This window comes from Nothobranchius furzeri, chromosome 14 (assembly GCF_043380555.1).
Source record: "Nothobranchius furzeri strain GRZ-AD chromosome 14, NfurGRZ-RIMD1, whole genome shotgun sequence".
NCBI classification, from domain to species: domain Eukaryota; kingdom Metazoa; phylum Chordata; class Actinopteri; order Cyprinodontiformes; family Nothobranchiidae; genus Nothobranchius; species Nothobranchius furzeri.
The window spans coordinates 32,896,591-33,040,379 of NC_091754.1; the positions used below are offsets into that span (position 1 = coordinate 32,896,591).

Below are 143,789 nucleotides of genomic sequence, written 5' to 3' on the forward strand. Positions count from 1 at the left end.
ACCTTTTATTGCCCATGTGTAACCCGTTCACTGAAGATTGTTCCTACTCAGTGGGTTCCAAGCTTGACTTGACAGTTTCATTGATTTCATTGTTGGTTGATTACTGCAACTCATTGTGGTAAATACTGTGTGTCATGGATTTTATCAATATGTTTATCAATGAACCCATTTCCTGTAGTGAAGATAGAAGGAGACAATGAGCGGACAAGTCAACCAGTTATAACTGTGGCACATGCACGAGGCTCAATGCCCCGAACATCTGATCACAGAGTTTATTTAAACAAAGAGATAAAGATGGGAATGAGGTGATTGTGAGAGGAGAGAGAGAGAGACAGTGTGTGTGTGAGTGTAGGGGAAGAACAGTGTGTGAGTGTGTCTGAGTGTGAGAATGCTTCAGGACATTTGTGAATGGGATTAAAGCAATGAAATATAAAATTTCCATAACACTGTGAGTGTTGAAATACAGTATAAACATGACATATTAATTCTGTAACATCAGAGTTGTGCAGCGCTTGGTAGTTCATAGCAAACACACCTGTGTACATTCTCTCTATATCAAACTAATCATGAAGAACATGGGTTTGTCACTGTTTTATTTTTTTCATCCAAATCATTCCTTACATAACAATGTCTGAACAAATAACTAGCAAATGCTATTTCCCAAAATCAGTCTGTTTCCAAATGTGTATTTTATTTCTCATGGCGGTGTAGAACTGGCTGCAATGGTGTCTGATCATTGAGAACTGGGTTGGCTGAAAGAAAACTACAGTTTTTCTCAACTGCTAAAACACTAAACCCTGTTGTCTGAACCAACGACTCAGTTGCTTGAACCCACCGAAGGAATCAATCACTCTTTTGGCAAAACCATCAGCACTTTTCACCTGTTTAGACACAACTCGCCCACACATTTTCATTGTGATGCACCCGTGCTGCATAATGGTGAGCACAGGTGACAAAAGTCAAACACAAATAAATCACAGGTGTCACCACTTGAACACAACTAAAAATTGATCACACATACAGAGTAAGCCAGTTCACGGAGCACTGGTTTGTGAGGCCCTGCAATGAACTGAAATCTGAGAGGATGAGTTTGTGTGAGAGAAGGGCGAGGTGATCAGCGAAGACAAAGAACAGTAATATCTGATGAAATCAGAACTACTGTGACTGACATGTTCTTGTCTATGGTATGAGCACGAGGGAGGCTGGACAAAATGTACAACCGAACATCAGTAGATTCACTGTGTCCACCATAATCTGACATTTAGAGATGAGAACAGGAACTTACCTTTTTTTGAAATTATAGTACAGTATGTAAATGTTGACAGCAATTACTGTATGACATAATATACAGCTGGTAAGTCCCGCCCATCCGCCCTACTAGACCTCTAGATTGAAAAACCGTCAAAGCAAGTGAATGTGAGAAAATAATTATCTCACATTCACTTGCATTGACGGCTTTTCAATTTAGAGGTCCAGTGGGATTAGCGGAAGGGGCGGGACTTACCAGCACTATGCTGTACCACAGTATACTGTGAATAAATGTATATTTCACTGTACCAATCACTGTACCAATGGACAGTAGTATTGTAATGGATGGTTGTTCTAAGTGTTCTCAGGCCTAGTATCCAATGTTTGTATTTTGTCACTTCATGTTCTCTCTTTGTAGAACTGAAAGACTGCCACATGGGGGTGGGTGGACAGGTATTTTCTCCCCACACCAAGAAGTCCTAAATGTTGATATGGTCCGTGAGAAAAATGCCATTACACAAAGAAAGTTAGCAGAAAATCAATGAGGGCCATGTGTAATTTTGAGGGTATCGACAGTGTCAGCCTCTCTACTGTCGATTGTGTCCTCAAGCTCAACAGACTGCGCATGAAACCACTATGCAGAGTGCTCTTTGATCGCAACTCAGAGCAAAGATTCCAGTATGTACAGGTGGGCGTATATCCAGACACATTCAATGCTGATTACTCTACGTAGCGGTTTACTGTAGTGGCCTAAATCCTATGTCCATTTCTACAGAGGGTAGAGATTTTATCTGGATGAATTAGAAAGACCCCATGAATACATCTATGGATGAAGCTCACCAAAAGGAGAAGGATGAGGCCGTAATGTGATTGGCCATTGGGCCATTGTTGGTCATCCTGGATAGCGTGGTGGCAATGTCACATAATGTGCTGCCATCAACAATCATGGGGTTGTCCACCATCATGCCAACCTGGGGCCTTACAACACTCAGCAGTTCCTCCTTTTCCTAAGTCACATGTGAGATGCTCTGTTAGGGCAGCAGGATGAGCATCCCATCTATGTTGTTGTTTGGGGCAATGCAAGTTTTCACAAAGCACTCCAGGTTAGAGAGGGGTTCAATATGAACCAAGGTTTTATCAATCTTTGCCTTCCACTGTACTCCCTTTTCCTAAACCCCACTGAGGAATTCTTCTCCTCATAGTGGTGGAAGGTATATGAAAGACAATCTTACACCAGCGTAAATCTCCTGCAAGCCATAAAACGTGCCTGTGGTGGCATAGGTGTGGAGGCAAGCCAAGCCTGGATAACGGTATGCCGGGGTTTTGTCCCTCGTTGCCTTGCCGGACAAAATGTGGCCTGTGATGTGGCTGAAGCTCTGTGACCTGACCCAGTATGGAGACATGATGCTGTGGCTGAGTAATGCACTTAGTATTTCCACATTTTTGTACTTGATTTTTACATGGTTACTGTGCACAAGTGACAAATGCATAAGATGTTTTTTTTATAAGTGTTATATGTAAATGCACAAGATTTCTGTATTGTCGTTTTGTACAAGTGCGAAATGCACAGTTATTTTTGTTTTGCAACACGCATTTAGCCTACAGTGAACAATAACATTTTATTTTCCAGTTTCATGCCCTGAGCATTGTGTTTTCTATTTTTCTACGTAGTGTTTAGTGTCTGTTCAGTGACTGTCCAGTAGTCAGATCAGTGGACTCAGTGATCTCCTATAACCCTCCCACTGTCTTTTATGGGTGACCCCGCGAGGAAAGTTGACCATTGAGCAGGACTGATGGTTTATCCCTTGAGGTCCATGTGGCAGCGGTGAGGTGGTGCTCACTCCTCACCCCTGACTGAGATCAACCCTCGGGGAACACACTGCCAGTCGGGTGCCACTCATATGAGCTGAAAATGTTCACTTTATTCAGAGGCATGAGGAATCCTGTGGAAGCGATAAGGGAAGCTTTAAGGCCTTGAAACGGGAACAGTTTGTTAACAATATGTTATCATGTATTCAGAGCTGCAGAGGCCCGGACTCCAGCTGATGGAAAGGCAGGATCCGGCAGATTAAAGGCAACAAATGTGAATTCCTGTCTCCATATGACCAGATACTGAAGAGGTCAAACTGTACATGATAAAGTGACCATTTCTGGGTGTTACACCACTCTGGATGTAAAAATGTATTTGGCACTAAAATTTGATGCACAAATTAACACTGTAGTATGTTCCAGTTTTTTTTCATTTGAGACGCTTGGCTAAGATCAAGCCCCTGTTGTCTAGGGAGCCTCGACAATCTGTTCTTCATGCATTCGTCCATTCCACACTTGACTACTACAATGCACTGTATGCCGGTTTGAGTCAGGGTGCAATTGCTTGCCTATAGCTGTTCCAGAACTTCGCTGCTAGGTTTCTGACAGGCACAAGAGGGCATGTCCATGTCACACCAGTGTTGGAGGAACTCAACTGGCTTCCTATGCAGTACAGAGTGAAATTCTAAGTGCTGATGCTTGTGTTCAGGGCTCCTGCCTATTTATCAGCACTGCTACAAAGGCATGTCCCCACCCACTCTCTTCGCTCTGGTGACCAGGAATTACTGGTGGTCCCTCGTTCCAGATGCAAATCTAGGGGAGATTGTGCATTTGCAGTCCTTGCTCCAACTTTGTGGAATGGTCTACTTTTGACTGTTAGAAGGTATTAGAGAGTAGAAGTACTAGAAATATCACGAAAAGATAAAATTCTACATAAAGGTGGAATATCAATCTAAATTCACACCAGAACGTTCCTTATTCAGAAAAAGTTTGATACTCAATGTAAAGATAATGAGCGTTCCCGTTTACAAAATGTTATGTATAAGCTGTGGTTGCCTGTGTGAGATGGCCTTCAGAACGATTGTAATATTTCCATTACATTAATTTACTACTGGAACTTAATGCCACCACATACATTTTTATTGAATGTGAGTGCATTTTGTCATTACGTGACCTATAAGTACTGCAATGTAAATTTTTATATCACTTGTTTTTTATTGACAAACCAGTCAGATATGGCCACGTTCAGGGTAGCAGATTTCACATGTTTTTTTACAGTTCATACGGAATAATAAATTTTCTGCTACACTCTGACATCACCAGCTTGGCCACAGAGTTTGTTCATCTGCACATACTGTATCTTCACTGTCAACTACTGCAATATATGAACATGTTTTGAGAAATAGATGAACCTATAGTGGGAAATGCAAAATGTCTTGATATTTTTAGAAGAAAATTTTACTTAAATGATAAATCAACTATCTATCAAAATAGTGGGTACTTTATTGTTTCCATACAGGGCATAAAGAAATATCCCTGAATCACAAAGATGCAGTGATGGCCTCTCTTAGGTGCCTGTACAAAGTCACAGCCTGATAGGGATCTGATGGCAAGGTCAGATGGGACTCCGCCATGAAGATGTTGCATAGTTCATACACAACTTGATCGCATGGTATCGGCCGGCGAAAGACGCATTCATCTTTGCACAGCTGAATATGTTCATCTTCAACAGGGGAAAGAAAGTCTCTGGTCCCATTGAGCTGAGGCAATGCATACATCATGTTGGGCCGACCACTGGGGACATGGATGTTCCTCGATGGTCTGATGACGTGTGCATTCCAAACCTGGACAATGTCATCTAACTCATCCTGTTAAAAAAAGAATAAACAAATAGAATTAGGAAAAACTGCACATTCATATACACTTAAAAATGAAAAAATTTTCTCTCTCCTCCCTCTGTATTTTTATCTCCTCTCCCTCCATCCTTCCTCCCTCCTCTCCCTTCGTCCTTCCCTCCCTCTGTTGGATAAATTATGGATACATTATTTTAAACGAAACTCATCCAGCTTATTCTTCCCTGGCAACAGACAGGCGCTTGACCTTGCCTCTTCCCAGTCCTAGCTTATCAGTAAGAATGCCCTGTGCCAGCGCATGCAAATAATTGCAGAATTGAGACAGGGAGCGTCGCGTCATCGATCGCAACATGCCGTGATGCTAGTCGCTGTGAAACTTTTCAAAAACCTTTATTAACAACTTTCAAACAAACAACAAAGCAATTATTTGAAATAAATTTAACTTCATTGCTGCTTTGTCTAAAACATTCAGAGCACCAAATAATCGTCCAAAAATGAACTAATTTAATTAGAAAATACATATTTTCAGAAAAAGAACTTGAGCCTTTTCTCCTGCAGCAATGACTTGTAGGTCCGCATCACTGCAGACTTGGGTGCAATGGGGGCGTGGTCAACGTCCGCACTGAGCAGAGAATCGGGACACCCTACGCACTCGCACCCCTGGCCGGGAACGCGCAAATGAAGGGCGCAAGGGTGCAAGTGCGAGTATTGAGGTTGGGCTGTAGAAACCAGTTTATCTGCTTCTACACCACTGACAGGAATTTGTTGAATATTTCTCCTTAACATGATGTTAAAAAGTAGTACACAGCATAAGATAATAGACATAGATTATTGGGATTTTACTTTATTAAGGTATAAGCAACATTATTCAAGCAACACAATGTAGAAAACTCAACCTTTACTGTATATGAATGAATGTATGGTTTACTGCAGCTCCTCCTACATCAGCTTTCCCTTTCATAATAAAGTTAAACCCATTATAGTGGCATTTGCTTTCCAAACCAAAACAGACGCTCTTTTTATGGCCTCACCATCTGGGGGAACCGCCAAAACAAAATTCCTCTCCTGCTTCCTTTTCTCTGCTGCGTCACAAGACGGCTCCTTCAGATGACAGGCCTTCTAACCTCAATAAAAGAATCATATTCTTTCTATTCTATTATTTTCTTACCTTATAGATTATTTGCAATCATTATCATAGTGTCAGATGGTTTTCTGAATAATCCGTAGTTTATTAAGCCATACAGTCAAGCTTATTTTACAACCCAGACATCACAACATCTCTGAGATACTGAATAAGGTTTTGCTACAAACATCTAGCTTAGAGTCCATCATTCCATTCATTGTCTGTTATCTTGTACAACCATCAGTTATAAACATGACTCTGTCTGAATGAATATGAAGTGTGTGTTCCCTGAATAGTCAAAGAAGCTAAAGGTAATATTAAATCAAATATTCAAAGACCAATCAGATTGATAATTCATATTTACTGGGAATATCACATCTTATTGATCGTTTAATTTAATATGTAGCCACATCCAAAACGCTACAGTATCCACAGACCAGCTGGGCTGGATTTGAGAGACCTCAGACCTTTGAATACCCCAGAAGTCCAACCACTGGTAGTGTTGTCGAGACCGACTTCGCTTTGCCAGCTGGATCTCCCAGAAGCTCTCATAACTGGTACAGTATAGGCTCTGTCTGCCTTGGATGGTTATGAATAATTGATAACTAATCAAACATCACTAAATTTTGCCAAAATATTCTTGCAATCCCAGACTTCACATCTTTTCCTAAGACTATTAGACTCTTGATAACATCCAAAATCATGTTTCATGAGTTTGGTTATTGTCTCAGTTGATAATGTCTTGAATAATCATTTACCTTCAGTTATTCTGTATAATCATTAGCTGTAGAGCTATATTAATAAAAGCAATTGATTTTTATAAACTATGTTTTTGCTTCAGTGTCAAATTATTAATAAGTTTTGGTTCCCTGGCTACCCAAAGTCAATTAGATATTACAGATCCAACAATATAATCGATTCATGATTTTATGGAACATTATACTTTGTCAGATACCTTTCATATTTTATTTACAGTTTATTACTGTGACCATTTACAAAACGTTACCATTGACAGTTAGGTCAAAACAAAGTCCTTTCACAATAAAACATAGTGAACCTCACACCCTTTGAAGACATGCTAATTCAATTTAAGATTTACTGCTGCATAACAGCTATAGTTTGCTTCCACGTAGTACTAGCCACACTGTTTTCTTTAGATTTTTTTTGTTTGTGTGCATTCATAAGTCCAGGCTGCTGTGGTTGGGTCAGCTCTGCAGGCTTTGATTGGTTTGATGTGGGGATGGCGCCCTCTTGTGATGTAATTGGTGTACTTGGAAATCTTTTCTTTTATGCTGGGAGGGAGAATTTGTTCATACCAACAGATGCTTGTCATAAAACAGGGCTGCATGGTGGCGCAGTTGTTAGCACTGTTGCCTCGCAGCACAAAGGTTGCAGGTTCGAAACTCGGCTGCGGCCTTTCTGCGTGGAGTTGCGTGTTCTCCCCATACATGCGTGGGTTTCTTCCGGGTACTCCGGTTTCCCCCATGGATCACAACATGCCCTATAGGTTATATAATGTAAGTTACTTTGGATAAAAGCGTCTGCTAAATAAATAAACATCAATATCAAAAGATACTTTATTAATCCCAGAGGGAAATTAGAGTTTCAGTACACACAATTCAGAGATCAGTCATACGTGGGCAAGATACTTGACAAGAATTGGTGACTGTGGTCATTCGCAACCCTGAGTCGCGCTACCTTAATAGAGATAAGAGGGTTACATGAGGATTGGTTCAGGTGGAGGGAAAAAAAGACACTTCAGAGTTACCCTCCACCAGGAGGGCAGCTTTGCTCTGCAAAATAAACTACTTCAGACAGATATGCAACAGACTTCAGACAACACAACATAAGTGTCCACTAGGTGGGGTGGTGGGTTGGGACTATCCCCACTTCAGTTCCTGCAGCCACGATAAGCAGCGCATGTCACTTCGTGGATGGGGGGGAGCATTGACGGTTGGAGGGTTGCAGTGACCCTGGAATGTTTCAGCGGCCTTCTGGCAGTCCCGCCCAGGCTGGGAAAGGAGACAGAGTTGAGTTGCCATAGCGACGGCACATTCCACATATCTTCTGAGGGGGGAGTTTTCGTTGGAGCCTTGCAGGCTCAAGGGCGCCAGATTCCGATTAGAAATTGTTTTGGGGCCAGACAAAGATAATTTCCTCTCTGTCTTACAGTTTGTTGGTCCTCAACCTCTCAAAATCCCAATAATGGACATTAATCTATCCCAATCCGTGCTGATTCGTCTACTCTCTCCTTGATGGCATCCATCTTTGTGCCAATGCATGAATTTCAGCCAAAGTCCCAAGCTTACAATTCATCTTGACAATTATGTGAGTCTGTAAATTCACAGCGCGGTGCAATCCATCTCTGAGCTCCGGGATCTGGCCAATATTCCTCGACAGCTCGTTAGTTTTCCGGTAAGCCAGGTAGCCTCCAATACCGATCAGCAGGAAACCTGACACCAACACCACGAATATCCACACGTTTTCAGAGTCCTCCACAGACAGCTGGTCTGTCCTGAAGGGGCATTCGGGAGCCCCTTCTCCCGTTCTCATCGTTGAAAAAATTTTATCAACCGCTTGAGTGACCAACTAACGAGATCCACTTTAGTGAATTTCAGTTTCCAGTTTCCAGAAAAAACGCAGAAGCAGCCGTGCACCCAGCACACACAGACAGACAAAGGCCTTGAGGATAAGATATGGAGGAGAGGAGAAGAAAAGCGTCTGCAGCCTCCAAGAGCTGGAAGAAGAAACATAAACATAAAACGTGACAGGAAATTCCATTCAAAAAGTGAAACTTGTATATTAGATTAATTCATTACATGCAGACTGATACATTTTTTTTCATTTTGATGATCATAACTGACAACTAATAAAAATCCCAAATTCTGTATCTCAGAATATTAGAATATTGTGGAAAAGGTTCAATATTGAAGACCCCAGGTGCCCCACTCTAATCAGCTGATAAACTCAAAGCACCTGCAAAAGACTTTAAATGGTCTCTCAGTCTAGCTCTGTAGGCTGCACAGTCATGGGGAAAACTGCTGACTTGACAGATGTCCAAAAGACGACCTTTGATACCTTTAAACAAGGAGGGCAAGAACCCAAAGGTCACTGCTAAAGAGGCTGGCTGTTCAGAGCTCTTTGTCCAAGCACATTAATAGAGAGGAGAAGGGAAGGACAAGATTAGTGTACAAGCAGCCGGGATAACCGCACCCTGGAGAAGATTATGAAACAAAACCCATTCAACAATGTGGGGAGATTCACAAAGAGAGGACTGCAGCTAGAGTCAGAGCTTCAAGAACCACCATGCAGACATATGCAGGACAGGTTTCAGCTGTCAGGTTCCTGGTGTCAGGCCACTCATGAACAAGAGACATTATCAGAAGCGCTGGGCTAAAGACAAAAGGGCTGGACTGATGCTCATTGGTCCAAAGTTAAGTTCTCTGATGAAAGCTATTTTTTCTTTGGAAACCAAGGTCCCGGAGTCTGGAGGAAGAGAGGAGAGGAACAGAATCCATGTTGATGGTTTGGGGTGCCATGTCATCTGCTGGTGTTGGTCCATTGTGTTTTCTGAGGTCAAAGGTCAAGGCAGCCGTCTACCAGGAAGTTTTAGAGAACTTCATGCTTCCTGCAGCTGACCAACTTTATGGAGATGCGGATTTAATTTTCTAACAGGACTTGGCACCTGCACACAGCACCAAAGCTACCTGGTTTAAGGACCATGGTATCCCTGTTCTTGATTGGCCAGCAGACTCACCTGACCTTGGTGAAGAGGAAGATGCAACACGCCAGACCCAACAATTCAGAAGAGCTGAAGGCCACTATCAGAGCAACATCATAACACCTGAGCAGTGCCACAGACTGATGGACTCCATGCCACGCCGCATTGCTGCAGTGATCCAGGCCAAAGGAGCCCCAACTAAATACTGAGTGATGTTCATTGATATTCTATTATTCTGAGACACTGAATTTGAGGTTTTCATTAGTTGTCAGTTATAATCATCAACATTAAAATGAATAAAATATTGAAATACATCAGCCTGTGTGTGTTGAATGAATCTAATGTAAAAGTTTCATTTTTTGAATGGAATTACTGAAATAAATAACCTTTGTCATGATATTCTGATTTTATGACCATGCTGATGGGTCCTGAGGACACATCCCAGAGGATGTGGCGAGAGATTTGATGGCTGTCCCTATACACTGGTTGTCCAGATGAGAGTTGAGGAAGATCTCATCTAACACACAGGACTGTCCTTTCACCTCTTCTCTCCTCTTGAGAAGCATTTATTTTTTTGTTCATGTGTGTTATTGCTGAGATTGAAGACACTGATTTTAGAGAGCATTTAACACACCACCAGTTGAAATATCTGCCAAAATTATTTTAAGAACAATCAAGATAATCGGAAGCATCCTGAAGCTTTTCAGATGGGGAGAAATGGGTCAAAAAGTTTCTTGCCATGTGAACCACCAACTACCAAGTTGTTTAGACTCAAAACCAGACTGAGAGCCCTTGAGATGGACTCCCTGTGCTGGAACTACCTTTTGTAATTTTGTACATAAAATGTCTGTGTAACTGATTTTGTAAATGTTACTTTTGCTGCCTCTTGGCCAGAACTTTTAAATCTCATTGGGACCTTCCTGGGTAAATAAAGAATAAATGCAAAAATATTCTCAGAAACCGGTAAATATCAAACTTTCCTCTCAGAAGACTGAGGTTGTCATTTTCATCATTGAACTGTCCCAGTGGGAAACAGTTGGTCTGGAAAATAAAATAAAACTAACTTTGTTGTCAGTTCATTAAATCATCATAAACCAAATATTATAAATATTTATAAAAAAAAACAAGCTGCAAATAGCAATGAAAATCCTTTCTACCTTGGATGCTCTCCAAACTGTATTGTGATTGGAGACACTGACACCCCTTCATCCATGCATTTATACCTAGAAACAACACTTCTGTGGTCAGTAAGTAATTCAGTTGTTAGCTGAACTTGTTTATGACCAATTCATTGGACATAAAGTAAATTTTTGTAAATACTATTGAGTTGTATACATGAACCAAAATCAAAAGCTTTGCGATAAATAATTTCTGTTAAATGAATAAAATATAGAAAATGCAGTCCGAACAAATTAGTTTTTCCTGACTTTCCCTCTTCTATTTTCAAGTAATTTAAGATGGTTTTAGTTGATTAAACTGAAGCAAACAGTAATAATCCTAATTGGCTCCCACTCACTTCTGAAATATGATGAATAATTAATTAAAGGTGCAAAACCTGGTTTCAGGTGATTTTTGTATTCATATTGTTTTAGTCCAGCTCTATACTTTTTAAATTTATTTTACTCTCCAGTTTCCCTTCTATTATTGCGAATTTTTCTGTGAAACTTCTACAAATGACAATGCGACACTAGAACATTGGATTGTAGTCAGAAAACCCAGACACAATCTGGTCAGTGAATGCACCATTGCTACCACGTGATTAAAGCAGGTTTATTGGCGCTGGCACGTGTTAGCACAGTACAGAGTAGTGAGTTGTGACCGGTTGTGACTGGTGTAATGATGGAAATGGAAGACAGTCCACATGCTGTAATTTGCAAGCTATGCGGAGACGTCTACAGACTTATTGGTAAGATAATAACATCTCGGACATTACAGTTTTAAATCTTTTTTTACCGTGTTGTTAGGACCTACACGATCTGTAAGTTAGCTAGCTAGCGGCTTCCGCTAACTACCGTAGCTAGCGAATACAGCTAGTTACCAAACTTGGCGGTAAGTTTATTGCTTGAATTGAGTAGTTCCCACAATAAATTAAAAATATTTTTTAATGATGTTTATCAGTAAGACAGATACAAATAATATAATTGGATTCATGTGCATTACTTAAAGAAGTCAGAAATTAAAGTTTTATTTCCCATAGTCTTGGTGGTAAGAAATGCTTATATGTGAAGCAAGGTCAACAACTGGAAATAATTTAAAATATATTTATTGTACTGTAAATGTACCATAAACTCTTTTGTTTATTAAAAGTGGTGCGTAGTAAAAGTTTACTTCACGCACTGGTGAAAATTTAGTATTTTGGAGTTTTAGTTGTACCGGTTGTCCTTATCACCATCCGACTTTTTTGGGATGATTCTTTTTTTATGATATTTAGAATAAAATGTTGTCTTTATTGTTTTTAATGAACAGGGCTTAAAATCTTCACATAATAAACCTGAAAACATTCATTACTTAGAAAACTGACCAAGGCTTTTTAAGTCTGTTTATTTTTGTGAAAGAGGGCTGTTTAGAGTTTGAAGAAACAAAATGACTCATTCATACATTTCCAATATTTGAATGGCATCATCATTTATCCTGTTGCTTTGCTTCTACTTGTCTTTTTCCAGAAGATGGTGTGGATGCCAACTTGCCCCGTGTGCTCTTATGTGGCCACATCTTCTGCACAAATTGCCTGCTTACCATCCAGTGGGAAAGTGGTGTTATATGCCCTGATTGTGAGGTAAATTCACCTGTGGGTTTCTGTGCACTTGCAAGTAGGGTTGCAAATGATCAAAACATGAGTCGTATGTAATAAAAAACAAAAGTTGTCACCCCCATCTACTTCCGGACTAGGGCAGCACGATATTAGGAAAAGCTGTGATATTCAATAACAGTGCTTACTATTGCGATATCGATATTACTCACGATAAATGAACAAATACTAAAGTATGCAGTGTTGATGTCGTCTGGCTTATGATGTCTGCTCTGGGTTCAAAGCAAACAAAAACTAATGCATGAATTCCATTACAACGTAAATAAAAAAAAATGCAGCTCCACCTGCTACTGTATTAGCAGAAAAACAACAAACTGCATGCATGCAGTTTCTCAGTGACCTTAAAACATCACCTCCACCATAAAACTTTTTCTGATGCTCCAAATACAGAAAAACATCCCTTACCAGGGTTTTTTGAATAAATAAAAAATCTGAAAATAAGTTTAAATGTTAAATAAAAGTTAACATCACTTAAATGCAGCAGCAAATTCTCTCATTGCTACTGAACATTTTCTCCACTTATGTGGTTATGATATAAAGCTGTTGCTGCAGTTGGGAAGTGAACTGTGCTGGCCCAAACTAGGAGAATATTAAGATTTTCTGAGGGAAAGAGAAAAACAATTGTCTATCTTTCAGAAGAGGAACTGGCAAAAAAAAACTACATGGAAAATATGTGAAAACGTTTGTTTTTAACCCCAAATTGAACAAGTTTACCTAGATCTTAAAAAGCAGCTCAGATGATGAAACTGCAACTATTATTCTGATAACAAGCTAACAAACTGAACTAGCTCCTCTAAGAACACTGGCTAGCAGAGCTTCTGACTGAGTTTATGTGCAGCAGCAAATCAACCATCCTGATTAACAAGGTTATAAAAGCTCATAAATGAAAAATCACTTTTATGTGTGGGGGAACTTTTCCAGGCCCTCTTTAGCAGGGTGGGACTGGGAGGAGAGTGCTGTAGCCTTTTAGCTGGAAGCTAACCAGAGCCTGGGGCTAACATCACCCGGTGGAACACTAGCGACATGGAGGTAGGTGGGTTGGTTCACCGGCACGTGTCGGAGACAACCCGGTTATTATCAGCTGCTTAACGACACCGAGCAAACTCACGTTCACGTTTGAAAGCAGCGCTGATTCCAGAAAACTCAGCACAAAGTGTGTTCGTTAATCTGAGCCAGCATGATGAACAAGGGAACGGCGCCGCTAACTCAGTTCGGGTGTTGCGTTTCACCCATCCTAAGGGTCTACGTAGGGGGCGGGCGTATTATGTGAACGTACCCATCGAGTTGGCCGCATATCAGAAGGGCTACATTTGATTGGTCAAATAATACTTCCGCGTAAAAAACAGAGCTGGTTTACAAAAAGCTGATGTATGACACGGATGGAACTGTTTGAACCAAACATTTATCGCCGTTTTTGACGTGCTTTGCGATGGGCCTATCGCACGTCCTGTTATTGCGATGACGATAATCTTTCGATTTATTGTGCAGCCCTATTAAGGACCATAGGTCCCTGGAATATCGAAAAAAATTCAAGTCAATAGGGCTAAAAACGCTATTTTGTAATTCCGTTTGTGCCATGGATTTCACATATGATGTCCGCGAATTTTCAAGACACATTTTGATACCAAGAAAGCGCTTTTTTTTTTTTTTTTTTTACGGGGGAAACATTATTTTAGGTTTTGTGTGAAAATAGGTACAGAACTACAAATGCGCTTTACCAAAGGGACGTCACTGAACCAGACATGGAGAAAAGCAGAGGGAAAGGGGCTGTAAGTTTAACAAACTTCAAATCCTTCTTTCAGGGGGATAGAGCTACCATAAATCTGGCCATGTGGTAAGTAGCAGCTACGCTAGGGAAGAGGAGGTGATGTCTTACCCCGGCTTTCCACAGGAGCCGTCAGCAGCTGACAGCAGCGCGAGTCGGCCGCGTCTCAGGAGCAGCATGTCGCGGCCTTTACGCGCCGGTTCTATTTTCTATGCGCGACGCCTCTGAAACGGGTCAAGTTCGACATTTTTGGGGAAGGAACGACAGGAAATCGGATGCGGAAATGGAGAGAAGCTCCCGAGATTTTCAGAATAAAGAACGTACTGCCTTCCGGTTGCTTTACTTTTAAAAAAGGTTACTAACTGTGCAGCCCCGTGAGAAGTTATCACATAGCTAGCGGTCTCCTTTGTTTTTCAGGTCCGTATTGGCGATTATAAAATGGACAGAACATAAAACACAAACATTTTGGAGCCATGTTGTAGTTTTCTCCTGCTTGTTGTTGTGTTTACTGACGAAGTCACTCGTGTGACTTCGTGCTCGGTCGGTGACAGCTGCTCCCCTGCTGCTTCGCGTCTCGTGGGAAGGGCCAAGCAGCAGTTTACGCGAGCAAGACGTGCTGCTGCAGTAACGTGCTGCTGACGGCTCCTGTGGAAACCCGGGGTTCTATGCAACGTATTGACGTCCGATTTGTAGTCATGCTTAGTTAGGGTTGCAGCTATTATTAATTTTGGAAGGACGATTATAGTCTGAGAAATTATCACGGTTTCACGTCGATTGCCATGATTATTTTACATGAAGTGTTTTCACGTCTGAATTAACATATAAATCACACACTTTCTCTAAATTATTGATAAAAGGCATGATTGTATTCTATAAAGGTTTTGAACTAGGGCTGAAACGAATCATCGAATGATTTGAATGGTTCGATTCATTAAATTCCTCGATTTTTTTTTTTTCTATTATTTTTTACTGATTTGAAGCTTCGTTAAATGTGCGATCCACAGTCTGAACACATTTTGCTGGAGCACCATAAGGTAATCGTGTGCTGTGGAGGAAAATAGAGAAACCATTGTAAAAGGCTGACACGGTCCAAAGTTTGGGATCGAGAGTTAAACTCCAAGTAGAATTGCTAATGCTAAGCTAGCGGGTAGCATTCTCATGAGCAAGTGTGGTTCGGAAAAAACTTGATGGTTGTGAACAACTAAACTCCAAAAGTGGAAGAAAAATCCCTATCATCCCAATAATTGTGGATCTGCAGTGGTGTGGGTAGGGCTGTAGCGAAGCCTCGATGACGTCGACGGCTCGATTCTAAAAATTCGTCGACGTCAGATCCGGTAGTCAACGCACCGCGCCCACTTGTTGCATCCCCAGGAGTTTGTAAATAGAGGTGGAATCTGCCTGTTTTTCCTCTAGTTCGCCCTCTTCTCCACCTTCACTAACATCTCCGCCAAATACCAAAGACCCGGAACCACGTCCGTCCGCTACTAGGTTCCTTTCGTGTTTTGCCCGCCTTCGTCTCCCGGCAACGAACAACAACTTCCGGGGTCAAATGCGCTGCTCCGTCTCTATCGCAGATGCAGAAAATCACCGGGAGCGTTTCTCCCTTCATAAAGGAGCTTCTTTCAGACATTAGGAGAGCTGTTTTGGTGGTAGCAGTCTCTCCTCTGTGCTGGTCTGTTTGCTGCTGGGTGTTTTTGGTTTATTTAAACTTGGTAACTTGAACTTAACGTTGGTAAAGCTACTGTTAGCATTTTCGCTAACAGCTTCTTGCGTTTGGATAAGCTGTTACGTTTTGGTTTAGAGTTAATCTTTTTTGTGGTGCAGATCTCCCTTTTATTACATTTAGAGTGTTGTGGGTTTTCGGTTTAGTTTAAAATATCACCTTGAGTTTGGTTTAACCACCCAGTTTAGAGTTTGGACCTTTGGAGATTCTTATTTTGGTCCAGAACCCTGTAATCATTGCCCAGCGGGACACCCCTACTTATTTGTACTTTTGTTTTAATTCCCCACAGGCAGAATTAGTTTTATTACTCCCAACCTGTGGATGAAAAGATTTTTTTTTTTGTAGTTGTAAATAAACCTGATCATCATTTTAACTTTTAAATCCCACATTACTGTCCCTTCCTTTTTGCACACGAGCCAAACTCCCCAGGAAGAGTCGTAAGACCACTCGCCTCACGCACATAAGTGACCAAAACAAAGCCGCATGGAGACACTCCGTCTCCAACCACCTCTCAGGCAGCAGCCTGCACTCCCAAGTTCTACACGTCACCAGAACATAACCAACCACAACACAATAAAAGCAGTGTTAAACAAAATGGAAGGCTTGTAGTGTTTATTCACTTACAGTAACAATTTATCAATTTTTGGGAGGAATTAATTAGAGATTTTTTGGTTTTTATTAACTGTGCAATAGAAAAATAATCATTAGATTAATTGTATAAATAGTCATTAGAATAGTCGACTATTCGATAAAATAATCGTCAGAATAATCGTTTTAAAAATAATCGTTTACCCCCAGCCCTAGGTGTGGGGCAGAGCCACTGCAGCTACCATCTGGTTTTTCCTACAAGTCGACTCCGACATGTTATAGCAAGCAATTGTAGCACATAATTTACTAACAATTTATATTTCAATACAATTTAGACTAGATTATGTTGCCAACCTGTACATAATACAATAAATATACCACAAGTACATTGTTACAGGTAGAAATTAAATGTTAGCATTTCTAGTAGCTTACTACTGAACTTGTTAATGAAATAATTAAATTCTACAGATTATATGTGAGTATTTAGATATGTTATTTTGACTATAGGATGAGGTCAATACAAACCTTTAATTGTTATGAAATGTGCGTCAAATGTTTTCCATAAAATATTTATTAACTTTAAATATCAGCTGGGAAAGAGGGAACTAGACACCACCAATTCAATATTTTATTGAGCCTTTTATAATTTAGCTTTTTTATTTTCATATTTTTAGCAGCAGACCATAATCTCGTTTCACTCGAAACGTGGTCAAATAGAATACTCTTAAATCGATGGAGGATTCGATAGAATACTCGAATATTAAAATATTCGATAGCTGCAGCCCTATTTTGAACCCCTGAAATATCTATTGTTCCCTTTTCAGGGATTTTGCTTAGAAAGATTCACTCTACCACTGATTTGTAATGTTGATGTTTTACCTCCACAAATAACACACGCCTGGAGGAGTTCTGCTGTGTGGTGGAGTTGCTCATGCTAACAGTAAGCTTCTACTAGTCGAGACGTTCTCTGTTGTTTCCTGGATGCTAAACAAACAGCCTTCCTCATCGTGAGACAAGATGGGTGAGTCCATGAATGTTAAGAAAGAAAGAAAACAATCTTTTATGTAGCGCTTCTCAAGATAAAAATCACGAGGCGCTTCACAAAAACAAAAATGTAAGTATAAAAAAGATTTCAATATATAATTAAATTAGGGCTGCACAATATATCGAAAAATTATCGTCATTAGGATAACAGGACGTGCTATAGGCCCATCGCAAAGCATATCAAAAACGGCAATAAATGTTTGGTTCAAACATTTCCATCCGTGTCATACATCAACTTTTTGTAAACCAGCTCTGTTTTTTACGCGGAAGTATTATTTGACCAATGAAATGTAGCCCTTCTGATATGCGGCCAACCCGATGGGTCCGTTTACGTAATAAGCCCGCCCCCTACGTACGGAGGGAGAAACGCAACACCCGAACTGAGTTAGCGGCGCCGTTCCCTTGTTCGGGGGTTGCTCAGAGCAACAAACGTACTTTGTGCTGAGGTTTCTGGAATCAGCGCTGCTTTCAAACGTGAACGTGACTCCACTCGGTGTGGTTAATCATTTTTACCGGGCTGACTCTGACACGTGCCGGTGAACCAACCCACCTTCATGTCGCTAGTGTTCCACCGGGTGGTGATGTTAGCCCCAGGCTCCGTTTAGCTTCCAGCTAAAAGGCCACAGCACTCTCCTCCCAGTCCCACCCTGCTAAAGAGGGCCTGGAAAAGTTCCCCCACACATCAAAGTGATTTTTCATTTATGAGCTTTTATAACCTTGTTAATCAGGATGGTTGATTTGCTGCTGCACATAAACTCAGTCAGAAGCTCTGCTAGCCGGTGTTCTTAGAGGAGCTAGTTCAATTTTTTAGCTTGTTATCAGAATCATAGTTGCAGTTTCATCATCTGAGCTGCTTTTTAAGATCTAGGTAAACTTCTTCAATTTGGGGTTAAAAACAAACGTTTTCACATATTTTCCATGTAGTTTTTTTGCCAGTTCCTCTTCTGAAAGGTAGACAATTGTTTTTCTCTTTCCCTCAGAAAATCTTAATATTCTCCTAGTTTGGCCCAGCACAGTTCACTTCCCAATAGCAGCAACAGCCTTATATCATAACCACATAAGTGGAGAAAATGTTCAGTAGCAATGAGAGAATTTGCTGTTGCATTTAAGTGATGTTAACTATTATTTAACATTCAAACTTACTTTCTGATTTTTTTATTTATTCTAAAAACCCTGGTAAGGGATGTTTTTCTGTATTGGAGCATCAGAAAAAGTTTTATGGTGGAGGTGATGTTTTAAAGTCACTGAGAAACTGCATGCATGCAGTTTGTTGTTTTGCTGCTAATACAGTAGCAGGTGCAGCTGCATATTTTTGCAATAAAAATGTTATGTTGTAATGGAATTCATGCATTAGTTTTTGTTTGCTTTGAACCCAGAGCAGACGTCACACGCCGGACATCAAACTCCATACTTTAGTATTTGTTCATTGTGGGCTTGCCGCCGATATCTCCCGGGACTCTGCCGGCTGCTGGTTGTGGGCCCCCGGGGCGATCCTCTGTGCCTCTCGAGGGGGGCGGGGGCTTTTCTGGTCTTAGTCTCCCTGGGGTCCCTGCACTCTGGGGCAGCTCCTGGATCTCTGGGACTTGGAGCTCCCTCCATCTCCTGCACATCTTTAGGGGCAGATCTGTGGCCCCTCACACTCTCTATTGGACGCTCCTATAGAGAAACCTTACATAAACAAGCGCGGGTATGCACACAGGTGCTCTCATGGTGCTCTCATAAGTATGGACTTGGGCACGTTCAACACGTCTTAAGGCTGTGGGTGCCACTAAATGCACTGTGATTTATTATCGTGTGATTGTTCAGTGAAACAATGTTGATTATATATTTCTTCAAGTTGACGCAGTGATAACTGGATCTTGTTGTGTTGTTGTTGTGTCCCATTGTTTTGTTTTTTTTTTCTCTTTCTGCAGGTCTAGAAGCAGACTCTTGTTAATTATTGTTTATTTTTGTGGATGATCCAAAGTCATTTTCTTTAGTGTTTTGATGCCTTTAACTTGTTAAATTAGAATAAGCAGGGTTGCAAGTGGAAAATGTTAATCTGAAACAATTAATACATTTTTTATGTTTATCATCATTTTGTAAATTTGATGTTTAATATTGAATATTTGGTGTGTCCTTTGTTACGTGCAGAAATCTGAAGAATCTGAGTGTCTTTGTCTTGGTCATATTGATGCGTGTCAGTTCTTTAGATTTGTTTTTATTTGTGAGACTGTTTAAGTGGAGGCCTGAGAGTAAGATGAGATGTTCCTGTTTGCAGCTTGAGTCAACCCTTCCAGAGACTGGAGTGTTGGGCTTGCAGGAAGAAAGCAGGATCATCGGTCTGATCTACACGGCCAGAATCAACAAGCAGAAAATGTACAAACAATTCAACCCACATGCAGCTGAAGCCTTGAGAGCCAGACTTTCATATTACGTGTTTTTTGTTTTCTTGAAGCCCGCGCTGTGACAGATCAAAGGTCTACAGGAGAAACAGACAGGCTCCACCCGTAGAGATGAACACCAACCCTGGAGATGGGCAGCAGGTATGATTGGGTTTGGTTTGAATCTGGGAGCTTTTAGTTGTAGAGTGAGTCAGTATAAGAGGACAAAGTCTGTTGGTGTTTTCCACAGCCCGCAGATGTAGGGAAGGTAGTGGATGAAGCGCTGGCTCAAGCTGCAGACACCCTGGCCCAGCTGGAACACATTCATGAGGTAAAAGCTGCTGGAGATCCAAACTCCACTTGGACTGGAGTGGTCCATGAAAGTAACCCTGCTGTTTCTGGTTCGAGCAGACCCTCAAAGCTGGTGTGGCAGAGCAAGCAAAGAGAGAGAGAGACCGACTGGAGAAGCAGATCCAGCAGGCCTCCTTCAAAGCTATAAAAGCTGTTAAAAAGTGGTGCGGACCATAACACTGAAACATTAAAGATTCACAGTAAACCTTTTCTGCTGCTCTGTTTTCAGAAGGCCTTTAAAACTGTCTTCCTCATTTTGATGCCAACAGGAAAACTGTGCAACTCTCAAAGCTGGAAGTCCAGTTCTCCACTTGCCATGATGTGGCGCCCAAAGTCCAAGAGAGGATTAAAGAGTTGGAGATGACCATTCAGATGGCCAGAGAAGTACGCCGCATTCCCTCCCTTGGCCAGTACTGCATTCTGGATAAGGTTAGACGTGTGGTCTCCTCTTTTACACTCCTTAACAGCTTTATTAGCAGTATTATAAAATTCTGCCTGAATTATGTCACTTTTATGTGTGATCAGGTAATACAGACCCTGCAGGCTCCTGCTGGTGACTATTCTGATGTGAAGCATATTGCTGCAGTCACTGGAATGAGGTTTTTATTTAAATTCATCTTTATTCAGTCTCAGAACATGGGTGGCTGAAGAAGCCATTTTTAAGTTTTAGATTATGGGTAGTCGGGTTTCTTCTCACAGATTTAAAAACATGCATGTTAGGTTGACTGTAAATCAGGACTTTTCAACTCTGGTCGTGACGGTCTGTTATGCAGCATATTTTGCTGTCCCTGCTGAAACACACCTGATTGAATCAGCTCATCAGGCTCTGCAAGGACCTGTTTCTCTCTTGCTGATTAAAATTTTTGCTAAAGTAGAGACGTCTCTAAATAGTAGAGACACATATTGACACTAAAGGCTCTTTTGTGAGCTCCATTCATCTAATCATGTATGTTTGGGTCCACATGCAGTGGAACACGTGTTGAAGCAGAAGTAGATTGAGTACATTGACATTCCAGGGTTTTGCAAACTAAACATGTTTAATTTATTGTTTTTGCCATTCATCACACGCTTCCTTGCTTATTTCTGTTATTCTGAAACTTAAATAACATTTGCTGGACTCATACAATAACAAAAGCTAAATATCCTTAATTTACTTGAAATGATTGCTGTTGATGCATGAAATCTTGATTACCATGAAGAGGCCCTGTATGATGATGGTGATGTTTTACACGTATGCCTGTTGTAGCTGCGTTTTTCAGGAAGAGAGTCTGAACCAGTCTTTGGTGTTATCTCTGAAGATGGAGGTCAGCAGCTCAAGCCAGTGAGTCCGTATTAGCGTTTGTATTTAATTGTTATTAAATGACTTATTTCTCCTACTTTTGTTTTGAGTGTGTGTGTCTGTGTTCGCATCATCTATCTAATTGTTTTGTTTTGAAGGTCTTTTCTATCTACTTTATATGAAGCTTTGTTTTTTACTTATTCTTTTTTCATCTTGTGTTTAGCTTGTCCAAGTCCACCTTAAAAAGCTTATCAGCTGGGACTCCCAGCTGCCCCCCTCCTTTGAAAGAGGCACAAGACATAAGAAGCTCCTCCTTGCTGCCTGTTCGAAACAAGCTCCCAGGCTCACAGAGGCAGAGCTCAGGTACCAGCAGTGCATCACCCAGCTCCCCTTCGAGCCGCCAGATCAGCCTCTCCTCCAACAGCACCACCTCAGACTTTGCACCAGATGTGATTGTGGAGGAGCTTTTGTATGAGGGACAAGAGCACGGTGTGTGGCTCGGTTTATAAAATAATTGAATTGTGTTTTCAATTGAATTTTCTTTAAATCAAGCTTCAGCACAACGTACATTGATATTTTCTGACATGACAGTCAAAACGTTAAAAAGATGTGACTCTAATAATGAAAACTAAAAGTAAGAAATGCTTTCAGATGCATTTATTAATAGAAACACACGTAGAATTTTCCCTGCATTATTTTACCAAGGCCTGGGTCTTTAATCACAAAAACAAGACCACCAAACAACAACACATTTCCTGTGTTTATTTAGATTTACGGTAATTCTGCAACTGTTATTCCATCAGACAAAATTCAAATGGAAATAAAGAGAAGTTGTACTTTAAAGGGACATTATGGAAGATTGACAGCCAAAACATGTATAGAAATAATAAATGTCTTCTTCATACATTCTCCTTTAATGCTCTGGTCCTGTAGAATGAGCCCTGGCATTTTTACTGTGATTGCCTGTTTTTCTGTAAAATCACAGAAAAAGAGAGCTGCTCGGGTCGAGCAGGCTGCTTCATGCGCGTTCATGCTCAGGCATAGCCCGTAGCATTTGCTATCCGTAGCTTTAGCAGCAGAGAGAGAGGCAGTGCCACTTTGTTGCTGTTCCTAACGCCTAGTGACAAAGCTAGCTACATTTCTGAGGACCCTTAGCTACTTTCTGTAGAACTTTCTTCTAGATATTTCCTGCAAATTAGCAACAAAATAGCCATTTTCGCTCCGAACCGTTCTTTGGTTTGACGTTGTTTCAGCTGTCGTCAAGGATATAAATGTTACAGATACTGTGCGTTGCTCACCTAGCAAGATGTCTGACTCCCATGCAGAAGACCTGGGTTTGATTCTGGGTGTGAACATAGTTCATTTAGAGTTTCTTTTTTACATTAATGGTATATTTTTTTACAGTATGATGCCCACATTTTTATTTGAGACTCGACGAACGGCATTGAATTCACAGATAAAAAAGATGTGGGTTCAACTTTCATTTTGGAAAAATTTTTCAGGGAAGGGAAGGGAATGATCTGAGCATGCAGGAGGACTGACCCATCATAAACCTTTGTCGGCTGTGCTGAAGAGAAAGGTACAGAACCAAATTATTTAATTAATTAGCTGCGTGTTCTCCTGTCCTCTGTCCTCCGGGCCACACACACACACACGGGACTGTCTCAGCTGTTATTTTCGTCAAGGAGTGTGCACGTACAGCATGCGTGCCTCGTGCACGAGCCTACTATTGAAGCTGCCGTTACGCTTTTGGCCTGAGGGGGCAATCGCGAGCATAAAAATTCAAAAGTCCGAAAAGTCCCTTTAAAATCAGCAGTGTTATTAGGGTGAATCGCATGAAGCCGGTGAATCAGCCTCTTCGTCCCTCCCTCTCACACAAACAGCGCAGTGAGGAGTGAGCACATGAAAATCATAATTTTGATCAGAAAACTAAAAATTGTTCAGCCTAAATCTGTTGTAAATCCCCTTTTGGACTTTGTTCTTCAAGTTTTTATAACAGGAAACAATAAAGCTTTATTTTTATTTCCTGAGACACCAGTGGCTGATTTCAAAACTTTCTGCTGTGTTTAATTCTTATTGGTGCTTTGTTTGTAATGTTTTTAGTAACCCAGTGGGTTGAAGTTACCCACATCGTGAACCCGAGTCACTTCTATGTCTGCTACATAGCTGAGAGGAAAAAAGAAGATGGCCTCTCCAGAAAGATTGACCGATTGTGCAGTGAAGATGGTTCCTTCTTCATACAGGAAGACGGAGTAAACAGTGGTGTGTGTTTGTGATGTTTTATTGTTGACTGGAATCTGAGGTTGGGCATCGATTGGACCCAGGACTAAACTCAGTTTTTCTTTGAATCGTTCACATTTTTTAGTCGATTCCTAGTTTTGATTCCTATGCTGCTGACCGGAAGAATAATTTGCAGCCGATCTTCGTAGAAAAAATGTGATCTGCTAATTCTGGTCAACGCCTTTCATAGCTGATCACAACAGCTGTCTGTTGGTCCTATTGTGCAGCAAACACACTGATTGTGCTGCAAGTATTTTTCTTTCTTCCTTGAAAACATGTTTGTCTAAATTAAGGTGATTTCATTGTTCGTAAAATTAAATTTATGTTGGAAGTTCAAATTCATCAAGTAAGAGCTGTGGTTAGCTGGCTCATTTAAAACAACTTTTTTGGACCCTGCCACTCGAAAGAATCTGAATCGGGAATTGATAGGCACCAGAGTCATTTAAATTCAAACAGTGGCCAACCCTGCTGGCGTCTAATGGGAATACAGCAGTAGCAGATTGGTTCTATCTTTGTTCCTCTCTAGGCTCTCTGGTCTTCGTGAAATGGGAGGATGCACAGTGGTGCCGTACCAGAGTGGCTGAGGTCTTCCAGAGAGGACGTAACGAGGCTGTGAACACCTGCCCAGTCACCCAGCTGGCTAGTCTGCGAGTGTTCTACCTCGATTATGGGTTTACCAAAAACATCCCCATTCAAAGGTATAGAAACATAAACTAACACTGAGAATGTTTGAGGTTAAGTTCCTACAGGGTACTCTGAGTATTACACATCGGTGTCCCATCTCTTATTGTGCAATTCTGTTTTCAGTGAGGAGGGAGCAGCTAATTCTTCACTGAAGTCTTTGAACAAATATCTAAGGAAAGTAAGCAGCGCTGCTAATGTGGAGCTGAGGCAATATGTTCCTCGAGCCATCAGATGTTCTCTGAAGGACCTGGTTCCTTATGACCTGGTAAGACCACCAAGGTTGAGCTGTTTTTGTCGAAAAGTGCAATGTAAGCAAACTGGTAAGTTGTGTGTGTGCAGGCAGAGGGCTGGAGTGAGAAGGCAAAGGTTGAGTTCCAGAATATGGTCAGTGGCAAGGCTTTGATCATGCAGCCTTTGGGCAAGGATGGAGATTCTTTACTTGTGGATCTGCGTAAAGTTCCCATGGCAAACTCTAGGAAAGTTTCTGTCTCCGTCAGGGAGTACCTGGTGTTCATTGAAGTGGCCAGGTATTTATAGATTCACAACCCAGTGAACATATTCTGAAATTTCTCTGAAGGTTCTGCACTGTTACTGATTAAGCTAGATTAATGTTCTGTTATTCTTTTGTAGCCTATATTCTTCAGTGAAGGCCTCCATGAGGCCTCAGATGTTCTGCCCTCCTGTGTATCCAACGACCAACAGAGAAGTCAACGCTATTGTCAGGCACATCAATGACCCGTCTGACTTCTACATCCAGCTGGTATGGAACATGGCCTAGTCACCATCAACCCAATTCTCAATATAATCAGGTTTTTGTTTTTATGAATGAATGCAGAACTTTAATTGCTAACTCTTTAGAAAGATTGTTGAGAGCTATTATAATTAAAAATGGGTGGGCTTGATTTTTACTAGCAGGAGGTGATCAGTGTGTGTATGTGTGATCAGTAGCGATGGGTACCGAATTCTGTACTTTTTAAAATACAGACCGAATTCCATAGTACCGACTGAGCACCGATTCACGTAATTTGAAACGGTCCCTCGTGAACGTGCTCTGAAGTTTGGCTTCACTTTACTAAATGCGACGGGTGATTGGGTGAAGATGAAACCAGCGACAACGATCTAAGTGTGAGGCATCATGGTTTTAATCTGCTCCAGCAGCTAAATAAACTGTTTAAGATAACGTTATCTTGATATGTTAGCTTCCATTGCCACCATTGTTATCAGCTAATGGTGCGTTCGCTTTCTCCTCGGAAATTCTAACTTCCCAATAGGAAAAATCAAATGAAAAAGGACGGCAAAAGGAATGAAGATGCACAGTAAATTTAGATCACAGTAAAGATGTTTGCTTCAGTTTAATTATCAGCTTATAAAACTACAAGGACAATGTTAAAATACAAACAGTTGTATGTTATTTATCGTGATATTTATCAAATATGGTTATATATTGAGAAAAACAAGTATTTAATTATAAAAGAGAATTAAAATATTAAACACTCAAAAGTATCTAAAATTGGTACCGTTAAGTACCGATATCGATTCCTAGGTACCGGGAATTAGTACTGAATCGATTCAAATGTCAAAGGTACCCATCCCTAGATCAGTATGTGCCAATTTGTAGAGGATAAGATGTTTTTTTTTTTTTTTTTAAGAGTTGGAGCCAGATGTCTTATAAAACAGCGCTGGGGCCTTTTACTACAATCAGCATCAACACGTACAGCCATCAGTGAAAAGCTCCGACTTGAAGTGGGATGTTGCTTTTATGCAGTTCTGTCATGAGCATGCCTCGTGCATGCCCTTGCACAACCGTTAAAGCTGATCAAGTCCTCGGCATGAAGTGGGATTCCTTCATACAAGAATAGATGAGCTTGGCAGTTGTAGCTTGAGAAATAATGAGTTCTGTCAAAAGATGTGTTGAGAAACCGGACTGTGGGTCAGCTTGACCTGACTTCAAATTACTTTCCAAACCAGATCCCAAAATATGCTGTTCTAGCTTTGATAAACAGTTCTTGGAAAACGGCACATGAAGATCATGAGATAAACAGGCTTTCTCGCAAAGGATCCACATTTCAGTTCTATACCATTCTTACAGGTGACCTCTTGACCTTTGCGGCCACTACATATGCTACACGGGAACACAAAAATAGTGATGTTGAACATTTTTCTCGGTCTTTGGCTTTTGTCATACTCTGAACCAGGGAATGGCTGCAGGCAGTGAGGCAGCAGCCAGAAAGTTCTGGAACAACAAGTGACAGTTGCGTTTATGGACCTGGTCAGCGTGCTTTGAAACACAAGGAAGCAGGGACTGAAAAGTTTAAGGAAGATGGGGGGAAAATTCTGAGCCATGCTGTTGGAAAAGGCTGTCAAACCGAACCGCACCCATCCGAGTCATACTAAGTACAGGGTTCCTGCGGGGTCTTAAAAAGTCTTGAAAACATAGAATTTGAAAATGATACCTTAAAAAGTCTTGAATTTTGACAACTGGGTCTTAAAATTTGTGGTGCGTTTAAATTCTCCAAACTGTATTTGTCCTCTAAAGTTTCATTTGTCAACCACAATCGGTTTTATTAAATAATGTAGCATAAATAAAAAGTGGCGGAACCAATAATTGAGAACGCTATCTATTCAGCTCCCGCGCTACAGCAGTGATACAAAACGGTAATCATAACGCAGACCATACAGACCTCCAACAGAGATGCGGAAAATCTCAGCAGGCCATGAGAAAGGTTGACCAACGCCTAGGGCTGGATCTCTTGGGACTGAGTGAAAACATTCGGTAGGTACCGATGTCAGGAAAAAAAGTATTTAAATGTTCCAGTGTGCCACCGCGGGTCACATGACTGACCAGAGTCACGTTATGAGTGGAGGAGACGCGTTTTCTTTCAACAACACTTCTCTGCAGTTTGCGGATTAAAATGCTAAAAAAAATAATAATAAAAACTTTGTTGTTTGGGTGCATTTTATTTAAAGTAAGCGACACCAGCGAGAAGATTTGTGTTGCGAAAATCAGGATTCACCAGCAATCTAACCAAGTACATCGTCGTGCAGGGCATCCTTTTGAGAGCTGAAAAATGGATCGTCTTTGACTGCAAAAAGTAAACCCGTGTCCTTCACCCTCCAAAACACTTAAGGAGTCTAAAGATGGAGGCTGATAAAAGCAGAAATAGGACATAAAACCAACTTGCATGCTGTTTACCAGCATTAAAAAATGCAGTTCAGCAGGGTTGTTACAGGGTATCCGCGGGGTCTTAAAAAGTCTTAAAAGTCTTGAATTTGATTTTATGAAAGGAAAATTAAGACCCTTAAAAGTCTTAAAAAGTCTTAAATCGATTTAGTAAAGTCTTAAATTTGGTTGGTATTGACGTGATTTTAAAATACATTCGTCTCATACTTGCAAACTTGATGCTTTTCAGCGAAAATTGCCATTTATGAAACTAAATGTGTTCACGTGTATCAAAGAGTTTTTGTTTTAGGGAAGGTGAGTCTTTGGTCGGGTTTCAGTCGCTCTTTATAAGAATCAGTTTCAGAAAAATGAGGAGTGTTCATCCTCTTCACAAACCATCTTTGTTAGTGGGTCACGAGTTGCCATTCTACCAATCACAGTCACGGAGACAGCTAGGGAAAAACACTCTGTGGTAGCCAATATCATGGCACCGCTACTACTGTCGCCTCAGCATCTCGCTGCGGCTGAAGCTTAAAGTTTGGGTGTTCAACTGTTGGTCCAAAACAGCTTTCCCAGTAATTAGACAGGTCCATCCTAACCTAAAGAAGATTCTGACAGACATGGTGCTGCGGTTGTTTCGGGTACATACAGGCTAAACCCTTAAAGCCGGGCAGTCACTGTGCGACTTTTTCACTTTTTTGAGCCGATTTTCCACTCGTGCGAGAATCCACAAAATCGGGGCAAGTTTTGCGCTGAGCTTCGTGTAGTGTACAGGGGGGTTACGAGAGGCAATTAACACCACGTGACCAGCTACCGATCAGCAATCGTGAGCTCGCATGGACTTCTGGCATGTTTGATATAATGCTCGTCCCTCGTGAGGGTATCGCACTGTTGAAGCGGCGCTGCGAGCAGCTGCGACCCAAAAAGTATCAGAACCGCTCACGGCGCATGGCAATCATGCATCAACACCGCTCGCCCCCGCTATTTCCCTAATAACACATGTTCGTTTTTATTTCCACGTTTTTTTACTCACAAAGATTGTCATGAAAGCGTGTTTGTCGTGTTCATGTCAAATTAAACTGATCACAAAACACAGATTTACTTTCTTTATTTCGTTTTCCTCATCCAACCCCCATAAATCCCTGTGTGTCCTCCTGCAGCTCTCCCGAAGGACAACAGGCAAAACAAGACAAAAAAAATCTGATGTGTTTTGTAAAAACTGCTATTTTTAGCATATTTTAGGTCCGACATGTTGCTACCAGACGTACAGTGAGCAGTCAGGTCGCATCCGAGAACTGGGTTATACATTTTGAGCACATGACTCGTGAGATCTGCCCTGCGAGGAAGTCGTACAGTTTGAGCTGAAGCTGAGGGCTACGAGTGAAAAAGTCGCACAGTGTCCGCCTAGCTTTAGGCACGTCTTCCCTACATGTTATACAAGAGATTTGAAATCAAGAAGAAAAACTTGCAACACAGTATGGATCTGTTCTCAATGAGATGTTATTAGTGGAAAATAAACATAAATAGATCTAAAGATGTTACTGGTACTTTTGCTATCATGCTGTTGTGGAAAGTCAGCACAAATATTCAGTGAAAACTTTAAAAAGCTGCTTAAACCTTCATTATTTTATAGTGGGCCTGAATATATTTATAAAATCAGTTGATTGTTTAAAGTCTCGTCTCGTCTTCCTCCGCTTATCCGGGTCCGGGTCGCGGGGGCAGCATCCCAACTAGGGAGCTCCAGGCCGTCCTCTCCCCGGCCTTGTCCACCAGCTCCTCCGGCAGGACCCCAAGGCGCTCCCGGACCAGATTGGAGATGTAACCTCTCCAACGTGTCCTGGGTCGACCCGGGGGCCTTCTGCCGGCAGGACATGCCCGAAACACCTCCCCGGGGAGGCGTCCAGGAGGCATCCTGACCAGATGCCCAAATCACCTCAACTGGCTCCTTTCGATCCGGAGGAGCAGCGGTTCTACTCCGAGTCCCTCCCGAATGTCCGAGCTCCTCACCCTATCTCTAAGGCTGAGCCCGGCCACCCTACGGAGGAAACTCATTTCGGCCGCTTGTATTCGCGATCTCGTTCTTTCGGTCATTACCCAAAGCTCATGACCATAGGTGAGGATTGGGACGTAGATCGACCGGAAAATCGAGAGCCTGGCTTTCTGGCTCAGCTCCCTCTTCCCCACGACAGATCGGCTCAGCGTCCGCATCACTGCAGATGCCGAACCAATCCGCCTGTCGATCTCCCGATCCCTCCTACCCCCACTCGTGAACAAGACCCCGAGATACTTAAACTCCTCCACTTGAGGTAGGACCTCTCCCCCGACCCGGAGGTGGCAAGCCACCCTTTTCCGGTCGAGAACCATGGTCTCAGATTTGGAGGTGCTGATCCTCATCCCAGCCGCTTCACATTCGGCCGCGAACCTACCCAGCAAGAGCTGAAGGTCAGAGCTGGATGAAGCTAGGAGGACCACATCATCCGCAAAAAGCAGAGACGAGATTCTCTTGCCACCAAACTCGACACACTCCACACCACGGCTGCGTCTAGAAATTCTGTCCATAAAAGTGATGAACAGAACCGGTGACAAAGGGCAGCCCTGGCGGAGTCCAACCCTCACTGGGAACAGGTCCGACTTACTACCGGCTATGCGGACCAAACTCACGCTCCTCTGGTAAAGGGACTGAATGGCCCTTAACAGAAAGCCACCCACCCCATACTCCTGGAGCGTCCCCCACAGGGTGCCCCTGGGGACACGGTCATAAGCCTTCTCCAAATCCACAAAGCACATGTGGATTGGTTGGGCAAACTCCCATGCCCCCTCCATCACCCTTGCAAGGGTATAGAGCTGGTCCACAGTTCCACGGCCAGGACGAAAACCACATTGCTCCTCCTCTATCTGAGATTCAACTATCGATCGGACCCTCCTCTCCAGTACCTTGGAGTAGACCTTTCCAGGGAGGCTGAGGAGTGTGATCCCCCTATAGTTGGAACACACCCTCAGGTCACCCTTCTTAAAGATGGGGACCACCACCCCGGTCTGCCACTCCCTAGGAACTGCCCCTGATGACCACGCAATGTTGCAGAGACGTGTCAACCATGACAGCCCTACAACATCCATAGCCTTGAGATACCCAGGACGAACCTCATCCGCCCCCGGGGCTCCACCGCTGTGTAGTTGTTTGACTACCTTAGCAACTTCTGCCCCCGAGATCGGACAGTCCATCCCCCGGCCTCCCAGCTCTGGTTCCTCCTCGGAATGCGCATTGGTGGGATTGAGGAGCTCCTCAAAGTATTCCTTCCACCGTCCGACTATAGCCTCAGTTGACGTCAGCAGCTCCCCATCCCCACTGTAAACAGTGTGAGCGAGTTGCTGCCTTCCTCTCCTGAGGCGCCGGACAGTTTGCCAGAACCTCTTTGGAGCCGATCGATAGTCTTTCTCCATGGCCTCACCAAACTCCTCCCACGCCCGAGATTTTGCCTCGGCAACTGCCACTGCTGCACCCCGCTTGGCTATCTGGTACCTGTCTGCTGCCTCCGGAGACCCACAGACCAGCCACGCCCTGTAGGCCTCCTTCTTCAGCCTGACGGCTCCCCGAACCTCTGGTGTCCACCAGCGGGTACGGGGGTTGCCACCACGACTGGCACCGGCCACCTTACGACCACAGCTAGCAACAGCCGCCTCGACAATCGCAGAGTGGAACAAGGCCCACTCGGACTCAATGTCCCCCACTGCTCTCGGGACGTGGTCAAAGCTCTGCCGGAGGTGGGAGTTGAAGACCGTCTTGACAGGTTCTTCTGCCAGGCGTTCCCAGCAGACCCTCACTATGCGTTTGGGTCTGCCAGGTCTACGCGGCATGTTCCCCTGCCATCTGATCCACCTCACCACCAGGTGGTGATCAGTTGACAGCTCCGCCCCTCTCTTCACTCGGGTGTCCAAAACATACGGCCGCAGGTCAGATGATACGACTACAAAATCTATCATCGACCTGTGACCTAGGCTGCCCTGGTACCAAGTGTACCGGTGGGCATCCTTATGTTCGAACATGGTGTTCGTTATGGCCAAACTGCGGCTTGCACAGAAGTCCAATAACAAAACACCGCTCGAGTTCAGATTAGGTGGGCCGTTCCTCCCAATCACACCCCTCCAGGTCAAGCTGTCATTGCCCACGTGAGCATTGAAGTCCCCCAGCAGGACAATGGAGTTCCCTGATGGAGCACTATCTAGCACTCGTCCCAGGGACTCCAAAATGGGTGGGTACTCTGAACTGATATTTGGCCCATAAGCACAAACAACAGTCAGGACCCGTTCCCCGACCCGAAGGCGCAAGGAAGCTACCCTCTTGTCCCCCAGGGTAAACCCCAACACACAGGCAGAGAGTCTCGGGGCTAACAAAAAGCCAACCCCAGCCCTCCGCCTCTCACCCGGAGCAACTCCAGCAAAGTAGAGTGTCCAACCCTTCTCCAGGTCTCGGGTTCCAGAGCCAATGCAATGTGTCGAGGTGAGTCCGACTATATCTAGCCGGTAACGCTCAACCTCTGCCACAAGCTCCGGCTCCTTCCCCGCCAGCGAGGTGACGTTCCATGTCCCAAAAACTAGTTTTCTTGTCCGGGGATTGGACCGCCAAGGCTCCCGCCTTGGTCTGCCACCCGATTCACATCGCACCGGACCCTTCATGTTCCTCCTGCGGGTGGTGGGTCCACAGTTGGACGAGCCCATGTATCCGGTTCGGGCTGGGCCCGGCCGGGCCCCATGGGCGAAAGCCCGGCCACCAGGCGCTCGCTCACGGGCCCCAACCCCAGGCCTGGCTCCAGGGTGGGACCCCGGTAACCCTCCGGGCCGGGTACTCCGACTCTTCGTTTTAACCGCCATGAAAGATCCTTCGAACCGTTCTTTGTCTCACCCTTCACCTAAGACCAATTTGTCATGGGAGACCCTACCAGGGGCACTAAGTGCCCCAGACAACATAGCTCCTAGGATCATTAGGGCACTCAAACTCCTCCACCACGATAAGGTGACGGTTCAAGGAGGAGTGATTGTTTAAAGTGACTAGCTAAAGTTACTCTGATCCACTGTAGAAGGTCCAGTCTGAGTTAAGCTGTGGTAACTGGAGAGGAGCTGAGAAACGGCATTAAAGCTTTTGCTGTTTGCTTGTTCCAATTTAATTTAAAAAGAATATATGACATCAGTTATATAATAATTGTATCATATGTATATTTAACAGTCATGTTAGAGATAAAAGGCAGAATAGATTAAAAAAAAATTTTTTAACTATCTGGTTACATTAAAGCTTCACATCCCACAGTGAGTAGTATCTGTCCCATATGGTGAGTTGGGATCTGGCCATCCTACTGAAGAATGATTAGTCATTTGGAATATTTTCAGATGTGTTTATGTTTGGTGTTTTGTGAATTAGATTCATAATAATAGTTTATTATATGATGATCCCTAATCATTATCTGATTAGTTATTTCAGTTTATTATATTTAGCTGTCTTGACAGTAGGACTGGTAGAAAATTGCTTGCATTTTGCAAAAACATCACATAATTTTTTTTAAATATTCTCAATAAAATAAAAGTAAATAAATGTCAGAGGTCCCTAAAAACCAAACCCCCACTGTAGAATAGATGCACATCTGCAGCACGTGAGGACCTTGTTTGGGGGGAGAGTTATTTTAGTTGTCACTTTTTTCACAGCCTCAGAGTTTGTGGCTATGAAAAATCGATTCAATTCAAAGATATTTTATTAATCCTCAAGGGAAATTAGTTTCAGTACACACAATTCAGAGATCAGACATACATGGGCAAGACACATGTTGCAAGATGCATGTAAACTAAAAATATATATATTTTGTTCTATGCGCACGGTTTGCATTTTTGTACCACGTGGCTTTACATATTATTGCTACAGCCTCGCTGTCCCGGATGTGACGTAACCCAATATGAAGTGGAAAACGAAGCAATGCAGTATTTAAAAACAATATATGAGTGTTTAACAGTTGATTAGTTCTTTGCGATAGTCTTAATTTTATTTTTTACAAGGTCTTAAAAAGTCTTGAAAAAGTCTTGAATTTAATTTTGAGATTCCTGCATATACCCTGTGTTATTACTGACATGAAGTGAAGCATTATTGAAGGCTATTTTTATAGAACTATTTCAATTTTGTGCCTTTACTGTTTGCACTGCAGCTTTGCTCTCTGCAGCCATAGAACCGGTTGGCCGCCTTGAGAATGGAAGCACGGCCCACTTAGACGCAATGTCCTCTGCCTCCCACGGAACATTTTGGGATTTCTGTCAGAGTTGGGATTCGAAACAACTTCTGACAGGAGACTTTGCCAGACGTTCCTAGCAGACCCTCACAATATGTTTGGGCCTACCAGGTCTGACCAGCATCCTCCCCCACCACCAAAGCCAACTCACCACCAGTGGTCAGTTGACAGCTCAGGCCCTCGCTTCACCCGAGTGTCCAAGACATGCGGCCGCAGATCAGATGAGATGACAGCTAAGTCGATCATCGAGCTGCAGCCTACGATATCCTGGTGCCAAGAGCACATATGGACACCTTTATGCTTGAACATGGTGTTCATTATGGTAAATGGCCTGTATTTGATATAGCGCCTTCTATAGTCCTGGAACCCTTCCCCCCCCAAAGTGCTTTACAACACAATCACCCATTCACACACACATTCATACGCTGGTGGGGATGAGCTACGATGTAGCCACAGCTGCCCTGGGGCGCACTGACAAAGGCGGGGCTGCCGAGTACAGGCGCCACCGGTTCCTCCGACCACCACCAGCAGGCAGTGGGGGTTAAGTGTCTTGCCCAAGGACACAACGACAAACTGAGCGGGGCTCAAACCTTCAACCTGAGCACCTAATTCCTGTGCCACATCGCCCGCAATTATGGACAATCCATGATGAGAACACAAGTCCAATAACAAAACACTACTCGAGTTCAGATCAGGGTGCTGTATTTCTCTGATACTGAGTGGAGAACCTCTCACAATTGTTTTCTGATGCTAAATACATTAAAAAGGAATGAATGGAGAACCCAGGGAAGTACGGCGGTTCATCAAGACAGACAACTCGATGGTCCAAAAGTTGATTTTGATCTGAAACGTGTTATTGGCAGTTTTTTTTTTAGCAGTGTTTAGACAAATGCAAAAGAACAACTTCATTTCTTTTAAATCTCAGCAATAAAATTACAGCTATACTTTGTTAGAATGTTAAGAGGCATGAAACTTGTTTTAGGCCAATTTGTTTTCCAAATTTGCCATTGCAGCTTTAACGAGTAATAATGTCACTTTTCAGTATTGAACTGAACTGGGTTAAGATTATATTGGGTAGTTTTAGAACAGATTAAAGTGGCTATCTGTTTTGTCACCTCTTACCTCCACAGACTAACGACATGGAGGCGTCGCAGCTTTCAGTCAAGCTTCAGGATTGTTACAACAGACTTGCAGTGTTGGAGGACAATGAGCTTAACATCTACTGTCCAGTGATAGGACAGGCTTGTGTCGCTCGCTTTGAGAGGAATATATGGTACAGAGCCAAAATCATAGGTAAGTGTGTGTGGGTGTTAAATGTTTTACTCATTCTTAGCTTATTGCACTAACTTTCTATAAAGACAGACAAAACATTTGTTGCTCTAATCTTGATTTATTTTTTTGGACAAACTTTCACAGAAAACCAATTGTAAGTTGCAGAGACTCAAACCTATATGTCTGTGTTTGTGATTTAATGTTGCGTAATTGGTTGTTTTGACGGTTTTTGATATTCGGCATCAATATTGTATTGAGATTATAGTTCTGTGTAAAAGTAGTAGTTTTACGTAACTCTACATGTTTTCAGTGTTTGCAACTGAAAGAACCAGCATTGTTTTGTTGGGTTCTTATCTAACCTGACAGGTGGTGTGGGTTTATCTGCAGGTCTACCAAGAACAAGAGAGGTGGAAGTGCAGTATGTTGACCATGGAAGTAAGAAGGTGTTGTCCGTCAATGACCTGAGGAAGATCAAAGATGAGTTCTTAGCTCTTCCTTCCAAGGTGAGAACAAAATGTATTTTCTACCAAAATTTAAAGCAGCAGCATATAAGTTGGCTTTGACAATTAAAGTAGCTGCTTTCTTTGCTGTTTTGCTGTCGGTTTTTCATTAGCCTCAGTACATTCTTGTTTGTTTGTAGGGTTGTCACGGTAACCGGTATAGCGGTAAACCCCGGTAAAAATGTTGACAATAAAAATAACCGTCCAGTTTTTAATAAACTAAATTATCTCGGTGGGTTTACCGTGGCCGCGGTTTCGGCGCGGTGACCCTTACCAGCCACCGTCGCTTCAGCTGAAGTTCCCGCGGCGCGCACACGCACTTTTTAGTTTGCAACGGCACCAAAACTTTGAAGCTGAAATAATGGCCGAAGGAGGAGACGGCAGCGCCCAGGACATCCATCAGCCCTCAAAGAAGACTAAATCGGAAGTATGGGCATATTTTGGATTTCTGAAAAATGCTGAGGGACAGTTAATAGAAGACGGCTATCCCGTTTGCAGAACGTGCAGGAAACAAGTGTCTGCAAAAGGCAGCAACACTTCGAATCTAATGGCACATCTGAGTGACCATCACCCACGTCTCTACAGCCAGTGCAAGGTAAGTTAACATTAGCATTTTAGCTTAAATGCATGACGTGAGGACTTTTGGTTGAGAGAGAATGCAACGAGTCACTATATACTGCAGCCGCAGCGTCCTCTGCCAGCATTTAAACCGTGTCACGGACACCCTGTTGCTGGATGAAGCATCTTATTTGTTGATGATGAAGAGAAATATACAATTAGCTCCTTGTCATTGATTTGTTTACTTATTCAATGCCATTTATACTTGAACATTTGGATTTGATTACATAGTGTAGTAGTTATTTTAGTAATTTGTTTAAAGTGGCTATTTATTTTAAATACATATTTTTTTAAGGTTGACTTGTACAGTGCTCAAGTCAAGTGTGGACTGGAGTTTTAGATTTTCATTTTGATAATGAAGAAAACAAGTATATGAGAAAACAAGTGGTGTTTCTTTGATTTGTTTACATATTGTTTATGTTTTGAATGTTTGGATTTGTATCATTTAAACCTGCACGGACTACTGTAACATGTTCCAGAAAAAGAAGCTATTTGTTCCTTTACTTGTGAAAAGTTGCACTTTTGCTAAGACTTTGTGTTACTTTAGGATTAATAAACACTGTTAAACCTTTTCAAAACTATTTCAGTTTGTGTAGAACAGGACTATCAATGCTTTCTGAACATATGCAACACCGTTTAAAAAATACCGCGATAATACCGAAAACCGTGATAATTTTGGTCACAATAACCGTGAGGTTAAATTTTCATACCGTGACAACCCTATTTGTTTGTGTTGGATATGCTGAAGATAAAGTCTAATCAGCAGTAGCTCAACAGGTTGAGTCCAGTAATCGGAAGGTTGCAGGTTCGATCCCAGCTTTGGACAGAGAATTCTGCTGTTGTGTCCTTGGGCAAAACACTTAAATGGCCTGTATTTGATATAGCGCCTTCTAGAGTCATGCAGTGCATTTACATGCAGCCAGTAACCCTTTTAAAACCCGAATATTCACAATAACCCGGTTCCGCAGGTCCTTGTAAACCGCCAAAAACCTGGATATGCTCATAACCGGGTTTTTAAAAACCCGGTTACTACACCTGGGGTAACCCTTTTCTAACCCGAATGTTTGGTCGTGTAAACGCATATCGGGATATCCCCATCAAAGCGCGTGTTCTGCGCATGCTCTGTTCGCAAGGAATCTTGGTCTTTTGAGTAGCGAGACGTCTTGTATGCACCAGAACACCGGAAGTAAACAAAAAGTTGGGGGCAAAATGGCGAGTCGCGGCACAGCACCACACTTTCAGTGACGAGGAAACTAAAGCGCAAACAAACGCGGTCACTATCTCTTCCGAACTGGGAAACATGTTGTTGTTTTCACGGATACCAGAACAAGAAGAACCGGAAATGAGGCATATTGCGTCTGGACGTAGTCCATACGTCCTGACGCTACCCCAACGTCCGCATTTAAATCGGTTATGCAAGTTAGGGGTAACTCTTTCTATTTATGCTTGTTAACGGGTTATTCTGATCAACTCAGAAACCCGAATCCCGACCTTAACCCGATCATAACCCGGATATTGGCTGCATGTAAACGTAGTCATGGAACCCCTCAAGGCACTTTACAACACAATCAGTCATTCACCCATTCACACTAGAGCCCTGCACTGAAGCCCTAGGCCCTCGGGTCAGGCTTCAGGCCAACGACTGTGTAATTATCTCGGGCACAGGCCGGGCGCCTTTATCTTTAATTGAATTCATTAAAAAAACTGAAACACTTAAACGCAGCAGCACCTGCCTGCTTCTCACGCACCGGCACCCGTTGGCTCAGTTAAGGTCTGTGTGGTTTATAAATGCGCCTATATAAACGAATTCTCAAACTGTTGATTGAAACATGTGCCCCTATTCTAATATGCCATTTTATGTCCACTTTGCTATGTCAGAAACCATACGTTTATTCTCATGAAAACGGCAGCGTTCTATTTTTCTGTGAATAAATTCGCTTTGCAGTTAAAAAAATACAGCATTCATTGCCTTTGCAAAGGTTTTTGGGGTTTTTTTTCTAACTGGAGAGCGCATTATCAGAGCGGCAGATTAAATTTACAAACGCTATATTAATTGGGGGCATTTATTTAATCTGCCGCTCTGAATGCGCTCTGCAGTTAGAAAATTAGAATGCTGCTTTTTTTCTAATTGCACTAGAGCGCATTTTCAGAGCAGATTAAATTTACAAACGCATCCAATTAATATAGTGTTGGTAAATTTCATCTGCCGCTCGAAAAGTACGCTCTGTTAGAAAAAAAAAGCTGCATTGATTCTGTTTTTCTTTCCTTCCTTTTTTTTTTTTTTTTTTTTTTTTTTTTTTGTACTGCAGAACACTTCTCACAGATAAGTAGAATGCTGACCATTATATCACGCAAAAACATTATGAAAGGTTAAAAAAAAAAAGTCGGGCTCGGGTCGGGCCAGAGAATCCTGAAAACCTTTTCGGACCGGGTCGGGCTGGGGCTCCACCCCCTCGGGCCGGGCTGGACACGGCCTCAGATTTTAGGCCCATGCAGGGCTCTTAATTCACACACACATTCACACACTGGTGGGGATGAGCTACGATGTAGCCACAGCTGCCCTGGGCCGCACTGACAGAGGCGAGGCTGCCGAGCACTGGCGCCACCGGTCCCTCCGACCACCACCAGCAGGCAACGTGGGTTAAGTGTCTTGCACAAGGACACAGCGACAGACTGAGCGGTGCTCGAACCTGCAACCTTCCGATTACGGGGCGAGCACTTATCTCCTGTGCCACCGTCGCCCACCTAACACTTAACCCACCTTGCCTGCTGGTGGTGGTCGGAGGGACTGGTGGCGCCTGTGCTCGGCAGCCTCGCCTCTGTCAGTGCGGCCCAGGGCAGCTGTGGCTACATCGTAGCTCATCACCATCAGTGTGTGAATGTGTGTGTGAATGGATGAATGATACACTGTAGTGTAAAGCGCTTTGGAGTCCTTACTCTAAGAGGCACTAAACAAGTGCGGGTCATTAATCGTTCTATTGATATTTCTGTACTTCCCATATTAGAAAATTGCTTGGAGACATGCACAGAAAGTGTCTCTATTTAAATTCAGGCCATTCACTGCTGTTTGGCCGAGGTTGTTCCTGTGGATGGAAAGAACTGGAGTGGAGCCTGCACCAACCGTTTCATCAGCCTCACGAACCAACAGCTGGTCACTATGGTCGTCATAGGTACCGATTTTGCCATACTCACTGATGTTTGTTCATATTGTTCAGCTTTCTCAACTAAACAAATTATGTGGTCTGTTTTTTGTTTTTGAATTGAATTGTTTGACAGGAAAAGTTCCAAGGACTGAGCCTTTGCCAGTCATCATGTTTGAGGCCGGCGTGGGTAAACAACAGTCCAGCATCGCTGAGCTACTGGTGAAAGAGAAGCTAGCATCTTTTAAAGATGGGTAATTCTTCTCTTAGGTGTCAGCAACTTCCTAGGGCTGGGCGATAAAGCAGTTTTATTGATTAATTTGAATTTGCCGTTAAGGTTACTGTTTACCATTACCTTTGCAGTGGCCTAGTTTTATGAGTGTCTGCCTCGAGACTGGGAGATCCTGGGTTCAAATTCATGGTCCTGTCATACCAAAGACTTTAAAAAGGGGACCCAATGCCTTTCTGCTTGTCACTCAGCATTAAGGGGTTAGATTGGAGGGTTAAACCACCAAATAGTTCCCGAGGGACCGGGTGTGTCTGCATCTCACCGCTCCCCACAGGGATGGGTCAAATGTGGAGATGTAATTTCACCAGTGTGTGATGATAACTAATGGGACTTCATCTTAGCATAGCAGCGATGCTAACAATCATTAGCAAATTAAAAGATGTGAAATTTTGTTTATCGTTCATAACAGCAAAGATTTAACATTTATGAAAGTTTTCTGGCTCCAGTTTAATTTTTATTGCATTTATTTTACATGAAAATATAAAAATCAGAGTGATTGACATTACACTTGAGTTTCACACTGCAGGTTTAGTTTCCCGATATTTGGACATGGGACAGAAGTAGCACAGGAAGTAAAGCAGGTTGTTCAGTAATTGAAAGGTTGCAGGTTCAATCCAGACTCTGGCCAGATAATGCTGCTATTGTGTCTTTGGGCTAGACACTAAACCCGCCTTGCCTGCTGGTGGTGGTCAGAGGGACTAGTGGCGTCTGTGCTTGGAATGCCTTGCCTATTTCAGTGCACCTCAGGGCAGCTGTGGCTACATTGTAGCTCATCACCACCAGTGTTTGTTAATGGATGAATGATACACTGTAGTGTAAAGCGCTTTGGAGTCCTCTGACTTAGAAAGGCGCTATACAAGTGCAGGTCTTTTACATCCCAGATTGGATAACAGCAATGCAACTCTACCACTGACTTGCAACGTAGATGTTGTATCTCCTCAAATAACACAAGGCTGGAAGAGCTTCTGTCATCGGTTGCTAATGGTTATAGTAGTCAAGACTTTCTCTTCTGATTTCTGGACACTAAACAACAGTCTTCCCATCGTGAGTAATGATCGGCAAGTCCTTGAATGTTAAATGACATCGTTACCAAGATCTGTCAGGATTTTCAAATCTGAGTTTACCTGTCTTATCTATTAGAAGTTAATGCAGGTGATAGGTGTAGGAGACTATTTTCACATTAAGCCTGCATGAAAAACTCAGAGTGACCAATTATTGAATTGAGAGTTACGTGTGTAACTAAGGTTATATGAATTGCAGATGACCGCCAGAGTGCTGTGCATAGCACTGGCTATGGCATGCATGCAGTGCAGAGGTAGAGAAAAATACCAACAAAGTTGCTCATTGGAAGTGACCCAAGTGACGTGGTAGCAGTCTATACAGTGGGGCAAAAAAGTATTTAGTCAGTCACCGATTGTGCAAGTTCTCCCACTTAAAATGATGACAGAGGTCAGTAATTTACATCATAGGTACACTTCAACTGTGAGAGACAGAATGTTAAAAAAAATCCATGAATTCACATGGCAGGATTTTTAAAGAATTTATTTGTAAATCAGGGTGGAAAATAAGTATTTGGTTACTTCAAACAAGGAAAATCTCTGGCTGTCACAGACCTGTAACGTCTTCTTTAAGAAGCTTTTCTGTCCTCCACTCGTTACCTGTATTAATGGCACCTGTTTGAACTCATTATCTGTATAAAAGACACCTGTCCACAGCCTCAAACAGTCAGACTCCAAACTCCACTATGGCCAAGACCAAAGAGCTTTCGAAGGACACCAGGAAAAGAATTGTAGACCTGCACCAGACTGGGAAGAGTGAATCTACAATAGGCAAGCAGCTTGGTGTGAAAAAATCAACTGTGGGAGCAATTATCAGAAAATGGAAGACATACAAGACCACGAGGGCTCCACGCAAGATCTCATCCCGTGGGGTCAAAATGATCATGAGGACGGTGAGCAAGAATCCCAGAACCACACAGGGGGACCTGGTGAATGACCTGCAGAGAGCTGGGACCACAGTAACAAAGGTCACCATCAGTAACACACTACAACGGCAGGGAATCAAATCCTGCAGTGCCAGACGTGTTCCGCTGCTGAAGCCAGTGCATGTCCAGGCCCGTCTGAAGTTTGCCAGAGAGCACATGGATGATACAGCAGAGGATTGGGAGAATGTCATGTGGTCAGATGAAACCAAAGTAGAACTTTTTGGTATAAACTCAACTTGTCGTGTATGGAGGAAAAAGAATACTGAGTTGCATCCCAAGAACACCATACCTACTGTGAAGCATGGGGGTGGGAACATAATGCTTTGGGGCTGTTTTTCTGCTAAGGGGACAGGACAACTGATCCGTGTTAAGGACAGAATGAATGGGGCCATGTATCGTGAGATTCTGAGCAAATCCTCCTTCCATCAGTGAGAGCTTTGAAGATGAAACATGACTGGGTCTTCCAACACGAAAATGATCCCAAACACACCGCCCGGGCAACAAATGAGTGGCTCCGTAAGAAGCATTTGAAAGTCCTGGAGTGGCCTAGCCAGTCTCCAGACCTCAACCACATAGACAATCTGTGGAGGGAGTTGAAAGTCCGTGTTGCTCGGCGACAGCCCCAAAACATCACTGCTCTCGAGAAGATCTGCATGGAGGAATGGGCCAAAATACCAGCTACTGTGTGTGCAAACCTGGTAAAGACCTATAGTAATCGTTTGACCTCTGTTATTGCCAACAAAGGTAATGTTACAAAGTACTGAGTTGAATTTTTGTTATTGACCAAATACTTATTTTCCACCCTGATTTACAAATATATTCTTTAAAAATCCTGCCATGTGAATTCGTGGATTTTTTTTCACATTCTGTCTCTCACAGTTGAAGTGTACCTATGATGAAAATTACTGACCTCTGTCATCATTTTAAGTGGGAGAACTTGCACAATCGGTGGCTGACTAAATACCTTTTTTTCCCTACTGTATATTCCCCACACCACCTGAGTGGCACCTGACCATGGGAGGTGCCAGACCTTTGGAAGTGTAAGCCTGCAGAATGTCATGAATGGCCCAGTGCAAAAGTTATTTGGAAACAGCATAACCTTATCTGTGACCCCGTAAGGCATATGTCTTACGAGTTTCAACAGTCACACTGATGTACCGCTTCAGCATCTGAATAGGACACAAAGGCTGTCTGTAGATGCATCTGACCCAGCATGCGAGGTAAACACAGCCAATGATACAGGCTGGTTAATATGAAATGTTGACAGCCTTTTAGGCAAGAAGGATAAGTTGGGCCATAGGGTCACCCCAGACCCATCTTCATTCGAATGTAAGCAATACTCAGCAACTGATAGGGTGTGGAGTTCACTCACACGCTTCGCAGAAAAGAGTGCCAGTAGAAAGGCAGATTTTACCGACACCCAGCAAAGATCAGCACCTTCCACAGACTTGAAGGGCAGAGAACCTAAGCCTTCCAGGACCAGAAGAAGGTCCCAAGAAGGCTCTCTTGGGAGCTTTGGAGGATGCAGGCACAAAGCTCCTTTCAAAAAGGGACACACCAGGGGATGAGATCCCACTGAACAACTACAAAGACATGTTTGGCAGAAATTGCAGTGACATATTTTAATAGTAGAGACAGAGACCCTTCTCCAGAAAGGGGGATTGCACACAGGAGGCTGTTTGGTCATGGATGTGCCAGAGGATCCTGTCCCAATGGGCTGTCCAGTTCTGACAGGGAGAACCATAGCAGGCAGTGTGTCGTCATTCTTAAAGCAAAGAGGTCCAGCTCGGCTGCAACATACCTCTGCCAAATCATTCCCACAATAACCAGGTTCAATTTCTACACTCCCAGGAGAGGAGATCTGCAGCACCATTCTACACGCCAGGCGAGTGGACTGCCCTGACACTCTGAACGGGGCAAAGCCCACAGGAGAAGCGTTCGAGCTTCCACCAGTGAGTGAATGGACCTGGTGACGCCCCGGTGATTTATGTGGAAGACCATAGACATGTTGTCCAATCTGACAAGGACGTGTTTCCCTTCTAGGGCAGGGAGAAAATACTCGAAAGCTGGGCGAACAGAATGTAGCTCCAAAACATTAACCGTAAATCCTCTAATATTAGCCTGTATTTAATTAACTGCCGGGTATCATATTTTGGTCGGAGTCGGCGGAGGTGAATAATGGCCGTTTTTTTATTGTGGCCGGAAGGAATGTGGTAACAAGCAAGTACGGGGGGCGGTTGTGTCATCCGTCTCACTTTTGATTTGCCAGTGATAGACCGCGAGGGTAACTTTAACCGTGCGGAGATGAAGAGGAGGCGAAAATTTGATATCAAGTTCAAAGAGAACGTGCTGATTATGCTGTAGAACACTCTGGGGAGCAGTAGCAGGGGTTGTATGAACTAGTCACTAATCTACTTCACCGCTCTATAGTGACTATTTATGCCTGTCGTCGACTAGTCGCTGTCACATGATAATGACCGGCAAGATGCAGTCCTCGGAAAAGACAGCAGCCTGCTGTCAGCAGGTGACAAGCTCCTGCGTGCCTGGAGGCAACGCGCTGTGCCAGAGCGTTGGTACTGACACTCGCTGTAAAACGGACATTTAACCAAATTGTGACGTTTACCCTCTTGCAATTTAACATTCCCCTTACCCCCATCCTAACCTTAACCAGCTTGCGCATGCAAAGCTCTGATTGTTGACGTGCTCCAGACGTCTGCGTCCTGAGCACAGCCACAGTAACATTATCAAATCAGGTGTCACCACCTCAAACACTAATTTATCATGCGATCGTTCATGTCGGCTCATTTCCTATTATGTTTTCTGTCTTTTATTCTTTTATTTGTGCCTGATGCGTTTCGCTGCTGTGGATCAGGGCACATCACCTGTTTTGTCCTCGGTGACGCATCTAACTGATGTGGCCGGCGAGCACTCCGCTGTTTTTGCGGTCGGGAAATCTTTTAGAACTGCATTTCAAAGGTAACTCATAAGGTGAATATATATGAACCCAGGTAGCAGTTTCTCTTTAGCAGGGTATCCGCGGGTCCTTAAAAAGTCTTAAAAAGTCTTAAATTTGCTTTTCCAAATTTAAGGCCTTAAAAATCCTTAAAAATGACAAATAATCCTTAAATACAGTTTCCAAAGGTCTTAAATTACCAAAGGCCCACTAAACAAGATTCTTTTATTTTAATAAAAATTTCGTGAATTTCTAGTTAGTGTTCAGCATTTTTTGTGTGTGATATTGACGTAAGCGGAACCGTACACATTCAGTTGGTTGTGAAAGGGGGCTATTTTTAGATGAGCGCATTAGCTGGTTAAGCTAGTGGGAGCTTGCGCCATGGGGAAGTTTAATGGTAACTGGATGGCTAATCCCACGTTCGCGACGTGGTTAGCACCGGTTCCAGGCTATATCTGGAAATTATAGCTTAAATTTAATTTTAAAAATAGCTTAAATTTGGTCAAAGTGGCCTTAAAAAGGTCTTAAAAAGTCTTAAATTTGGCTCCCTTAAACCTGCAGACACCCTGTTTAGGATTGAGAGGAGATGCAGGAGGATAATAAACAGACAGGACAGAAAAATAGTCAAATAAATCAAGTTAGTTTTTGTACCTGCTGGTAGCAACAAACAGACACCATTGAAGGTAATCAGAAGTGAGGAACAGAAAATGAAATAATTATTTTAATGTTTAGAGCAGCAGGAACTCCGAGAGGCTGCAGGCGCATCAGTGAGTTTGCGGCCGCTGCGCAGGAGGGGGGGGGGGGGGAGGGCTGAAGCAGAAACTACCGTTGTTAAAAGAAATGTGTTTAACTTTGAAAATGTGGGCGCAATTTTAATTGTCAAAAACTCCAGTGAACCATTAGTTCATTTTGCTCAAATAGAAATTGAGGCCTGCCTCTAATTCTGGCCCTCCTTCCAATAAAGGCCTGGAGCTTGATGAGCTTGAGTCAAATACAGGCCCAGGCCTGTATTAGAGGATTTACGGTATGTGTAGAAGTCTCAAACTCCTGACTCTTCAGACCATTCTGTGTTTCCACACAGCCCCCCAGCCTGAAAGAGACACATCTGTGACAACATCCTCTCGTCGGGAAGGGAAAGAGCCCAAGGGAATGCCCCTGCAAATAAAATCCACATTCCCCCAGGGCCTGAGGTGTCTTAGGCAACTGTCTGTGAGCCAAATGTGCCTGTGTCTGTGCTGTTCGGGGAAGAGGCCTGGGCTGTTGATACATACCTCTAGGGTCATAAGGATAGAAGCCATAACATCAACTTGCCCAACAGCTGGAAGAGTTGGCCATAGGATAGAACCCGACGTTGCAGGGCACGTGAGACGAGACCGATCATCTCCGTCACCCTCTGAGGGGATGGGGAGGCAGTCATGGCCATAGAGTCAACGGCAATGCTAATAAACATCACTCGCTGGCTCAGCATCAAGGTACTCTTTATAAAGTTTACTGTTCGACCCAAATGAGACTAACAGGATTGCTGTGTGGTGATGTGCCTGTTCCGCAGCCAGTCATCCAAGTAGGATTTGCATTCCGTGGGCCTGCAATGAAACGAGTGCTGCGGCCACGCATCTGGTGAATGTGCGTGGTGCAAGAGAGATTCCGAATGGCTGGACTCTGAATTGATAAGCCTGTCCTTCGAAGGCAAAGCGAATGACTGTCTTTGGCAAGGTCCTACCGGAACATGAAAATAGGCGTCCTTCAAGGCTATGCACATTAACCAGTTCCCTTGAGAGATTGCTTGGAGCACGTTCATTGTGCGCAGCATGTGGAACTGCAGGACCATGACCAAGTGATTCAGGTACCTTAGGTCAAGGATAAGGCATAACCTGCCATCCTTCTTTTAACAAAAATAATTATGTGACTAGAACCCCTGGAACTGGTTTGAACTGGGAACTAGAGCTGCAGCCCTTTTAGGGTCAAAAACAACCGTCATCTTTACTCCGTTGTACCGAGGAGGACAGTGCTCAAACTGAATTCTGTAGCCGTTGACCAGGGTAGATACCATCCATTGGTCCAAGTTCAGGGCCTCCCAACATTTGATATGAACTGGGGATAAACGGCTGGGGGCCTGATGCCAGGAGACAGAACCCGCAGTCTCTGGGATAGTTTCCTAAAAGCTTGGAAGGGTGATTGCTGGGGGCACGACGAAGATGGTAATTTATTGGGGCTCTGCCAGCAGGAGACAATATTGATCAAACGATAGAAGTGATACAGAGATGGAAAAAATCTAATTATGGTTTGATGAAAATTAAGCTTTCATTGAACACAGATAAAACATATTTTATGATATTCAGTAATAGAAAGTTGAATATAAAAACATTAATAAATTTAGACGAAATCTGTATTTAAAGTAAAGGAAGTTACATTTTTGGTTGTCATCATTGATGAGGATTTATCTTGGAAACCACATATGAACAGTGAATTGGTCTGAACAGAGTGAAATGGTCACTAGATGACAAATCCCTATATTTATTATACAATTCATTGATCGTACTGTACCTGAACTACTGTGTTGAAATTTGGAGAATAACATATAAAACCAATACACATTCAGTTTTTATCCTACAAAAAAAGCAATTAGAATTATAACACGAAGAATTTATAGAGATCCATCCAGCCAATTATTTATCAAATTGAAAACATTAAAATTTTATGACCTAGTAGATTATACTATTTTGAAATTTATGTATAAATTCGACAAAAAGCACCTTCCAACAAATGTAATCATAAGATTTATGGAAAGAAAGAGTAGTTATGATTTGAAAGGCAAAATATACACGATACCAAAACATAGGATGAATATAAAGGAACGTTGTGTATCAATATATGGAGTCAAAATGTGGAATAAATTAAGCACCGAAATCAAGAATACCAAAACAATATATACCTTTAATAAACATATTAAAAATGAAATGCTTAGCTTGTATGATGCTATGAGATAGACATATTTATGAAGTAGAGAGAATGAAAGGGAAAACACTGTATGTTCTACTTTGTTTCTTTTAGCTATTAGTTTTTTGTGTTTTATTTTGCATTATTTGTTTTCTCCTTTCATTAATATAAGAAAAAAAAATTTTTTTTGTGTACATGTTTGTTTTCTCTCCATTTTGTTTTTCAAAGCTCAATCAGTAAACCAGGTCACAGTTGTTGTTTTTTTTAAGCTATAATAACTTTGTTGTCATTTGTATTTATTTTGGTTAAGGGGAACAGATAACATAAGTTTTGCTTCTTTGTTTTCCTTTTTCATTTTTTGTTGTCGTAAACCTGTTTTGTGTTTTGTTTTTAATTGTGAATAAATGAAAATAAACTTTAGAAAAAAGAAAAAAGTGTAGTGAGAGCCAGCAACACAAGGCGTAGCAAGCTAAGAACAACCCAAAAAATGGAAGTCCGTATAGTTGACAATGTCCAAGCGCAGCTATAGCATGATAGAGCTAACAGCTAAGCTATGACAACCAGTTGGGTAGAACCCAAACAGCAACGGCCATTACTGCCTAGTAGCAATTAAACAGTAGAGAAATCCAGCGACACAACACGTAGCAAAGCTTAAAAACAACCCAAAGAAGTGGGAGTAAATTGTGTTAGCTTACAGTCCACGAGCAGCTGTAGCACGACCGAGCTAATGGCTAAGGTTGACAACCATCACAAGGATTTATCAAGGCTAAGAATAGCCTGGAAAATGGGAAAGTATTCTCATAAGCTCCGTGGAGCATAGAAATTGGGCCGCGCCTTGCAGCTTCTGGAAAATGTAAGGCACGTAACTCCAACCAGCGATTGCAAAGCTATCTGCAAGAGCAGCTAATCTTAAGAAAATAGACTCAAACCTTTGCAAAGGCAAGAATGCAAAAAAATACTGATTTCCTGTGGCATGGGGTTTTTATAGACTGCTACCACGTCATCCAGGTAACTTTCAATAAGTGACTGTTGGTATTTTCCCTCGACCTCTGTTCTGTGTGCATGCCATATCCAGTGCTTTGCACCGCCCTCTGGTGGTCAGAAGAAATTAAATTGAACTAACTGAACAGATGAACTAGTAGTAGCACATTCTAGGTTTAAAAACGGCAACAAATTAATATCAGGAGAGATGGAATGTTTGTTGGTTTGACCCCTCTCCAGGGTGCTATCACAGCTCAGCAGAACACCAGTGTAACTTCTTCTGGAGAGAAAAACACATGAGCACCATGGCGATATGAGTATTTTGCAGCTTTCATGCTGCCAAACTTGGTAGTAATATTACTGCAACAGCAGACTTGTGAATAAAGATAACACCTTGGCTCAGCAGAGGCTGTGTCACCATCACATGTGGAATGTCCACCGAGCTTCAGCTGGCATCTATATTGAAAATGAAATTAAACAAGGGCATAAGTTTTGTTTTTGTAAACAAAATCAGCTGAGATGTCTTCCAACAGTCTAATCCTATAGCAGCATAATTACAGAGATAAGTCGGGATAATCTAATATTTTAGATGGAGGCATGTGAAAGGCAGAGCCAGAGAAAACTTCACCGACTGTATTCCCCGCTGTACACTCCACCTCGCTCAACTACCCCACTTCTCAAAACTTGGGCTAACATCACTCAGAAATTAACCATAAACTCCATCAAATAAAAGTTTTAAGCCTAGTCTTAATGTCTGCCTCAAAGATTAAGCTGGTAGCTGGTTCCACAGGAAAGAAACCTGATGACTGAAAGATCTGCCTCCCATTCTATTTTCAGATATTCTAGGAACCACCAGTAAACCTGCAGTCTGGGAGCAAAGTGCTCTGTTGAGAACATATGGAACAATCAGATCATTGATGTATGAATTTTAACTTGTTTATTAAGCAGGTTTTACATATTGTAATTAGTTTGACTATGAATTTAGGTCAGCTCTCAGCAGGAAGATTAAAATAAAAGAAAAAGTTTGAAAATATATTCTGTCATTCCCAACTTCTGTTTAAGAATGGAAATGGAGGGAGGAAATCAGATTTGGAATGAACAAAATCTGAGATTTTATTTATTACGTATCACCCAGCCCTATAACGTGTGGGTTTTATTATGGTTATGTGCATTTATATTCATATGATGCATTTATATTTGTATATTTTTATTCTTTTAAGAAGGATGGAATCCCAGGATCCCAAATCCTATGGAGACTGCTCTGCTGTATGGGATCCTCCGCTTCAGTTTAGTTCAACAGCGGAGAACAGTGGTGACCTGGACCAGATCACTGAAGAGCAAAAGGAGAAACCTGAGTTGCAATACCAGCTTAGGCTTCCTGCCAAGCTGAAGGACATTGAGGTTAGCGTGACCTTTGCGACCTCACCAAGCAGCTTCTACGTCCAGCTCAAGGAGTATGACTCCTACCAGAAAAGGTCAGAAGTCCCCTGGAATGTTTACATTTATTAAATTCTATTGTTTTTTTCTTAAAAACACAGATTTTTTAAATGAGCAAAAAAAAAATATGATGAAGACTTGATAAGTTTCCACTCCCTCTGCTACTGGTTGAAAGCGAAATTCAAATGTCATAAACAACCCTGCAGCAGCCTGCTGCATATAGCGGTAACAAATGGCTAGCCCCAGCACCAGCCCACTGATACGAAATAAACCACAAAGTAAAAAGATACACACTGTTGGACAAAAAAATACTATTGCTTACAATTCCAGTAGTAACAAAGCCAGGTCATCATCGGTCCGTGATGTTATAGCCTCATTTATCTACCTAAGTCGAGTGTAGGCCAAACTGATATTCACCCTGGTTTTGGCTCTTTGCCTAACCTCCAAAGACATTACTCAGGGTTTCCCCCAGTGCTTTATAAGCCTGGCGGCCTGCCAGGCTTTGCTTGCCCACCCGCCAGGCTAAGCATCGTGCCCCGCCCCCCTCCCCGACCCTACCGTGTCCGCTGACACAAACGGCGCAACGAAACTAGAGCCCTCCATCAGCTGATACTGGTAAGAAACAGCAGTGGAACGTGTGCAACCACCCCACCCCTGCTCTCACAGAGGAGCGCTGCAGGACGGAGCGCGCGAGCGCGACCCCCCCCCCCCCCCCCCCCATCACGGGAAACCCTGCATTACTCTTAATTTTACTTCCAAACTCTGCCATGATTCCAAATGACAAATAAAGCTACATTAATATTCTTCTTGTGCTTTTTATTGTCAGTCAGTAAACTGAAAAAGCTAACTGCTAGCTACGGCTGGATTTATCACAAAAAAATAAATCACATCGATATCAATAATTATTAAAAACTATATGAAAAATGTCTACTGTATTTTAAGTGCAGCCCTGGCCTTCTTAGGCCATTACTTTATGATAAAACAAGTTGGTTGCATTACCAGACTTGTTTTTATCTATTCTCTGTTGCAAACCACCGTTGTTGTTGTTTTTTCTTTTTGTTTGTTTTTCTATTGAACCACATGTCTATTGACCAATACATATTGTTATTTAGTTATTGTCCAGCCCTACCGCTAGCCTTTGTATTATCCACCGGCACAGTAAACAACTATTGCCAAAAAGCAAATAAAGACCTCCCACTAGTGTTCCTACCTGAACGACAAAATGGTTAAAGGTTGAAAGGTTGGAACACAAACACCATAGCAACATCTAGTGTGTGGAGGTTGTTGTCACAACAATATAACAAGGTTTCCAGCCGTTGGGAAGGCAGATTCACGAATCCTATAGGGCAGTGTTTCTCAATCCTGGTTCTCAGCACCCCACTGTCCTTCGTGTTTTCTATGTTGCTGATTCCAACAGCATTGTTTCTCTGCGGCCACACACCTTACTTAAATTAATGAGTGATTAACAGGTTTCTGCAGCACTTGATGTCATCCTAATGAGGCAATGCAAGCATGTGAACTAGGTGTGCTGTAGCAAAGACATGGGGGGCACTAAGGACCAGGGTTGAGAAACACCGCTAAGGGGTCATTTCTACTCATAAGTTTATTAATCACAGTATTTAATGTTAGAACATCTTCTGGGCTCAGAATCAGCTGCTCGACTTGTTGAGTCCACAATTTTCCACAGTGCCAGCCTTGCAGACTGTTAACGTATTTGGCAACCCATAATGGTGTCCCCTATTGGCAGGTAGATGTAAACATAAACCCAGTGTTGGGCCCATCAAAATAAATATTTGATCCATCCATTTTCAGCCACTTATCCGAAGTCAGGTCACGGGGGCAGCAGCCTAAGCCAAGAGGCCCAGACTTCCATCTTCCCAGCCACTTGAACCAGCTTCTCCTGGGGCTACACCAAGGTGCTCTCTGGCCAGCCGAGAGACGTAGTCCCTCCAGCATGTCCTGGGTTTTCTCTTGGGTCTCATCCCAGTTGGATGTGCCCGGAAAACCACCAGAGAGGTGTTCAGGAGGCGTCTTTAGTAGATGCCTGAGCCACCTCAACTGGCTCCTCTCAATGTGGATGAGCAGCGGGTCTAGTCTGAGCACCTCCCAGATGACTGAGCATCTCACCCTATCTCTTAGGGAGGACTCAAGTCATTTTGGCTACTTGTGTCTGTGATCTCATTCTTTCGGTCACTACCCAAAACTCGTGACCAAAGGTGAGGATCTGAACATAGATCAACTAGTAAATTGAGAGCTTTGCATTTCAGCTCAGCTCTCTCCACCACAACAGATCGGTACGGTGCCCGCATCACTGCAGAGCCAATCCACCTATCAATCTCATACTCCATTTTTCTGTCACTTGTGAACAAGACCTCGAGATACTTAAACTCCTCTACTTGAGGCACAACCTTGTACCTGACCTGGAGAAGGCTCTCTACCCTTTTCCAATTCAAGACCATGGTGTCAGATTTCGAGGAGCTGATTCTCATTCCAGCTGCTTCACACTTAGCTGCGAACCGCTGTCTGCCAACAGTAGGCCTGTAGCGACGCCTCGATGACGTAGAGGATTCGATTCTAAACAACTGTCGACGTCAAATCCGGAAGTCGATGCACCACGTGACATAAACAGAGCAGCGCAGAGAACAAAACGCCGTTCATCTGATAGACTCAGCTGCAATGTCTCAGGGACCCCGGCGCCCTACCTCAAAGGTGTGGGAATATTTTAAACGGAGCACAAAACGTGAAAGTGCCGTTATTTGCAGTCTTTGCACCATGGAATTAGCTTATCACACCAGCACAACGTCCATGTGGGAGCATCTGAAGCGGAGGCATCCCATTGTTACCCGTGACTCCCGCGAACAGAAGTAAGTTACATTATATCATATTGTCAGTGTTTGCTAAATTGATTGCATGTTTGTGTAACATGTGCGTGAGCTCTGCGCACTTCAGTAGGGCGTGTTTGGTTTGGCTAAACACAGCTTTGTTTAGCTAACGTTAATTAGCGATAGCATATAATGCTGGCCCAAATGGCTAACTAGGTAAATGCTGCTATGCAATGACAAAATGTATTGTTGTACAAAACATGACTTAACATTACAAAATTAGCCACACCAGCATTCTCAAATGACTTAATCATGGCATAGCACTGCAATGAGGCTAAGAGCATATTTAAGATGTCATACTTTCATAGCTGTTGTTCTGATATGCTCCAAATATGTTCTAATTTGCGTTCTGCAAAGCCTATACTTCTGTGTAGCTTATGTTGTTGACTTTATTGCAACAGGGAAACATGTTTCTAACTGTGCATTTGACAATAAACGCTTTTAATCTTTGAATTGATTTTGTGTTTTCCAGAGCAAAGCAAAGAACCTTGTCGTCTTATCTTGGGCAAGAGATGCAATGCACACCTCCAGCCGAGCTGAATAAAAGGATCTTGAAAGTAATACATATTAGCTAACTGTTGCTTGCTTTCAGCATCTTTTAGGAGGAAACTGCTAACTATGTAAAAAAAAATCACCCTCATTTAGATAAAAACAGATGACAAATATGACAATAGGGTCCAGTTTCTTTAATCTCCAACGTTTGCTTTTGTTGGCTTTTTTTTTCTTCATGTCCTTGTGTGATTTGTCTAGTAATTAAATGTTGAATGCTATGTTGTTTCTATATTTATATTTTCTTTATCTTACAGTTGATTGTTAAAGACATGAGGCCTTTGTCTCTTGTTGAGGGTGACGCCTTCATCGATATGGTCGAATACGCCTGTCCCGGCTTCAAATGTCCATCCAGGTGGCGGTTCAATAACCAGATGGAAAAAACATGAAGATACTCTGGAGAATTTAAAGAAGAACATAAAGAAGAGGTCCTCAAATCACACCACTTCTGTTCAGGCTGTAAAACTGGGTGCTCTTCCTTAGAGACTGTTGAACAGTTTTATTTTGTGTTAAACACTCGGGGATGTTCATGCTGTGACTTGCACAGTGTTATGTTTTGCACTAAAACTAGACTTAAACTAGAGTTATTGGAACTGTGTTCCAATAATACTGCTTTTATTTTGTTTTAAGCAGAAGATGTTTGACTTTGGAAAATTGTTGTGTAATAAAGTCATTTATACAATTTTGGGGGTATGTCTTTAAAATATTTTGGTTTTAATCAATTGTACATAAAAAAAATCATGTAATTAGTCATTAGAATAGTTGACTATTCGATAAAATAATCGCCAGAATAATCGTTTTAAAAATAATAGTTTACCTACGGCCCTAGCCAACAGGACCATATCATCTGAAAAGCAGAGGCCTAAGAGGAGCCGTCCTCAGGACTCGCCTGAGGCCCCATCTCCCCGTAAGGACATATTAGAATTATTAGATTCTATAGATAAACGGCTTCTGTGATTTGAGGGGCGACTTCTGCTTGAGGTTCTACACCAGGAGTTTCAGAACCTCCGAATATCTTTGGAGTTCAGCCAAGAGCAGGTTAAGCGGCCCGCTGCTGAGAACGCGTCTCTGCTGGAGTCAGTTTCTTTCCTGGAAGAGGGAATGACACGGATCACCTAGGACAACAAGATTCTGAAGGAGACTGTTTTGGACCTTCAGGCCCGTAGCATGAGGGATAATTTGGTGTTCGCAGGCCGGTCCGGGTCGTAGAGGCAGCATCCCAACTAGGGAGTTCCAGACGGTCCTCTACTCGGCCACCTCCACCAGCTCTTCCGGCAGGAGCCCAAGGTGTTCCTGGGCCAGTTCGGAAAAATATTTTCTCCCAACGTGTCCTGGGTCGAACGGGGCGTTCTTCCGGCAGGACATGCCTGAAACACCTCCCTGGGGAGGCGTCCAGGAGGCATCCTAACTAGATGCCCCAACTATCTCAATTGACTCCTCTTGATATGGAGGAGCAGCGGCTCTACTCAGAGTCTCTCCCAAATGTCCAAGCTCCTCACCCTATCCCAAAGGCTGAGCCCAGCCACCCCACAGAGAAAATTCATTTCGGCCACTTGAATGCACAATCTTGTTGTTTCGGTCATTACCCAAAGCTCATGACCATAGGTGAGGACTGGGCGGTAGATGGACTGGTAAATTGAGAGCTTTGCCTTCCGGCTCAACTCTTTCTTCACCACAATAGACTGGTTAAGTGTCCGCATCACTGCAGATGCTGCCCCAGTCCGCCTGTCGATCTCCCGCTCCCTCCTTCCCTCACGTGTGAACAAGACCTTGAGATACTTAAACTCCGCCACTTGAGGCAGGACCTCTCTCCCGACCTGGAGTTGGCAAGCCGCTCTTTTCCGGTCGAGAACCATGGTCTCAGACTTGGAGGTGCTGATCCTCATCCCAGCTGCTTCACACTCAGCTGTGAACCTCCCCAGCAAGAGCTGTAGGTCAGAGCCAGATGAAGTTAGAGGACCACATCATCCGCATAAAGCAGAGATGAAATTCTCCTGCCACCAAACTCCACACCCTCAACACCACAGCTAGACCTAGAAATCCTGTCCATAAACGTTATGAACAGGACCGGTGACAAAGGGCAGCACTGGCAGCTGCCAACCCTCACTGGGAACAGGTCTGACTTACTCCCGGCTATGCGGACCAAACTCACACTCCTCTGGTACAGGAACTGAATGGCCCTTAGCAAAAGACCATCCACCCCATAAACCTGGAATGCCCTCCACAGGGTGCCTCTGGGGACACTGTCATATGAAGACGGCTTTATTAAAGGGACTTCACGGAGTTTTGAATGTTTATGCTCGCGATTGCCCCCTAAGACCAAAAGCATAACTTCAATAGGAGGCTCGTGCATGAGGCGCGCATGCTGTACGTGCACACTCCTTAACGAAAATTAACAGCTGAGACGAAGCTCTGTGAAGCTGACAAGGGTCAGCTTCACAGAGCTCTGAGAGCTGACAGTCCTGTGTGTGTGTGTGTGTGTGTGTGTGTGTGTGTGTGTGTGTGTGTGTGTGTGTGTGTGTGTGTGTGTGTGTGTGTGTGTGTGTGTGTGTGTGTGTGTGTGTGTGGCCCAGAGGACAGGAGAACGCGCAGCTAATTAATTAAATAATTTGGTTCTGTACCTTTCTCGTCAGCACAGCCGACAAAGGTTTATGATGGGTCAGTCCTTCTGCATGCTCAGATCATTCCCTTCCCTTGCTTGAAAAATTGTTCCAAAATGAAAGTTGAACCCACATCTTTTTTATCTGTGAATTCAATGCCGTTCGTCGAGTCTCAAATAAAAATTTGGGCATCTTACTGTAAAAAAAATTTATCATTAATGTAAAAAAGAAACTCTAAAACAACTATATTCACATCAAGAATCGAACCCAGGTCTTCTGTACGAAAGACTGAAATCTTACAAGGCGAGCTAAACCGCCAGTGGCATCTTTTGTATCTGTAACATTCAAATCCTTGATCACAGCCAAAACAACGTTAAAGGAACGGTTCGGAGGGCTATGCCTGAGCGTGAACGCGCATGAAGCAGACTGCTCAACCCAAGCAGCTCTCTTTTTCTGTGATTTTACATAAAAATAGGCGATCACAATAAAAATGCCAGGGCTCATGACCCAGTACCAGGGCATTGCAGGAAAATCTTTTAAGAAGAAATTTATTATTTCTGTACATGTTTTGCCTGTCAAACTTCCATAATGCCCCTTTAAATGTTAGATCTCTCGGTAATAAGTAATTTCTAGTAAATTATCTCATTGCCTCTAACAATCTTGACGCCATCTTTCTAACAGAAATTTGGTTATCTGATCCGAACTCTGTGTTAGCTGGATAGGTGAACTTGACCTTGTTGCTAAACACATCTTTAATCATTATCATAATTATTATTATTACCCAAAGCATAATAATCCATTTCATGTAATTAAAATACCTTTATAATGAGCCAAGTGATCATGTTATGATGACTATATTAAACAGTAATAAAATCAGTGCGTTTATTAATTATTATCTAATTATTATCATCGTGGCTTGAAGTGTCCTTCTTGGGACAGAACCGCAGATATGATGTTATGATCTTGAGCAGACATCCTGGCACCTTGGGTTAATCTGTGGATTCAGAAAGTACTGTTTGACCCAGCTGGGCAAATGTGACCTTTGCCACACATCAGAGAGCCTTCATTACGCTACATTGCTCAGCTGGACTCCAGAGGAATAAAGACAAAAACCCAGGTTAGAAATCAAGGTGTTATTAATGACTCAGACCTGAGCTTCTCTGGACATATTAAGGTAGGGTTATTCAAGTTTGGGCAGAGGGCCGGCATCCAGCACGTTTTAGTGATTTCTCTGGTCCAGCACACTAGGTTAAGTGGTTGAGTCACCTGTGCAGCAGCTTATCAGGCTCTGCAGAAGCATGTTAATCACCTGCTGTTTAAAATCAGGTGTGTTTAAGCAAGGTTAAAACTAAGATGTGCTGGATACGGCCGTCGAGGCCCATAATTGAATAGCCCTGTATTAAGGCTATAACTAAATTTGTTTTATCACCTTCATCAGATATCAAGAGTCAGCCAGACCAGACTTGAACAACATCATTCATGCTTTTATTTCTAGTCGGCTGGTCTCCTCACTGGTCTTCCCAAAAAAGCTGTGATGCAACTGCAACTTGTTCAGAATGCTGCCGCTAGAGCCTTAACAAGAACTAAGAGCGGAGCGCATCACTCTTGTTCTTAGATCTCTACACTGGTTACCAGTAAACTACAGAATAGATTTCAAAGTGCTCCTACTAGTTTATAAATCACTCAATGACATAGGACCAAAATACGTGTCCGATTTCATTCCTTTATATACACTAGGGCTGGGCGATATGGCCTAAAATCAATATCACAATATATTGAGGATTTCACCTCAATAGCGATAAATGGACGATAACGACAGCTATGTGCAGAAACAAAAGTTGTCCACTAGGGATGTGAATCTTAGAGCAACTCACGATTTGATTTGATTCCGATTCTTGGGGTGCCGATTCGATTCTGAATCGATTCTCAATTCTCAATTTAAATCGATTCACAATCAGTATTAACAAAGAGTGTCAGCTCCAGGATTAACTACTTTGTTGTACAAGTTAGTTAAAGCTATGGGACATTTTTATTTGACTTTAAACTGGTCATGCTCCAAAAATGCAAATTTACAATGTAAAATAAAGTGATTCTAAAACTGTGAACAGAAGCAATCTTTCAACCAAAAGGCAGCATTTATTTTTGCTCACCTTGTAAAATATAACATCTGTAGTTACCTAACAGTAGCATTGAAAGTAATACGGTCAAATACTTTTCAAGTATGTGTAGAAACAAGTTACATGAGTAATCCTGAGTACTCATTTATCAACTTATAAAATAAATATGAGAATATCTCAAATTTATGAGTATGGAAAAAATTACATTCAAGTGCCCTCTCATCACAAATTCAAACATAAATCATCTCAATTTATGGGACCACAAAAGTAAACGAAGTACTGACTCCTAACAAAGATCAAGAAAGTGCATCTCAAACCTGTAACTTTGCCAAATGAGTTCTTGGAATTGATTCTGAATCTTTATAAATGAGAATCCTGATTCAGACTTGAATCGATTTTTTTCAGCACCTCTATTGTCCGCTAGATGGGGCTGTCACATCTATTATGTCAAGGTGGTACCGCTTCTTAAAGGGACATGAATGTTGCCAACCTAAACAGATCTATTCATTTTTTATTATCAGATTTATTGACATAGGAGAAGTTATCTCTATAAGAGTCAGAAATTTTGATAATGATAAATTTTCTATTTTTTGTCCAGCCCTAATATACACCAATAGGGCTCTGAGATCTCTTGGAAACAATCAGTTGGTAGAACCACAGATCAGAACAAAACATGGTGGAGATGCATTTAGCTACTATGCTGCTCACTTATGAAATCAGCTTCCCCTTGACCTCCTTTTCTGTGGCCGTCTCCACGTTTAGGTCCTCCACCACCTCTCTTACCCATGGTGTCCCACAAGGTTCTGTGCTGGGGCCTCTGCTCTTCCTCCTCTATCTGCTTCCTCTTCAGCACATCCTGAGCTCCTTCAAAGGAATCCCCTACCATCTTTATGCAGATGACATCCAACTGTACATCTCCTTTAAGCCCCATGAGATTTCTAAGCTGCAGCTGTTACACACCTGCTTAGACTCTATCAAAACCTGGATGGCTGGGAGCTTTCTTCAGCTGAATGAAGATAAGACTGAGATCCTCATCTGTGCCCCAGACAAGCTGGTTCCCAAAGTCAGAGACTCTCTTGGTGCTCCTCACACGTAACCTTCTGTCAGGAATCTTGTCGTGACCTTTGACCCAGCTCTCACACTGGATTCTCATGTCAGTTCTCTTGTTCGCTTTTCCTTCTTCCATCTCAGGAACATTGCTAAACTGAGTCCCATTCTGTCCCGCTCTGAACTTGAGACTGTTATCCACACCTTCATCTCCTCACGCTTAGACTACTGTAACTCTCTTTTCACGTGTCTGAGCAGAACTTCCCTGAACCGTCTACAGGTGGTTCAGAATGCCTGTGCTCGGTTTCTGACCAAGTCCTCCACACACACCCACATCACCCCGCTTCTCCTCCAGCTTCACTGGCTGCCAGTCAACTTCAGGGTTCATTTCAAGATCCTGGTTCTGGTCTATAGGGCCTTACATGGACAAGCACCATCTTACATTGGTGATCTTCTTAGTACCTACACCCCCAGCAGGTCCCTGAGGTCCTGTGATCAAAGCCTACTGGTTGTGCAGCACCAGGCTAAAGACCAAAGGTGACAGATCATTTGCTGCTCTGGCCCCCAGACTCTGGAACTCTCTCCCCCTGAGCCTGAGATCAGTGGACTCAGTGGTCTCCTTTAAAAAGCAGCTGAAAACTCACTTGTTCAAGCTGGCTTTTGTATGACCTTCTTCACCGCTCTCTCTTTATTCTGCTCTCCCCACCTATTCCACCTTCCTCAGGATCCACTGATTTCCCTCTTTCGTGTTCACACTCTCTCTTAAAAAATTTTTTAATCACAGTTGCCTATTTTTGCTCATTTTAATATATGTCTAAACATGTTCTAAATGCTTTTTTTATATTTTTACATTTTTTGTTTTTGTGAAGCGCCTCGTGATTTTTATCTTGAGAGGCGCTATAGAAATGATATTTTCTTCTTCTTCTTCTTTTTCTTTTTCTTCTTTTTCTTTTTCTTCTTTTTCTTCTCCTTCTTCTTTTTCTTTTTCTTCTTTTTCTTCTTCTTTTTCTTCTTCTTCTTCTTCTTCTTTCTCTTCTTCTTCTTCTTCTTCTTCTCTGCCCCAACCCTAGTGTTGTTTAAATTAAAACTAAAAACCTTAATGTACTCATGAGCCTTTGAATGATTTGTTTCTTATCATGCGTCACCTTCACTGTAATCTGCACTGGAACTTTGTCTTCTCGTTCAGCTCTAAACTGTAATTCCATTTGTGTGTATTGTAATTTGAGTTTTTATGTGTTTTCATATCATGTCCTGATAATCGTAATGCACACTGAATTGCCTCTGTGTTTGAAATGTGCTCTATAAATAAAGCTGCCTTGCCTTGTAGTCTAAAATCAGAGAAAGGAGCATTTCTGCTAAAACAACCATCTCAGTTTATTGTCAGGGCTTCTCTGTTTGGACGAACATCAGAACATAAATAACACACACTCAAATCTTCTCTAGAGTTATTGTTGTAACCTCATAGCTAATGTTGCAAAATAAAAGCTTTTTAATTGGTCTGTGTTTTAAATTGTCTATTTTAATAAATTATTGTTATTGTGTTATTCAGAATATGTGAGCTGGTGAAGCAGGAATGCTCCCAACTAGAGCCCAAAGAGGATGCGTGGAAGGCAGACATGTACTGTGCTGCACACCACAATGGAGTCTGGGAGAGAGGACAGCTCTGCTCTGATGTCACATCCAGCAACATTGCAGAAGTATTAAACATCAGACTTTTGTTTTCTTGCCACATCTGTGTTCAGTTGTACTGTTTGACTTTTAAAGTCATGTTATAGCTTTAGAAACACGTTGTACGTGCTTTTAAGTGACCATTTCTCTGCTGGCTAACACTAGGTGAGACGGTGTGACTACGGCAGCACGGTGAAGCTTCACATCAATAACCTACGACCTCTCCCACCCTCTCTGACGGGCTCTATGGCTCTGGAGTGTACTCTGACTGACATCAGGTATGTGGTGGGGATGCTTAATGTCACAACATGGGTAACACGCATCCTAGATCTGTGTGGTGTGATCTAACCATCGACATAAATATTGGACAATGGGTTTCCATAGACTCCAATAACACGTTTTTGAGGCTGAATGGGAGGTGGCCGCCACCGCCATTTTGACCGTGTCACAGGTTCCGTCAAGCCCAGACAATTCCACAAAAGGGAAGAGAGGTGGAGCTGAGGGTGTGGCTGTAAGACTGGGATCAACTGACGACACCCGGTCGAACTAGCTACATGCTAACCTGAAGCTAACCCAAAGCTAACGCGGAGGTGGGAGCTAAGCTAACGCGGAGGTAGCAACCTAGCTACAACCGGAGTTAACTGTGCACAACACCAGAGCTTCTGAGTCAGAGATACGCCGGGCTGACCGCTGGATAAAACCGGGTGGAACACAGAGGTCTCCCGAAAGCTGCTGAAAGCCGGCACCCCGCGCAGCAGACAGAAGCCGCGATCAGACAGTGATGCGCCGAGCTGCTGGGAGGGGAGAACGAGTGGAAAACATCAGTCTCCTGAGAGCTCCACAAGCCGATAGTCGGAACCCAGCTCCACCAGCATGTTATATTACAACCCATTTTCTAAAGTGCAGCAGTATGTTAAATGCACTGGGTTTTACCCTATTACATTTAAATTTCACGGTTTAAACAGTACATGTTAAAATCTAAGCTCAGCTCAGCAGTGACCTAAAATACATAAATATAATTTTACTTACCGAACAAAATGAAGTGGAGACTCCTTGGACGCTCTATTAGTGCAATTAATGCCACAGCAAGTCATTTTGTCCAACAATTGCACAAAAAATATCCAAAACACAATACACAAACACAGAGACTCAAAATCCCGGAACAGTTTCCAGGCCAGACCGAGGCTCTATTGAGGCCTTTCCACGGAGCTAGCTCTGTGGTCACGTGGGTCTGATGCTCATTAATTATACAGGATTTTAGGCTTTTAATACACTTAAACAGAAGAGTGAGAAAAAAATTCACCCCCCTCAGAGTTGTCATGAGTGTAAACTAGATAATTTAAACCAAAAACATGTTTTGGTACCAGGCTGTAAGCATGTTTATTTCTGCTGTGAAATTAGTATGTTTAACATGGGAGTCAATGAGGATTTGCTCACTTCTGACACCAGTCCCTAGTGGATGAGGGTGGGACTGCAATTTTTGGTACTTCCGGGTTGGCCTCAATTTTTGAGCCGCATTGTGGGGGCTTGGATCTAACACAGAGTCGGTAGCTCTAAAGACTTAGATGGGACATGTCTCCACTCCATCACAGGGACACACTGAGGCAGAAATCCACCCACTCATGCCTATGGGCAACTTAAAGTCTCCAATCAACCTAACGTTAATGTTTTTGGGCTGTGTATGCATCTGGAGACTGCCTCTTCTAGATTGCCTACGTGATGTGAAATGTTGGCTGGCCACAAATTTTCTGCATTTCAATGATTCCAAGACTGAACGGATCCTGTTTAATCCGGTCAGATCTAGCTCATTCCAAACCCCAGATCTTTCATCTGTTTCGCGAAATCTAAAAACCGTTGTGACAAACCTGGGTGTGAAGATGGATTCATCTCTAAGGATGGACGCCCAGGTCAATGCCAGTGTAAAATCTTGTTTTTTTCCAACTCCGCCATCTGTACAAATTAAGAGCCGTGTTATCTAGGAAAAAATTGGAATCAGTTGTTCATGCCTTCACCACATCTAGGCTCAACTACTCGAATGCAATTTTGCTGGGTGTCAATAAGTCAATCCTTGCCCGACTTCAACTCGTTCAAAATGCAGCTGCTAGATTCCTAACGCGTACTGACAGGCGCCAGCATATAACACCAGTTCTCAAATCCCTTCATTGGTTGCCCATCACTTTCAGGGTCCAATATAAAATGCTACTTTTTGTTTTCAAATCCCTCCATGGTCTTGCCCCTGTGTACTTATCTGACCTTCTTTCAATTTATACTCCTGGTCGCACACTCAGGTCCTCCAGCCTGTTGCTCCTCGAGGTCCCGAAAGCGTGTTACAAATCATGCGGACAAAGAGCTTTCTCTGTCGCGGGTCCTAAATTGTGGAATGAACTTCCAGTCACAGTTCGACTGGCATCCACCTTGGCAGATTTTATCTCTAGATTAAAGACGCACTATTTTACCCTTGCTTTTAATAGTTAGCTGTTAGTTTGGTTTTTACTACTCTTATTTTATCGTCCATTGTAAGGTTTTTATTGGTACTTTTTTATCGGCTTGTCTTTTTTATTGTTGGTTGTATTTCATAGTACTGTTTTATGTTTTCTATCTCTGTTATTGTGCGACTGTTCAGCACTTTGGTCAGCCGTATGGCTGTGTTTTTAAAGTGCTATATAAATAAAGGTATGGTATGGAGAACACTATACCGAAAGCTTCAGCTGGGATTCAAACCTGCAACCTCATTGCTGCGAGGCAACAGTTCTACTAACTACCACCATGCAGCTCTTATGTTCGTTTTAGATGTGTATTTGCTGTGAGAGTGCATTCCCTACTTTTCGTTTCACGTTTCCTGTTTACTTTGTGTTTCATGTCTCAGACCATCAGGAGGCCGGTCAGCCTGGACTAAAACAGCCTGTGACTTGTTCTCCTACTATCTGACTGGAGCTTCAGCTAAGATGACCATCCAGGTCTGTTGTCCCCTGGTTGTCCTGCCTGCTTCACTTGAACAGCCTTTTTCAGTGCATCGTTGTTCTTATTTAGGAGGTAACAAGTAAGCGTCCGCTACCCGTCACTCTCTTCTGCCTCAAGAGTAATGGGGAGTTCATGAGCTTTGCAGACTTCTTGCTGAGCGAAGGACTGGCCCTCAGAGACAAAAAGCCGAGGTGGGTCTTCACCACATTCATGAATTTCATTTGTCCTAAATTTCAGCTTGTGCTACATTTTGTTTTTAGTAGCCTCAACCTAACATTTGTGACGTCACTACAGAGTAAACACAGGTGCAACTAAATAATTCAGAATAATCTAATTTATAATATGCTGTGGTGCAGAGCTGCCCCTAACAAAAAACCAGAAGACACTGATGCAAAGACTCCAGTCTGTAAGACTCAAAACGACAGAAAAGAAGAAAGCTCTCCAGATGTCCATCTTCCTCCTACCTACTCATCCTCACTCATCCCCAGTCTTGTCCCTGCTGAACCCGCCCCCCAATTCACTATGCCACCTGAAAAGGTGATCAAAAGTAACCCTCTTTTAAAAACACAAAGCTTGTAAATAATTAGCTGCACGGGTAAAGTGTGTGTGTGTGTGTGTGTGTGTGTGTGTGTGTGTGTGTGTGTGTGTGTGTGTGTGTGTGTGTGTGTGTGTGTGTGTGTGTGTGTGTGTGTGTGTGTGTGTGTGTGTGTGTGTGTGCACATTCAGGTGGTGACCACTTTGTACCAACCACCAGAGCTACCGTGTCTCGGCCACGTCCGCATCAGCGTCTCTGCCGTCGGAGACGATGGTGTGATTTATATCATGACCCAGGATGCAGGTACTCCATATTTCTGCACGACACCAAAACTGAACTTGGAATCAGCAACTTCATTTATTCATATGGTGTTGAGTCATTAGAGCTCATTGGTGTGTGTGTGTGTGTGTGTGTTCTTGTACTTATTACATACTGGGGACATTTTTCTAAGTGAGGACCTTTTGTGGTCCTCACTTTTTTTTCTTTCTTTTTTTTAACGCTTGGTTTTTAGAGCTGTGGTGTGAATTAAGTTTTAGTTTAGGTTGGGGTTAGGAATAGAGCTGTAGCGAAGCGTCAATGATGTCGACGGCTCAATTCTAAAAATTTGTCGATGTCAGATCCGGTAGTCGACGCACCGCGCCCACTTGTTGCATCCACAGGAGTTTGTAAATAGAGGAGGAATCTGCCTTTTTTGCCTCTAGTTCGCCCTCTTCTCCGCCTTCACTAACATCTCCACCAAATACCGAAGACCCGGAACAATGTCCGTCCACTACTAGATTCCTTTCCTGTTTTGCCCGCCTTCATCTCCCGGCAACGGACAACAACTTCCGGGGTCAGATGCGCTGCTTCGTCTCTATCGCAGATGTAGAGAATCACCGGGAGCGTTTCTCCCTTCATAAAGGAGCTTCTTTCAGACATTAGGAGAGCTGTTTTGGTGGTAGCAGTCTCTCCTCTGTGCTGGTCTGTTTGCTGCAGGGTGTTTGTTGTTTATTTAAACTTGGTAACTTGAACTTAACGTCGATAAAGCTACTGTTAGCATTTTCGCTAACAGCTTCTTGCATTTGGATAAGCTGTTACGTTTTGGTTTAGAGTTAATCTTTTTTGTGGTGCAGATCTCCCTTTTATTACATTTAGAGTGTTGTGGGTTTTCGGTTTAGTTTAAAATATCACCTTGAGTTTGGTTTAACCACCCAGTTTAGAGTTTGGACCTTTGGAGATCCTTATTTTGGTCCAGAACCCTGTAATCTTTGCCCAGTGGGACATCCCTACTTATTTGTACTTTGTTTTAATTCCCCACAGGCAGAATTAGTTTTATTATTCCCAACCTGTGGATGGAAAGATTTATGTATTTTTGTAGTTGTAAATAAACCTGATCATCATTTTAACTTTTAAATCCCGTTATTGTCCCTTCCTTTTTGCACACAAGCCAAACTCCCCAGGAAGAGTCATAACACCACTCGCCTCACGCACATAAGTGACCAAAACAAAGCAGCATGGAGACACTCCGTCTCCAAACACCTCTCAGGCAGCAGCCTGCACTCCCAAGTTCTACACGTCACCATAACATAACCAACCAACACAATAAAAGCAGGGTTATACAAAATGGAAGGCCTGTAGTGTTTATTCTCTTACAGTAAAAATTTATCTTTCTTTTTTTTTTTTTTTTTGAGGAATTTATTTGATTTTCTGGTTATTATTAATTGTGCAATAGAAAAATAATCGTTAGGTTAATCGTCTAAATAGTCATTAGAATAGTCGACTATTCGATAAAATAATTGTCAGAATAATCGTTAACCCCCAGCCCGAGTTAGGAATACGTCAGCATTAGTTATGATTAGTGTTAGGCATAATACTGTCACAAAAATGAATGAAAGTCAATGGCTGGTCCTCACTTTGATAGAAAGACAGACGTGTGTGTGTGTGTGTGTGTGTGTATGTGTGTGTGTGTGTGTGTGTGTGTGTGTGTGTGTGTGTGTGTGTGTGTGTGTGTCACACAGAGCACCAGCTGGAACAGCTGAAAGAAAAGATTCAGCAGAGCTTGAAGACCCTACCCACACCAAAGCCCTACACCTGGAAGTCAGTTCAGGGCTGTGCTGTCATTGGACCCGACATGTCCTGGTACCGAGGACAGTTGCTGGAGTTGCTGGGAGGACATGTTAAGGTGAGACCAGGAAGGAGATCTGTCTGGGATTTTCTCATTTATGGCAAAAAAATATTTTTCTTCATTTTCAATCATTTTTATTATCACAACATAGTCGGTAGTTGCATCAGCAGGAAAAACAAATATGGAGTTTTTCGTGACAAATATGTATCGATGTGTAATTGAATGTGTGAGTACTTAGTCTGATGATGTTGTGTTAACAGGTTCAGTATGTGGACCTAGGACTGGTAGAGTGCATCCCGGTGGTCCACGTGTACCCTATGCTGCTCTGTGCTGACGTCCCTCAGCTCTGTGTACCCTGCCAGCTGCTCGGCATCAAGCCGGTAAAACATCAGTGAGATTTCCTAACTTTATTTTTGGTTCTGCCCCATTGGGGCAGCAGTAGCTCAACAGGTTGAGCGGGTTGTCCAGTAATCGGAAGGTTGCAGGTTTGATCCCGGCTCCGGACAGAGAATTCTGCTGTTGTGTCCTTGGGCAAGACACTTAACCCACCTTGCCTGCTGGTGGTGGTCGGAGGGTCCGGTGGCGCCTGTGCTCGGCAGCCTCGCCTCTCATCCCCACCAGTGTGTGAATATGTGTGTGAATGGATGAATGATACACTGTAGTGTAAAGCGCTTTGGAGTCCTTACTCTGAGAGGCGCTATACAAGTGCGGGTCATTTATCATTTATCTTTTTAAGCTTAAAGCTGTTCTAGCGAATTTACAGAACAAGCAAAGTTTTTAACACAAACACGGTGTATATATGTAGCCGATCCTTGCCGCTACAACGGTCGTGGAACACTCACCCCTCCCCTCAGGTATCTTCCCTGAATCGGAGACCCGCAGGGCCAGAAGAAACAAGATATTGCTGAACACCGTTCGCTGTTTCTAGGTCCAAACACCTTTTGTTGTCTGTGACTTCAAACAGTGTTTTTGGGAATCTGATAGTATGTCCTAGTGGTAGCACGCTGCTGTTTCTCTGATATTATTGAGCGGAAAACCTCTGCTGTTTCTTTCAGAGTGGAGTCATGGTGCAAACGCGTAGCACAGAGCTAAATAGCTTTTTCAAGATGGCACATAACCATGGAGTGTCGACCGCAGTTTATGTATTTAAAAATGTAAAACTCCAAGCTGAGAGGATATTTAGAATAGAAGTTGGTGAGAAATCTTAACTCATTCAATGACAATGACGAAAATCGTCATTTGCATTTTTTTACTGTGTGGGCGTCGGAACGAGCCCCTGCACCGTGAGAACAAACATCTTAGCTCTAAAGCCGATCTTCATCCACACACGTCACATGATCAGGAAGCAGAAAATCCATGTGTTAGGAGATCGTTTTGGGCCGCTGCTGTAAGAAAAAGGTGAGGCGCGAACCGGAAAAGCTTCTGCCGATCACAATTCAACAACGGATTATGAAAGAACGGATAACGCTCGAACTCTTCATGATGTAAGAGGTGAGTCTCCTCTTTGTTTTGGTAGTTTTGGCGTCGGCATCATCCTAGCGCGCAACGTTCTGTAAAGCTGGGCGTACACTGCGACTTTTTCACTCGCAGCGTTCAGCTTCAGCTCAAACTGTACGACTTCCTCGCAGAGCAGATCTCACGAGTCATGTGCTCACACTGTACGTCCCAGTTCTCGGATGCGACCTGACTGCTCACACTGTACGTCTGGTAGCAACAACGTCGGCCCTAAAAATATGCTAAAAATAGCCGTTTTTACACAACACGTCAGACTTTTTTGTCTTGTCTTGCCTGTTGTCCTGCGGGAGTGCTGCAGGAGGACACACAGGGATTTATGGGGGTTGGATGAGGAAAACAAAATAAGGAAAGTAAATCTGTGTTTTGTGATCAGTTTAATTTGACATGAACACGACAAACACACTTTCTTGACAATCTTTGTGAGTAAAAAAACGTGTAGAAACAAAAACGAACAACGTGTGTTATTAGGGAAATAGCGAGCGAGCGGCGTTGATGCATGATTGTGCATGCGCCGTGAGCGGTTCTGATACTTTTTGGGTCGCAGCTGCTCGCAGCGCCGCTTCAACAGTGCGATACCCTCACGAGGGACGAGCGAAATATTAAACACGCCAGAAGTCCGTGCGAGCTCACAATTGCTGATCGGTAGCTGGTCACGTGGTGTTAATCGCCTCTCCCTGTACACTACACGACGCTCAGCGCAAAACTCGCCCCGATCTTGTGGATTCTCGCACGACTGGAAAATCTGCTCAAAAAAGTGAAAAAGTCGCACAGTGTACGCCCGGCTTAACTCTTAAAAAACCAGTAAAAACGGTGAGAAACGCTGGCAGCGAAGGAGTTAATGATATAGAACAAGTTTGTGAACTGGACACAGAATTTGATAGTAAACAGGAACAAATATTACACTAAAGTACTATTTATTATTTATAGCCCCTAAACATGAAAATCTGATCAAACAGAAAACAAACTAGAGGACAAATGGTAACCATACATTTATTTCCTGTAAATGTTTGCTCAGGCTGGAGAGAAGTGGCAGCCAGATGCAGTCGCCCTGATAAAGAACGTGTTGCTGCACCGCTCTGTGGCCATTCAAGTTGTGGTAAAATCTCAGTCATTCTTTCTGTTGCCTTCCTTGTATAAACACACTTGTGAGGTTCTGGGGAGATATATCTGTTTTTAGTCATCAGTAGCACAAGTAGCTCATTTCTTCTATGGTAGGAGCTGCCAGCAGACCCACGGGCTCCTCTCATGGTTCACGTTTTCCTGGATGGAATGAGTCTCAGCAGGATCCTCTGCCACCACGAGCACGCCTCTATGGACCAGACTCTCTCAGTGAGCAAGGTCTGCATGTGTTGCTGTTTTTAAACGATTTTTCTAAGATGAATGTGTACAGAAACAAGAACGTGTGCTTCTCTGTAGGAGGTGAAAGCGGAGCCTCCTGCCCCTGTCCTGGATGACTGGGATATGAACACCAAGGTAATTAAACCTGAACTGTGAATGGGTGAATTTATTCCCTAACAATGTAGCATTATGAATAGGGATGGGTACCTTTGACATTTGAATCGATTCGGTACCAATTCCTGGTACCTAGGAATCGATACCAGTTCTTAACAGTACCAATTTAAGATACTTTTGAGTGTTTAATATTTTAATTCTCTTTTATAATAAAATATATATTTTTCTCTATTTATAACCATATTTGGTAAATATCACGATAAATAACATTCAACTGTTTGTATTTTAACATCGTCCTTGTAGTTTTGTAAGCTGATAATTAAACTGAAGCAAACATCTTTACTGTGAACTAAATTTACTGTGTATCTTCATTAGGGCGGCAGCTATCGAATATTTTTGTAATCGAGTACTCTATCGAATCTTTTATCGATTAATCGAGTACTCTAATAAATTACTCTTTTGTGTTTGTAAATCATTATATCAAATAGCATGTAATAAAATATGAAAGACCTCTTGAAATGAGCAAGCAATTGCCAGTTATTCTTCAAGTTTTATTCAAATTTAGTTTTCAAAACTTCAGCACTTCAACTTTCACAGTAAACAAATGCGAGCGGCTGCGGCCCAAACAGCTCCAGAACCGCTCACAGCGCATGCGCAAACATGGCTCGCCAGCTGTTTCCCTATTAACACACGTTTGTTTTAATTTCTACACTTTTTTTTCTCACAATAACAAGGATTGTCGAAAGCATGTTTGCCGTGGTTATGTCAAATTAGACAGATCACACAACATTTATTTACTTCCTTTCGTTTTCCTCCGTCACTCTCATAAATACCCGTGTCCTCCTGCAGCAATCCTGAGGGACAACAGACATCAATAACAAAACAACAAAAAGTCTGACGTGTTGTAAAAACTGCTATTTTTTAGCACATTTCAAGTCCGACGTGTTGCTACCAGATGTACGGTGTGAGCTGAAACCAAGTGCTACAAATGAAAAGTCGCACAGTGTCCGCAGAATATATAGAAATACAGGCTAAAATGCATGATCTTGTAGAGGCTCCGAGTCCGCTTGCAGAAGTGACATTTACATGTGGATGTTTCATGGTCAGGTTGCAGCATCGAGGAATATGGTGTGGTAGGCTATATCCATTTTACAGTATTTACACTGGAGTATGTTTTCCGCCTTACGACGTGAAAAATGGTCCCACACATTTGGCATTCTCTGTCTTTTTCGCACTCCACCGGGGTCCACGTTGTCCGCCATGGCTTAAGAGAAAGTTAAGTTACATTCGCTACTCGTGTGTGCATTCAGTGCAGTGTGTATGTGCGTCACTTATTTCGGTCCGGGTGAAACATGACCCCGGGTGAATGCAAAGCCATGAATTAATTAAACATGAATTAAACGAAGCCTCGAGGCAGAGAATTTGACTCGAGGCTTTTTTGTACTCGAATTATTCGAGGTACTCGAGGAATTGTTTAAGCCCTAATCTTCATTTCTTTTGCTGTCCTCCTTCTTTGATTTTTCCTACTGGGAAGTTAGAATTTCCAAGGAGAAAGTGAATGCACCATTAGCTGATACCAATGGAGGCAATGGAAGCTAACATATCAAGCTAACATTATCTTAAACAGTTTATTTAGCTGCTGGAGCAGATTAAAACCATGATGCCTCACACTTAGATCGTTGTCGCTGGTTTCATCTTCACCCAATCACCCGTCACATTTAGTAAAGTGAAGCCAAACTTTAGAGTGCGTTCATGTTCTTCTAGTCGGAAATTCTGAGTTCCGAGGAGAAAGCGAATGCACCATTAGCAAAACGGAAGCTAACATATCAAGCTAACGTTATCTTAAACATTTTATTTACCTACTGGAGCAGATTAAGATGAGGATGTCTCACTTAGATCGTTGTCGCTGGTTTCATCATCACCCAGTTACCCATCACATTTAGTGAAGTGGACCCAAGCTTTAGCGTACGTTCTTTCTACCATGCTGCTCTGTTTACAACTGGCTCACAGCGACCGACGACATAACGCTCTTGCGCATGCGCAGCTGTCTAGGCAAGTTCTTGTTATGAAGGACGGGTACCGAAACGAGGCACCGTTTCAAATGACGTGAATCGGTGCTCAGTCGGTACTATGGAATTCGGTCGGTACCTTAAAAAGTACAGAATTCGGTACCCATCGCCAATTATGAATATTAGTATTTATCTTATTTACTTAGTTACTTAGATCCATGATGTATAAAAATGGCTAAATCAAATGCGTCTGTTGCTGCTTTACTGTAAAAGACGAGGGTTACGTATATTAGATGTAAAACCAGATTCTGTGCTTTCAGGGTTTGACCCCAGAAGAGCCTCTTCTGGGTCCCTTTGCTGACCCCAACCTGCCCCAGGTGGGGTGGTGCTTTCAAGTCCAGGTGAAGCATCTGATCACGCCCAACGAGGTATCTGCTCACCACACAGTTCAGGTGATGTGTTCAGAGGTGTTAGCCAGCTAAAGCTGGATGGCGTCTTTGTCCCGCAGCTGTTCCTGTGTTTTCTGGAGGACGACGTGCTGGTGGACGGGGAGACTCTGGATGAAGCTCTGGACAGAGTCAATGCAAACATTCACTCTCTGCCTCATCTCTCCAGCTTTCCTCCTGGTGAAACTTTACCTTGTTTCCACTTTCAATGTTTCTAACTTGTGTCTCGAAACAAAGTTTTTGACACAGAGCTGATATTAAACTCTGAAAAATGACTTATCGTACATGTAATGAATAAATGTTCTTAAAATGATGGATTTTATAAACAAATAATTTCTTCATGCAATAATCAGTATTTTTGAAGGACTTTTTTTTCTGCCTGGATATTTAAAGACTATAACAACGCTGCTCATCACACTAGTGATGTGGGTTTGTTATACACTCCTCGACCTCCCACACCTAACTCTGTGGGGAAAATTAAACCCATTAGATCTGCAGTTTATGTCTGGTGCCAACAACTGTGTCAGGTCCAAAGTCTCCGTCTCCAGGTCTAGATGTCTAAATGCTGTAACTTGCTGCCATGCTAATGTTTAACACTCGATTTTTATTGGAGGTCATGAAGACTCGTCTTCCCCCTGTTGCAGTTGTTCTGACTTCTGTCGTCCATCTCACCGTGTTCTTCAGGTGGTGCGTGTCTGGCAGAGTACAGCGATGGCCACTACTACCGGGCCAAACTGGTCAAGTTTGCCAGCGTGGAGCCTGTGAAGATTCTGGTCCAGCATGTAGACTTTGGCTCCTACGACACGCTGCCTCCCAGCAAGTACGGACTTCCCACACACGACACTGTAATATGATTAATGTCCAACTGGAGCCAGACTGGTTTATTTCTACACATGCAGCTCCAGGAAGTCGACTTAAAAATATGTCAGCATGCAGATGAGGTAGTTTACTAGTATGCCAACAAGCAGCTAATGTAATCTGCACACAGACATTTGATTGACTAAATGACTTTGGAGCTAAAAAATGATAAATGAACTGCTGGATATGTTGGACTTAGAGCTGAATCATATTTATATCTGCTGGTGCAGACTGGTTGGTCCTCTAGCAGAAATCCAGCTCTAGCTGCTAGCGATGGGTACCGAATTCTGTACTTTTTAAGGTACCGACCGAATTCCATAGTACCGACTGAGCACCGATTCACTTCATTTGAAACAGTCCCGTACCCGTCCTTCATAACGAAAACTTGCCTGGACAGCTGCGCAAGAGCGTTATGTCGTCGGTCGCTGTGAGCCAGTTGTAAACAGAGCAGCATGGTAGAAAGAATGCACGCTAACGCTTGGGTCCACTTCACTAAATGTGATGGGTAACTGGGTGATGATGAAACCAGCGACAACGATCTAAGTGAGACATCCTCATCTTAATCTGCTCCAGTAGGTAAATAAAATGTTTAAGATAACGTTAGCTTGATATGTTAGCTTCCGTTTTGCTAATGGTGCGTTCGCTTTCTCCACGGAACTCAGAATTTCTGACTAGAAGAACATGAACGCACTCTGAAGTTTGGCTTCACTTTACTAAATGTGACGGGTGATTGGGTGAAGATGAAACCAGCGACAACGATCTAAGTGTGAGGCATCATCGTTTTAATCTGCTCCAGCAGTTAAACTGTTTTAAGATAACGTTAGCTTGATATGTTAGCTTCCATCACCACCATTGTTATCAGCTAATGGTGCGTTCGCTTTCTCCTCGGAAATTCTAACTTCCCAGTAGGAAATAACAATGAAAAAAGACGGCAAAAGGAATGAAGATACACAGTAAATTTAGTTCACAGTAAAGATGTTTGCTTCAGTTTAATTATCAGCTTATAAAACTACAAGGACGATGTTAAAATACAAACAGTTGTATGTTATTTATCGTGATATTTATCAAATATGGTTATATATTGAGAAAAATATATATTTAATTATAAAAGAGAATTAAAATATTAAACACTCAAAAGTATCTAAAATTGGTACGGTTAAGTACCGGTATCGATTCCTAGGTACCGGGAATTAGTACCGAATCTATTCAAATGTCAAAGGTACCCATCCCTACTAGCTGCACCGGGAGCTGGTTGACCTCATGAGCATGAACAAATGCACAAACTTGTTAGCTTTAAATACTCCATGTGCAGTTTATCTACTTATCTATTTGCTCTTTTCTCATCAGGCTTCTACAGATGCCCACAGAGCTCCTGCGATTTCCACCTGAAGCCATAAAAGTAAAAGTAGTCGGCTTCCAGGCTCCAAGTGTGAATTGGCACGAGGATGTGCTATCCTACAGCCCCGAGTGGAGCGTGAAGGCTTTGATGGAAATGGTTGACCTGTTACACGGCAGCATCTCAGCAACTGTTGTGGTAAGACTGTGTGACGGTTTCTGAAAATTATCTTTGATTTTATCTTGGATTAACAGACCTGCCAACCTCGTCAAAGTTTTTTTTTGTACCGCATGCAAAGCGTTTTTTCGCAGACTTTTGCAACTCTGTTGATTTCCACGCTGTAATGTCGCCATTCACTGGCTGGAAACGTCTTCTTGAATAGTCCAAAGTATCGTGTATTTTAATATTAAACAGTAAAACTCAAAAGTTGCAGTTTCTTACCTTACATAAGTGTGCTTATACAAGCTGATAGCCACGAGTTACTTGCATTGAATTATTTCAATACCTAATTAATCCTAACTAATTTTAATATGTATTGATATGATTTGTTTCGTATATTAAAACAGGTGGTTCTGTTTTCATGAATGTAATATTAAATTGGCTTGAAGCACATTTTCACACACCACCGGGGCTAATTTATACATTACCTGCATCTCCCTGGTGACTTATGTCACATAATGATTGCAGATTAAGCAAAATGCGTGGTGAAGTAGTTTAGAGGGTCGCAAGCATGGCCACATTTTTTTATTCGGTTTCTTTTTTCTCTCATTAATTTGGCATAAAAAATGTCATTTATTCATCCTTCCTGTTTGTTTTGTACTAAGCTGAATTGGTTCTCTTTCTAGTTTCTAATGTGGAAAGGACAATTCCAACAAATTTTTCCACTTCCTTCATCTTTAATCTGCTCTAATTATAACATGTTTTATTTCATGGGTGATAAATATAAACTTTTGAAATCAAGGGCGTCAGTTTGTTTTCAGAATTGCTGGGGACAATAACCATACACTTGAGTGGGGTTTAAAAATTGCTGGGGACAATAAAGTAGGCTAGCACAGGGGTCGGCACCCCACGGCTCTGGAGCCGCATGCGGCTCTTCCATCCATCTGATGCGGCTCTCTGTGCTTGTAAACAGACATCAGAGCTTTATACTGGACACTGTGTTCAGCGCGGCTCGGAGCGCCCACGGTGGACAGTGGGCTGAAGATCTGTAGAGGGGTTCGCAGCGCAGTGCAGAACCACGGTGCATGCGATAAGATTTCCTCCCACTTAAGCGGTCTGGAAACCCGGTCTCTCTGAGGGATGTGTCACTTGGAAAAATGTTCTTTTTTATGAAATTATGAAACTTTGGCTGAATAGCGCTTGTTCCCATCTCTAATATGGACACGCATGACACATCCGCTCAGAAAGCACTGTAGAGACATTTGATCACGCACAAAGTTTATGTGGAGCAGAAGCGGTCGGGCCACAGCAGGTGAAACGTTCCTAGCCTACATGAAGTGAAAATGTTTAATTGTAACATTAATATGTTACTGGTCATGCTGGTCTGGTGGGTTAGACCAGTGTTTGAAGTGGAAAACACACACACACACACACACAGACCAATTAAAATAATGCTGATAGGGTGGACTAGAAGACAGGTGATGGTTTATGTATTTAAATGATGATCAGGCTGCTGTAAAATGTAATCTCCATCCACATCCAGACAGAATTATCCTCTATTCTTTCTCTATTTGCTCTGCTCTTGTCTGGGCTGAAGAAGCTGACGGAGTGTGCGACGTGCCTAACTAGCGGCTGATGCACATTTTACGCATTTGGAGAGGTGGGCTGGATGCTTTGCTTTTACTGGAAGATGGTCCACTTAACGCACGGGTGTAGACTACATATTAATGACAAATGAACGAAAATTAAATTGTGTCATTTTTTAGAAATAAAAATGACGGGGAAAACATTTATGACGTCTTTTTAAACGAAATTTTCTAGCGTGACCTGCCTGCTTCACTTAAGTCACTGCTTATTAAGGTCCGTCCAAAATTACCGTGGCCCACCCAAAAATGAAAACCTGGTGCCGCACCTGTTATAAACCTCTGCAAACTGTTGTTCTTCACTTTATCAAACTCAGACTTTGTACAGCTAATGTCAAGGTGTAAAATTATGAATTCAGTTGAGCTCTTCCGTCCCTCCCTCTCCTGTTTCTTCTGGAAACCCGACATCAGCTGTCAGAAGCGGGAGGTGAAGGAGATGAGGCAAACAGAGTGAGTGCGACGTAAAGAATCCAGACTGGTGTGGAGGTGAGCAAAACAGCTGGAAAAGTGTGGGTGTTTAATCCCCCACGGGTGCGATGCCAAAAGTGTGGGTGTTGAATGATCTCAATAAGAAAAGTGTGGGTGTTGCATCCCCCCCCCATGAGATCTGAGCTGGTAAAACAAAAATCCTCATCAGCAGGCTTTTTTGAAAGTGGGGGGGGGACACAGCTGCCTATCACAAATTTTGCCGGGGACATGTCCCCGGCGTCCCCGGTTAAAATGACGCCTATGCTTGAAATAAACGTAGCCTACTGTTTATAAACCTGTCGTACTGAACAGCATGTTGCTAACACGATAATCCAAACTCACAATACATGATTGAAGAAAGTGGCCTTCTTTAGACAATGATCCTCTAAAGCCGGGCGTACACTGTGCGACTTTTTCACTTTTTTGAGCAGATTTTCCAGTCGTGCGAGAATCCACAAGATCGGGGCGAGTTTTGCGCTGAGCGTCGTGTAGTGTACAGGGGGTTACGAGAGGCGATTAACACCACGTGACCAGCTACCGATCAGCAATCGTGAGCTCGCACGGACTTCTGGCGTGTTTGATATTTTGCTCGTCCCTCGTGAGGGTATCGCACTGTTGAAGCGGCGCTGCGAGCAGCTGCGACCCAAAAAGTACCAGAACCGGTCACGGCACATGTGCAATCCTGCATCAACACCGCTCGCCCGCTATTTCCCTAATAACTCGCGCTGTTCATTTTTGTTTCTACACGTTTTTTTTACTCACAAAGATTGTCGTGTTCATGTCAAATTAAACTGATCACAAAACAGATTTACTTTCTTTATTTCGTTTTCCTCATCCAACCCCCATAAATCCCTGTGTGTCCTCCTGCAGCACTCCCGAAGGACAACAGGCAAGAGAAAAAAGTCTGACGTGTTGTGTAAAAACTGCTATTTTTAGCATATTTTTAGGGCCGACGTTGTTGCTACCAGACATGTGAGCAGTCAGGTCGCATCCGAGAACTGGGTCGTGCAGTGTGAGCACATGACTCGTGATATCTGCCCTGCGAGGAAGTCGTACAGTTTGAGCTGAAGCTGAGTGCTACGAGTGAAAAAGTCGCACAGTGTCCGCCCAGCTTTACAGTCTTTCATGGATTTTGCGTCTACACCACACTGCTGAGTCGTGTTGTCAGACACAAGTACCAGACGTGCACATTTGCTACAGAACTCACGTGTGCAGCTTCTTGTGTAGTGATGAGGGGTGAGTCATACCAGAGTAATTAGATGCCAAATTGCATACTTGCTACGCAAAATGTCTACAGGTTGGCAGATCTGGGTCATCCTAGACAGTTGCAGATTTGAGTATGTTTTTAATTTGGGCTTCTATTTGTCCCGGTTGTGTAGATGAACGAGCCGGAGCTCAAAGTGCGTCTGTACAACCAGGACGGAGAACTGGTTCATCTTCCACTGCTGAACAGCAGACTGGCTGATCTGGCCTGAGGCGGAGCAGAGTCGAGTGCTGATGGTTCTCTCCAGGTTAGGTTGGTCTCACCTGGTTTTATCTTCAATGTTATAATTCAACCTCCATCAGCCAGCAGTCATTCGACTAAATTGACCAACCAGCTGAACATGTGATGGTAACTTATTTTTGCAGGTGTCCTTCCTGGTGTTCTGTGGTTTTTAAGTTTTAACATGTTACGTTGCACAAATCTTTTCTGCTGCAGATTTAATTTGAGTTCAGTCATTTAAACTATTGTTTCACTGCTGCTCTTTAGTTTTTACTTTTGCATTAAGGTTGCACAATGTTTCTGTTCTCCAAAGCATTTACAACGAAAGGCTAGCTTGTTTACCATTTTGTTTGTTTTGTATGATGAGTATTAAAGTATCTCCAGCATTCCAGAGGCTTGCTGTGTTTTATTTACACATGAAGGTGTCCAGATCACAGGAATCGTCATGACAAATGTTTATTTTATAAAAACAATCTACACCCTGTACAAAATAAATAATATTTTACAAACAATAAAAAAACAGACTGAAAAAGAGCTACATCAGTGGTGTGGCATAAATAACTTCATGTTTTCAGGATTTAAGTTGGAGCACTTGATTCCAGCAGCCACCCCACCCGCTGCTGAGTTTTTATGCCTGCTGGTCCTGGATGACGTTGCCATCTTTGTCTTTGACCCTGACCCGTCCTGTCGGGTAGCGGGTTTCCTGCCTGCCATGGGCATAGACCGTCTTCACCGTGCCGTCTGGATACTCCCGCCTTTTGAATTCAGCGGTGTGGATCTCCTTCTGACCCGTGTTGAAATGGATTTCTTTAGTGTTGTCCCTAAAATAAAAGCAGCACCCAGTAGTTAAAGTAAACAAACTGGCTGTTTTTTTTTTGTTTTTTTTTTTATCAGCGCAAAAATGGTTTGCTTGTGTACTTGACATTTACTCTAAAAAAAGATTGAAATGTTCTCCCAGAACCTTAAAGCTTAACCATAAGTTTGACTGCAGCAGTGAGCTGGGCTGTGCAGAAAAAACTGCGATAAACTTTTTTAATGTAGCACTTGTGCAACACCTTTTCAAGTCACTTTTCCCCCAGAATTTTATTGAACCAAGGTAAGTTGCTTATTTTGTTAGGAAGATGCTTTTTACTGAAGAAGACTTTTATATATCGCCTTTTACGATAAAAATAACGAGGCACTTCACAAAAACAAAAACATTTTTTAAATTACGTATAAAAATATTTCCAATATGTTTAAAATGAGAAAAGAAAAAATGTAAGGAAAATTAATAGGACAGAGGAAAATCAATGGAACTCAGGAAAGGCGATAAGAACAAAAAGGAGAGTGTGGTGATGAAGGTCACACTAAAGCCTGAACAGGTGAGTTTTCAGCTGCTTTTTAAAGGATACCACTGAGTCCACCAATCTCAGGCTCAGGAGGAGAGAGGTCCAGTGCACAATGTGCTAAAAGGTGCTGTAAGGAAAGTGTTTTATGGTTAACCATCAATATGCTTTATGGAAAATAAGGTTTGATCACATGTATTCCTGAATGCTTATAATTAATCATCTGTGTTCCTCATGTACCTTTAAACTGAATGATGCACATAGTACATGAATGATTCAACTGTGACTGGTACAGCCTAGCACCGAGTTAGACCTGTATCAGATGTATGCATGTTTGTATTGCTAAAAGTGTCTGCTTGTGCTGGAGGAGATTCTCAGCAAGCGAAGGCCAGGTGCAGATTAGATCATCTAAAAGCTGTTCAAAGGGAAAAGGCCAGGGCGTAGGTCATCCCAGCCGTAGCAAAGTAAGATAGGATAGGAAGCAGATGGGGCAAAGTGTCTCCCATCTTATTTGGAGGAGAGTGAAAACAAGAATGTCAGTTACCAAGGCCTTCAATAAAGTTAGAGAGGTGTCAGCAGGAGACCTTGCAGCAGGGGAGAAAGGATAAAAGGTGTGCATCTGGTAAAATCTTCAGGTTTGTCACTGGGACTGAAGGTGGCAGGATCTCCTAATGCATATGGGTAAATAAAGCGTGATTGAAATAAAAGGCGACCTGGTGGCTGGCTTCTTGTCCGATCAGAAATGAACGAACCGGGAAGGTGGAAAACATTTTGAGGAGCTACAGAAAACCAGAGACATAATTTTTCCTCTAAAACACACATCAACAACCAATCTTCCACAACAGTGCTGTGGAGGAAAATGGAAACCAGTAAAGGCAGAGACCGTCCAAAGTTTGGGAAGAAAGTGCAACTACGGGAAGATTAGCTAATGCTAGCAGGTAGCAGGCTCATGATCAAGTTCTAAAAAACATGATGGTTGTGAAACTAAGAAAATTTAAACTCTAAAAACGGAAGAAAATTCCCCATCATCCTGTTTATTCTTAGCTGTCTGCAGCCCTGTGGAGCAGAACCGCAGCAGTCTGCTCCATTCGCTGAAGCAGGTATATGGCAAACCACTATAGCATTTAATTCACCAACGCGTCTATCTTCAAACATTTTAAAACAGATTATTGCTAACCTGTACATAAAAGATGTGTCACCATTCCATTTTAGAAGTAGAAATTAAATTATTGGCATTTCCAGTACCACTAAACATGTTAACTATATTAAATTATACTGATCACAGTTTAACTGTGGGTATATTTATATATGTTCTTTTGATTAAGATGAGTGATATTAATGCAAGTAAATAAAATGTTACTGAAATGTAGGTACTTTTTTTCCCATAAAATATCGAACTATAAATATCAGATGGGAAAGGGAACTATATAACACGAATTTAACACAGATTATAGGTCACCTAAGTCACGCCCATCTACTTCCGGACCATGGTTACCCGGAAGAACGAAAAAACAAATGCAAGTCAATGGGGCTAAAAACGCTATTTTCTAACTCAGCTTGTTATGTGCCATGGATTTCACATATGATGTCCGTGAATCTTAAAAACACGTTTTGATACCAAGAATGCGCTTATTTTTTAACTGGGAGAAACGTTATTTTAAGTTTTGCGTGAAAATAAGTCCAGGACTACAAATGTGCTTCACAAGAGAGACGTCATCGAACCAGACGCGGAGAAACAGAGGGAAACTGGCTGTAAGTTCAGCGAACTTCAAATACTTTGTTCGGGAGGACAGAACCACCATAAATCTGGCCATTTGGTAAGTAGCAGCTACGCTAGGGGAGAGGAAACTGGTGACATCACATGTGAGACATGCCGATGGCCTTGTTTGAGTTGAGCAGCGCCTCGCCTGGAAAACAGACGAGAGCAGACGGACACAGCAGGGGGAGTGGCTGAAAGCTAGCATTTAAGTCGGACAGATGTCCCTATGTATAGATCACGGGTGACTATGGATGAAGATATCGTGTTAGCATTCATACTTGTTTATTTTAATTCTGGTGCCTTTTAGCAACCAAAACACATCCTCACATGCTTGTGAATATCATATATTGTATATGAAGATAAGTAAAAGTTATCAGCTGTAGTTTTAGTGTGCTTATAGGAAATGTGACGAATAACATTTCTCTTTATGGCCTATATAGTTGTCATCATCAACGTAATATGATTTATAGAATACATACGACCAACTAACATTTTGTATTCTACCACCAGATGTTTGGGTCAAAATATGAACCAATCTGATCTTAGATCAGGTGAGAACCAGGCGTTTCCCATCATGCTCTAGGTTTTGCAGCAGGTGGAGAGCAACTGCAGCGCCTTGGTCCAAAATCTGTGGCAGCCTTGATCTCACGAGGTTATCGTTGCCTACGTATGCATGACATCAGAGCAAGTCGGCATCAAGTCGGACACAAATCTAACCAGCAAGCACTGGGCACCGATCACCGGTGATCCAATCTGCGCAGAACTGGCTCATCTCGAATACGGCCGATGTCTGATTTGTAATCATGCTTAGAGCAAACTTTTACAAGCTGATAAATCTCAAAGCACATGACTGGTGTGGTCGAAACACCCATCATTACTTTTCATTTAAATTGCAGTACAACATATGTGCGATCCAGGGCGTAAAGCAAAGCAGATTAGTAAGTAGCGCTTTTAGCCCCGTTGACTTGCTTTCATTTTTTTGTTCTTCCAGGGACCCATGAGCCGACCGGAAAGGAAGGAGACTTAGGCTCCCTAAAGAGCCTTTTGTAGCAAGAGTCTGACATTTCAGCCTCATAATTTTGTAGTTTTATTTCATAGCAGCAGACCACGGTCTCGTTGCACTTGAAAAATGTCAAATGGAATATTCGATTGATCAAAAGATTCACTAGAATATTCAAACACTAAAATATCCAATAGCTGCAGTCCTATTTTAAACCTTTAACAGAACAGAAAAACAAACAAGAAGAAACAAAAATACAACCTGCAACAAACCAAGGTATGTCTGAGAAGGGAAAAGTTTATAAATACAACACGGCTGTCATGTACTTGAACAATCATTTGTAAACTTGTTGGGTTTTTAGTGAATGTAAACCACTGACAAGAATGCCTGAAGATATGCAGTATATGAAGATGTGTAGTATATGAAGATACGTAGTATGTGAAGATGCGTAGTATATGTAGATATGTAGTATATGAAGATGTGTAGTATATGAAGATACGTAGTATGTGAAGATACGTAGTATAAGAAGACGTGTAGTATATGAAGATAAGTAGTATATGTAGATACATAGTATATGTAGATACGTAGTATGTGAAGATATGTAGTATGTGAAGATGCGTAGTGTGTGAAGATGTGTAGTATGTGAAGATGCGTGGTATATGAAGATGTGTAGTATGTGAAGATGCGTGGTATATGAAGATATGTAGTACGTGAGTTATCACGCTACCAGGAAGTTGCTTTGGTGGTTGTTATTGTGTTTTAATTACATACACAGCTGTTTGTCAGTGTGTTTAAGTAATTGTAAGAACTACTTCTGGTTTTTAGAGATTGTACCAATTTTTTTCTCATGCTGGTGCTACAACTTTTTGTTCTGTGCTACAAAACCAACGACCTTTGCAGCACCGGTGCTATAAGCTAAAAATGTTAACATACAGCCCTGCTTTGGGGTTTACTTACGGGTTGACGCGTATAACAGTGCCATCCGTCAGCACACTTTCCTCCCTGCCATCAGGAAACAGGTTCTTCACTGTTTGATCTGGGAACGTGATTTCCTTACGACCATCTGGAAAATGTTTTTCTACAGCAAAAGAACATTATTTTAGATTCTAGATGCACATAAAATATTATCTCCCCTCTGATATGCAGTTTCATCCCAGCTGTCTCACCTGTCTGGTTGTTGGGGAAGAGCAGGACCTCCACGCCGTCGGGGTATGTGATGTGTGTGGTCTGGGCCTCTGAGTAGTAGTAGATCTGAGGACATGAAGAGACCACAGTTTACAATCCGAGGTTTAAAGAAGGATTATTGGTGTGTTCTTATTGTGACTAGTTTCTAATTCCATTTTTGGTTCTTTTTTAAAACACAGAAAAGGTTTCTCTTTACCTTGCTAACGTTTCGTTTGCGGCTGCAAACATCTTCAGAGATGACGCTGATGGTGGCGTCACTTCCTTCGTTTATCCGCGGGCAGCAGAGGACGTTGTTGCCCTCTGCTGCCCGCTCTCCCCTCTCCGATGATGCAGTCCCATGAGCGATCCAACGAGTAAACTCCATCGTCTCTGTTCATGGTCCCACATCCATGTCTCCTTATCTCTATGGATTCTTTTATCCATCTTTTGTATTTCTGTTGTTCGGTGTTTATGGCTCTTGTGTTGTCTCAGTCCATTATGTGGTTTTCTCTTGTGCAGTGATCTGTTACGGCTGACTTCTTTATTGTGCTTTCTGCTTCTTCTTTTGCTGCTCTTGTGTGTTTTTGACTAGTTTCTTTCTCACACTCTTTTCTATGTTCTATTGTTCGTGTGTTGAGTTGGCATCCAGTTTCTCCTATGTATGTTTTATTGCAGAGTTTGCATGGGATTTCGTAAACGACTCCACATTTAAAGCCTGATTCATGCTTCTCCGTGCCTGCCGGAGAGCTCCACAAGGACGGACGGAGTCGAGCTCTCTTTTCTAAACATCTGTCAGTCGAGACGGACAACGCAAGCTTGTGATTGGTCAGGACGCCGCTGTTGTCTACAGCGCTGCCATTGCTCCCTCAAAAACATAAACAGAGCTGAAGATAACTAGTGGCAGACACGGAGAAGCTTGAAGAATACCTCGCGAAAAACCTCTAAAAACATGAACGTTTAATTCCCCCGTGACTGAAGGAGTGAAAAGATGCGCAGCAAGCGGTTTATTTGTGGACGGAAATGACAGGAAACGTGGGTTTAGAGGTGGGGAGCGCATGAAGAGGTGGAGGAGAATGAGAGACAAATTTGTCGGTGTTAAAAAGTCTCTTATTTACAAAAAAACATAGTATAAACACACTATCTTGGACCGATACATGACAGGGTACCACAGAACAGCGCTACGTCCTCTGTTGTCCTGCCGGGCAATTGCTTTACAACACTCTCCAGGAGACGGAGAAGTATGAGAGCAAAACGCTTCCGTTAATCCGTGCATGTCTGTCCCTTGCGGAGCTGATGGAGAAGCAAGAACCAGGCTTAACCGAACAACAGAAATACAAAAGATGGATAAAGGAAGACATAGAGATAAGGAGACATGGATGTGGGACCATGAACAGAGACGATGGGGTCTACACATTGGATCGCGCATGGGACTGCATAATCGGAGAGGGGACAGAGGGCAACAGAGGGCGACAACGTCCTCTGCTGCCCGCAGATAAACAGAGTAGGAAGTGACGCCACCATCAGCTCTGAGGATGTTTTGCAGTCAGCAAACGAAACTTTCAGCAAGGTGTAGCGGAAATCCACATTTTATATCCTCAGATTAACTTTGTTTGCATTCCCACGAAGGAGAACATAACTATTTTCACAAAGTTTTTCCTCTCACATTTAGCAGAAGAAAATAAAAAGGGTAATTTGAAACTGTCCCACAGTTCGAACATCTCGCTAACTCCTACATTTTCTCCCAGGAACATAAATTTTACCAAGTGACTTGTTTCCCTCCTTAAGCAATCAAAAAGATGAACATTATCAGGACTTGGTCTGGTCCATGTCAACCTGCCAAGACCTGACTCTTCCCCAAGGTTTGAATGCTTGTAAAACCTTCTCAGGGCATGTTCTGGAAGACTCCAGAATTTAGTCTTTATCAAGACCCTGATCCACAGTTAAAAGGTGTTTAGATTTGTTCACCATTAGAAATCAAGGTGCTCTAAGTTTAAAATCTTATCAGTTACAAACTTAACTGCTTGTTTTGTGTTTTTCTTTTACATTAAACCTCTGCCAATTTTTGCTTCTCCAGTTAAAATTCATGCTAATGGTAAAACTGTTCAGTTTTAAGACATGAATTTTATTCTTTCCCGTTTAAAGTAGTACTTTGATGCTAAAGTAATACTTTTTGAGGCTTTATGAATAACTGTGTTAAATTGTGATCATGGACTTTCCATCTTTGAGAAGGTAGAGTTTATTTGAAAGAGCCACAGTGCCATCCAGTGTCCAGTGGTTAATGAGTGAAATACATGTGGGTGTGACCAAGAAGTTTATAAAAATCAGAGTTCAGACTCGTGGTGGCAGGAGAACAAAGAAGAAAGATGCCTTAAGCAAACCTCTGCTTGGCTTTTCATCTGGGCCCAGCACCAGATAACCCGACTCTCATAAATTTGTTAAGCCATTAGCTCTCAAAAGTCACGGTAAAATCAGAAGCAACCCCGTTTGTTTGACTTTCTACGTGAAACCGGAAGTCTGCCTGGCGGTCGAGTTCTCACTTTAAGAGAAAGAGCAATTTGGAACAGTTTGATGATTCGGCTCTGTATGGGATAATTTGGGCCTGCGATCTGAATTCCACGTTTCGAGGCCGCTGAAGAGAAGGAACCTTGAGTTAAGCCACTACAGGAGAACACCTCCTTCTATACACCACAGACACCATTGACCTAAGCTGAGGTGACAAAAAGTCCTACAGCCCCTGAAGGCCGCATTCAAGCTTCTGGACCGGCTGAACCAGCCCACAGGACACCTCTTTGGCGACAGAAAAAGGTCTGTGAAGCATTTCATCTGGCTGACTTTTGTGCTAAGCCCGATTAGTGAATTCAGATTAGTCCATTTCTTTATAGCGTGTTTTTATTTCGATCCCAGATTCACGTTTAGCCTTCAAGATCCCCTTCCTTCTTCTGCCATAACGAGCCACCCGAACACTCACTCACTCACTCACTCACTCACTCACTCACTCACTCACACACACACACACACCCTTGGTTCTCCTTTTAGAAATTATTCCCCATTGTTCTATAATCCTGGTGTCACCGAATTTCCACCTTTATTACGGATCAGTTATTTCCTATCACTGCCATAAAGCTTTGGGTTAACAATTTTCGTAATTCCATGCATGAAACTAAGCTGTGTTTGGTCCTTTTGTCAATGTATTAACTGATGTTGTAATAAATTCACAAAACGGAAATAACGCCTGATTTGTGTCTAGCAATTCTCGGGAATAACCGGCGCATTCTGTCAAGAATTCAGGCTTTGGATTAATTTGTGGTGTTAACTCTGAGACTGATTACATTGCGAAGATATGGATATTAAATCCAACGGTCCAGTTCCGAAAACTGGTGGTGCCCCGATTAACTAATATAAGATTATAAACGAGCTAAATCTACGCCACATTTGAAATATAGATATAAATCTATATCGCTACAAAGGTAAAGAGAAACCTTTCCTGTGTTTTAAAAAAGAACCAAAAATGGAGATTAAAGAAGGATTTTATCTCGTGAGAAAACTCACCACTCTCTGATCAGCTGTGATCTGTTTGGTGTCTCCGTTAAAGAAGGTGACCTTTGCTGAGAGCCCATCAGCTGTGATCTCCTTCCTGGTCCCGTTAGGGAAAACGATGAGTCTGTCACCGCTGGCAAGAACTTTCTCAACCTAACCACACCGGAATGAGAGGTCAGTAAAAACTCCCCACAGCCTGATGCACCCTTGCTACACACCAGTTACCTGAATATACCGCTGTTTGTTACAGCTGGACTTTAAATGCTCCTTTGAAGTAACCTCAGTAATACGTCTGAAGAAACATAACCTGCTCTGATCCAGATGCTCAGAGCTGAACATGTTTGGTGGCTCTGGTGATGAACCCGGTCTCACCTTTCCATCTGGGTGTTTGATGACCTCCTGAGGTGTCTGCAGCTCGTTGGACTCGCAGCTTTCTGCTTGTTTTGGCACCACATCTGTTTTCTGTTTTTGAACAAAAAGGAACAATAGTGACTCAAGCAGGCCTCTGACTCTACTGGACTGAGTTTTACCTTTATTGTTTGAATAAATGACATTTTAGTAGTCGTGTTAAATGTTCTGAATCAGATGCAGGTTAACCTGCAGACAACAGTAACGATCCGCCTCTTACTGGAGATCGGTCCTGGGAGAATTCCTGGTTTGGTGCTTCTTGATCCCAGCTGGCAGCTCCTGGTTTCTCCTCCACCATTCTGACAGGTAACAATCCAGCTGACCTCAGACTACTTTTAATCCCTGCTGACAGAACCAAAAGCATTGCTGATGACAGTGTAGCAAACAGAACCTTCTCATCTGGCACCGACTGTTAAGCAGCAGAAGCTCCTCTCTTGTACCTGTAGCTCCTTGGCTGATGTCATTAGTGCTTATTCTGGTGGGGGCTGTTTTCCCAATAAGGGGGGGGCTGCTGCTGCTTCCTCTGGAGTCGAGAGGACTCTGAAAAGAGATTTGAACATGTTTTTATTCTGGCTATTTGTGGCGGGTCACATGATTTGATTCTCGTGAATGTGATGAACAATGAGCTCCTCTGGCTAAAATTAAAACATGTTTTTGCTCTGGAGTTCCAAGCTAAGACAAACTGATCCTTACAGCAAACGTGACTCCTTTGGTGGCCGAGGAGACGCGACTCTCAGATATTCTGAGAACATCTTTAGTTCCAGCGACCTTCTCCGCTGAGGAGTTTCTCTTCAAGGCACTGAGACGCAGTTTCTCCAGCGTTCGGATCTTTGTAAGAAAATAAATATATGAAATATGATGGCATATAGAGGTGTGGGTCATAAAATTAGAAAATCATGGCAAATTTTATTTATTTCAGTAATTCCATTCAAAAAGTGAATTTTGTATGTTAGATTAATGTATTACACACAGACTGACACCGACAACTAATGAAAACCTCAAATTCAGTGTCTCAGAATAATAGAATATCAATTAAGACCAATACAAAAGGAAATTTAGAAATGTTGGCCAACTGAAAACTATGAACATGAAAAGTATGAGCATGAACATCACTCAGTATTTAGTTGGGGCTCCTTTGGCCTGGATTACTGCAGCAATGCGGCGTGGCATGGAGTCCATCCGTCTGTGGCACTGCTCAGGTGTTATGATGCTGCTCTGATAGTGGCCTTCAGCTCTTCTGAATTGTTGGGTCTGGCGTGTTGCATCTTCCTCTTCACCAAGGTCAGGTGAGTCTGCTGGCCAATCAAGAACAGGGATACCATGGTCCTTAAACCAGGTACTGGTAGCTTTGGCGCTGTGTGCAGGTGCCAAGTCCTGTTAGAAAATTAAATCTGCATCTCCATAAAGTTGGTCAGCAGCAGGAAGCATGAAGTTTTCTAAAACTTCCTGGTAGACGGCTGCCTTGACCTTTGACCTCAGAAAACACAATGGACCAACACCAGCAGATGACATGGCACCCCGAACCATCAACATGGATTCTGTTCCTCTCCTCTCTTCCTCCAGACTCCGGGACCTTGGTTTCCAAAGAAAAAATAACTTTCATCAGAGAACTTAACTTTGGACCAATCAGCATCAGTCCAGTCCTTTTGTCTTTAGCCCAGCGCTTCTGATAATGTCTCTTGTTCATGAGTGGCCTGACACCAGGAACCTGACAGCTGAAACCTGTCCTGCATACATCTGCATGGTGGTTCTTGAAGTTGACTCTAGCTGCAGTCCACTCTTTGTGAATCTCCCCACATTGTTGAATGGGTTGTTTCACAATCTTCTCCAGGGTGCGGTTATCCCGGCTGCTTGTACACTAATCTTGTCCTTCCCTTCTCCTCTCTATTAATGCGCTTGGACAAAGAGCTCTGAACAGCCAGCCTCTTTAGCAGTGACCTTTTGGGTCGTGTCCTCGTTTAAGGTATCAAAGGTCGTCTTTTGGACATCTGTCAAGTCAGCAGTTTTCCCCATGACTGTGTAGCCCACAGAGCTAGACTGAGAGACCATTTAAAGTCTTTTGCAGGTGCTTTGAGTTAATTAGCAGATTAGAGTGGGGCACCTGGTGTCTTCAATAAAGAACATTTTCACAATATTCTGAGATACAGAATTTGGGATTTTTAATAGTTGCCAGTTATAACTATCAACATTAAATAAATAAACATTTGAAAAGTATCAGTCTGTGTGTAATGAATTAATCTAATATACAAGTTTCACTTTTTCAGACCTGCCAACCTTGTCAAAATTTTCTGAGTACCCCTTATGCAGCGTTTTTTCATGGACTTTTGCAACTCCATTGCTTTCCATGCTGTAATCTCCCCATTCACTGGATGGAAAATTTTTCTCGCGCGCACACACACACACACACACAGTTTACCTTACCAGAACAGAGTGAGTGGCGAACCGGAGGGAGCCGCGGGCAGGACGAAGCAGAGAGGAGGGGGGCGGGGGTGTTGCGCTATAGGCTAGGCAGGATAGATTTTCTACGATGATTGGCTTAAACTTCTTCACCGCGCCGCTGAGTCGTGTTGACAGACATGAGTACCACACGTGCACATTTGCCACAGAACTCAACTCACGTATCCGTAGCTTTTTGCGTAGTTTAGAGGGGTGAGTCGTACCAGAGTAAATAGATGCCAAAATGCGTACAGGTTCGCAGGTCTGCTTTTTGAATGGAATTACCTTTTTTGTGATATTCTAATTCTCTGACCAGCACATGTATAAACATAAAATCTGTAGTTTTCTTTAGTTGGGCAGGGAGACTTCTCTCTGGACAACTTTCTAAAAAATGAGGCCAGACTTTTGTTCCACTTGGCTGAGCTGCAACAGAATCCATATTTGGTGACCAATCTGGACTCAGAAGGTAATAAAGGGGCAGAAACCTCGTCCCGGAGGGAGCTGTTCTCCTGGTTGAGGGAGTCGATCTGCTGTTTCAGCCGGCTGTGTGTGCAGGACCAGCGACTCTCCTTCCTCTTCAGCTCCTCCTGCAGGGAGCTCAGCTGCTGCTTCAGCAGCTGGTGATGGACAGACACAAAAAATTTAAGAGTGATTTAATCTTTCAAGTAAAAATCCCATTTTCCACTGTTGTGTGTAATAAAAGTGGGTCAGAAGTGAACCTGGATCTCCTCTCGTTCCTTCTTATCAGGAATGGCTCGGGCCAATGACGCATGTTTCTCAAAAAGTTTTCTCTCCTTCTGCAGTTTTCGGTTTTCCTCCCTCTTGTGTTCCTCGAACTTGGCCAGCTCCTCCGTTTTTTTGCGCTCAAACTCCAAACGCTCTTTTCTGCAACAACACAACAGGTCCGGTTCATTGTAATCAGGATGAATCTGTTGTTATTTATTAACTGATGATTGGGTCATTTCTAAATCCCATTGTTGTATGTTCTCACCTGAGCTCTTCCTGTTTTCTCTCGTTCTCTTGTCGGAGTTTGACAAGGGCGGCGTTCTCCTTTTTAAATCTGCCGATTTCAATCTCCAGCTCAGCCAGTCTCTCTCTCAGCTGTCTGGACTGGACCTGCTGGGCTGTGGGAGGGTGCACACACAACAGAACACAGGATGGAGCTGGTCACGTTTAATCTGAGAGAACTCCAGAACTTTAATCCTAAAGTGTTTCTTAAAAGGATCTGATCCTGTGTGTTAACCAACTGTTGCTGCTCATCATCTAGGAAGGGTTAAAGGTCATTTTTATGTATTTTGATTACAACTGAGGTTTATTGATGTTCTTACTAACTTCTGTTAACTTCTTCCCATCTTATCTAGATTTTATTATCGATCCATCTTGTTGTCTAAAGTGTTTTAACTGATGCTGTTTTTATTCATTTGTGCAACGTTCCCTCCATAGTTGTAGAGCTCTTGGCGTAAAGGTGCTGTATAAATAAAGTTATTATTTCCAAACATGGGAGTTCTACAGAAAGATTGTTTAGAAGTGGATGTCCTAGCAAAAAGAAACATCCAAGAAGTCTGTCAAATGGGACAGACCATGACAGGAAAACTAGAAAAGACTGAAGAAGTTTGGCTTGTTTGGAACACATCAGCACAACCAGCTGTCGGCACGGCGGTGGAGGACTGATGGTTTGGGCTCCTATCATTAACTCCTCTGTAGAGCAAATATGGTCAAACATATTTGAGAACAAAACCAAAATGAACAAATGGCCCTGATAGGAAGTGTTTGGCTGACCTGTCTCATCTTTTGGTCTGTTGGACTCGGGAGCAGGAAGGGGGAGAGGTGTATTCTGGGCTTGTGGCTTTAGTGAGGGGAAAAACCGGCTCATGAGTTGTGAGGCGGGAGGATCCGGCACCAGGTCTTTACCCACATCCACCACCTTGGCTGCTACCTTCCTTAACAGGACCTTCTCTGGCGGCGACGATTTCCTGACTGCTGGACTGGAATCTGGGTGAAACTCTCTAGAGTCATCTGTTCTGCTTACAGCCGTCTCATCCAGGTCATTCCACGTGTCATCATCGTCAAACACAACCCTGCCCTGCTGGCTGTCTCTGTCCTCTATCAGCGTGGAGTCATCAGAACTGCTGGGGACACCCTCACTTTCTCCTACGTCCTCCTGTCCAACATCTGATGATGAATCCCTGCAGCTTCCCTCATCCTGGTAAGACCACTTGTCATAAGGAGGATCAGACGTTTCCGTGAAGCAAGCAGTGCCTTTGATCGCTACTTTGTCTCCAAAATCAGAAGCGCATCCAGATGATCCGTCAGAGACCTCGTGTTTGCCTTCCTCCTCACTGCTCTGTCCATCTTCACGCTCAGAGCTCTCGTTGTTCTTGAGTGCATCGCTTCTTATCGTCACCCCAGGTGTTTCTGGCTCTGCACCTGCCGGGCAGCGCTGCTGAGGTTCACTTCTGCCGGGCAGCTTAATAGGAGTGGAGGAGAGTCGTCTCCTGTGGAGCCCCACAGCAGCCTGTCGCTTTTGCTGGTCCATCTGAAGAACCTGCCAGGACAGAGAAGAGGTCACATGATCACACGTCTTTACTGTGGTTGGATGTTCTGTAGCATGGAAACTTTCCCGGTTTACTTTGAGGGTAAATTCTGATGAGAAGTTCTTCTACATGTATCTGTGTGGTTGTGTGAACAGCACCTTCATGACAAACGAGGAGTTGGATGAGAAGGACAGCTCCTCTGCTGCCTCCTCCAGCAGCTCAAACTCTCCCAGCTCCATGCTCTCCATCTGCCGGTCTCTCTCCCAGTGCCGCAGCTTCTCCTGGAACGACTCCAAAGACTCCATGGGAACTCGGACGCCCTTCTCCGAGTCGCTTCTTACTTCTGCTGATTCCACTTTTGAACCAGAACTCTTCTTATTATCAGTATCACTGTCAGACATTGTTTGTCCTCCCAGCACCTTTTTGGTTACAGGGTTCTGCTGCATGTTTGGGCTGCAAGTCCTCAGAACCTGAATCACTTTCCTCCCACTGTGCTCCTCAACATGGCCCGGTTGATTCTTGGTTTTTATGGCCTCTGGTTCTGTGTTTCGTCTTTGATGACAACCCAAAACTTTTTTCCTCTCTGCTCTGGTGTCCTGAGGTGGCGAACAGAGACCTCTCACTCGGTTTTCTTTGTTGAGTACAGCTATTTTACGCTGGACAGGAAGCCGTGGGACACGAGTGGAACTCCCTTTCACAATAACATCAGGAGCAGAGTTGCAGCTGGAGATCACTCTACCATGGGGTTGCAGGTTGTAGTCTTTCTTCCCTGCTTTGTGTTTGTTGGTGAACCTAGAAAGGCCCTGGCCTCGCTTCAAAAAGGGCCTCTTGGGAGGAGCCTGGACAGCCTCTTGCTTCTGTTAACATAAACATTCGCTGTGAGTCCAGCACGCCTCAGAATGTAGCCCAATACCGTGTCAGCAGAGTGAGGCTCTAATGTGTCCAGCCTTCAACCGTTCATCATTTTGCCGTTGCAAATACACGGTCTTACCTGCTGCTGCTGAACGAACTTCAGCCTCTGCTCCTCCAGTCTCAGCTGCTCCTCCAACAGCTCCTCAAATGTCTGCTTCTGACCGCCGAGGCCCGGCTGTATGGGTCTGAGGAGGAGCCACGGCAGACAGCGTGTCTGAGTTGGTTGACTCAGACCAGACTTTCTGATCCCTGTAAACCGCTACACACTCACCTGTCATTACCGACTTCACCAAGGTGTTTGCCGTCACCTTCCCTCTGCACCACACCTTTATGTTGGGTTGATGCATCATCATGCTCCTGCCCGGCGTCAACAGGCATCTCCTCTTCTTCTGTGGTGGTCCACAAAGGAAAGAGTAAGAACTTATCAACAGAGGGAATTTATAAACCAATTATGAGGATAAACACTAGCTGCACCTGTTCTGTGACTAATGAGAAGATGTTGCCTTAAACAGCGTATTTAGCAAAGCTACAGTAAACTCAAAAATAATATGAAACTTTAACTTCTTTGTTGCCCAACAAGATTTACCACACCACACATCCTACTTGCAGGTGAACTGACTAGAGAGGCCAGTAAAAGCATTGTTTCTCACCCTCATCATTTTCACAGCCCTGACACTTCAAAAGCAGCTCCTGTCGTATTGGTGCTGAAAGCTGATTCTCCTGTCCGAGTACGCTGGTTCTCTGTGATCCATTAACAATCCTGTGATGCTCCTCCTGCAGGGACAGCAGCTCCTCCAGCTGGTGGGCCTTCAGCTGCTCCTGCATGTGCTGCTGCCATTTCCTCAACTGCATACAAACACACAACATTACAGATCATTTACACACAACTAGGGCTGCACAATACATCGCAAATGCATCACCATCGCGATATCAGCATGCGCAATACGCACATTGCAAAGAACAGAAAAAAAACACAGTGAGTGGGTAACTCAAATATTTGCTTCCGTGATGCATTTTGTCAAACAAAAGCATGAAGTTTTTACAAATCAAATAGAGCCCTTCACCCATTTGGCCAATCGGGTGGGTTCTGATCAGTTAGATGCCCGCCCCCTAGGCAGACAGCACTTATTTTGGATGGCTAGCAAACACCTGAGTTAGCTTTCCTCTGCTCTTTCTGAAGATTCTGCTTTTCCCGGAATCCACTGACTGACTTTTCTTGGTCATTTTTTCCCCCTTTCCTCACATCTTTTGCTCACAATTTAGCGTTTCCCATTTTTTAAATATTTTTTTAGTCATCTTCTGATTTTTTTTAATTCTTTCTTTTTGATTTTCTGTTCTGAGTTAAGTATTTATTTGAAGCCGTATCGTAATCGCAACATTAATCACCGTTATCGCACATCGCAGGTTTTTCCAATATCACGCAGCCCTACACACAACATGACACTACTCCAGCATTCTCAGGCAGCATGTTTACCTGTGACCTCACGCTGCCTCTAATCCAACTCAGATTAACACCTCAGCAATTAAACCTCACAACACTATGAATAGTCACAGCAGTTCCTGTGATGGGAAAGTTTTAACCCTTTGACCAGAAGACTGTTCTAGTGTAATTTAACTACTGTTACGCTTTGAACTTTATAAGGGCTAGACAAACATAGGAACACTCTCACTGACCAGATCTGCCACGTTTGAATACAAGTGGCCTGTTTGACATCATGTTACAGAAATGTCACTTTTATTCTGTTCTTATTTGCAGCATTTTCTATTCCACTGGATACAAACTATATCTTAAGATCTAAATGCAAATTAAATAAAACTTAGAGCCTAACAACAAAATGAACTCCTTACTTGGTCTAGCTTCATCATAAGAGGCAAGTCTTGCACTTTGTTTGTCAGTCCATTCACCGGCCTGTCATTCCCAGCTGATCCTACACATCCACACACATCAAGGCAGCTGCTGTCTGCAGAGGCTGGCAGAGGGGCGAAGTCAGAGGAGAAGGAGTTGTCGGGATGCAGCGGCGTGGGTGATGCAGGAGAGATGGGTTGTAAGGGTCCAGCCAGACCCACGGAAGGCTTCAGGATCACCCCGGCTCTGCTGCTGCTTGGTATCCACCGGGCCAAGAAATCCGCCTGAGAGCACCGCGGCTCGGTTGGAGATGACATGATGACCGAGTCGCTTCAGGAAGGGTTTGCTAATCCAGGATTCGAAAACAGATTATGGTGACAACACACCCTTTCTGATGCCAAGAGCCAAATAAAATACAATGACTCAATCACATTCAGACGTGTCGTTAAATTACAAACGAGTTTTGTGGCATTAATATTATCACAGCACACAAAATGACCAATAATGATCTAGCAGGACAGTTACCGCACAGTTTAGCAGGACGCCTGATCTGAAATAAGTAATTTATTTGTGGGAACGTCAAAACAGTTAAAAGGCTTGGAGACTCGTAGGGCAAAACGAGAAACAACGTTTTCAGCGGTTATTAACACGACAAAAGAGAAGAAAAATGAAATACACTAAGTCATTCAACATTTCAAAATGCATCGAAGTTACCTGAAACACTCTGGAAAAGTTTTCTTACAGCTTTGAAGAGAAATAAAACATCAAGATAGCCAACAGAACTTTCGAAGCCTGCCGCCATATCAAAACAAAGCCCGCGAGAGCAAAAGGACCAATAATGCATTGTGGGTAATGCAGTTTTGTTTTATCTTTCAAAATGCTCATTTAAAAATTAAACATATATCCGACTTGAAGTAATACGCGTTATAATAATTTCACAAAACGTAAAAACAACAGCGGTAAAACTAGTTTTCATTACATCTTTTCCGTTTATCTTTTCTATTTAGGGCTAAATCCGGTTTATCGGCGCTAACATTTCACATTAATATCCATTAGAAAATTAGGTATGTGATGTACCGTCAATTTGGAGTTTTCTCGTCTTTTCGGTTGGTCTAATTTTACAATTAATTGTATATACAAATACAATAGTAATTTCATGGGAAATGTTACCAAATACAATTTATACGTATGATGTTAACTTTTATTTTGGCATTTCAAAAACCAGAAATGCATTTAGACCATTGCGATTGGTCAATACAAAAAATACCATCAATGAGACGTTCAGGCAAAAAGAAAACGGCAACTGCATTCATTTAGAGCTGTTGGAGAGAATGGAAAAAGTCGTATGTAATACGCATGGTAAGTCGTGATTACAACATTCAACATTATTTATTGCTATAAAATAAACACTTTGGCCTATTTTTTCGAAAATGTGATGAATTCTTTGTGTTTTTATCGAAACTTTATGACCCGTTTTCTGAGACTGGTGTTTTCCTAATATTGTCTTTGTTCTCTACAGGCAGCGTGTGTATGTTAAAAACGGGCGTAAAAGACGGACCGAGTAAAGACAAGAGCTTTTACGTCTGCGTTGCAAAGCAGGGCTGCGAGTTCACTCGACAGGCCAGGTATAAGTCATGAGGGCGTTGATCTGAAGCTGACATGGGGCCACTGCACTTCAGCTAAATAATAGTTATCCCAGCTATTCTACACATAACCTTTTAGCGGCCATGTAAATTAAATGACATAAAATGAATGGACAAACCAACGGATTCATCAATTCTCATCCTGTTTGAAGTATTAAATAATAATAAAGCTGTCTTCTCTAGTATCTCACCGTCACGCTGCCTGCATCATGAGGAGTCGGTGGTGGAACTTCAGGCTCTCAGCTACAGTGAGCAGCAGCAGAGCCACAGGTGGGTGTGCAAAAAGATGTTTTATGAAATTAAACCTAACAAGCAGCATGTTATCAACACTTCTGGCCTGCTGACTCTCCCCTGTTTCAGACTCTACTTCAGGTGTACTGTTGGGAAAAGAGACGGGCAGAAATGGTGTGGAAACGTGCCGTGGACTGCAGTAAGATTTGACTGATTTTACCAAGAATGTTTTGGACTTTACATGCCTTTGGTCAGATCTATCTATTGAGTCCAGTCACATCAGTTTTGCCTCTCACTCTCCTAAATGGCTATCTTTTCTTTTTTTTTTTTAGCTCAATTCACTTCCTGCACTCAGACATAAATACTTTATTTTGCAGAAGGGAGTTTACAATTCTAGCAGCATCAACACCCTGAGATTAAAAAGACAAATATGCCAATCAAAACTCATTTTATGGTTTAAAAGTCCTCCAAACCCATGGGTAGATGATGTAAATTCATATGATGGTTCAACCTTTCTAAGTGCAACTTAAAGGCTGATTGCAGTAGGTTATATGAAAAATGTACCTGCATTAATGCTTGTGGTGGTGCGTGTGCCGAGTGCAGCTGCAGGGGAGAGGAAGGGAAGCTGGGCGTCAGGAGATGCGCCAGGTCAGGGGAGTTACAGCAGCCTTGACCTTTTGATGTCATCAGGCCAGCTGCTGAAACCCAGTGTTGGGTGCCAGATGTAGCCTACTGCTTTCAAGACATTGATCCATAGGTTCCCGGACCCTTGCTGCAGATGAAGGAAAGGGAACTGATTACTAACACATCACAGCTCGTGTAATTCTCCTCGCCTGGTGCGTCTTCTGAAGCACTACTCTCTTTCTCCCCTGCAGCTGCACTCTGACACACACACACACGCCACACTGTTTTTCATGGACTGCATGTGATTAAACAGTTTAAATGTTTTTTTTAAGATGCTTCTTTAATATTGAATTCACACATAATTTAATGCATGTTGTTTTTGAATGTTTGCAGGTGGAAAAAGAAAAGAGAGCTCCTCTATCTGATGCACAGCTGCAGCAGTCCTCCTCCCTTCCCTCTGTCCGAAACCCTTTCAAGGCCCCTAGCAAGATGGAGAAAGACTCAGAGTGGAGAAAAATGCAGACCAATGGTCAAAAAGGGAAAGAGAAGGAGAAGAAAAACAGTGAAGTGTGCCCTAACGCCGACAGAAGAGAAAGTTGCCAGAAGGAAAATGTGGAAGCTGTAGGTGCAAAAGTAGAAAAAGAAGAGGAAAAAAAGTCTAACATGCCTGATGTATATCAAAGGAAACTTCTTCCACCTGGGATGAAGATCAAGAAGAAGATTTCAAGTGAGGAGAGCAGCAAGGACAGAGCTGGCACTGATAATGTAATGACTGCAAAGACCCAAGAGGAGGCTAAGGAACATTCTGCTGAGCAGGAAGGAGCAGAAAAAAAAACTTCTGCACCAAGCCTCGTGGTACATCACATCAAGAGTCAAACCTCTCCTGGTTTTGAAAACGTGTCACAAAAACCAGCGAGTCAAGGTGAACCCTCGGTTCAAGACAGCGCAACCAAATCTGCCCCCTACGGCAGCCAGCAGGCTTCCAGAGAGTCAGAAGCCCTCCCTAGTGATGAGGATGATGATGATGATGTCGTGCTGGTGTCAGTGAAACCCCCGGCTCAGAAAACGCCCCCCCTCTCTGCTGTTCAGAAGACCCTAACCTGCTTCCCTGGGTTCCAGTCAGCTGCTAAGGTGGACAGCACCAGCGGGATGCACAGCCTGCTGAGCACACAGCTCAAACAGAAAAAGGTTGTTTAAGAAAATCTACTCCTTTCCTCCACTTGTAGATTCTGACATCCTCTGCTTTTGATCAGATTAACTGTAGCATCATAGCTAGTGATGTGTTTGGCCTATAACACCACCTGCTGACGCAAGGGTGGGTTTCTCTCATGCTTACACGATCTCTGCATTCCTGTTTTCTGCAGCAGAACCATAAGATCTCATCGGACAAACAAGGAACACCTTCGTTTTACCGGAGAAACAAAGAAGCTTTGCGTGATGATTACCTGAGTGTGTTGTAATTGCGTGTCTGTCTACTGTATTAGGCAACTCTGTCCGTGGTGAATGTGGAAGCTCTGCCAGATAAAGGAGAGAGGTTGAGGACCCAGGTGAAAGAGTTAGAGGATGCTCTGGAGTCTCTGAGCCTAGCTGCTGCTTCTCAGCCTGGTGAGATTTAACGTATGCAAATGGATTAAATGGAGACAGTTAATCAGAACAACGGATGGTCATGAAACAATCTCATTTAAAGGATCAGTTCTGAGTGAAGGGAGCTGATAAAAGACTAAAAACCTGGTTTTGCTCACGGCTGCTCTCTTGTGTAAATCGCTTTTAAGAGTCCAGCATCAGCCAGTCTGCTACTAGGACCACCAGCATCAGTCCATCCTGCCAGCAGGGTGGTACCATCCTGCTCTCCTCTCCCCCGGTCTCAGACCCGGTTCAGCACCAAGCCTCAGGCCTCCACCTGAGTCAGGGATATGCCCAGATGTTTGGAGGTAGGACAAGTCTCTGTTAAACCTCTTTACTGGTGTGTATTTTCTTCCTTCACCTCCTTAATGTTTACACAAACTAACATTTTGTTCTGTTTTGTGTAGATGCACAGATGCACGCCTTTTATGGTGGCAAGATGACCCATGATCGTCTGCTGGCAGTGAAGAATGCTACCTGTGAGGCCATCGATCATCTCCACAAGTCCTTGGAGTCTTGTCCTGAGGCTGAGGCTGAGGTGCCTGACCCCAGTGGCATCAAGGTTTCCTTCTCCTTCAGCCTCTACTCTGGTGTCTGCTCAGTCACAATCAGACTTTGTCATTGCCTTTGTGTTGTTGGTTGTCTAGGTGACACTTATGGCTCATCAGAGAAGAGCATTGGCTTGGCTGCTCTGGAGGGAAAAGCAGAATCCCTGTGGAGGAATTCTGGGTAATCTTTATTATCTTTTTTTACGTCTGTTTCCGTGATCTTTATCCAAGATTTCTCAATGTCCTGCAGCAAAATCTCAGATGTTGTTTTAAACATTAAGAATGAGCTTTTGTTTCTTTTTGAGTTACATTTTGTAACCACTGAGATGTTTATTTTGTGTTTTCTAAAATCATCAGCGCATGAAGCAGGGTATCCACGGGTCCTTAAAAAGTCTTAAATTAGCTTTTCCAAATTTAAGGCCTTAAAAATCCTTTAAAATGACAAATAATCCTTAAATACAGTTTCCAAAGGTCTTAAATTACCAAAGACCCAATAAACAAATTTCTTTTATTTCTATAAAATTTTCGTGAATTTCTAGTTAGTGTTCAGCATTTTTTGCGTACGATGTTGGCGTAAGCGGAACCGTATACGTTCAGTTGGTTGTGAAAGGGGGCTATTTTTATAGGAGCACATTAGCTGGTTAAGCTAGTGGGAGCTTGCGCCATGGGGAAGTGCAAGTTTAACGGTAACTGGATGGCTAATCCCACGTTCGTGACGTGGTTAACACCATTTCCAGGCAATAGCTGGAAATTATAGCTTTAAGTAAATTTTTAAAAGTTGCTTAAATTTGGTCAAAGTGGCCTTAAAAAGTGTTAAGTCTTACATTTGGCTCCCTTAAACCTGCAGATACCCTGATGAAGAAAATCACTTCTTTAATGGAAGAAAATGTGTAATTTGCTATTACGATCCTAGTATTCTGATCCCGAGAGAAATAAGAACCGTTCAACGCTGTTGGAGTGGGTAAAGAACAGCAATAACTTATGTCCACTTGTATTTTATAATAGTAATAATAATGCATTGAACTTATATAGCGCTTTTCTAGACACCCAAAGACGCTTCCCACACACTCTCACATTCACACACTGCTAGTGATGGTAAGCTACTTGTAGCCACAGCCGCCCTGGGAAAGTCTGACAGAGTCAAGGCTGCCATTTGGCGCCGTCGGCCCCTCTGACCACCACTAACACAGGCAAGTTGGGTGAAGTGTCTTGCCCAAGGACTCAACAGCAGGATACCCCTGGTGGGAGCTGGAATCGAACCCATGACCCTCCGATCATGAGTCAACCCGCTCTACCACCTGAGCTACTACTGCCCCTTATGAACCCTTCTGTTGTGTTTGGATGCAGCGGACGACATGGGTCTGGGGAAAACTCTGACCATGATCGCTCTCATACTGGCCAAGAAAATAAAAGCAAAAGAGGAGGATCAAAGGAAGGAAGAGAAGAAGCTGCAGACTTGGCTGTCTAAAACTGGTAACTAGAAGTGTTGATCTTCATTTTTCATTCTAGGACCTTATATTACAGTGATTTACATTTTATTTTTACTTGTTTATCCAGACTCCAGCATTGTTGCCTCTAAGGGAACTCTGATCATCTGTCCTGCTTCTCTGATTCACCACTGGAAGATGGAGATTGACAGACATGTGAAGGGAGGCAAGCTAAGTGTGTATCTGTACCACGGCCCCAACCGCGAGAGGAGTGCCCGAGTGTGAGAAACACACACACTACTGTGGTGCTATGTTTTTCTCTTTGTCCTCAAGTGCCTCATGTGTAATCACATAAGTCTTTTGTCTGAATCGTGTTGGAATGAAGGTTACGTTGAAACAAATGTCCTTTTGGGGGGGGGTCCGTGAGTCCGTGGGGTTGCGCAGACTGTGATGACCTAACGCCGCAGCGCCGCATTTGTAATTCCACACCGGCATGCAAAAAGCTCCAGGACTGAAGCCAGTAAACAGGAGCGACCCAGAAGTTATTTCTTATACCCTTAAGAAGCCACGGCATCTTTTTATTTTAATCTAATAACACTGTCAGCCTCTAGCTTTCATCTGATAACGGTAAATTACAAGCAAATAGTTTGCTTTAAAACTATCTCAAGCTACTTTTTCAATTATCGACAACTCGATATTACCGTAAAACGTATCTACTTATCTCACTGTGTGTGACTCGTCTTTGCTCGTCATCTAGATTCTTCTGGTTCTGATCCCAGTGTTTCCCCTACATGGGCTAAATTCCAGAGCCACACCTATAAGAGCCACACACACACAGATGCTCGGAAGGGAAGCACTCCACGTGCAACAACCCTCCCCCTCGTAGACAACGCGCGGCAGCAAGACAGTCCGCATGCAACATCCCCCCACCCCGACCATGCACAGCAGCAAAGCCCCCCCCCCCCCGGACAACGAGCGGCAGTGAGACAGTCTGCAAGCAACAAACCCCTCCCCCTCATGGACAATGCGCAGCAACGAGACGGTCCACACGCAACCACCACACCCCAACAATGCATGGCAGCAAAGATGGTACGCGAGCAACTAACACACACATGCCCCCCCCACCCCCGTGGACAACGTGCAGCAGCAGCAAGACAGTCTGCACTCTCAGCACGCACCCCTGCTCCTCGGCTGGAAACATTTCTAGGGGAAACACTGGATCCGTAACTGTTGCTCAGAGTCAATCAATCAAAGCTTTATTTATAAAGTGCCTTCCCTATCGGGAAGCCCAAGGTGCTGAACATGGTATATGAGAAAAGTTAAATATGATGAATAAATCGAAAATAAAAGCAATTCAAATATTACAACAAAAAAAAGGTAAAACATTCTAGTAGAAGACAAATGGGTAAAACAAGGGATAGAGTGAACCAATGAAAACAGGGAATTAAAATCAACATAAAAGAGGGCTAAATTCAAACACGTTCAGGGAACACCAAGCGGAGGAGGTAGGTTTTTAGGCGACTCTTAAAGACTGGCAGAGATGGGGACAGCCTAACTGAGGGTGGCAACTGGTTCCAGAGTAACGATGCTAGAACTGAGAAAGCCCGGTCCCCGCGAGTACGACACCTAGAACGAGGGACAACGAGCAGGTCTTGGTCAGACGAGCTCAGAGCACGTGATGGGGAGTGTCTGTTCAGGAGTGTGGCTAGATAGGGGGGAGCACCACCCTGGAAGAAATTAAAAACAAAGACGAGGAGTTTGAAGTGTGAGCCATAGCAAACCGGAAGCCAGTGCAGGGAGGTCAGAACCGGACTGATGTGGTCCCGTTTCCTGGTCCCAGTAAGGAACCTGGCTGCGCTGTTCTGCACAACCTGTAGGCGACGCAGTGATGACTGACACAACCCTGCATAGAGAGAGCTGCTGTAGTCAAGCCTAGAAATAACAAAAGCATGGAGTACCCGCTCCAGGTGGACTCTTGACAGCATATGCTTGATTTTTGCAAGGCGTCTCAGGTGAAAGAAACTGGACCGGATCACAGAGTTGATGTGAGCATCAAATTTAAGTCCAGCATCAAGTTTCACCCCCAAACTGGTGACAACTGGTTTTGAGTATGGAGAAAGAGGGCCAAGATCAACATAACGACCCACATTCCTTCTGTTGGGGTGAAAAACAATGAGCTCTGTCTTTCCCTCATTCAGATGCAGAAAGTTTGCCATTAACCAAGACTTCACCTCGTTAAGACAGGACACAAAGGACAGAGTGGACTCATTTGTTTTGATACATGAACTGCAGTACCCACATTTAACCACAGGATGTCATTCTTTCTTCGTGCACCTTTAATGAGTCTTGAGATGTTTTTAACACCAAAGACAGACAAACAGGTGAGCACATTATCACCTGGCTTTTGATGCTAATAATGTGTATTTGTCCTTCAGGCTAGCAGACTATGATGTGGTGGTGACCACTTATAGTTTGGTTTCCAAGGAGATTCCTGTCAAGAAGGAGGAGGCGCAAAATCCCACCAAAGACCCTGAACAAGTGGTAAATACTAACTGTAAAGTCTCTGGGTTCAGTACTCATAATAATGACTTAATGGCGGTTATCACAGAAGCTTGTGAATAAGTTCACTGCAACAGCTGACGGCACGTGTTTCTGTAGCCATCACACTCAGCAGCTCTACTGCGTGTGGCCTGGGCTCGTGTGATTCTAGACGAAGCACACAACATCAAAAATCCAAAAGTTCAGACCTCCATGGCCGTCTGTCAGCTGAGGGCTAATGCACGCTGGGCCATGACCGGTACTCCCATCCAGAACAACCTGCTGGACATGTACTCGCTGCTCAAGTAAGTCAGAAACACTGAGGAGGCTGGGGGGTGTTGAAAGTTCACTTGGCTACAGGTGTACATGTATGTCTGAATCGTTTCTTCAGGGATTTCCTTAGAAACTTCAGATCCAGCGGAGTCACGCGTCTTGTTTGGGTTTTAAAGGAAATCCGTGTCTATTTTCAGTCAGGCTGAAGTCTTTTTGGTTTATGAACAACCATCTCATCGTGATCATGATTGTTTTTCAGGTTCTTGCGTTGTTCTCCGTTTGACGAGTACAAACTGTGGAAAGCTCAGGTGGACAACGGCTCCTCGAGAGGCAGAGAGAGACTCAATATCCTGACCAGGACTCTGCTGCTGCGACGCACCAAAGACCAACTAGACTCTCGGGGAAAGCCACTGGTAACCACACACACACACACACACACACACACACACACTGGAAAGGAGTTGTTAGAGGAAGCTGCCGAATGTTTCAGGTGCTTCTACCCAATCGGAGCTGTGAGGTGCATCAGCTCACGCTGTCAAAGGAGGAGCAGGCTGTGTATGATGTGGTGTTTGCCCAGTCCAGGTAAAACACACACACACACACAGATGCACACAAATCCAATATAATGTTCAAATATTCACATATAAAAATGTCAGCTTTAGGAAATAGTTTATTTTGTTGACATTAAATTTAAAGTGATGTCTTAGGCTTCCTCTACCATCATCAGGACAACAAAACTAGGACATTTTTTTAGTTTTGTGTTAAATCTATTTGGAAAAAGATAAATACTAACAAGTGTTTATGCAGAAGAGCAGTGATGGTAAAATGTTTTCTCCAGATCGACTTTGCAGAACTACCTGAAGAGACACGAAGGGAAAGATTTGAACTCAGGAAACTCCTTCAGTTCAAATCCTTTTGATAAAGGTGAGACGGCGTCTTGTTGTGGTGGTCGTTGTTGTTGTTAGGTCATCCACAAACTAGGTCAGTTTAAGTTGCAGTAAGGTCTAATGATGCTTTCAAAAATGAAATTGTATAAATAATTTAAAAAGTGGGTTTTTATATGTGTGTGTGCACTCTGGTTCTAGTGGCACAGGAGTTTGGTATGTCCCAGCCTGTCTCTGGTGTGCCTGGACAGGCGTCCAGCACTGTCCACATCCTGTCCTTGTTGTTGCGTCTCCGACAGTGTTGCTGCCACCTCTCACTTCTGAAGAAGGTACGCACCAATCTGCAGTCCTTTACAAAGTCTAACACTTACCGGATCACACACATAAGCCATCATTTCTCTCTCCTCCCCACAGACGCTGGACACGTTGGAGCTGCAGGGCGATGGGATCGTCTTGTCTCTGGAGGAGCAGCTCAATGCCCTGTCGCTCTCCTGCAGCCCCTCCCAGTCTGACTCTGACCCCAAAACCATGGTGGCCCTCAACGGCTCCCGCTTCCCCTCACAGCTGTTTGAGGAGAACAGCCAAAGCACCAAGGTGAGAAACTGCTGCTGCTCATGGTGATTCTCTCCTCGGGGACATTCTGACTGTTTGGGACAGATGTCCAGAAAATATTGACTCATTAGATATTTCTTCTGTTTGTGTTTGTTTTTCTGAGCCAAATAGCTGATGAAGCATTGGATGGACTTTTAGAGAAATCATATCAGCAAACAGACATCTTAGTTACGTGTCAGCTGCCACCACAGCTAAACAATTAGTGTAACGCTGACTGTTACTCCCCTCAAGTCTTAATAAAGCTCAACTTGTTCTTTGCTTTTACTGACATTTATTTCGGACAGGAGGATTCTTCGACATGCCTTAACATGTAATGAATGATGTCCAACCACAGCCGATACAATGCCGTCACAACTAAAAAGAAATACAAACTTCAATGAATATTCTTAATAAAGTCCTTAAGCATTATATGACAAACATTTCAATAAATCGATCAATAAAATACACGCTACACTTCACATTGCAGTAATTGCACTAGAATATCACGCAATACTAGCGTATTTACATACAACTATAATAAGCAAAAGAAAATATTTACCTCATTGGCCTCACTCAAAGGGAATAAACTTTAATCCTTACGCCGTGAGGTAGTCCAAAAAAGGCACTCTTTTATTTAGCTTACTGTAGACGTGCAACCTCGTGGCTCGTCTCTTAATTGCTTGCTGAGTGTGCCAGCCAAGAAAAATGCCCCCTTAGCAACAACGGACAGAACTATAGAAAAGGTTCCCATCTAATTGCACAGTTAACACAAATACACATTTAAACATATAAATCTAATGAACAGAACATGAATTACTATTGAAATATTATTTCTCAATATTTCAACTACTAATTTTTTCAACATTAAATCCAATAAAATGAACATAAATGCGAGAGTTGCCTTTGACGGCAGCTACACTAACGCTAGTTAGCAGCACATTGATTGTGAAAGACAACTGAACACTCACTGTGTGCAATATCAATTAAATAAGTCATTAAATCTCTTAATTGACCTTCAAATATAAAACAAACTCAAAACATAAAAAAACGGTGACCCAGCAGAGCCCAGGGACCCAGACCCCACCAGGCAGCCACTGGGATTGATCAGGCAGATGCCAAAATCTTAAACCCCCAGACCCGGTTGCCACGAACACTCAGGCAGACCAAGGCACAACCCCTCACACCAGGTGTGGCAGGGGGAGGGGGAACGAAGATCTATATCATCAAAAGAAGTTCCAGGAGAGGGGATGAGTCAAAGGCCCCACCTGACATATACAGTCATACACAAACACAGTCACACACTCCCTCCCTCATGCTCACACATGCACATACAACCCAAGACTTACAAAAATGCACGCCGGACACTCACTCATGCTCCCCATACACACCCTATTCACTCTGGTCCAGGTACTGCTGCACATTGAGTACAACCATCACCGCTAACCAGAGTTTGACCCTTTCTGCTGGGGTGCTGATGAGCAGGCTCCCCCGCCCAACGCTGAGCACAGCAACCCACCACCCCAGACCCCAACCAAACGGCCAGATCTCCCTCCTAGCCTCCAGCCCCAGGAAGCCAAGCAACAACAGAGGTGTGCTAAGACCCCTAGTCTCCCTCCGCCTGCTCCAATATAGTGTTATATATACATTATTATTATTATATATATATATTACATTTCCTTTAGAAATTCAAACATATTTTCTCCAAAAACTGTTTGGACTACAGGACTACAACCGCTAAGACTACGACCGCAAATCTGTTCTGACCAATCAAAATCATAACGTGATAACGTAACTTCCGTAAGCTTCATGTTCAGCCAATCAACTACTTTGACGTCATCGGCAGTCGAAGGACCCCGAGCCGATCCTGCACCGACCGCGGCAGTTGGCCACACAGGTGCCTGATTTATTTATTTTTTAAATTTTTAATCTGCTTTTTAAAATAATTTCGGCCGATATAGAAAAAAAGTCAATATATTGGTCGGCCTATATATTTTAGTAGGTTTCACAAATGTTGAGCTAGTCCAGGGATTAAAGTTTTCCGTCGTGGCGACGGACATCCGTCAGTTGGAATAATCAGAAAAAAAGTTCCGTCAAATTCTCTTCTCGCGCTCGCTTGCGTTTAGTAGTGTCTCTCTCTCGCACTCTCCTGTTGTTGATTGAAACGCGCACCAGTGTTGAAACGCGTTTTCTCCACCATTCTGCACCGCCCAAGCTGCAAAAACGCGTGCGCTTATTGCTCGCTCCCACGGTGCACACAAACACAAATTGCTCGTGCACCAGGTGCTGGGATTCTAACTACGGCCCGACCGATATGCTTTTTTTGGAACCGATACCGATATAAAACTTTTAACAAAGGCCGATAGCCAATACAATGGCCGATAAATCTCCCTCACAAAAAAAAAAGAAATAAAAATGTTCTTAAGCTTAAACCCTTCATTCTCTGCCTTTTTGATGCAAACTTATTTCTCTATTACACACCAAAGAACTGTCTCCATAACTCACTAGGGTTTCTAAGTAATGCAAATAAGATTTAGTTAGCAAATCTCAAAAACAACAGAACACACAAACTCAGTCGCAGCATAAATCTAACATTGAAGTTTTCTCTTGTAAACTATGGTTTCCACAAATACATTTTAACTTAAAGGAATATTACACCACTCAGTAAAGTTGTGTCTTGTTAAGATTCCCCAGAGTTAGACAAGTCAGAAAATGCATTTTATAACCTGCCAATGTCCAATAATTTTTTTCCAGGGGGCCATGCCCCCGACCCCCCTAGAGTACATTAATGCTTATCATCTGTTTTACCTCAGAGAAATCTCAACACTTTTAACACTTTTAAACACTGTATGTGAACGGGTTATTCCAAATTTTTCATAAACAAGAATACTGACCTTAAAACCAATCAAAACCAAGTAGAGGCTGCGTGTAAACAATGTGAGCCCCCCCCCCCCCCCCCCCCCCCCTCCCAATCATTTTCAGTCAGATGAGAATTTTTTTGCTTCAATCCCTGAGCTAGTCCTTCTTTTCTGTAGCTGAGAGTTGTTACGTGCCGTGCCCCTTTTTGGCTACAAGATGGCCTCAGTGGCTTCTGCCTCGACAGTCTCCCGGTGCCCAGCTGTTTGTAATCACTAATCACTGGACAGCTGTTAAAAGCTGCTCTCCTGCCCACAGTTCTTTGAGAAGGTCCAGGGTAGTGTAGACTCTTTTGAGTTTATACTATTCTCTTCTCGTGTGCTCTTACTTAGTATTGCTCTCGTTTCGACTTTGGTATTTGACTCACTTTTGGACATTTGGAATTAGGATAGACTTTTGATAACTCGACTTCGGACCGGCTTTAGAATTTGACTTTGGATCTGCTTGAACTTTCCTGCTTCTCAGGACTGCTCTTATTATTCGTATTTTTCTTCAGTTTATCCCCTACCCCTTCTGGGTTGGTGTTTTCTGTTCTCCCCTTCTTTTTTGTAGATAGCTCCTTTTGTTTTTTTGTACATAGATATTCCTTTTAATGTTGTAAATACTGTTTTGTAATAAAAATCCTTTGTTATTTTAGCGACACAGCCCGTTGTTATTATTTCACCCACACACCAATTTTATTACTCCCCTATCCTCATCTCTCCTAGAGAGCCGGGGACGTAATAGTTGTTCACAACAGATCAAACAGCATCTTGTCATCTTGCCTCAAATCAGGCATCTTCCTGTCCGAGGCTTTTTTTTTTTTTTAATAATGCGTTTGTTCCTCAGATTTCTGCTATAATCTCAGAGCTGATGGCCATCAGAGACACGGGTGACAACCAGAAAAGGTGAACGTGTTTTTACACTAACGGGGCCTTTTTGCAACATTTCTTCTTTGTTTTTATTAAAAAGTCTAGACCTGAACATCTTTCTGTGAGAACATCCCGAACTTACCATGTGCTGTCCACTCTGTCGGGGTTGTGCAGTGTGATCGTTTCACAGTGGACCAGCATGCTCAAGATTGTGGCAGTTCACCTGCAGAAGATGGGCTTGAGATACGCAGTCATTGACGGAACTGTCAACCCCAAACGCCGCATGGACATGGTGGAGGATTTCAACACCAACCGCAAAGGGCCACAGGTACCGCTGACGGACCTTAAAACTAAAGTGTAGCGAGGACTCTGAGTAAAAGGCTTTAGTTAAAACATAACTCTGTGTCGAAACGAATGTATTTTATTTTTCATGCAAAAGTTTGGTTTTTGTTGTTTGTCCGAAAGGTGATGCTGCTTTCTCTGTGTGCTGGAGGGGTTGGGCTCAATCTCACTGGTGGCAATCACCTGTTTCTCATCGACATGCACTGGTGAGTCATGCTAGCAGCATGTGGAGTCTGAGTATTAAACCATTTGTGTAAAACCTCTGATGTTGTTTCAAATTCTTTCCATTCAGTTGTCCTAAAGTAACCCAAAAATGATCATTGATTAATTAATTAATGATTGGATCTTAGTAGGGATGCAACGATACCACTTTTTTCCAAACCGATACGATACCGGTACTTGGATCTGAATATTCGCCGATACTGATACTTCTACCACACAAAAAAATGCAATGATTTGGAATACAGATTTTATTTTCTTCTCTGCCTTCAACAGGAAAAGACTGTGAGGTAGATAAAAAGTAAAATATATGAATAGAAATCATCACAAAACTAAAATATTAGGTGAACAGAAATGACAAGTTACAGTGACGCCATTTTCAAGCAACTGCATTGGTATCGGTTCACTTTTACCGATGCCGATACCTGTATCGGTGCACCCCTGGATCTTAGTCCAGCTGTCTGCTACCTACCTCACCTGCTTTGGCACAAAAACATTTGACATTATAATCTATTTACAGTTAAAAACCTGGTGTTACTGGAGGTGAACAAGTTAATCCAAAACACCAGTAAGAAGATATGCACAATATAGAAAAGTCTCCTTTAATTCTCCAACAGGAATCCAGCTTTAGAGGATCAGGCCTGTGATCGAATCTATAGAGTTGGACAAAGGAAAGACGTCACCATACACAGGTAGAAAGTCTCACCTGTCCACTGTTCCTCTGATCCTGTTCAGGGTTCCTGGGGTCATGGAGCATTATTCTTTCAGCCATATTACCAGTATCCTTATCCTTAGGGTGGCATCGTTTAATTATTTTAACTAAAGAGAAGTGTGGATGTCGCTGTAGTTTAAGCTTAGTCATTGTACTAATGTTTGTAATGCTTGCTGACAGGTTTGTGTGCGAGGGTACGGTAGAGGAGAAAATTGCCACTCTGCATAAGAAGAAGAAGGACCTGGCCCAGAACGTTCTCTCAGGAACCGGAAGCACCATCACCAAACTCACGCTGGCTGATCTCAAAATCATTTTTGGTGTTTGACAGACAAGGGGACTGAATTTGATGCCAAGCTCTGAAAATGTTGAAATATATATATAAAGGAAATTGGTTTTATATTAGTTAACAGAAATGTATTTTTCCTAAGTCAGTGGCTTTTGATGACCACCAGTTTGCTTCACTCTACATGCAGCCACTGCTGCATAGCTGAGTAATTTTAATGGGCAATCTTTGCAACATCTATAAACCTTCTTTTTTCAACGGTTTGTTGAGGAAATATGTTTTCATTGTTTTATCTGTATGATTTTGTTTGTGATAGGAAAACGTCTATTCTGTCTCATTTAATTTTCAGAAATCGACACATTGTGCAGGGTCTGTATGTTGCTTTAATCATACTGTCCTGTGTTTGGCCTTGAACTGTTCTAGGTTGTCAGCTCTTAACTACTTTTCTGTGGTGTGAATTTATAATTGAAATAAGCATAATAAATTATGTTCCACTACAAGTGTTGCTTTGTTCTTCATTGCCAACTGACCATAGATCATTTTATTGTTTCTGATTTACACTGCAGCTTGATTTAGGCAAGTGTGGTTAAATTAATAACCAGGCTGTTTCATCGCACACATGTAGACAGACACGGTTTACATTTGTGTCAGTCAGTGAAACTACCTTTATTCTCAACCTGTATGAGTCTCATGATCTTTTCTGTCATTTAGAATGATGTCTTCAGTTAAACCTGTTCTAATCCTGCATGCTAAAGCTAATTACAAATAAAAACAGAAAATTATTTACTATTTTAAGATAAGGTTGAACTTTCTTGCACGTTGCATACAAAATTTGCATGTGGGCATTACAAATACAGTTAATACATGCCCTTGGTAGCAACAAACCTTGTTTTCTCGTTATGAAGAGAATAAATAATTTGTATATCATTTTTTAGTAACTGCATTTAGATCATGTATCAGTCTGCTATGCAAAATCAAAGCTTTTCCATCCTGGCATTAGGAAGTGACCATCCTGACCCCTTAGTTCGCCCTTTCTGTCCTCATGCAACAGTGGAAACAAATAAACCTGAGATGCATTTAAGGAATCTCGGAATTTTGGAAAATTTACGTAAAGTACAATAGTTCGTTTAGTTTCGTAATGCACAAAATCGGAGTATATACAACAAATATATTTCTCTATTTTTAGGTTAGTTGAACAATTGAAAGGAAATAACGAGCAACAAAAATAAACATGTTTGTAGGAATTAGGAAAGGTAGGCGGAACTGTTATGGGTGGTCTTTCAACGCCACATTGAGAATGGGCGGTAGCTTCGTTGCTCTGTGCAACCTTAGCGGACAGTAGTGTTCGGTGCTCTCGCGCCATACGTCTGTAAATACAACGGCCTTAACGAGTGCTCAACCTAAAGTAGCGTGTATTTTATTAAACCGTACAGTCCAACAGCCATGGCGGCTGAAACAGACAAGGTTGAAACAGCAGATAGCGAGCAGGACGAGGAAGAGGATGTATACGAAGTGGAAAGGATCATAGACATGCGAGTGGAAGAGGTACGGCTAAGTAGCTAGCCGGCTAGCTTGGCAAATATGGCTGGCATTTTTTCCACTCACACGATGCACAGCCGCCTACAGCGGTGGTCAGGTCCATCAAGTTAGCCGAACACTTTTTTTAAATAATTATTGGTACGTTTCGATGCAGTGAATTGTTCTTAAGTTACTTTATTATATGTTAGGATAGCTTTTCGTCGTGACTAGTCGTTGATCCTGCACAACTTCTCCCATGATGTCCGCTCGGATCTCCCCTGCTGAGGCCAAGGACGGACGCTCCTGCGAGCTTGCAAATGTTGTCATCATGGCTGCTGCAGATTAGCATCAGTGCAAGATTTTAAAAGAGATCTGTGTTGGCGTAATTCTGCTCAGGACTATTGGATGTGATTTGCTTTCGGCAAACTAGCAATGAAGTCTCCAGCTAGCATGTTAGCATTGTGGCTTTAGTAGTTGCAAGTACAACACAAACCGACATTTTAAAGTGTTTCTATGCAAACAGTACACTGCTTGTTTGTAGATATAGAAACGAAATTGCTTCAGTGAATGTTAGCTGTAGAATATAACTATTTGTTTATAACCCCACATTCAACGAGAGCGTTTGCTCTAATATATTATCAGTGATTAGCCTGTAGCTACTGCCTTAAGGGTTAAAACATGTAAATCCACGTGACTGACGTCTGTTGTCCCACCTATGTAGTAGTGATGGCGCTTTTGTGAGCGGTGGGGTCAGGGCACTTCATCACTAAACAAAAGAGCCACACGGAGGGTGGAAGAGGGTGGTGGAAACAGGCGTTCAGCAGCTTTTTAGCTTCCGTTTGTCACCTTCAGACAACATTGTGGGTTGATGTAAACATAAAATACAGCGATGTTTGTAACGAATCGTCTTTAACACCAGTGTGGGATCTATGTTTGATCACGTTACAGGTTTACAAATTCATCTGAAATGACAAGATGTTGAATAACAGGAGTCTGAGTAAAATACACAAAAAAAAACAAATCTACAAAAAGCAGCGATCTGTAAAGTAAATGTTTATATGTACAAATATTTTATTTATTTATATGTTTACATTGTCTTTGTGATGAAACAATACAACATTTAATCCTAAAATGTTAATTAGCCCTTCACCTTTGTAAATGATCATTTTGTTCTTTGTGTGACACTGTGTCACATTCAGTTACTGTTCTTTGTGTTTACATTCATTTCCACATGCTGATGATCTAATTCATAGTCTTTCACAATCAATGTGCTGCTAAAACGTGTGTGTGTGTGTGTATACACACATATATATCGGCCTTAATATTCAGCTTTAGATATCGGCAACAAAATTATTTAAAAATCAGTATCAGCATTGGCCTTAAACACCCAAATCGGTCGGCCTCTAATCATCTCATAGGAATGCATTTGATTATTCTATAAGCTGTTGCTGTTACTTTTCTAGTCTCACCTGTGTGTGTTCAGGCATCATTGCAAAGGATTTTGTTGGCTCAGGAAGTGTGTCTGCTATTTTACAGGTCAATGTTGACGTTAAAGCCTGTTTATCACTTTTTCTTTTAAGGGGGAAGTGCTGTACAGAGTTCGTTGGAAGAATTACTGCTCTGACGATGACACTTGGGAGCCAGAAGCCCATTTGGAGGACTGCCATGAAGTCCTGTTGGCTTTTAAGAAACATGTGGCTGAGGCCAAAGCCAAGAAAGAAGCTGAATCAAAGAAAAGTGTGGTAAGTAATTTAGAGTTAGCAAAAAAAATTCTTAAGGAGCTCCATGTTGACTTTTATTATGTGCAACTTTCTGGTATGAACAACAGTCGAGGTTAGAGTAAAAGAAAAAATATTTAACTTTGCAGTTGCCAAAAGACATGGCGAGACGTATAGGCTATGTCCAACTTAGCCTATGGGTTTAATTGTGAGTCACTGCTGGAAGCTGTTGATAATTTTAACTTAATGCTCATAAAAAATGATACCAGAGTTCTTAGTTGTGACATTATTTGTTTCTCTCTCTCTCATCAGAAAGTGTTACCGACAAAAAGCGACGTTTTTGATGCCGACTCGGAGAGCGACAGTGATAAAGAACGTCCAAGTGAAATGCCCATAAAGAAGAAGAAGAAAAAGAAGAAGATCAGGGAAGAAGATGAACCACATTCAAAAGAGAAAAAGAAGAAGAAAAAAGATAAACATAAAGAAGAGTTGAGACCCCTTCCAGCACCTGAAACCGATGAAGAAGAAGCAAGAGCCCCAACCCCACCTTCACTGCCGAAAGAGAAAAAGACTGAGTCAAAAAAGCACTTTGTTGACTCTGATGAGGACACTGAGCCTGTTCCCATCAAAAAGCACAAAAAGGAAAAGACAAAAGAGATGGGGAAGCATAAAAAAGACAAAGGAGAGGAGGGTAAGAAAAAGAAAATGAAAAGGGAACGAAAAATGGAAACCTCTGAAGATGAAGCTGCTGCTCCTCTAGAAGACGACCTGAGTGATAGTCCATCAGACGTACAAATGGATGATCCTGGAAACACGGAGGCTGTGGCAAAAGCAGGTGAAAAGGCCGGTTTGGATGACAAGGTCAGACAAAAGAAGGGCAAGTGGGAGGTCAAGCTGCAAGGCATTGAGCTGGTTAATGACAAAAAGAACAAAAAGGCAGACGGCACCCAAAAGGACAGTCTTCAGAAACTCAAAGGTTTCATGTCTAAACCCAAGGAGGACGCTGCTCTACAATCAGATTCAAGTGATAGCTCCACACTTCACAAAAGGCCCAAAAATAAAGCCAACGAGAGCACGTCAGCAGCTCCAAAAGTTCCTTCGTCATCCACCTCCTCGTCATCCTCGTCCTCCACCGCCGTGAGCATGAACAAACCCAAGGAGGAAGGAGCCAAAGAGGACCCCAGTGGTTCAACTAACTTGTTTGACCAGTTCTTGCTGGACTGTGAGGCCAAAGACAGGGCTCCACGCAGGCCAGCAGCTGCAGAGAAAAGCAGCAGCAAACCCTCAAAAGTGTGGCTTTGATCCTTTTCAGCTTGTTGTGATCAGATGGGGAAAATTGTGACGTATATCTTACTCTGTCTGTTTTTTATCCTGATATTAGATCATTGGTAAGATTGAGAAGATTCCCAAGCCAGCTAAAGAGTCTCCTTCTCAGAGACCCGAGCTTGAGAAGACAGAGAGGACAAAGCAATCAGATGGTATGTAGAAAACAAACTGATGTAAAAAGCAATCTTCTTAAGCCTGGCGGACACTGTGAGACTTTTTCAACTTTTTGAGCCGATTTTCCACTCGTGCGAGAATCCATAAGATCGGGGTGAGTTTTGCGCTGAGCGTCGTGTAGTGTACAGGGAGAGGCGATTAACACCACGTGACCAGCTACCGATCAGCAATCGTGAGCTCGCACGGACTTCTGGAGTGTTTGATATTTTGCTCGTCCCTCGTGAGGGTATCGCACTGTTGAAGCAGCGCTGCGAGCGGTTGCGACCCAAAAAGTACCAGAACCGCTGAAGGCGCATGCTCAATCATGCATCAACACCGCTCGCCCGCTATTTCCCTAATAACACACGTTGTTCGTTTTTGTTTCTACACGTTTTTTTTACTCACAAAGATTGTCAAGAAAGCGTGTTTGTCGTGTTCATGTCAAATTAAACCGATCACAAAACACAGATTTACTTTCTTTATTTCGTTTTCCTCATCCAACCCCCATAAATCCCTGTGTGTCCTCCTGCAGCACTCCCGAAGGACAACAGGCAAAACAAAAAAGTCTGACGTGTTGTGTAAAAACTGCTATTTTTAGCATATTTTAGGTCCGACGTGTTGCTACCAGACGTGTGAGCAGTCAGGTCGCATCCGAGAACTGGGTCGTACACATCGGTCGTGCAGTGTGAGCACATGACTCGTGAGATCTGCCCTGCGAGGAAGTCGTACAGTTTGAGCTGAAGCTGAGTGCTACGAGTGAAAAAGTCGCACAGTGTCCACCCAGCTTAAATGTGAGAGTAATCCCAAACTAATTTTGTTGGGAAAATAACTCCTTAACTTTAGGGGCCGGATAAAGCAGGGTTAGTTGATTAGCTTGGTAATATCAGATATCATGAATACTTTGCCTTTACTGTCCTGAATGTGGTTTAATAGTTTCTGTTGGTGTTTCACAACAATTTATGAAATATGTCAGAAGATTTGAGATCTTCACATCTAGACGTGCCGATTTTAAGCTGTCTGGCTGGGCTGAAAGGTGTAAATGTCAACTGAGCATGCAAGTTTAGCTCATGAAAGAGATGCTCAGATTGGTTTGATTGGACTCTGATGGATTGCGAGAGGCTCTTATATGTTTACTTTCAGTTTCCAGACCCAGCCAGAGCTATGGCTTTGCTCTGGACAGCGACGAGCGGGAAGAGGAGTCCACAGGAAAAACGCGGCCAGCTGATGAGTTCCGAGAACGAAGGGAGAAGTTGGAGGAAGCTCTGCGTCCAAGCTGGGAGAAGAAAACGCCATCTGATGACAGAAGGAAGAGGAGGAATGACAGTGAACCCAGACTCTTTTTGTCATATGATGAGAACCAAGAACCAGCAGAGTGCACTGACAAGTCTGGTAAGTCTTGTTTTGGCAGGTTCCATTCTCATTTTACACCTATTTGTACAATAAAGGTTTTGTTTCTTTCAGATGTCAGGATGTTTACCGGCCTTCTAACACTGTACTTTTCTGCTGCTCTGCACAAACAGGATCCACCACCTTGAGTCTAGGAATGGACCTCAACCTAGACTGGATGACTCTAGAAGACTTCCAGAAACATCTAAACGGAGAGGATGAGCTGTTATCTGGGGCATCGTTATTACCCAGTGAGTCTCGTTCTTCTGCACTTTAGACACCAATGTTCAAACTGAGACGTTTAGAGCTTCGTCCAGACATGAAAATGCCTCATGTTTTGGCGAAATTCACTGTTTTGAATCCAAAATGGGTCACCTACATGATTCATGGAGATGTGATGAGAGAATATTTTGGGACATGACAGTGAGGGTTTCACAGATTAACCAGTTTCACTATCAAACACAGGTGAAATATTGAAATGGACCTATAGAATGTCCCCAACAGTACTAAACCTTCTATCCACAAGTCAAGGTTGAGAGGTTAAAGGTCTTTATCACTGTAAAAAGTGTTTTTACATTTTAAAAGTCACCTCTAACCGGTGAAATCATGTTTAAGTCACAGCTGTAGCTACTGCAGCTGTGACTTTCAGACACTGCCTTTCTAATCCCCAATCCACACGAGACCATCTGCAGCAACTAAAACATACCGGCACTCCAGGACCAGGATTGAGAACCCCTGCTATTTATCTTATTTTTATATTATTCATAAATAACATTATTATATTATTAAAGGGACTTTACGGAGTTTTTGATTTTTATGCTCGCGATTGCCCCCTCAGGCCAAAAGCGTAACGGCAGCTTCAATAGTAGGCTCGTGCACGAGGCGCGCATGCTGTACGTGCACACTCCTTAACGAAAATAACAGCTGAGACAGTCCCGTGTGTGTGTGTGTGTGTGTGTGTGTGTGTGTGGCCCGGAGGAAAGAGGACAGGAGAACACGCAACTAATTAATTAAATAATTTGGTTCTGTACCTTTCTCTTCAGCACAGCCAACAAAGGTTTATGATGGGTCAGTCCTCCTGCATGCTCAGATCATTCCCTTCCCTTGCTTGAAAAATTGTTCCAAAATGAAAGTTGAACCCACATCTTTTTTATCTGTGAATTCAATGCCGTTCGGCAAGTCTCAAATAAAAATTTGGGCATCTTACTGTAAAAAAAATATACCATTAATGTAAAAAAGAAACTCTAAATAAACTATGTTTACATCCAGAATCGAACCCAGGTCTTCTGCACGAAAGTCCGACGTCTTACTAGGCGAGCTAAAGCGCCAATGATGTCTTTTGTATCTGTAACATTTATATCCTTGATAACAGCTGAAACAACGTTCAAAGAATGGTTCGGAGGGCGATGCCTGAGTGTAGGGCTGCAACAACGAATCGATAAATTCGATGAAAATCGATTACTAAAAGCGTTGGCAACGAATTGCGTCATCGATTCGTTGTGTCGCACAACTCTTCCAAAAGCGCCCCCCCTTCCCGCCCGCCGTTGCACGCAGACAGATCAGCGCGAGGGAGAGCCGGCAGATCAGCGCGAGGGAGAGCCAGCAGGTGTTTGGAAGAGGAACATGGCAGAAGCAGCGAGAGTCAAAAAAGTAAAAGCTTTTTAAGTTTGGGAGCATTTTCAGTTAAATCAGGCGAAGACATGCGTTACCTGCAACATTTAGGTCAGACTTGGCATGGCACGGGATGATGCAGCGTCTTAAACGCAAGCATGTCGGGATCATCAGCGAGGAAGGAGAGAACTCTGTGTCCGGGTAAATTAAAAACTTTTCAAAAGTGATTCATCCAAGTCCCGGATTATTACACAGGCTAGACATGCCCTAAGCTCGTAAAAAAAGAGTCTAAAGTCGTGAGCGCGACGCTTATTAGATGAGCGGCGGGACTCGCGCTGCTGCGAACCGGTTCCGCCCAAGGCCGGATTAACTGGGCAATTGCCCAGGGCCCACGAACTCTAAAGGGCCCAGGGCACGAGCAAAATACTGTATAATTTCCCGCTTTATGAGGACTATGGTGACCGTACGTTCCGTTTTCCCCAGACATGTCCACTTTTCACTCTCTGTCCGGCGCGTCCGGACTGCGGGTTCTTGTATTGATGAAAATGTCCGGCTTTTCATCCAGGAGCAGGGATCGAATTATGGGGGAGCTGTATATCCTACACATCCAGGGGAACCGGAAAAAAGTTTTCTATATTATATCATTTTTGGACTCTTTTGAGCAGAGAGCGGCACAGCGCGTTGTTGCGCAGCGATCCAGGCTGCTGCTTCCAGCGCACGGTCCATTCTCAAAGTGGCGCAACCAAAAAACTATAATTAGCACACGATCGTTCATGTCTGCACATGTTCTCTATTTTCTGTCTTATTTGTGTCTGCAGCGCTCTGCTACTGCGGAGCTCATCACCTGTGCTGCGGTGATTTCACCTCACGCAGCATCGAAAACGCGCTCTGTGCTTTGTGGTCAGGAGATCCCTTAGATCTGCTCAGAAGTAACTGATGAGGTGAAAAAGTAAGAATCCAGGCAGCAGATTTTCTGGAGAATTAAGAGGAGATGCAGGAAGATGAGAGACAGACAGGACAGGAAAATAGTTAAATAAAAACAAGAAAACAAAACAAAGTGTTGAAAAGTAAAATGTAGATAGATTTATCTCCACTACACGTTTTTACCTATAAAACAATAAGTTATACACATGTAATATTTATAAATTTGATACTATTCAGGTCACCTTCAACACTCAGTCACACACCCAGGGCCGTTTCAAGACATTTTGGGGGCCAAGGCAAAATGCCCCCCCCCCCCCCCAATAACTGGGCTCCCCAGAAGCCTCTGTGTAATTCATACCCTCTCCAGTAGTGTTAGTTATACAGTGTTTATAAAAGCCACTCAGACATTACTGACATGTTCTAATATTATCAGATGAAAAACTAAATTATCAGACATGCTGTCTCATCTGCTTCTTTTCTAAACTTGCAGAAAGTAACAAAACCATTTGAAAGCCACTATTTGTGGATTCTCTGAAAGTTTCCATGGAGTGTGTGACAACTTATTTTTTCAGTCATTTTTGGAAATAGTGATCAATTTTGATTAATTCGCAGCCTATGTTTAATTACATTCAAAAATTAGTTGTTTGACATCCCCAGTTATAATAAATGTCAACAGATGAGATCAAACAAAACAGATGAGAATTGCCCTTAAGCTGTTTAACTTGGACCAAGCATTTTAGGTCACAGATAGATGTAGCTTAGGGTCTCTGTCTATACACCTTATAAGACAATTTAGGTGATGGCATGTTGTTTTTCTGCTATTGAACTGTTTTCTAATAATGTTGTGTTAAATAAAGTGAAGGAAGGAGAGAAATAACGTTTCCCTAGCAGTTTTTAAAAAATTTCCCCATGTTATCCGATTAATCGATTAATCGTGTCGAGACCCCATCCGATTAATCGATTATCCAAATAATCGTTTGTTGCAGCCCTACCTGAGTGTGAACGCGCATGAAGCAGCCTGCCCGACCCGAGCAGCTCTCTTTTTCTGTGATTTTACAGAAAAATAGGCAATCACAGTAAAAATGCCAGGGCTCATTCTACAGGACCAGGGCATTGCAGGAGAATGTATGAAGAAGAAATTTATTATTTCCATACATGTTTTGGCTGTCAAACTTCCATAATGCCCCTTTAAGCATTCAAACTCACCATCATCCCCCGTAGTTGTTGATATTTGGACCATGCCCTTTTGATTTTGGTGTTGTCTTTGTACAACAGACTTGTGGGGCCATACGTAATGTTGTGGTTCTCCATTGCCAGAATTAAAGCCTCGTTCGTGCTGAAGAACACGTGGTTGCTCTCCTCAAAAGATTCCAGGGGGGCAAATAAGCCATTTGGTCACTCGTAAGACTTAAAGTTTACATATCTAAGGAATTGTGTCTCTGCAGTACTAATTTATTCTTAAATTTACTCTGTTTTAAACTGATACCAGGTGTGATTTTCTGTCTAGCCCTAGTTAACTGCAGAGCTTGACGCGTTCCAAAAACGAGTCATTGCAAAAATAGAGCCCAATCCTATCTATAGTGGTGCGACAAGACGGTTCTGGGACGCGCCTGAGCAGTATGTGTCGTGGCTGGTGTGGATTAACTCGTACACGGATTGATTCTCTTTGAAGCAGCAATATATATATATATATATATATATATATATATATATTACCTTTCTCAGTGGCGTAGTGGTAGAGTGTCCGCCCTGGGAGATCAGGGGTTCGATTCCTGGTCGGGTCATACCAAAGACTTTGAAAAGATGGGACCCAATGCCTCCCTGCTTGACACTCAGCATTAAGGGGTTGGATTGGGGGGTTAAACCACCAAATAGTTCCCGAGCGCGGCTTGTCTGCTGCTCACCGCTCCCCAGGGGATGGCTCAAATGCGGAGAACAAATTTCGCACACACACCTGTGTGTGTGACAACTAATGGGACTTTTTTATATATATATATATATATATATATATATATATATATATATATATATATATGTTTACAGTGGGGCAAAAAAGTATTTAGTCAGCCACCGATTGTGCAAGTTCTCCCACTTAAAATGATGACAGAGGTCAGTAATTTTCATCAGGTACACTTCAACTGTGAGAGACAGAATGTGAAAAAAAATCCATGAATTCACATGGCAGGTGTGTGTGCGAAATATGAGGGCTGTCGCAGTTGAGGAATTCCCCCTGCGGTGAGTCAGGGCAGCTCAATATTGCGGTATGCGATATTATTGCACCCCATTTTTATTTATGTACTTAGCAAATTTGTTTAATTACTAAACTCATGGCAATATTTCCTTTGAAACATTGTGCTTACACGTTTAAAAAATGTTAGAAAAAATACATGGCCATTTTTAACACTTTATTGAATGCAGATCAAACAGCAGTAACGGCATTCTCAGACTGAACTTAAAAACAACATTCAGGAGGTTTAACTTTGAAATGCAAATTTGGCTGCAACATCTAACAGAAATTTTTAAAAAGTGTCCGTTTTGTTTTGTGGTTTAACCCTTTGATGCATAATGGTCACTACAGTGGAGAGGTACTCAAAATTGTTATTTATTTTTGCTATTAAGCACAGCTGTTGAAGACTTTATTGCATTTGAGCTCCTCCATTTCGACTTCAGTAAGTCAAGCCGACATATTTCATGTTCAGAATGCACGCTGTCCACTGAGGTGGACATGTAATAAATTATTTGTAAATTAAATGTTACAAAAAATATGTAAATATGAAATTTGTTTCATTCACACCTAAAGATGAATGAAAAAAATTGTTTAAAAAAATCATGGTTGAATATTTCATAATTCATGCATCAAAGGGTTAAAATAAAATATACAAAATGATATGTCCCAGGCACTGTCATTTCACTTTCACACACAAGAATAACTGATTTATAACTCGGTCATGTCCTTGTTACGCGCAAGGAAAACCAGCATGTTAATCTTATGCGGTTTGAGAGAGGATCTGAGAGGGGTGACAACATTTCCAGCGAAACTAAAAAACCCTCTCGGATGGTGCGCTTGTTGCGCAAATACACATGTACTTACGTGCGACTTTGGAGAGCAATGGAAATCTCTCATGGTTGTTGCGCCACCATGTCAGAGGGTTTTCATTAGGGTCAATGGGTTCCTCCTGCAGGTAGAGAGTGAGCTCCAGCTCAGCTCTAACTCTCTTCGGGGCGGTTGCAGAAGACGTCCTTGTCCGTGACTTCAGCAGGTCTCCAGGCGTTTTTTTCTTTGCCGCTGGTGGCAGCACTGCCTGCTCCAAGGTCTCTGGCTGGGCTGCAGCTGACGCACTGGCACCGCTCCCTCCATCTTCCATGTGTACTATCTCCTCGATCAGCGCAGACTTTACCTCTCAGCATGCGCTGTCGCGAGATATAATCAAGTGCGGTAATGGCGGTGGCACGTCATGCAGCGCAGTGGGTTTCTTAATATCGCGATATTTTCTTCTTGCGGTTACCGCGACAGCCCTAATATATATATATATATATATATGTGTGTGTGTGTGTGTGTGTGTATGTATATATATATATATATATATATATATATATATATATACCTAATATATATATATGTGTGTGTGTGTGTGTGTGTGTGTGTGTGTATATATATATATATATATATATATATATATATATATATATATATATATATATACATATACATATATGTATATATATGTGTGTATGTATGTATATATGTGTGTATGTATATATATGTATGTATGTATGTATATATATATATATATATATATATATATATATATATATATATATATATATATATATATAATGGGCTGCATGGTGGCGCAGTGGTTAGCACTGTTGCCTCATAGCACGAAGGTTGCAGGTTCGAAACTCGGCTGCAGCCTTTCTGCGTGGAGTTGCGTGTTCTCCCCATGCATGTGTGGGTTTCCTCCGGGTACTCCGGTTTCCCCCACGGATCACAACATGCCCTATAGGTTATAAATTGTAAGTCGCTTTGGATAAAAGCGTCTGCTAAATGAATAAACATAAACATATGTATATATAAATATAAATAAATAGAGATATATATATATATTATATATATATATATATATATATAGTGCATGCTGGAAACCATCGCCAGCTGATTCTACCCATGCCAAATATACACACACACACACACATATATATAGACAGATCATCACAATGGCATGTTACAAACAGACTTTTAACTGTATTCCCTATGGACACAATTGGTCTTTAAAATGAGACCATCAGATGGAGAGAGAGGAAGACAAAAAAAGGAGAAATTTCTCACTCATGTCTGTTCGTCTGAAGACTTGCAAATAATACCTGGTGAAGTTGAGAAAATCTGCACACATGTATATTCCAGTTTTTAGTCAATTAATGGATTATTTATATAATATAATAATATTATATAATATAATATTATGTAATATAATATAATATGGTGATACAGTCATGAGTGTTGCACAATCCTTCAAGGAATGTCAGGTTTTCCTTTTGTTGTTCAAGTATTTTGTCCTGATGAAATTAATTTTGTTTTCTGTTTAATAATTTCTAAAGTCTCAGTCTCTAATCCTGGTTCTAATCTGTCCTGTACCTGTAAGGTGAGTTACGAGATGCTGTAAAAAGTGGAGACTACATGGCTGTGAAGTTGGCCTTAAATTCGAAAGAGGACTACAATCTTGAACAGGAGGTATGAGCCCTCTTCTTTAATGTGTTTGTGGAAATGTTCTTTCTTTCATTCGTTCTCCCATCCATTTTCTGGTCTTTTGTGTTTTATTTGCATTTATTCTTCTGTTGCAAAAAAGCGTTTTGATCTCTCAAAAGACAAAAATGAATTTTAGACATTGCACCTTGGTTCCCCCAAATGTTTTGTGTGAAAAATGTTTGAGTCCAATATTAGAGAACATAAATATTTTAATGGTGACTGCACTAAAAAGGATAAAGATACTGTACGTAATCTGAAATTGTGTTCAAATTAAAATGAAGTTAAAAGACAAATAGTGACTAAATAGTTACAAGTGAAAGATGTAGTCTCACCCGTTAATAAATACGAATGTCAGAATTGTTGACTAGTAGTGTATCTTGAAATCTCTTATCATATTATCATAAGTCAGTAACTGTTTTGTTGCTCGGAAATGGTTCCTGTAATTTTACATATTTTGGGGGAATTTTAAATGCAGAAGAGCAAAAGTAAGGGAATGTTTATTCTGGCCACGTCTTGGTGCACGTTCAGATACGTGGCTGATAAATCGTAGTAGGGCTGGGCGACACGGCCTAAAATCAATATCACAGTGTATTGAGGAGTTAGCCTTGATAACATTAAACGGACGATAACTACATGTATGCGCAAAAACAAAAGTTGTCCACTAGATGGGGCTGGTACATGAATTACTTTGAGTCAAGCCGACATGTGACTCGAGGTGGTTCAGCTTTTTATAGGGACATGATTGTCGCCAACCCACACACAGCTTTCCATCTCCCACATGAGAAATGATATCAGAGTTTTCAATTACGATAATTTCGATAATGCTAAGTGCTCGATTTATTGCCTAGTCCTAGATCGTAGGCACATTTTCAAATTGTGCTCCAAGGTTTTCAAGGTCTACATCCAGACTTTACTGTGGGATTCCTCCTAATTAATCATCACCTGATGATGTTTCTTCCAACTCCAAACTATCTTTGCTTCTGACACCAAACCAGGTAAGAATTTTCATGAAAAAAATTTGTGACAAAGAATGATTTATTTTTGAAATATGATAACAGTAATTGGTGGTTTTTGATCTAGCACAACCTGCAGTTATTTAAAAGATAGATTTTAAGGTTAGTTTTTTTAACTTGTGTTTACAGGACCAAAAATGTTTTACTTCAATCCTGAATTGAAATGGATGGTTTACGGGATCTTTGAGAGGTTTTAGATGACTGTCTTTGGCTTGATGATCATTATGTTTTCCCTTAGCTACTAGGCACTGATAGCCATTCCAGTTTAGGTGCTTAATCTTATCAGTCTGCTATACTAGTCTTTTACGTACGTATCAGTTCAGCACTCATTTTCACCAAGTTGTTTTATGAAGGAATTGGGTTATGAAAGAGTGCTATTGCTGTATTTACATGTGTAACTTAAAATGTTTACCTTATTTATGGTATAGCCAAGCCATGTTTTCATGGCACATTTTAGTTTAGTCCAATGTTGGCATCTCCAGCAAGGAAAGGATTCCAATTATTCTTCATTTGCAAATATTCAATGAATGCCTGTGTTTACTTTTTGAACATTGTGTAATTAAACTTTTATGGTATGTTTATTATATATATATATATATATTTATATGTATGTGTAGATATATATATATTTATATATACATATGTATTTATATATATGTATATATATACATATATATGTATTGGCCTTAAAGTGAAATATCAGTAAATATCAATGTTGTGCTTTACTCCTTTAGTGGCCCAACTTTTACATACCATGAACAAATTATACATCAAACTCTTTGACTTCATCTCTTCTCTCTCAAAATATGACAGATCTGAGGTTTAGTTTTTGAGATGTTTTAGTTTAATTTTGCACAACTCGTGAATGATTAGGAATTTGCCCTATATATAGAATCTGCTTTCATTAGAGCAGGTTGCCGTGTGTAGCTAGTGGCTAGCAAACAGCTAAAACAAGCACAAGTATCTTCACCCAAGACTTGCTTTTCTTTAATGAAGATCTTTCAAAATTTTTATCACTGTAACTACAATAAACAGAAACAGGAAAAAAAAGCATTACTGAAGAATACACACATCTTAGCAACGCTCTTAGCAATTAGCCTCGCTTAATATGTGCATGTACACGCTGCTTGCATTTTATCAACGAAGTAACTTTAACACACATCCAAACGTCCCCTAAAGAAATCAATAGTTATAAAGACGAATGTTCTCCAAGGTACAAACGTATAAAGCAAAATTACAGTGATGTGAGCTGTTATCCAATTGTAAATGTAAACACACCGGGAGCGTAGGAAACAGAAACTAAGTCAGTGATAGGTCTGAGTTGTGTGCTCACTCTGTTACATTTCACACAGACAATATTACAAAGATTGTTAAAGACAGAGATTTGTCACTTTGACCCATTTTCAAAACATAAAACATATACATTTTTATCATTAATTCACTTGCTCTATTGATTTAACTTATTAATCAAACTTTTTCCCATCATGAACTTAATAATTTTCTTTGGCTAAAGGCGCCACAGAGCATTAGTCAGTTCTCTCTAACTAACTTAAATAGAAGTAGTTGCAGTTTTGCACAGCTAATGTTTGAACATAAGCATGCATGATGGGAAATATGTGATTTTAGTAACCTAAATGATTTGTTCTTTTCTTTCTTTGTACAAGGGAGGACCCTGCGTATATCTGTATCGGTTTACATCGGCATTGGAAATAAGGAGTTAGGCAATATCAAATTTTTGTTTAAAAAGTCCCATATCGAGCATATTAATATATCTATAGCTGTGTGTGTGCATGCATGTGTGTGTTTATGTTCATATATGTTTGAATATCATAGACTATTATGGTTTTTTATTTTTTTTTTATTTTATTTTATTTTTTTCATTTTCTTTGCAGTGCACAGGCCAGTCAAGGAAGATAATTACACACAATAAGTGTCTGGACAAGAAGAACCATTTTAAAGCAGGTACATAATGGATGAGATTTCCAAACATGTAACATTATATATTCATACTTTCCATGTGTAGTAATGTATGCAGCATGCTTGACTTTTTATTGTGGTGTTGAGATTATATTATTATTCAAAAACACTTTTAAGTTAGAAATTTTGTAGAGCTGGACATAGCGCAGGTGTCCCCTGTGTTTAGGACAATCTCCTGCCATACCTGTTCATTAAATATCAGTGCACATTCTGTCCACTGCATGTTGCATCTCATCCAACACACCACGATTACTCAGTTAGACATTCATACTGTCAAAACTATTCTTGATCCAATAAAGCCATTAACTACTCTTAAATGGGTCACATGTGGTTTTTGTGCTGAAGATTGGGGCTTTGATGCAAATGCTGAGCTAAATATCAATGTATGTCCAACATGCCAACCTTTATTTGAATGAGCCTAGACTTTAATGGGGGTTTGCCAAGGTGCTGAGGTGTTAAAGGAGAAATGTAAAAGTGTACAATGCTTTATAAAAGGAGCACAAAAAAACTACCAAAAAGAATTAAAAAAAAACACCACGTAATCAAAATTTAGAACCATTAAAAATTTTATCCCACCCTCACTTTTTATTTTGTGAGACATCTGTTGACTTAAATCTAATTATTTATGAGATCTGATTTGGCAATGAGTCTTACATATACTTGTTCTTTTACAGGCATGTTCTGTTGATGAAAGGAGATCATTTGAAGGAGAAAGGAGCTTGATTGAAGAGCGAAGTTCAAATGGTCCTCTTACACTAACTTCTAATATTGACAATGCAAGAAATGAAGACAGTTTTCCAGCCGCAGCAAATATTAATGTCCCTCAAGATTTGGACTGTCCAAAGAGTGACACAATTCCAAGCTGTCCTGCCAGTACAAACACTAACAAAGTGACAATAGAAGAATATGGAAATATACAAGAAAGTGACAGTGACATAATAAATTCCAAAGAAATAGCATATGATACAACCATCACACAGATAAGTCAAGAGGAGGAAAACCAGCAGACAGCAGAAACAAATAACTCTTTCAACGTTTATTCAGCATTAAGTGGAAATAAAGATGAGATTGAACAAGATCAAGATGATGGAACCGAACCAAAGAGCATGGCTGCAATACTTAAATCTGCTAAACAAGCAAGTGACTTGAGTAATGAGGGAGAATGTGTATTGTTTGATAACTCAAATACAGATACTCAAAACACAGTTCAAGTTTCTTCTACGTCGAGCACTGAAGAGATGGTTAAAAATTCGCATCACTGGAAGAAAACTACAGAGACCGGACAAGAAATACCATCAAGTTTAAAGACCTGTAAAAACATTCTTGAGACCAAGCCCACCAAAGAAGATAAAAACATTAAGAAACCCTCCATAAAGCACTTCTGTTTTTATTGCAAAATGGCCTTTAATCAACTTGCTAAGCATTTAGAGAATGACCATTCAGGAGAAATTGACGTTGCCCACGCGATACGTTTCCCCAAAGGTTCCAAAGTCAGACAGACGTTACTTGATCAGATTTGCAACAAAGGAGATTATGAACATTATTGCAAAGTTGTTAAAAGTGGTGAAGGAGAAATTTTGGTGAATGAGGCAAAGAAACAAAGCATTTCTGTGTGTGATTTCTTGCCTTGCAAGTATTGTTTTGCATTTTATCGCAAAATTGATTTATGGAGACACGAGCAGTCTTGTAAGGTTAGAAAGGAAGATCAGAAATGCTGTGAAAAGACAAATGAAACCACGGCGGATAGTTCCTCCTGTTTGCTTCCAGTGTCAGAGTTCTTGACGGGAAGCTGCAAAGAAATCATCAATGTCATGCATCAAGATGACATTGCAAGACATATTGGTCTTGACCCACTTATTTGTAAATATGGAACTGCATTATCTACTAAGTATAACAATGACCAGTCTCAGTTTGCTTACATTGCACAAAAGATGAGGGAGTTGGGTAGATTTGTGCTTGCTGTTAATGAGCTTGACAGGAGCGTGAAGTACTTGCATGAAATATGTCTACCATCCAAATTTGAATTGGCTATTGAAGGAGTCAAAAAAGTGAGTGGGTTTGACCCCTGTTCTAGTAAGTTTAAAACCATTTCCCTTGTCTCAAAGATTGGCTACTCCTTGAAGCGTGCAGCAGAAATAGCTTTTGGTGAAAGTCGCATGAAAGAGGACAGTGAAACAGAGAGTGAAATTAAACAATTCATACATCTACTTGATACAAAATGGAGTAAAAGTTTTAGTCATAAAGCACTTTCCAATTCCTTTAAACAAGGGGTCAAAAAAGTGGAAGTAGACAAATCAACTGTGACAGAAGATTTGATGAAACTCCACAGATTTGTTACAGGGGAAGAGAATGAAGCAAGGAATGAACTGAAAGAAAGGCCCAGTTTGTCAACATGGAAAAAGCTCAGCGAAGCTACTTTAGCAAATGTGTGTCTCTTCAACAGGGGAAGAGTAGGAAATATTGGCAGACTTCTGTTGAAAACATATACTGAAAGAAAAAGTAGAGGAACATTTATACCTTCCTCAGATCAAGTAAAGAAAAGCACAAAATTAGAGTCTGATCTTAGTTCTAGATTTACAATTCTTGAACTAGAAGGTCAGTATGGACGGAATATGTTGGTTATGCTAACGGCCAGGATGGTTTCATCAATCGACTTGCTTGTTGAAAACCGAGAGCGAGCAGGGGTGTCTAAAACCAATCCATACCTGTTTGCAAGAACTGAAGGTCCATCGTTCATCAGAGGATTGGATTGTTTTCGGAGATCTGCCGTGGAATGTGGAGTAAAAAATCCAGGAGCACTTCTATCTTCATCCTTAAGAGAACAAATCGCATGCTGTTGGCAGTTAATGAGCCTTAGTGAACCTGAATTAGATCACATGGCAAATATGTTGGGATGGAGCAGCCTAAGTTACAATCTTTCCCGAAATGCATTCCAGTTGGAGGAAGTGAGCAAACAGCTGTTGAAAATGGATCAAGCACTGCCACCAAGTTCACCAAACACTACTAAAGATGGTAAGTATATCAATCTTAGTTACATTATATTATGATGTTTCTGACTTTGAATAATTATAAAAACCTAATAAAACAGCAGAATTGTGGTACATCCCACTTAAAGTACAGTAATATACTTTGCTAAAGTAACATTTGGGGTTCCTACTACTGCAGCTAGACTCATTTCTGAGAATGGAGTGTGCATAAACTTTAACCCTATGCATGTTTTCATACCCTATATCCCATTTAGATTATGTCATCATCTTAAAATTTTGCTTCTTACCTTGAAAGAGTAAGATTCATAAGCCACTGCAGCACTGGGCTTCAACTGTTGGTGAGAAACAGGTTAGGTTTAGGTACAAAGAAATGAGAATTGACTTTGGAAGGGTTGGTCACAAATGAATGACTGGAATTAAGATGAACTGCAGATAAATTGAGACATTGTGTCTATTTGTTTCCAATTAGCCCAAATCTATAACCATAAAAAAACGCTTTTCACAAAAGTGTTGTATATTCAGCGGTTCTAACAGATAATCAACAAATTTTTTCAAGTATTTTGTCTTAACCTCCTGAGACCCGAATTTGCAATTAGTTGACTCATAAACTTGAACAAATTTTTTTAATACAAACTTTGACACATCTACAACAACAAAATGTTTTAATACAAACTTTGACAAATCTACAACAACAACAACAAAATTTTTAAATCTTAAAAAAAGTTTTAAGTTCCACTAGTTGTATTTGTTTTCCGCACTTGACCCATCTCCTTTGGGAGCAATGAGCAGCAGACAAAGAGGCATTGGTCCCATTTTTTTCAAGGTCTTTGGTATGGCCCGACTGGGATTTGAATCCTGATCTCCCAGGCCCAGGGCGGACTCTCAAACCACTATGCCACTGAGCTGGTGTAGGTTGAATTTGAAGAGAATAATACTATATAGTACAAGAAGTCAGTGTCCACATATGTGGACACAGTCTTATGAGGTTAACATAACTAGCTTCCAACAGTTGCAGCCCTGTTGCCTAACTAAATGCAAAAACTTCAATGAAATTTTTTTTTGTTTGATTACGTTTTATAGTCATTTTTAATGCTTTTATTTTATTTTTTAGGGACTCGACAAAAACCAGCTTTAAAAAGAAAACCCTGGAATGAGATGGAACAGTCTGCTGTGAAACGCTACTTGAGTGACTTTATCACAAGGATGAAAGTTCCAGGCAAAAAAGAATGCAACGCTTGCATAGCTGCTGAACCAGACCTTGGGGGAAGATCTTGGACTGATGTCAAAAACTATGTACACAACACGTTACAAACAATTCGTAGGAGAAATAACCAGCAAACACCTGGTGGGAATAATAGTGTTTTGAGTTCAAAGAGTGTAAAAGCTTCAGTGTTAACCAAAAATGCAGAAGGGGAAAACACAAGTGATGTGAGTACTATGGCAATAGTGAATCCGGATCACCTGCTGGAAAGTTGTATGAGCATGCCATCGCCAACCAATATGAACAGTTCATCACCATACCCTCAAGACATGACTGCAAGTTATTCGTGCTTGGGTTCCACAAGTAGAGATGTTCTCTATACAGGTCAACCACTGATTTCTACCTTTTCACCACTGAATGCTACTGATACTCAAGTGGTTCCTACATTTACTCCACACAACACTACAAATACACTAATTCCTCATGTATACACTTCAGAAAACAGCAAAAATTTCTCAATGTCATCTTTGTATACGCAGAATGCCACATGTATATTCCCCCCCTCTGTTTTTACCCCACAAGACACCACAAGTTCACCTATGATTCCTTCTTTTACTAAATTTAATGTTCCTTCTACTTCAATGGTTCCTACATACACACAATTAAATACTCCAAGTACACCAATAGTTTCTGCATTTTTAGCACTAAATGACAGAAGTTTACCTATCATGTCTTCATTCACACCTCTGAATCATTCAAATGTTTCAGCCTTCCACACAAGCCCCCTTAAGGACCCTACAACTGCACAGGTTGTTCCCTCAGTTCATGGACACAGTGTTACTGTAAATGCACTGGTGGTGCAGGAAAGCACACCAGTGTCTTCTCCAGGTAAAAAAGCTGCTCATGGTGAAAAACCTCAAAAAAGAACCAAGAGATTGTGGACTGAGGAGGAACAGGCGGCAGTGAGACGTCAACTTGGAGAGTTTTGCATGTTGGTGAAAGTGCCAGGAAAAAAGGATTGTGACGCATGCTTAGCTGCTGAGCCTGCCCTCAGCACCAGGACATGGAGGGAAGTCAAATACTTTGTACATAACTCCATTCAGTCACTTAAAAGAAGAGGCCATGTAGTCGCCTCTAAAAAAAGTGGACCACAGGAACTGGAAACTCAGTCTTCCAGTGCAGAGTGGGATGCTCCTGTGTACCTGTCACTGTAATGAATTAAATTGGACTTGCACAAACGACTGAGCACGAATGAAGGAATGATGCATTTAATAAGGGATTTTATGAAAACTGTCTTAGTTGCCTGTTGGGTTTCTCGTGTACAGACAACTCTGCCGTACTTTAAGTTATAGACCTTTTTCAGTGTCCTCGTGTGTTTAAAAACAAATCCAGTGGATCAAGCTTTTTGTTGCATGGATGTACACCAAATGAGTGAAAGAAATTATTTTTGTACTGACGTCTGGACTCAATGGGAGCAGACTTGTTAAATTTGGCTAGCTTGCACTGTTAATCTTCCAGACCACTACAAATAATAATCTGGTAAGTGTCATAAAAATATCATTAATTTTATTTCTGGAGTTAAACAGTACATCTATTTGTATCCGTTACTTATTAGTAGTCCATTTATAATCACAGTTGAAGTCATGACTACAGGGGTTTCCTGTCCTCTTCTTGTGATGGGCTCTTACTCAACATACACAACTGAAAAGTAAGCTTGACCAGTTGTACTGTATTATGGCTTTTACTAGTTGCGTGTTCTATAGGTAGCTGTTATAACTTTTTCCATATGTTTAAATGTTGAAGTGTTGTGTGTTTACCTGTTACCAGAGGGTAGAAAAATGTTTGCTTCCTCTAGGGTTCATAATACTAACCTGTCTGTGATTATCATTGGTCCCTATTTGTGTCATTAAGCTTTTTGTAACACTAGACGCAGCCTGTAAAGGACACCGTTTGTTTCTGCGTACGAGTGGAGCTTGTTTGAGGTTACGTGTGTTCTTATTTGAATGACGTCATTTAAATTTTTATGGTCCAGGTATTTGTCATCAAAGTTGAGTTGCTTTTTAAGTTTGTGTTTTCTGTATATAAAAATATTTTCCTTGCCATCCAACGTGACCTAAGCATAAAATGTTAGTTTTCATTTTAATGTACAAACTTGTTACTAAACATTGATTCAAAGGTGTAAGCCGTGATTAGGCACAACCTTTTGACCAATGGTCATTTCACCCAAACTAGTGACTGATGTCTAATTTAATAAATGTGCTTTTTTTATTCAACCTTCTCATAATGCATTTGTGATTGTTATTGAGTTATTTAGCATATAAATGTGTTATTTAGAAATCTAACACAGGTTCAGCTTACATCGTCCATAACAGGACTTGAGCCCTTTTTACTAGTTTTAGTGTGATTTATCTGACCAGAGCTTTTTTTAATGCTGGATATTCAGCAAGGCACAAATTTTCTTGGAATCACAGAGGATCATTAATTCATATGTTTTATGTATTGTTTTATACCAAAGTCATTAGTATCACCTGTTCTTAAATCTGAGGATCGTTGGAGATCTGAGTTAAGTTATTTCATTCCAACAGAAGCCTTATTGGATTCTCTGTCGTCGCGTTGTGTAAAAGTGTTCACCTGTGTTACATATTCAGCATCTAGCAGTTGTATGTGGGGAAGATGTCATTGCTTTTTGGAGTAACAAAAGTTTTATTTTTTTCAGCGTTCGTAGTGATTTATTTTTAGACCACTGCTCTTGCACACGTCGCTCTTCAACTTGTTTACTGTGTGTTGTTTTAGTTCATTCTCGACTGTAAGGAGTTCATAACTTTTGTTTCAACAATATAAGTTTGAAACTTACTTGAGAATATTGTTTCAGCTTCCACAGGTCTAAAGTGTCCCTGTGAAAACTTATAGCTAAAGCAGTGCTAACATTTTGGCAAACGTCAGTTTTTTTTAAATCTCATGAACTGATTTTAATGAACCTCGCAGGAAGTAAACATTAGACACACATCTGCGTCAGATTCCGCACAATTGAGTGCTAACAGATATCACACGTAACTGTTTTCAAAAGTTGTTAAAAACGCTATAAAATTATCTCAAGAGTTGCTCATCCTTTAGTCAGAATATATATCCATATTTTATATCAAAGTAAAAATAAATGATATCTTGTGAACTAGGGATGTGTATTGGTGAAATTCTGGCGATACAATACGTATTACGATACAGGGGAGACGCTACAGCATATCACGACATATTGCGATACATTCAGTCAGACGATATTGGCGATTTTTTAGACTAAATTTATTATAGGAAAATTCAATAAACAGTCCAAACTGATACTTAACATGTTTAACCATAACAGAGGGATATACATTTCAATGGCAGAAACAAAACCCATTACACACTGCTGCTAACTAGTGGTCGGCGTTTGAATTGCACCATAAGAAAAGAAAATACACAAATGTTTCCATGTAAATTCTTCCAAAAATTAGATAGATGACTTTTGAATATCAATACATTTTTGCAAGAAAAAATATCACGATATACTGCCATATCAATATTTTTGATACACAGCTTTTGAATATCAATATAATATTGCTGGTGAAAATATCACGATATATTGCGATATCGATATTTTCGATACACAGCTTTTGAATATTGATATATATCGCTGGGGAAAATATCACGATATATTGCCATAATTGACATTTTCTTACATCTCTATTGTGAACCCTTCTGGGTGCTTTTGTGTCTGTTTGTTACAGGATGTCAGTGGCATGTCATTGTGCATGCTTGCAGCAGCCGGGGGACAGGATGACATCTTGAGGCTGCTGATAAAGAAAGGAGTGAGAGTGAATGCGAGGCAGAAGAACGGTACCACTGCTCTCATGCATGCTGCAGAAAAGGTAAAGCAACCGGAATCATGTTTTACTTACAGGTTTAAATGAGTACCGTAATTTCCGGACTATAGAGCGCACCTCAGTATTAGCCACACCGGGCTAATAAAAGCTGCAGATATCTATTGAATTGAAAACGTAGTTTAACTGAACTTAACTTAACTAATCAGTATCAAACACAACAGAAAAGTTATTGATTAGTTTATTCATCGTCCTCCTGTGCACTGAAACCACTGAAGTCCTCTTCTTCAGTGTCGGAGTAGAACAGCCTCAGAAGAGCTTCGTCACATACCTTTTCTGTGGCGATGCCAGTGTCGCTCTCCGTGTTGCTGTCATCATCCCGGGGTGAAGCTGGGAAAACAAGCAGCGCCGTTTTACTGTGAAAAAAATCCTCCTGGGCGCTTTCCATAGCACTCCTCTAACCATTCCTTCATTAGACTTTCCAGCATCCATCCTTTCTGGTTTACTGGTTTATGCTTGACACATTTACTTTCTGCTTGGTGATGCGGCTCGCAGATGGAACGCGCTTCACAACTTGCAGCATTTATGGTTCATGCGGCTTGTTTCTGCGGTGAGCCAATATTCTCCCAAACTGTAGGGGGCAGCATGGAGCTCTACGGCATGCATCCAACACTACACCATAGTAGAAGTAAAAATTACTATTGTTTACAACATAGCATTCCAGCATTTTTTTAACAGCGTCCTCGTCTTTTCCGACAGTGCGAGCTATTTCTCTCCAAGAATTATTAAGAACATGTTGATCACGGTGATCTTTGAGAGCTGAATCATACAAATGTCTGTATTTAGGAACCTCTGCCATACTAGTTCTTGCCAGTCCGCCATGTTTTTCCACGTCCGACCGTCCGCGTGGTTAGAAAATTTCCTAGGTGCGCGGTGCGGAAAGTTTTGGCCGTACGGAGGCGCGATGGAGGGGCGTGGTTGTTAAAATGACGCAATTTTGCCGCGCGAACTTCGCGGACGTGTCAAGCATAAACCAAGCTTAAAGTCGCACCTCATTATAAGCCACATGGTTCAAAGCATGGGAAAAAGTAGCAGCTTATATTCCGGAAAATACGGTAACTTTTTCTATTAAACCTGTGTTTAAATTTAAATCCAAATGAATACAAATATGAAAACAGAATTTTGGTTATTTATCTTGTTTGGTTTGTTTTGAGGATTTAGAAAGGAAATGCATACGTGTGCCTCATTTTTCTGTGTGGTCTATTTTTCTCACTCTTCTTCACTTTGCTTCAGAACTTCTTGACAACGGTTGCCATCCTGTTGGAGGCAGGCTCATGTGTGAATGCTCAGACTCTGGGAGGGGAAACGGCACTGATGAAGGTAACAAATCTCCACTTTCACTTTATGATTTTTTATCTCCATAAAACTTGATCTACGTCAGTCAGGCAGATATTACTAAGGCAAAATGTGATTGTGGGGTCTACGTCTTGTTTCTGTTTGCCCATACCATACCAACTTTATTTATAAAACACATTTAAAAACGGCATGGCAGCCGACCAAAGTGCTGTACAGAATAAAAAGTAAAAACACAATATATATTAAAAAAAAACACGGTTAACAATTAAAACACACAACAAAGCAGATAATCACGGTTAATAAAAAGACACATAGTAAAGTGATAAAAGTCATGTATTTAAAAATGCCTGGTCGTAAAAGTGAGCCTTAAGTAGCGACTTGAACCGGAGGAGGGATGGTGTCAGCCTCACTGAAAGAGGAAAAGCAGTCCAGAGTGTCGGAGCAGCATAGACAAAAGCACGCTGCCCCCGCGTTTTGTATTTCATTGTTGGAACACGAAGCAGCAGGCAATCAGCAGACCTCAACGCCCGGTTTGGCACATAACGAGTGACAAGATCAGACAGGTAATCCGGAGCCAGACCGTTCAGGGCCTTAAAAACAAAAGTCAGGATTTTAAACTTGACTCTGAAGTTTACGGGTAGCCAGTGGAGCTGCGCCAGTATAGGTGTGATATGGTCTCTTCTAGGGGTGTTTGTTAAAAACCTGGCTGCCGCGTTCTGTACGACCTGAAGCCTGTTAAGAGCGGAGGCAGGTAAACCAATTAAAATGGAATTTGCGTAATCCAGTCGGTAGATGATAAAAGCATGAATTGCGGATTCCAGGTGTGCTCGTTTCAGGATCGGTTTTAAGCGAACTAGTCTGCGCAGCTGGTAAAAACACGATCTGACCACTGCGTTAATCTGAGGGGGCCCATGAAAAAGTGTGTATCCAGTTTCACCCCCAGGTTGGTAATAGGGCTGCAACAACGAATCGATAAATTCGATGAAAATCGATTACTAAAAGCGTTGGCAACGAATTGCGTCATCGATTCGTTGTGTTGCGCAACTCTTCCAAAAGCCCCCTCCCCTCCTGCCCGCCGTTGCGCGCAGACCGGTGGAGAGCCGGCAGGTGTTTGTAAGAGGAACATGGCAGAAGCAGCGAGACCCCAAAAAAGTAAAAACTTCTAAAGTTTGGGAGCATTTTCAGTTAAATCAGGCGAAGACATGCAACGTTTGTAGGTCAGACTTAGCATGGCACGGGGATACTACGGTGATGATGCAGCGTCTTAAACGCAAGCATGTCAGAATCATCAGCAAGGAAGGAGAGAGCTCGGTGTCCGGGTAAGTAAAAAACTTTTCAAAAGTGATTCACCCAAGCCCCGGATTATTACACAGGCTAGACATGCCCTAAGCTCGTAAAAAAAAGTCTATAAAATTGTAAGCGCGACGCTATTAGATAGGCGGGGGGGGACTCGCGCCGCTGCGAACCGGTTCCGCTGTCACATTCCTGCAGAAACTGGTTGATCACACCGGGGCCAGACTACTAACATGTGGCTTTACAACCACAGTGTCCTCACAAACGAAAACGCTTTTAAAAGGGAGGGAGGAGTCCTAACTGTTGCTGCAGGCGTGTTGTGTGCGTGTAGTTATATACTGGTTAATATATTTTTGGGTTCAGTTGCTTTCATGTGTCCTAATGTGAGTCTATTTGGGATCATTGGAATGATCAGCAGCATCTCTTGATGTGACTTTATGGCAGTTGCCCAGGGCATCATCACAAGGAGAATGGCATTCATTTACTTTTGTTTTATTTGGTATTTTTCAGTCATTTTTGGAAATAGTGATTAATTCACAGCCTATGTTTAATTTCATTTAAAAATTAGTTGTTTGACATCCCCAATTATAATAAATGTCTACAGATGAGATCAAACAAAACAGATGAGAATTGCCCTTAAAAAGCAAGTCACCCCCAAATAAACTTTTTTTTGCTGATAAACTAAATAAACGAGTGTCTAATCGTGCTGCAGACACGTGTCGTCAATAATTTGGCACTTCAGTGCATCTTAGTTAAAATTTAAATATTCTGCCTAAAACTGGCAGTGTTGTGCCGTTGTCAGGTAAAAACTCTGCACTGTATTTTAATTTAAATCTGCCACCGCTATTGGCTAAGAAGTATGCTATGATGTAAACTGGTACATTATGATGTCACAATGCTGTCGTGAGCCTGAGTGTGTGTGTATTTGTTAGCGGCTCCGCCCTCTCGGTCTGCCAGGCAACAGCATGTGTTGCATTTTTCAAACATGAAGCAGGAGTGGAGTTAGACTCTGGTAGGGGTTGACTTGCTCTTTAAGCTGTTTAACTTGGACCAAGCATTTTAGGTCACAGATAGATGTAGCTTAAGGTCTCCCTAGCAGTTTTAAAAAATGTCCCTATGTAATCCGATTAATCTATTAATCGTGTCGAGACCCCATCCGATTAATCGATTATCCATATAATCGTTTGTTGCAGCCCTAGTTGGTAACACACTGCTTGAGGTCATATGGGAGAGTGTCCAAATCAGAGGATAAGTGTGTGGTTTTGTTAGGGGTCATCAGGAGTGCCTCAGACTTAGTCATTCAGCTTCAGGTAATTGTTGGCAAGCCAAACCCTCACTTCAGCCAAACATTGGTCCAGAAGAGAGAGGGAGCCTGGTTTGTTCAAAGCCAGGTAGATCTGGCAATCATCTGCATAAAAATATCTGTAGACATGATCGTAAATGTCAGTGGTTCATAACTTCCAGGAAGTTTGCTGCCTTGAACACAAGTCAAAGTGACATTAACTGTTTTCTGTTGAGTCGCTTGTGGCAAAAATAAACATTAAAATTTTCTACTTGGAACAAAATTTCAAAATTTCTTTGATTCTTTGGATAAATATTGTTGTGTTAGTGGGCAAACAAGAATGTCAATAAAAGTCAAAAAGATCCCTTTGAGTTTCTGCAGTAAATGTATTTTCTTGTGCCAGGCTTGCAAAAGAGGAAATGCTGATATAGTGCGCCTCCTGCTGGAATACGGTGCGGACTGCAACATCCTGTCCAAACACAAGAACAACGCTTTGTACTTCGCCAATTTAAGCAAAAACCTGCTGGTGTGTGACCTGGTAAAGGACCATATTAGCATGTAAGTGCTAGTTGCAGCTCTCATAAACACCTATCGCTTACCAAGGGAGGGGTGTCAAATCCAGCAGCTCACTTTCTGACAGAGGAGGTTTTATTTGCTTAAATGAAAAAATAAAACTGATCTCCATAAACTTTAGAATGAATGGACTCTACTTTAAGTTGATGATGCTTGTTTTTGCCCTTCAGGCTGTCAAGTGTGGCAGAGGACACAATTCGAGCCTATTTCGAGTGCCGTCTGGTACTGCTAGAGCCCATCTTCCCTCTGGCGTGCCACAGACTTTGTGAAGGACCCGACTTCTCCATGGAGTTTGGCTTCAAAGCACAACCCCAAGCAGAGAGTAATACTCCTGTTCCTCCTAACACCTGGTCACATTTCTAAATATAAACATCTCCATAGAGTAACTTGTTGTTGAGCCAAATTTTAAAGCAAGATAAAAAATGTCCTAAGATCTGTGTGTGAAACAGTTCTTTGTTTTTCCCACAATGCCTCTGTTCCAACGTACTTCCCAAGGCTCAGGGATCTTGCTCTTCATCTTTCACGCCAACTTCCTGAATGAGATCACAGCCAGGCTCTGTGGACCCTGCAGCGTTCATGCTGTTGTGCTCAACGACAAGTTCCAGCTGCCCATTTTCCTGGTGGGTTCAAAACCAACAGATTTGTTAAATAAGTACTTTCAATCGTGACTTCCTTGCATTGTCATTTCAATCTCATCGGTAAATAGAAATTCCTAATTTTGCTAAACTCTTATATCTTTAATAAACTAAACAAACATTCACGATCAGCTGTTTTGCTTCTGTCGCACGTGTCCGATCTCTACGTGTTCTTGAAGTTTTCTTCTCTTTTCTACTGAAGTGGTAATGTGCTTGTTTGTTTTTGTTTTGTTTGAAATATTCCAGGACAGCCACTTCATCTACTCCTTCAGCCCAGTTCCAGGCATCAACAAGCTCTTCATCCGTCTGGCTGAGGCGCCAACAGCAAAGGTGACAAACACACAGTAAACATTTAGGCATCAACAAATCCAGCTCTAACCGAGCTATTATACAAGTGCTATGAAATTCAAGAGACGGGCTTCTTCATTACTTTATATTCTGGACTAGCCGTTAGCTCATCAGTCCTGTCAGAGTAAACTATTTTCTCAAACAAAGGCTGTTCCTGGAGCTATGTACCACAGGTGAGGTGGTAATCATTTATAACTTCTTTCATCCCATTTTATCCGTTCCTGTGGCGGCGTTACTCTACCAGCGACCCCAGTGGTGTCATGTTCTGTGTCCTTTTGTTCCCCAGCCCCCTCCTGTTCCCATTCCAGGCTCTCCTCTTGTGTCCTCCTAGTCACTCCCTGGTTTTCCTAGTTGTCTTTAGATTAGTTCTCCTCACCCATCTGGTTGTTAGTGGTTTATTTTTGCCCTCTGTCTTTTAGGTTTAGTTAAATCCATGTTTTATAGGTTAATGTTTATCTCCCATCCTGTTTAGCTCTTTCCCTTCCCATTTAGTTAATTGGTTCCACCAGTTTCTCCTCGGCGCACACTCCTCACACCTATCACCTGTTTCCCTGATTACCTCCCTCTGTGTTTTAAAGCCTTGTCTTGACACCCTGTTTGTTGGTTCATTGCATTCGTCAGCGTGTTTCTGTCCTCCTCGTGTCTTCCTACTCTGTGCTCACGAATGAGTTTGTTTGTTTTTGGTAAGATTCAGTTTGGTTTGTTTTTTAGTGCCTTTTGGACTTTGGCACATCCTCCTTTAAAATAAGACTTCTCCTGCCTTGAGTCATTCTGGGTTCTGCATTTTGGTTTCCACCTCCTCCATCCTGACCGTGACAAGTGGGAAGAGTTACAAACGTGACCTTTTTGACCTTGGCACAGTCCAGTTCAAACTCAGAACATTTCTCCTTTTCCTGGCTGCATCAACAATCCACCAGAAATAACAGCCTCCGTGTTCCCGTTAAAGCCCTAACATGTCATGTGACATTTCTCTCCAGCTGCAACTTCAGCTCAAACTTCTGTTCATAAAGATATCTATAAATAAAGTTATGGAAACGTCTAAGAATCAGACAAAGTAGTTCAGTCTGAGATCAAAGGGCTGCAGGAAGGAGATGTTTATGTTTGTCTGGGTTGTCAGTAGGGGTGATCAGTTTCCACGTTGAACATCTTTCTTCTTAAAATAGTCCATGAAAAGATCTGAACATGATTTTTATACATTTCATAGAAGGCATTTAATCCATCAGCAACAACTAGTCTGTTAGATGTTTGTGACATCGCTAAACCCGTTTTCCTTCCCCGTCTTCAGGTGAAGCTGCTCATCAGTGCATACAGAGTGCAGCTGCAGTAACAATCACTACAGGTCACGTCCAACGTGCTGGAGCTCAGATCTGCTCCAGAGCACAAACCTGAAGAACCACCAGGTCGTCTGGCCTTTGATGGAGGTCTGTAGGTGCTGGGTGGAAGGACAGAGTCAGACACCTCGTTTCCCACTTCAGCAGCTCTCCTCTATAGACTGAAGCCCTCCTGTGTCGTGCCTTTCTCTGACTTCCTCCTGCTGATGACGGTGAAGATAAATGTGTGTGTGTGTGTGTGCGCGCACGTGTGTGTGACTCTTCATGACATTTGTTCCATTTTTAGTATTTTACCTAAATAAAAACAACTTTATCATTCTTGATGTTAATTTTAACAACATTATTCGAATGGAATAGCTTTGGGAAATGTCAGTGGAGTTTTTCAGTCCTTTTTAAAAAGTTGAAATGAGGTAACAAGTTTTTTTTTTTTTTTTTTTTTTTTACTTTTATTTTTATTCTGCCCTAATTGATTTAAATGTGTCTAACTCCGCCCAGGATGTGGGAAGGCCTCTGCATCTTAAATCACAACAGAGAAGCAAAAGGTGCTGATCAGTTGGGTGTCTCCTGTACCGCATGTTCCTACACAACTACAGTTCTTTTACAGTTTTAGTGAATTCCTCCATTTGTTGTGTCTTCTGTGCACAGTTTTTTTTATATGTATTTTCTGGTTTGTAAATATTCACATACTAAATATAAGTATATACATACATGTATACAGTTAGTGTCATGTGATGACTGCTAATGTTTGCTTCTTTTGCCGCTGTAGAGGTAATTTATTTTGTCCGGGAAAAGGCTCCGGTGTGATTTTTCTCTGCTGATCAGTTTACTGGGTTTTAATTTGAAAACCATTTTACTGCTGCAGAACTCATACTTTTCTCAGCCAGCCTACCAGCCTGTCTGTGCAGAAATGCCAAATAAAACTGATTTAATTCTGCTGTGATCTTGTCAATTTAACCTTTTGACAGCGTTAAATTTACGGTTTCAAACAGGCTCAAAACCAAAAACAAGCCATTTGGTTCCAGGTCATATAAAAAGTACTCTTTTACACTTTTTTTGTTGCTTTTAAAAATCAATCAGCATAATTTGACTTTTTTGAACAAAACCATTTTTTAAATCAAAACAATGTTTAATGTCCAAGTAAAAATGTTATATTAAATAATAAATAACATAAAATATGCGACTGCATAAATATTCACCACCTCCTCCATTAATCTGGAATGCCAGACACCCATAAGGTATGTTTCAGCCCCAGCTGCTTCAACACACGCCAGGGCTCAGCCTGTCATACTCCCAACGGCCCGCTGAAAGCCCAATAGAGCCTCTGCCCGATGCCAGTCCATCTGATGTAACAATGTGCCCAAAGTAAACGCGCTCACCAGAACCCCCCAAAACCCCAAACAATTCCTTCCTCCATGCCAAATACTTGAGGAAAGGTTATTGAAAAGTTGAAATCAGGAAGATACAAAATGATTTTCGAGGCACTGAACTTCCCCTGGTACATATGTGCTTAGATCAGATTGTCCTCAAGAACTGAGTGGCTCTGCAAGAAGGAGATGGTTAGAGGCCACCAGAGCACCTATGACTACTCTGGAGCTTGGAAATACAACTGTTGCCCGTCTTTTTTACCAATCAAAGCTTTTAACTATCACATCTATGCTAATGAAACTTATTTGAAACACACTCATGAGGCCTCACTTAGAACTGCAACCATGCATTTATTAATTCCAGACTGGACTGCATCCTTGACCCTTTAAAGGTGTCATCAGTCAGCCAAAGGGATATCCCTTCGGCTGACTGGTTAGTGCGAGTGACATTTGGCGTTGTTGGCAGGATCCATGTAGTACTCTGAAGTAGGTCCATGGATTTGGAATTTGTGGCACCCTGTGTGGGAGCACGAGGACATGCTTGTGGACAGAGAGGGGAA

The 143,789-nt window shown here is 42.2% G+C and overlaps 4 protein-coding genes across 10 annotated transcripts; 3 read left to right on the forward strand and 1 right to left on the reverse strand.

Annotated features, from left to right (window-relative positions):
* The first annotated feature begins 11,505 nt into the window (after window positions 1-11,505).
* rnf17 (ring finger protein 17) lies at window positions 11,506-78,400 on the forward strand. 3 transcript variants are annotated; one of them, XM_054746605.2, is made up of 36 exons: window positions 11,506-11,660; window positions 12,418-12,530; window positions 19,944-20,041; window positions 20,121-20,208; window positions 20,297-20,377; window positions 20,458-20,561; window positions 20,667-20,826; window positions 20,923-20,996; window positions 21,644-21,718; window positions 21,900-22,165; window positions 23,780-23,938; window positions 24,483-24,654; window positions 24,764-24,905; window positions 24,980-25,167; window positions 25,271-25,400; window positions 35,197-35,359; window positions 35,726-35,841; window positions 39,509-39,626; window positions 39,733-39,850; window positions 49,961-50,215; window positions 60,922-61,069; window positions 61,206-61,318; window positions 63,907-63,997; window positions 64,071-64,192; window positions 64,358-64,538; window positions 64,728-64,839; window positions 66,534-66,697; window positions 66,901-67,020; window positions 69,171-69,251; window positions 69,371-69,493; window positions 69,572-69,628; window positions 71,937-72,044; window positions 72,125-72,242; window positions 72,747-72,882; window positions 74,268-74,454; window positions 77,906-78,400. In XM_054746605.2, the coding sequence occupies exons 1-36, from the start codon at window positions 11,591-11,593 to the stop codon at window positions 77,999-78,001; spliced, it is 4,647 nt and encodes a 1,548-aa protein (XP_054602580.1). In that variant the 5' UTR covers window positions 11,506-11,590; the 3' UTR covers window positions 78,002-78,400. The 3 variants fall into 3 exon arrangements, with proteins under 3 accessions (XP_054602580.1, XP_054602581.1, XP_054602582.1); XM_054746606.2 differs by having other exon boundaries at window positions 49,964-50,215; XM_054746607.2 differs by having other exon boundaries at window positions 11,507-11,660; window positions 21,900-22,039.
* A 49-nt stretch (window positions 78,401-78,449) lies between these two features.
* cpap (centrosome assembly and centriole elongation protein) lies at window positions 78,450-95,901 on the reverse strand. 3 transcript variants are annotated; one of them, XM_015965869.3, is made up of 18 exons: window positions 95,645-95,900; window positions 94,933-95,276; window positions 93,735-93,930; window positions 93,356-93,473; window positions 93,164-93,269; window positions 92,331-93,029; window positions 91,418-92,183; window positions 90,630-90,762; window positions 90,358-90,523; window positions 90,124-90,255; window positions 87,896-88,030; window positions 87,643-87,742; window positions 87,423-87,544; window positions 87,167-87,256; window positions 86,807-86,947; window positions 83,260-83,344; window positions 83,051-83,171; window positions 78,450-78,830 (listed from the first exon to the last, which is right to left on the reverse strand). In XM_015965869.3, the coding sequence occupies exons 2-18, from the start codon at window positions 95,245-95,247 to the stop codon at window positions 78,638-78,640; spliced, it is 3,618 nt and encodes a 1,205-aa protein (XP_015821355.1). In that variant the 5' UTR covers window positions 95,248-95,276; window positions 95,645-95,900; the 3' UTR covers window positions 78,450-78,637. The 3 variants fall into 3 exon arrangements, with proteins under 3 accessions (XP_015821355.1, XP_015821354.1, XP_054602587.1); XM_015965868.3 differs by having other exon boundaries at window positions 87,423-87,547; XM_054746612.2 differs by lacking the exon at window positions 78,450-78,830 and adding an exon at window positions 78,837-79,464 and having other exon boundaries at window positions 87,423-87,547; window positions 95,645-95,901.
* A 106-nt stretch (window positions 95,902-96,007) lies between these two features.
* On the forward strand, window positions 96,008-111,132 carry ttf2 (transcription termination factor, RNA polymerase II). 2 transcript variants are annotated; one of them, XM_015965870.3, is made up of 23 exons: window positions 96,008-96,289; window positions 96,450-96,555; window positions 96,757-96,843; window positions 96,934-97,003; window positions 97,822-98,616; window positions 98,913-99,033; window positions 99,201-99,359; window positions 99,459-99,613; window positions 99,699-99,780; window positions 100,947-101,072; window positions 101,157-101,307; window positions 103,462-103,567; window positions 103,685-103,869; window positions 104,097-104,250; window positions 104,328-104,419; window positions 104,676-104,761; window positions 104,923-105,050; window positions 105,136-105,315; window positions 109,054-109,112; window positions 109,251-109,404; window positions 109,542-109,624; window positions 110,255-110,329; window positions 110,530-111,132. In XM_015965870.3, the coding sequence occupies exons 1-23, from the start codon at window positions 96,094-96,096 to the stop codon at window positions 110,672-110,674; spliced, it is 3,495 nt and encodes a 1,164-aa protein (XP_015821356.2). In that variant the 5' UTR covers window positions 96,008-96,093; the 3' UTR covers window positions 110,675-111,132. The 2 variants fall into 2 exon arrangements, with proteins under 2 accessions (XP_015821356.2, XP_070400174.1); XM_070544073.1 differs by having other exon boundaries at window positions 99,459-99,589.
* A 763-nt stretch (window positions 111,133-111,895) lies between these two features.
* Window positions 111,896-142,799, forward strand: mphosph8 (M-phase phosphoprotein 8). 2 transcript variants are annotated; one of them, XM_015965867.3, is made up of 14 exons: window positions 111,918-112,177; window positions 113,731-113,892; window positions 114,181-115,158; window positions 115,250-115,346; window positions 116,488-116,736; window positions 116,868-116,984; window positions 123,912-124,000; window positions 134,955-135,095; window positions 136,341-136,427; window positions 139,382-139,536; window positions 139,722-139,873; window positions 140,047-140,171; window positions 140,433-140,516; window positions 141,820-142,799. In XM_015965867.3, exons 1-14 carry the CDS (start codon window positions 112,076-112,078, stop codon window positions 141,859-141,861), a joined length of 2,580 nt encoding a protein of 859 aa, XP_015821353.1. In that variant the 5' UTR covers window positions 111,918-112,075; the 3' UTR covers window positions 141,862-142,799. The 2 variants fall into 2 exon arrangements, with proteins under 2 accessions (XP_015821352.1, XP_015821353.1); XM_015965866.3 differs by lacking the exons at window positions 134,955-135,095; window positions 136,341-136,427; window positions 139,382-139,536; ... (2 more) ...; window positions 140,433-140,516; window positions 141,820-142,799 and adding exons at window positions 127,680-130,017; window positions 131,104-133,466 and having other exon boundaries at window positions 111,896-112,177.
* The last annotated feature ends 990 nt before the right edge of the window (window positions 142,800-143,789 follow it).

What these genes read in the sequence shown, in the direction of transcription:
- ttf2 (XM_015965870.3), top strand. Translation starts at nt 96,094, where the DNA reads ATGTTACCAAATACAATTTATACGTATGATGTTAACTTTTATTTTGGC. An exon ending in ATATGCCCAGATGTTTGGAG is followed by an intron (nt 99,360 to 99,458) that starts GTAGGACAAGTC and finishes TGTTTTGTGTAG; the next exon opens with ATGCACAGATGCACGCCTTT. An exon ending in ACCTCTCACTTCTGAAGAAG is followed by an intron (nt 105,051 to 105,135) that starts GTACGCACCAAT and finishes TCCTCCCCACAG; the next exon opens with ACGCTGGACACGTTGGAGCT.
- rnf17 (XM_054746605.2), top strand. Translation starts at nt 11,591, where the DNA reads ATGATGGAAATGGAAGACAGTCCACATGCTGTAATTTGCAAGCTATGC. An exon ending in GTACAGAGCCAAAATCATAG is followed by an intron (nt 35,360 to 35,725) that starts GTAAGTGTGTGT and finishes GTTTATCTGCAG; the next exon opens with GTCTACCAAGAACAAGAGAG. An exon ending in TCTCTCCAGCTTTCCTCCTG is followed by an intron (nt 72,243 to 72,746) that starts GTGAAACTTTAC and finishes CGTGTTCTTCAG; the next exon opens with GTGGTGCGTGTCTGGCAGAG.
- mphosph8 (XM_015965866.3), top strand. Translation starts at nt 112,076, where the DNA reads ATGGCGGCTGAAACAGACAAGGTTGAAACAGCAGATAGCGAGCAGGAC. An exon ending in GAGGACAAAGCAATCAGATG is followed by an intron (nt 115,347 to 116,487) that starts GTATGTAGAAAA and finishes GTTTACTTTCAG; the next exon opens with TTTCCAGACCCAGCCAGAGC. An exon ending in TGGGGCATCGTTATTACCCA is followed by an intron (nt 116,985 to 123,911) that starts GTGAGTCTCGTT and finishes TGTACCTGTAAG; the next exon opens with GTGAGTTACGAGATGCTGTA.
- cpap (XM_015965868.3), bottom strand. Translation starts at nt 95,247, where the DNA reads ATGTCATCTCCAACCGAGCCGCGGTGCTCTCAGGCGGATTTCTTGGCC. An exon ending in CAGACCAAAAGATGAGACAG is followed by an intron (nt 90,763 to 91,417) that starts GTCAGCCAAACA and finishes ACCCTCCCACAG; the next exon opens with CCCAGCAGGTCCAGTCCAGA. An exon ending in TCTCCCAGGACCGATCTCCA is followed by an intron (nt 87,257 to 87,422) that starts GTAAGAGGCGGA and finishes GTTCAAAAACAG; the next exon opens with AAAACAGATGTGGTGCCAAA.